Raw genomic sequence first — 144,179 nt, forward strand, 5'->3', positions numbered from 1 at the left:
TTGATATATTTAAAAGTTAAAAAAACAATGAAGTGAATAATCCCAGTATAAACGTGGTGATGCAACGGACTCCAAATTTGTTTCACGAGTAACTATTGAGAGATCTATGCTTCTGTTTACTTTTCTTTCAAGAAATTTGTGATGTTGATTAAGTTTTAATTAATTGACTATTAACCCTTACTTGATCTTATAGACTCGGGATCAAAACCCCATCTTCACCCTCATTCATATAAAAAAGATTACAAGGCTTAGACTAAATGAATGAACTTGGATTATACATTCCCAAACATGTGTGCAAATGTCTAGTTGTATGGATGGCTACTTGCAATGGCATGAGTTAGAAGACAAAACAAGTCTTACTCATAAAGTTGGAAGGAAAATATATTTTTTTTAATTTTTATTTTTAAAGAAAAAAACACATCAATAAGAAATGGATTTTGAGTTGGCATCCCAAAATTGAGTGCAATGTTCCCCTTTGTGTTGCTCCCATTCTGAGGACCTAGGAAGATGTAGGTTTTACTGTCTATGCTCCCAATACTAGTCACAATGGCTGGATCATCATGGGATCCAAGTTAAAATAATGTATTCTTAACACAAATGGATTTTAGGAGAATGCAATATTGAATTATGCCAAGGTTCATACAGTTTCATTCCCTTTAAATATTTACAATTAATTTGAATACTCATATCTCATCTTCCTTGAATATAATTCATAATGAGATTTGGGAATGTTCGATTAAGCACAATGACTCGTCTACCTTCCCTAAATATAATATTGCAACTACAACCATACATTCCTAAAGATAAACATATTATCTATCCTATTTGATGATCTATTTCGTACTACCTTTACTAACTCAAGAAAGGCACAGAGGACTTCTGAGAATGGATTTGTTGAAAACAATAAAAAAGGGAAGTCCATGTATATAGGCAAGAACAACTTCTTAACAATCATATTACTGTCATGTCAAGAGTGCATCACATAGCACATGTCATAGAAATCAAACCAACCTGGAAGTAGGCTTGACCTTTAATTTCCTCTTTGGTCACAAAAGCTGCCTAAAACAGTTGGAAGAGAAGTGGCCGAGTAAACAAGTAGTGGAATGTATTGCATTTCTTTACAGCAAACTACAAGCATCAACATTCTTGTGTATGTGAACACCTTTGTGAAGCTCACCTAGTAATTTGATCAAACACTTATTGGATATTTTACCAAACACCTTATATACCACATATTCCAAGACCTTATTTGATAATGACAATGAAGGATAACCCATCTAATTGTAGCAAATGCAAAGAAGATAAACAACTACACAAAGAAAGAGTAAGAATATAATACCCATAACACGAGATTTTACGTGGTTAACCCCAAAGACTACGTCCACTGAGGTATGAGCATTGGAGCTCGATTTCACTATGAAGAAAATGGGATAAATCGATCAGTTGCCACTACTATTTCAGAAATCAATTGGATTTGTTCCCTTCTCACAGAGCTTGGCGTCACTCTTCCTACACCGTCTGTTATCTATTGTGACAATGTTGGTGCCACCTATCTCTGTTTTAATCCAGTCTTTCATTCGCGCATGAAACATGTGGCAATTGACTGCAACTTTATTCGAGATCTAGTTCAATCAGGTGCTCTTCGTGTTACTCATGTTTCCTTAGCAGATCAACTTGCAGACGCTCTTACCAAACCACTTCCACGAAGTCGCTTTCAAGAATTAAGGGTCAAGATTGGTGTCTACTCCGGAGCTCCATCTTGAGGGGGCATATTAGATAATTAATTACAACAGATTTTCTTTAATTAGTTGTAATCCCCTAATTCTAGGATAGTTTCCTATTTTTGTGTTTTGGGTAACTCACGGCAATGCCCAACTTTTGTGTATATATATTCATTCTTAATCAAATGAAAAGCTAAGCCATGGTTTCTCAATATTCCTCATTCTATTTCAACATTATCCTCATTGGTTTTTTCAATAAAAATAAAATTATAATATATTAAAATAATATCCTTAATTTTGAAAAATGTCCCAACATGTACTACCAGTCTCTTTGAAAAGTCTTATAAAGGAAGTTACAAAATATTGAAGATTATCGATGAAGTGAGGAAATCTAGATGAAAAACTAACAGAGCGAACGACTTATGATCATTAACAAACATTCTTATTCAGAGTTGGAAAGATACTAGGAGAGGAGGAGATCTTACCATTACTGAAGATATAATTTACTATGAAAAATAGGTACAACAAGTAAAGAACCAACAATAGTGATAAAAAAAATCATAAATCAAAATAAGGAGAACACAAACTAAAATTCCATTAACTAAAACTAAAATTGTCCCTCATAGAAACCCTAAAATAATCAGAACATTTTTGTATCATATTTTGTTATTTTATACTTTTATTTATTTTTATTTTTATTTAAATTTCTAAAAAGAGGAAACATATACAACATATAAATGCAAGGTAAAATCACTTTATCCTACTCAATTCCTACAAGGCTTGGATATCTCCTACTACCACAGATGTATTCATCTTATTGTTATACATAAATAGCAAACACTTTACCATAGAGTAAGGTTGCATTGTTCTAAGGATCACTAGAAGAAAAAAATGGCTTCGGAGGAATTTTTAAGCTTTGCAAGTCCCCTTCCAGCATTCGGACCACCAATGTCATGGAGGGACGGTCAACCGGACTCCATTGAATGCACCATAGCGCTATAATTGCAAGCTTTTTCATGATCTCATCATCTCCTTCTATCTGAGTGAGTAATTCTAGATTTTTCCCTTGAATCAATTGCTCATATATCCATTCTGGAAAATAAATTTGCTGTGATTTTCAACTGTGATATCTAAATTCTTCCTTCCACCAACTATCTCCAACATCAACATTCCAAAGCTATAAACATCAGATTTGTAGGAGACCGTTCCAAAGTTCCTCGAGAAGAGCTCGGGTGCAATGTAACCAGTAGTTCCTCTAGCAGCTGTCATGGAGACAATGCTTTGGTCCTTGGAGCATAACTTAGCAAGCCCAAAATCAGAAATCCTTGGCTGGAAATTATGGTCTAGTAAAACATTGTGAGGCTTGATATCAAAATGGAGGATGCGTTGGTCACACCCTTGGTGCAAATATTCAATCCCACGAGCAATGCCAATCGCAATTTCTTGCATCTTCTCCCAAGTAAATGGTCTATGAATTGTGTTAGCTTCTTTTGCTAAAATGAATTTCTCTAGTGATCCATTAGGCATAAATTCATAGATGAGAGCGCATCTAGTTCTTTCTGAACAGAACCCAAGAAGGCGAACTACATTGACGTGATGAATCCTACCGATAGTTGCCACCTCGTTGACAAAATTTGCTCCATTTCCATTAGAAATCTCGAGCATCTTGATTGCCACTAGGAATCCAGTGTGAAGCTTTCCTTTGTATACACATCCAAAACCCCCTTGCCCCAATTTGTGTTTAAATTTGTTTGTCATCTTCTTAATATCTGAAAAAGTATATCTGGTCGGGTTGAAGGTCTTGTAGTTTGCTAGGAACCTTTCTACCATCAGCTCAGTTTTCTTTTGTTGTTCACTTTTCCGATACAAGTATAAAATAATAAGTAATATTGATAATAAAATGGTGGCGCCTCCCATGCTTGTGCCTATAAATACCCAAAAGAGGGAATTAACACCAATATAATAATTTGTATTACTTGAGAAAAAAAATTTAAATGAATTTGCAATAATTAAGGAGCTAACCTATGATCAATGGGTCGTGAGAATGAGAACCTTGAGGACCTGGAGAAAATAAAAATGAAAGAGTTGGTATAATTTATTCATGTTCAAGTAGGACGTGGGAACAACTCTACACACATCTAAGTGTCTATAATGTAATCTATAAATAGTGAATAACAGCATATATTTATGCATAAATAGTGAATATCTTAAACATAAATAAAAATAAAAATAAAAATTTATAATAATAATAATAATAAAAGTTATTTTTCCAAAATATTATTTCTAAAAGTTATGACTTTTGGTTAAAAGAAAGCTTGAACAAAAGGAATGGAAGGGATGAAGAAGAAAGATAATTATAGATGGGGAAGAAAGGGTTGTTCTGTGATCATCTTGCTCTGAAGCTACTCATAAGAAAAAACAAATTAGGAAAATGTTTGGTTGAATTTGTGGGAAAAAAAATTAAGAAGGGAAAAAAACTCAACTAAGTTACATTGAACTACATTTTACACATGCTACGCTTGTGCACCTTGGGTTCACAGTTCACTCAAAACCGTGGACTCTTGCAAATTTTAATTTTAAAGAATAAATTAATATTATATTTTATTAAATATCTCTCAATAATCAGTTTTTGTAAAGAAACTACAATTATTATTTTTAAGTCATTTTTGAACTTTGAATCAAAGCTTTGGCAAATCCTAAGCAAACCAATAATTTATAGTGTCAGGTCTTGTATAGTTGTATCCCCAATTTTATTTTTTTAATTTCCTTGTAAGCTCTCCGGCCCACTCCACCAGCACAATTCGATATGCGCTTCGCCACCTATATTTGTGCATAAATAGATTTTCACTATGGTCTAGATATGGTTAGAGTGCCTATAGGTATTGTATTTTCTTTCTCTAGATACTTAATTCATGACTGACTCTAAAGTCTAAAATCTATTTGACCAAAAGAGGCATTAAATAGTAAAATACTTTTGGTTGACCCAATCCCCTTCAACAAAACCATAGTCTATATTCATAAAAAATAATACATATTCCCATGAAAAGCATGGAAACACACTAAAAAAGCAATTATTTAAAAAATAATAATTTACTAATATATTTATCGAAAAATATTCTTTTTCATTCATCACAGATCTTTTGAATCGCATCACATTTAATTTTCATATAAATCCTATTTGAGTAATTGTATTTGTATCCTAACTCTTCTAATCCGATCATAATATGTCATATTTTGTTAATTTGTTAAAGATGGTGTTTATGAACATAGGGAGATGCTAATATCATCACATCCATTATTTTCTACTGGTACCACTTAAAAAACTTTTTTTTTTTTAATACAACAATGATAAGGTATCTATGATCATTGTTGCACAATGACATTTCTGAAATAAACGTTGCTTGGTGAAATAAACGGTTGAATAGAGGATATGCATTTTGTATCCTCAAGATATATCTTTTATCCCAATTTTCATGAGTCTATAGCCTTTACAAAGACTGCTTTTCATACGCAATTAACCAAGCTGAACCTTGGTAGGGGCTATCAGGTTGTAACTTCAGTGGGTTGGAGGTAAACCCAAGCTCAACCTTAGCTTGAGCTTTTGAAATTGGGTTTGATCACGGGTTATCTGTAAGTAGTTTTGGGCGGGTTGAATGAATTGGGTTAGTTGAATTAATTTAATTACATTTTGATCAACAAATAACCTTTATATCTTAAATGAGAAAGACCACATTAAAAACAAAACTAATAGATTATATATAAACACATATAGAAATTGACTCAAATAGAAAGAAAACTGAATATACATATATATATATATATATATAGGGAAATGTTCAGCACCCTAAGTTTTACCACACACTTTAACAAACGTTTTTTGTCTTACATGGGTTAGAAGTTTTGGAATGGGCTGATTTTTGATGAGGATGATCTCTATGATTAGAAGATCATCCTCCCCAAAAATCAGCCCATTCCGAAATGTTTAGCCCCATGTTTACAAGTTGAAAAATCGTGGACCGTCCATTTTTTGTAAATCATTTTTGATGGGGTTAGAAGTTTTGGAATGAGCTGATTTTTGGTGAGGATGATCTCCTCACCATAGAGATCATCATCACCAAAAATCAGCCCATTCTGAAACTTTTAACCCATATAGGACAAAACGCGTTTGTTAAAGTGTGTGGTAAAACTTAGGGTGCCGAACGGGACCCATATATATATATATATATATATATATATATATATATATATTTCCTTACTTACTACAAACATATGTAGAAAGAAATATTTTAAAAATAAATATTATTTTATATAAATTATTGATATATTAACATATAGCATTGGATTTAGGTTGAGTTTGGTTGTCCGAACCATCAACCTGAACTCAACAAGAAGTGAGATTGGTTTGAGAGATTTTAATTCAGACTCAACTCATCTTCTACATAACTTAATCCAAGATGGCCTATAAATTGGGATGAGTTCAGCCCAGCCTGTCCAAGTTTCAACCCTTGGGTCAATTGGAATGTATTTGGGTGATCTTAATTAATATACATTAAGTTGTTCTTAACAGGATGATCAGTGATCACTGTCAACAAAATCAGATGGCTCTAACATACCTAAATACGTGTCTATGTAAAAAAAAAAAAACAAAAAAAAAAAAAAGAAAAGAAAAAGGGAAATTTCTCTTAGACCAAAAGGCTCCAACTGTAAAGTATGGACCAATCAAGACCCAAATTTTGAAACGTTACCCTTTGAAGGAATTATCCCAATTTCCGTCATAATTAATAACACAAAATACACCAAATACCCTTATTATACCTAAATTATCAATTTATTTCCAAATATCTAGTAAATTACACAAGATACCCTTGAAACTGTTTTTATGTCTCCCTCCTTCCTCTACTATATTAATCTTGAAAAACACTTCCATTACTAACTTTGTAAGATTTGAAATCTTACCAAGGGTTGTTGAGCTCAAATGGATTGCCTCATTGGCAATCCAACATCACAAGCCTCTAGATTTCATGGAAAACTTTGATAAAAAAATTCAATAGGCAGAATATTTTTGGGCTTGATCCAAGGTTTTTGTAAATTAACAGATACCGAACACCCACCAAACTTCAAAATTTAAGATTAAAATTAAACCATGAAACATAATCTTTTTTAAGTATTTTTTTTTTCTTCAAATGTTTTTAGAATTTTGTCTTATATATCTGTAGACACCCCAATTTGCACGAACCCGTTAGGAAAGTCCAAATTTCCTCGAATTGATTTTGAGTTAGACTTAAACTTCTCAATGGACCCACATTGCCACTTGGCATCATATTCATGCATACATACATACTATTTGCATCTCATATCATGTCCATACCTTGTCCCTAATCCACTTTAAACCTATGTTCATCACCCATATTGTAAGCCCAAACCCAAGTTCATATTCCAAACCCAAGTCCATATCCAAATCCAACACCAAGTCCATATCCAAACCTAACACCAAGTCCCTCCTAAGCCCAAACCCAAGTCCATATCCTAACCCAAACCCAAGCCCAACACCAAGCCCATTCTAAGTCCATTCTCTCACCCCTTCACAAGATGACACATGTTGATACCTCATAAGCCTCCAACACCCAATGCATCATCTAATTGGAGAGTCAACCTTTCTTTTGTGAAAACTCAAGAATGCCCTTCTCAAAAAGTCTAGTCAAATCAAAAAGGTTATTTGATCTTTGGTAATAATCCACAAAAGTGACAGAACTTCCCATTATGCCCTCAAAAGGTGAGAATCTTCAAGTACATACATGGAGTTCTCCCATTGGTCCATTTCAAAATTATACTTTCACCATTGCTTTATTTGTTATTTACAAATGAACCAAGATCTACTTTTCACCTACCATTTCACCTTTACACATGTCATTCTCCCATTCATCCTCCCAAAAGTACTTTTGTTTTTCCATTGGTCCATTTCAAAAATATACTTCCACCATTGCTTTATTTGTTATTTACAAATGAACCAAGATCTACTTTTCACCTACCACTTCACATTTACACATGTCATTCTCCCATTCATCCTCCCAAAAGTACTTTTATTTTCCCATTGGTCCATTTCAAAACTACACTTCCACTCTTGCTTTATGAGTTATTTGCAAATAAACCAAGATCTACTTTTTACCTACCACTCCACCTTTACACATGTCACTCCCCCATTCACCCTCCCAAAAGTACTTTTGTTCTCTCACCTCTATTTACCAAAAAACCAAGGATCAAAGCATGCTTTTAGGATTTCTTCACAAATGTCATCTTTACCCTCATACAAATGGAAAATCCAAAAAGAAATAACCTAAATCTCATGTCCATGTTCTTTATTTTTAGGGTTGGACCACTTTATCCCCAAAAGTTCTTCAAAAACTCTATAAATACCCTCATTTCCTAAGAACAACTCATGCTCTCAAGCCCCCATCTCTCAACCTAAAACTCTACCCAATTCTCTACTCATCTCTCATCTCTCAACCTTCAACTCTCTCAACTCACCCTCAACTACATCCTTTAACTCTCAAGTTCACTTCTCAAGCTCAAGTTCATTCAAGACTTCCAAGGGGACAAGGTGGGATAGTAGTTATTTAGTTATTTTCTTTTATCTTGCATCTTCTTCTTCTATCCTTCTCCTTTTTTTATTTTTAGAAGCCTTTAGGATGTAATGGAGAACCCTCATTCATCCCGAGTAGATTGAACCTCAACCTTGGGCATGGAATGCTTGAGGCGGTTTGGTCGAAAGGATGGAGGTTGAAGCCCTTTTTTAACCCATTCTCATATCATGCATCATAATGTACACTATGCACACACATCACACATGTTGGCTATGATGAAGAAATGTGTAACTCTCTTGATGGGGTTAAAACACTAAGTTTCTAGCTAAACATGCATGCATTAAGGTTATAGATCTAAGAGAACTCCTTTCATGGAACTTCTCTAAAATTATAAACCCACATTTCAACTCATGCAAAAGTGTGTTGACTCCATAGAATGTCTTTTTCCATAAGATATCTCTTATGTCAACACCAACATCAAAACCTCTTCCAATGAGGTACATACACACTATATGCACCCACCCATTTCATGCATCTCATGCATTCTACTTGTTATTTTAATCCTTTTCAAAAATAGCTAAATCTAAAGGTAACCACCTTAGGTGGAGAGAATGGGGTGCTTAACACCTTCCCCATTTTCTAACCGAATCCCCTTACTTAGATCCTAGGTAGACCATACCTTTTCCATGATTGAGAGTCACTACAATGCCATAAAAAATGGTTTTCAAAAAATCGATTCGGGTGCCCATTCACACCCATTTACAAAAAAGAATGGTGGCGACTCCAAACAACGTAGCATTGAGGTTCAAAGGTGAACATTCTCATGTCTACAACTTGGCGACTCCACTGGGGATGTTGCGGGTTTAAACCATGACCATTTGGCTATTTTAAAAAAAAAAAAAAAAAAAAAAGAACAAATTTCAATATGTGTTTCTAACATTGTTGTTGTTTGTGTTTTGTTTGATATTTTGTCTTCTTATTCTTGGGGAATGGTTGTAATATGTTCTTTAATATCTTTTGGGTTGAATGCTTGTAAAAGGGGGTTGATACTTGTTTTTAAAATGCACTTGTGCACTTACGCTTGCATAGCCCATTACACAAACCTCCTCTACCTATAAAAGTTTAAACCCGGATGCTTAGTAGTTTCACGACTCGAGATCGCTTATTTCGGGTACGGGGACGAACACATCCAACCCAATCACCAACCTAAGACATGTGTACTTCGGTATGCATTGAGGTTTGAAGAATGGGTAACCGTGAAGCCACCTATAGCCGCATGCATTCAATACAATTAGAGGCTTAAGACACAATTTGGGAAAAATGAGTTATCAACCCTCTCATTATTGTAATTTTTCCAATCCAATGAGATGACTTTGTAGTTTTTTTTAGCCCACGAAGGCAAGTTGTATAGGTTTTTAGGCTTGTTTTTTTTTTTTTTATTTCTTTACATGTCCCCCTAGGTAAAGGGGGAAATCTTTGCTTAGGCTTTGCATCATAAAAAAAAAAAAATCGACGAAAATTAAGGTTCTGGTCCGTTTTTAAAGAGCGGACCAGTACCAAAGTACTTCGGTCCGTTCATTAAAAACGAACCCTAAAAAAAAAAAAAAATTTTTTTTTTCTGCTCATTTCGTCCGTGACATCAGTCTTGACAACTTTTCTCTTGGACTTTATTTTTATTTTGAGTTATAAGACTTGAAAATGATTAAATACATCGTTTTTATCGTCAAACTTAGGGCCTACTACTCGTAGTTTGTGTTTGATCCAAACGGAGCTCACCTACACTCTACCTATCGAAATTGATCTCGACCCAACATGACCCACTATCAACCTCACCCATGTCCATATTCAAATGGGTCCACAACCCATATTCACTCTCAAAATGGGTTCACGACCCATATTCGTGTCAAAATGGGTCCACGACCCATATCTATAGCCAAATGGGTCCACAACCCATATCCACTTTCAAATGAGTCCATGACTCATATCCACTTCTAAATGGATCCACGACTCATACCCACTTCCAAATGAGTCCCAACCCATACCCACTCTCAAAATGGGTTCACGACCCATATTCGTGTCCAAATGGGTCCACGACCCATATCCACTCTCAAATAGGTCCACGACCCATACCCACTTCCAAATAGGTCCACAACCCATATCCACTCTCAAAATGGGTTCACGACCCATATTCATGTCCAAATGGGTCCACAACCCATATCCACTTTCGAATGGGCCCATAAACCATATCCACTTTCAAATGGGTCTACGACCCATACCCATATCCTAATAGACCTACACCCCATATCCATTTCCAATTGGGTCCATGACCCATATCCATATCCTAACGGGTCCACGACCTATATCCACTTCCAATTAGGTCCACGACCCATACCCACTTTCAGGTGGGTTCACGACCTATATCCACTTCGAGTCGAATCCCCAACCTGTACCCTATCAATCTTTCAATCTCAACCATGACCATGAGCTATGATAAACCTCCGGCTCCGTGCTGATGAACCCTCAGCTCCGTGCTGACAAACCTTCGGCTCCGTGCTGATAAACCCTCAGCTCCGTGCTGACAAACCTTCGGCTCCGTGCTGATAAACCTCCGGCTCCGTGCTGACAAACCCTCAACTCCGTGCTGACAAACCCAGCTCCGTGCTGATAAACCTTCGGCTCCGTGCTGATGAACCTCCAGCTCCGTGCTGACAAACCTCCAGCCCTGTGCTGATGAACATTCGGTTACGTGCCGATAAACCTTCAGCTCCGTGCTGACAAACCTCCAGCCCTGTGTTGATGAACATTCGGTTTTGTGCCGATAAACCTCCAGCTCCGTGCTTGCAAATCTTCAGCTCCATGCTGACAAACCCCAGCTCCGTGCTGATCAATATCTGGCTCCGTGCCGACGAACCCCAGCTCCGTGCTGACAAAAAAAAAATAACCTCAACCAAATTCAAGATTTTCTTAATGCAACTTTACCAATTAATCCAATCTGACCTAATAAATCGTCATGCATCTTCATTGTGTAAATGATATATTAATGTCTAACCTCTTGTCCACAGGTGGCCAAACGACCTAGAAAGAAGTACTTACCACCTGACAATCCTCCATATTTTCTACGCTCACAACCAATTATGAGCACTTCAGAGCAACCTCAGCAGACAGTGACAGAAGTAATAACAGATCTCACTTCAAAGCTAGATATAGTGGTGAAGGCATTGGAAAAACATGATAAGATTCTAGATCTGCTAATGGCAAATCCAAGCATCATTCAAGCTGTACAACATCAGGCATCCAGCTCAAATCAGGCTATACCCGAACAACTGCAACAACAACCTCAGCAAGCACCGAATACCTTACCACCCACCGTCCCTACCAATCAAGGACCACCAATTCACACTCATTGTAATCCACCACGACATGAGGTCATTCAAGAGGAAGAATGTGAATTCAGGGCAGCTGAAGTAAGGAGTACCACAGAAGAGAAACTTGCCAACAAACTCGAGGCAGTCGAGGAGGAGATTAGAAAGATGAAAGGCAAGGACTCCGTAAGTGGAATGAGATTCAGAGACCTCTGCCTATACCCCAATGCACCACTACCACCAAAGTTCAAGTATCCTGATTTCGAGAAGTACAACGGCATCGGATGTCCTCTGTCACACTTGAAGCTTTATTGTGGATCCATGTGCCAATTTGGGGATGACGACAGGTTGTTGGTTCAACTCTTCCAAAGGAGTCTAACAGGGGCGGCTCTTTCATGGTTTTCGCAATTGGATCACTCTCGAATCAAGACCTGGCAGGATGTGGCTACAATTTTCTCAGAAGAGTACAAATTCAATACAGATATGGGATTAGACAGGAATGATATGGCAAAAATGACTCGAAAGCCGAAATAAAGTGTGAAAGAGTATGCGCAAAGGTGGCGGGAATCAGCTTCCAAAGTAAAACCACCTATGACTGAATAAGAGATGAATACTATATTCATTTCTACTCTGGGCCATTCATTCTATACGCATCTAGTGGGTCACACAACTGCAAGCTTCTCGTCATTGGTCCAAGTGGCGGATCGAGTAGAGGATGGTATCCGATCAGGTCTGATTTATGACTTGTCTAGTCTAGGGACACCAGCAGGGGGGTCTACTCAACGGAAACCGGTCGTCTTGAACAAGAAGAAAGAAGAAGCACAAGTTAACAATGTACAACATGTTCGACCTTTTTTCATCTCAAACCAGAGGCCGCCAATACCTCAGGTCCCTTTCAAGGTGAACCCACCTCAAGCTGCACCGGCTCCACCAGTATTTCAGTTTGGTCAAAATCCAGTATTTGGTTAGAACCCACAGTTCGCCCAGAATCATCAAACCGAGCAGCGTAGACCCAACAGAATCCCTCGAGTATTCACTCGTCTGCCTATGACTCTATCTGAACTACTCCCAGCGCTACTCAGAGGAGAATATCTCACTAAGAGGCAGCCAAACCCAGAGGCGGTAAAAGGACTAGGGTACAATCCCAATCAATTCTGCGAATTCCACATGGGTGCGCCAGGGCATGCCACTGACCAATGTTGGCAACTGAAGCACCAAGTTCAAAATCTGATCGATAGGAAAGCGATCATCCTAGATGGTCCGACAACCCAAGCACCTCAACAGAATATCAATCAGAACCCGTTACCAACACATAATGAGGGAGGCAATGGGCCGACAGTCAACGCCATAGAGAGGGATGAACTGAGTTTCAACCCTTCAGTTTTGATAGCACCTATTGGCTCTAAGGTTATAGTCAATTTGAGGAAAGAACCAACATCATCGAGCATCAATGCATTGCCACAAGATACAACCAACCAATCACCATCCCAACTTCCCGTCAGACTGGCAAATCTCTCCATTCATTCCAACTCCCAAACTTCAAATTCTTCACGACCACCTCTCATTATACCCTACACATCACCAGTTCCAAGCTCTACCGCTCGTCCACCTCTCATTATACCTTGCACCATACCAACGACAGGCCTTTCTTCCCGACCACCTCTTGTCATACCCTACGTTGCACCGACCCCTCAAACTTCAAGTTTTTCCTCCCGACCACCCCTCATCCTATCTTATACCAACCCACAAACCCCAAACACCACTACATCAACCGTCAAACCCAGTCCGCCACCTCTTATCCTCCATGTAAAGCCAGACCCTCAACCCATGACCATCATGTCTCCTAAATCCTTCTCATACCGCTCCAGTCAAACCGTCTCATGGAGTTATGAGACGTTGATCGTAACATCTGCAGGGATTGAGAAACCAAAAGAGGCCATGGTAACAGACATTGGTCATATTACCAGATCACGAAGATGCTACAAAGTACCAGAAAAAGAACAAAAAATGCAGAACGAGGAAGATGATAGAAGAAAAGAAAAAGGGAAAGGAAAGCTGGTAGAAGATGAACAAACACTTCAAGGGGAACCAGAGAAGAAGAAGAGCAGGGTAACTGACAAGGAAGCAACGGACCTCCTCAAGCTCATTCGAAAGAGTGAGTACAACATACTAGAGCAGTTGAACAAAATGCCAGCTCAAATCAGTATATTTGACCTACTTTTAAACTCAGAGCATCATCGGGAAGCACTACTTAAAGTCCTTAGTAATGCACATGTACCTAAGACCACCTCACCAGAAGAGTTGGAAAAGACAGTAGGTCAGATTATGGCCCCCAATCCGATCACCTTCACCGAGGATGAACTTATTAGCGGAGGATGTGGACACATTGAACCATTGCACATTATGGTGATGTGCAAAGGTATGATGGTAGCAAGGGTACTGATCGACAACGGTTCAGCTCTTAATGTCTGTCCTATACAAACTGTGCACAAGTTAAACGTGGATTTATCTTACCTCAGGCCAACTAGAAGGACCGTAAGGGCTTTTGACAGTAGGAAAACTGAGTCGTTAGGGGAACTAGATCTCCCAATCACTATTGGATCATGCACGTTTGAAGTGACATTCGAGATTCTGGACATACCCTCTGCATTCAATCTACTTCTAGGAAGACCCTGGATCCACACCGCAGGGGCAATCCCCTCTTCCTTGCACCAGCGAGTCAAATTCATCATGGGACAGAGGATGATATCGGTCCTCGCAGAAAATCTTATACCAGCCGATCGATCGCCGGATGTGCCTTATATTGATGTAGAGATGACCGGGGATAAACAGGGGTTTCACGCCTTTCAGTTTACATCTATCAATCACATCCAAAGGGGAAAAGAGAAGACAAGGGCAATGTGGTCAAAAGCAAACCTAATGGTCGGACGAGTGATGAAGAAGGCGAGATATTGTCCGAAACAAGGGTTAGGGCCTAAAGGAAAAGGCAGGGCCACTTTGATCAGCATACGAAAACACATTCCCTACTTTGGTATTGGCTTCAAGCCTACGAGGAAGGACATCTCTGATATGAAGGATAAGAAGAGGGAGCTTCGACTTGCACGAAGACAGAACTGAGAGCCTAATGTGTGGAACTTGGGCAAAGTACCACACATCAACATCAGCTTCCCACCATCCTTGAAGAAGTCAGATGACTCAGCAGAACTGCCACCGACAAACCACACAGGAGAACCAAGAGTTGTAAGTATCGAGCCTGTTCATTCGCAAGAAGACTCGTTCGTTGAGTCCCCACATTCCTTTATAGATGGCATGGACATCTTGTTTGGAGGGGATTCCGAATGGAGTCAAAAGGAGGAAGAAGGAGAGCCCCCCTAAGGTGGAAGTCGCAATGTGCGAAGAAGATAAATCACTGTCCCCCTTTCAAATCGATTGGGGATCCGTCATAATTCCATCCACCCTACAAATTCCTGCGCCCGGATTTGACGACAGTCACCCGGAAGTGATGGTTATATCTGAACCATCAAGGGAGTCACTCTCCCAACTTATCCGCCCTGCAGAAGAAGGGCAAGTTTTCAAGAATTGGGAGGAATACCCAATCACTTACGAGGCCGCCATGGGGTCCAGAATCCCTACGGCCTCCAAAAAAAACGTCATTAACAAAATCTCATCTGCCCGAGGACCATAATGAGCCCTCATCCTCGAGACAAGACTGTTTTGGGGGCTCACCTTCGTTACTAATGAATTTGCATGATTTTTCTTTATCTTGTATCAGAAATACAGGTAGTCCACAAAATCCACAAAAATCAAAAAGTTTTCAAAATCCAAAAAAATCAAAAAAAATTCAAAATTCAAAAAAATCAAAAACTCTTCAAAATTCAAAAAAATCAAATATTCTCAAAAATTCAAAAAAATCAGAAATCTTTAAAATACCCAAGGTTTTTAAAGAATTTCCTCAGTTGAATGAGCCTGGTGACAGAACAAAGTATGAAAGAGATGAATACGACTTTGACCTCGAGCTCGACTTTGATCTCATGGGGATTGAAGAAGAGTTAGAGGAAGAGGTTGAATATCCTCCAAAAGAAATCAAAGAACTCATAGAACGTCACGAGAAGGGTGTTCAGCCAAATATAGAGGATACAGACTCAGTGAACCTAGGTACTGAAGATGACCCACGGATCGTTAAAATCGGAATCCTATTAACGATTGAGCAGAAAGAGGAGATGACAAAGTTCTTGCAACAGTACCAAGATGTATTCGCATGGTCCTACCAAGACATGCCCGGGTTAGACACAGATTTAGTCGTTCACAAGTTACCTATCAAATCAGGAAGCAAGCCAGTCAAGCAGAAATTACGAAGGTTGAAACCAGAGTGGACACTAAAGGTCAAGGATGAAGTAATGAAGCAGTTCCAAGCAGGGTTTCTCGCAGTATCCACCTACCCTGAGTGGCTCGCTAATGTCGTCCCTGTACCGAAGAAAGATAGAAAGGTACGTATGTGCGTGGATTACCGAGATCTGAACAGAGCCAGTCCGAAAGATGACTTTCCATTGCCACACATCGACACCTTGGTCGATAACACAGCAGGGCACGGTATGTTCTCCTTCATGGACGGCTTCTCCGATTACAATCAGATAAAAATGGCGGAAGAAGATCAAGAGAAGACTGCGTTTATTACACCTTGGGGTATTTTCCATTATAAGGTTATGCCATTCGATCTCAAGAATGCTGGGGCAACTTATCAACGAGCCATGACGGCCTTATTTCATGACATGATCCACAAAGAGATAGAAGTATACGTGGACGACATGATAGCTAAATCCAATCTCGATGAGGATCATCTGGTAAACCTAAAGAAACTGTTTGACCGATTAAGGAAGTACATCTTAAGACTTAATCCGGCAAAATGTGTATTTGGGGCCACGTCTGGAAAGCTATTGGGGTTCATTGTCAGTAGAATAGGCATCGAAATCGATCCAGCTAAAACGAAGTACATCATAAATATGGAGCCTCCCAAATCAGAGAAGGAGATCAGGGGATTCCTAGGGAGAATTCAGTACATTAGTCGGTTCATCGCACAACTAACTCCGATATGTGAGCCAGTATTCAAACTACTGAAGAAGAATGAGCCGAAAGAATGGAATGAAGACTGTCAGGAAGCTTTCGACAAGATTAAGAGATATCTGCTTAATCCACCAGTTTTAGTTCCACCTACACCAGGTCGACCTCTACTGATGTATCTTTCCGTGCAAGAAAACTCCATGGGCTGTGTACTAGGACAACATGATGAAATAGGTCGAAAAGAGCGTGCCATCTATTACCTTAGCAAGAAGTTCACAAGTTACGAGACGAACTATTCAACCCTCGAAAAGACGTGTTGTGCTCTTGTCTGGGCATCACAACGACTACGCCACTACTTGCTTAGTTACTCGACTATGCTCATTGCTCGGATGGATCCTTTGAAGTACCTCTTCGAGAAGTCGGCGCTAACGGGACGCACCGCAAAATGGCAGCTACTATTATCTGAGTTCGACATCTCCTATGTCACTCAAAAGGCCATTAAAGGACAAGCTATTGCTGACCACTTAGCGGAACACCCTTTGCCCGACTATGAGCCATTAAAGACAAATTTTCCTGATGAAGCCATCTTATTCGCTGAAGCCGAGAGCGACGACGGAGAATCTACTTGGAAAATGTACTTCGATGGAGCAGTAAATCAAAAGGAAAACGGAATTGGGGCAGTCTTGGTTAAGCCAGACGGAACACATATCCCCATTGCAGTCAGATTAAGGTTTCAGTGTTTAAACAACGAAGCGGAGTACGAAGCATGCATTGTGGGGTTGAAAGCAGCGATCGACCTCAAAGTGGATGAATTAGACGTATTTGGAGACTCAAATCTGGTAATCTACCAGACAACGGGAGAATGGAAGACCCGAGAGCAGAGACTGGTTCCGTATCACGAATATCTCGAAGATCTAAGTTCAAACTTCACCCGAATCTCTTTTACTTACATGCCGAGGGCTAAGAATCAGTTTGCAGATGCATTGGCTACTCTAGCCTCAATGGTCAGCATCTCCGAAGACACCATAGTCGACCCTCTTGAGATTGGTATCCAAGATGAGCCAGCATATTGCTTGCCTGTGGAGATCGAGGAACCTGAAAAAAAACCATGGTATGCAGACATCAAGGCATTCTTAGAGGACCGGACTTTCCCACCCAATGCCACAACGACGGATCGAAAGACTATTCAGAGATTGGCAGGACAGTTCTTCTTGAGTAGCGGAGTCTTGTACAAAAAGTCGTATCACGAGGTCCTCCTCAAGTGTGTAACACAGACAGAAGCTCAACGCTTAATCGAGACCGTGCATGGAGGAGTCTGTGGACCTCACATGAATGGACATATGCTCGCAAAGAAGATTATGAGAATGGGTTACTACTGGATGACTATGGAGAGCGACGGATATCAACATGTTCAAAAATGTCACTTGTGTCAAATCTATGCCAACAAGATCAACGCACCACCTTCAGAATTGCACAATATGACTTCTCCCTGGCCCTTCTCACTCTGGGGCATGGATGTCATCGGACAGATCAATCCTCAAGCTTCCAATGGGCATCGCTTCATCTTAGTCGCCATAGACTACTTTACGAAATGGGTAGAAGCAGCATCTTACGCCAATGTCACGAGAAGCAATGTCTTGAAATTTGTGAAGAAAATCTTATGTCGGTACGGCCTCCCAAGCAGGATAGTAACCGATAACGCCAAAAATCTCCAGAACAAAGACATGTCTAAGATGTGCAAGGATTTTCAGATCACCCATCATAATTCTGTCATTTATAGACCAAAGATGAATGGAGCAGTTGAAGCCGCTAACAAAAACATCAAGAAGATCATCGAGAAAATGGCCGTTACTTATAAGGATTGGCATGAGATGTTACCATTCGCTCTACATGCTTATCGAACGTCAATCCGGACTTCGACTGGGGCAACGCCTTATTCACTGGTCTACGGAATGGAAGCAGTCTTGTCCGTTGATGTCGAGATTCCCTCCCTTCGGATATTAAATGAAGTAGAATTGGATGAAGCAGAATGGGTCCAAGCCCGATTCGATCAGTTGAACTTAATAGAGGAGAAACGACTTTCAGCAATCTGTCATGGGCAAACTTATCAATGGAGAATAGCACGAGCTTATAACAAGAAGGTTCGACCTAGAGAGTTCTCGCCAGGAGATCTTGTTTTAAAGAAGATTTTGCCAATACAAGAAGATGCGAGAGGAAAGTTCCGTCCGAATTATGATGGGCCATTCGTCGTCCAAAAAGTACTGTCCGGAGGGGCGCTAATCCTTACAGAGATGGATGGGGAAGTCTTTCCACAACCGATCAATGCTGATACCGTGAAAAAATATTACGCCTAAAGTCGTTCCTTGAAATGAAGAGAGGCCATCTTTCTACTACCTGAACAATTATCTACCCTTAGTTAACCCTCTTTGAGCCATCACATTAATTTCTTAACCTAGGACCGGGGCAAGTCACCACCACAAAAATAAAAAACAAAAAAAAAAAAATCGTCAAAAGTCAAAGCAAAAATACCAAAGTATACTCCTAGCCCGCATGAGGATAAACTGTGAACGGCTAAAAATACAAAAAAAATCAAAAAGTCAAAAACCTCGAATGTCTGATCTTAACCTCGACCCAAATCTCTTACCTAAACAAGTTCGTGTGACGATGGGAGGAGACATAGATCATATTTTCGAAACAAAAACAGACAAACCCCTTGTCCAATCTACCCATCAATAAATCCAGACTCAGCCTTTCTTACATCCTTTCACAACCCTAGCCTAAGCCTATTTTTCGTCCTATTTAAAGTCCTTTCAAATCAAGGAATGGCTCAAGGTAACTCGATCACGGTGGAAGCATGTCATGAAAAACATCGTCAGGGTATAATTGATTTTGCTACTTAAGTCAGATTTCAAGCTACCAAAGTCGTTGGAAGACCCGAGAGGGGAGACCAGATCGAATATTCAAAAAAAAAGAGTGACTCGAAGTGTAGAGTCATTAATCTCGAAGCTCAACTTGAGTCACCGTACCATGACAATCGTCGAAAGAACTCGAGAGGGGAGTCCAGATTTGTTACTCAAGAAAGAGCGCCACTAGAAGAGTAGAGTGTTCGATCTCGTAGCTCAACTTGAGTCACCAAGCCATGAGGGGCACAGAGAAATCAAGGAGGTATTCAAAGTGAAAACCTATAAAGTAAGCATAAACTGAAAGGGCATGGTGAAAACCCGTCAGGGCGCTATAAGTAAAAAAATCAGTCTATGGCAAGATCAAAACCACCGGCACGATGAAAATCCAAAAAGGGCGTCGATGCACAAAAATGTGAAAATCGGGTCTGGTGAAAACCGTAACTGGCGCCAGGGGCAAAAATGATATAAAAAAAAAAAAAAAAAAAAACTCCTGGCCCGCAAGAGTATAAACTGTGAACGGCAAAAATCTCAAAGTCCTCAATATTCCTACAGATGCAACTCAGATAACTCAGTCAAAATTTTCAATCTCGGGGATGACTCTAAAGAGGTTAAGGATTACCTGACACTTGTATCCTCGACATGTGGCAAAGGCACCATGATCGTTAACTTTCAGAGTTTTCAAATACAGTCTGTCACAGATTACTCGACAAAGGCAATCTTTTAAAACCTAAAACAAAACAAAAATGCATCATCAAAATTACTATTTTTGGGCCTATGACGAAGAATCTAGGACTTTTCTTAAAATCCAATGTTTTCAAAAGCAGTAGATATATCTGAGGCCACTATGTAAAAAACCTATTTCATTCATTTCAAATAGTACTACATCATTCTCATTAAAAGCAGGGTACAAGAAGGAATAGCGGGCAAAGAGCCACTCAAGCATTTCCCTGGAAAGTGTAGTAGGCATCAAGTCATCCTTAAGGCTTCGATCTGAGCAGCTTGGTCAACAATGATTCTCTCCATATCTGAGGCATGACAACATACCAAATACTCAAATATCATACCATCATGCAAGTCTCTCTCAAGGACGGTCACGCTACGCTAAGCTCTCTCAAGATGATCCTACAACTTCCATGAAGGAGAAACTAAGTTCGAAATTCAAAACCAACGACGAAAAAAAGGAAAAAATATCTCAAAATTGCATTGCATGGTTTAAAACGTCGATCATTTAAAAAAAAACATAAAAAATCAATCTAGATTTCAAACGAGCTCTGTGCCACGAAATTAAGGATTTCAAAAAGGCTAGCCCTGTCAGACCCCGTGCTTGGGTAGCCACATCTTACAAAAGTCTTCAATCCATCCAGCGTTTTTAATCATCATGCAATAAATTACTTCGGATTCGTGCAAATAAAGGGTTTAATTTATTCTTTGCAGTTCTTTGCAAGCAACTCCTACAAAGAGGGGCAGCTGTAGACACCCCAATTTACACGAACCCGTTAGGAAAGTCCAAATTTCCTCGAATTGATTTTGAGTTAGACTTAAACTTCTCAATGGACCCACATTGCCACTTGGCATCATATTCATGCATACATGCATACTATTTGCATCTCATATCATGCCCATACCTTGTCCCTAATCCACTTTAAACCTATGTTCATCACCCATATCCTAAGCCCAAACCCAAGTTCATATTCCAAACCTAAGTCCATATCCAAACCCAACACCAAGTCCATACCCAAACCTAACACCAAGTCCCTCCTAAGCCCAAACCCAAGTCCATATCCTAACCCAAACCCAAGCCCAACACCAAGCCCATTCTAAGTCCATTCTCTCACCCCTTCACAAGATGACACATGTTGATACCTCATAAGCCTCCAACACCCAATGCATCATCTAATTGGAGAGTCAACCTTTCTTTTGTGAAAACTCAAGAATGCCCTTCTCAAAAAGTCTAGTCAAATCAAAAAGGTTATTTGATCTTTGGTAATAATCCACAAAAGTGACAGAACTTCCCATTATGCCCTCAAAAGGTGAGAATCTTCAAGTACATACATGGAGTTCTCCCATTGGTCCATTTCAAAATTATACTTTCACCATTGCTTTATTTGTTATTTACAAATGAACCAAGATCTACTTTTCACCTACCATTTCACCTTTACACATGTCATTCTCCCATTCATCCTCCCAAAAGTACTTTTGTTTTTCCATTGGTCCATTTCAAAAATATACTTCCACCCTTGCTTTATTTGTTATTTACAAATGAACCAAGATCTACTTTTCACCTACCACTTCACATTTACACATGTCATTCTCCCATTCATCCTCCCAAAAGTACTTTTATTTTCCCATTGGTCCATTTCAAAACTACACTTCCACTCTTGCTTTATGAGTTATTTGCAAATAAACCAAGATCTACTTTTTACCTACCACTCCACCTTTACACATGTCACTCCCCCATTCACCCTCCCAAAAGTACTTTTATTCTCTCACTTCTATTTACCAAAAAATCAAGGATCAAAGCATGCTTTTAGGATTTCTTCACAAATGTCATCTTTACCCGCATACAAATGGAAAATCCAAAAAGAAATAACCTAAATCTCATGTCCATGTTCTTTATTTTTAGGGTTGGACCACTTTATCATCAAAAGTTCTTCAAAAACTCTATAAATACCCTCATTTCCTAAAAACAACTCATGCTCTCAAGCCCCCATCTCTCAACCTAAAACTCTACCCAATTCTCTACTCATCTCTCATCTCTCAACCTTCAACTCTCTCAACTCACCCTCAACTACATCCTTTAACTCTCAAGTTCACTTCTCAAGCTCAAGTTCATTCAAGACTTCCAAGGGGACAAGGTGGGATAGTAGTTATTTAGTTATTTTCTTTTATCTTGCATCTTCTTCTTCTATCCTTCTCCTTTTTTTATTTTTAGAAGCCTTTAGGATGTAATGGAGAACCCTCCTTCATCCCGAGTAGATTGAACCTCAACCTTGGGCATGGAATGCTTGAGGCGGTTTGGTCGAAAGGATGAAGGTTGAAGCCCTTTTTTTAACCCATTCTCATATCATGCATCATAATGTACACTATGCACACACATCACACATGTTGGCTATGATGAAGAAATGTGTAACTCTCTTGATGGGGTTAAAACACTAAGTTTCTAGCTAAACATGCATTAAGGTTATAGATCTAAGAGAACTCCTTTCATGGAACTTCTCTAAAATCATAAACCCACATTTCAACTCATGCAAAAGTGTGTTGACTCCATAGAATGTCTTTTTCCATAAGATATCTCTTATGTCAACACCAACATCAAAACCTCTTCCAATGAGGTACATACACACTATATGCACCCACCCACTTCATGCATCTAATGCATTCTACTTGTTATTTTAATCCTTTTAAAAAATGGCCAAATCTAAAGGTAACCACCTTAGGTGGAGAGAATGGGGTGCTTAACACCTTCCCCATTCTCTAACCGAATCCCCTTACTTAGATCCTAGGTAGACCATACCTTTTCCATGATTAAGAGTCACTACAATGCCATAAAAAATGATTTTCAAAAAATCGATTCGGGTGCCCATTCACACCCATTTACAAAAAAGAATGGTGGCGACTCCAAACAACGTAGCATTGAGGTTCAAAGGTGAACATTCTCATGTCTACAATATCCTTGTGGTATCGGATAATGTTTTTGGATTCCAAAAGGTGAGCTCTATACCCCTTAGTAAGACCAGTGCCAAACGGAATTTATGGATTTTGTTTATTATTTCATTGGAGAAGACATCTCTTGGTGCATTGAAGGTGCATTTAGGTTTTTAGGTTATTGAATAAAAATTAATAAATTTAGATCTATTAATTAAGAGAAGCAACATTTCCTAACTTAATAAATATTTAAGCCTTACTAAGGGTCGTTTTGCCCAAATGGATTACCACTGCAGTAATCCAATACCATAGCCCTCTAAGTTTCATCGAAAAACTCAGATCCAAAAATAAATTAAAAAAGAATTTTTTTGAACTTGATCCAAGGTTTTGAAAATAGACGGTTATCAAATTTCCACGTAACTCCCAAACTTAAAATTTATTTTTTTGAAGGATCTATTTTTCAAAGTTAATAGAATTTTATCCTCTGCACCCCTGAAGCATTAGATCTTGTTTTTGGATGTCATAAGTTGAGCCCAATGAACCCTTAGTGAGGGTGAAATCCATTCAAACTTAGTAAGGCTAGTTGGACTTATTAATTAATAAGGATATTTTGGATATTTTAGGTTAAAAGTTACGGCGGAAGGAAAAGACTGTCAAAGGTCAACGTTTCTTATGTAAAAGGTAAAAGATAAAAAATAAAAAATAAAAATAAAAATAAAAATAAAAATAAGTTTTGGAGGAATAACCTCAAGATTGACATTGATTCATACTTTACTGACGTAGATGTGCACACAAAACCAAATAGTAGATGCTTTTCACTCGATACTCGATGAAAAGCATTTATGGCTCGTTATACACCTCCATGTCAACAAAGTGTGAATGGTTTGGTGAAGGAATATCCTAGAGGGATTTTGTATCTCATTGTGTTTCATGCGTTTTCTCGAGATATGAGTGAAAATTATATGATTATGTTCGCACTAGTGTGAAACACATTGAAAAATGAAGTCTCCTTAATGAATGAGTTGTGCTAGAGTGACTTTAAAATTCACTTCGTTTCACACTTTGTTGATGTGAAGGTGGGGACACAACCATTGATGCTTTTCACTGGTAGGTCGATGAAAAGCATCTAGAGTTCCCTACACACATCCATCATTCCATCTCCGTCAGCAAAGCATGAAACGGAGTGAAAACTAAAGTCACTTCAGCATTTTGCAATGTGTCAAACCGAGTAGATCTAATAATAATAATAATAATAATAGAATAGAAGAAAATAAATGGGGATACTTACTAGGGACGACTATATGACGACAGATAGTTCCGTTCCTTGCTCTGTTTAATCCACAATGATTTCCCTTCTTTTCACTGATCCATTCCACCCAACCACGATCTCTCGTGTTTTGAGGAGCATCTCCATCAGATCATTTTCATACATATAATTGCCGTAAAACAATTCATTTCTCTCAATCCTAGCTGTTTTAATTATGGGGCAATTCCTAGGCAGGTCATATGGGTAGTAGTAGTAGGTCTTCGGAAAGACAAAAACTGGATTACCATCACTACTGAGGCAATCCAATCATTTCACCATGGTTTGTACTGACTGTCGTACTTTTAGGACAACTCATTATGATAAAATCAGACGCAGACTCGGTGAAATTGAAGACAGAACTTGACAAGTTGATGTTGAGAAGGCTTCCCAAAGGGCATGTATCATTTTTATCGATGATGGAGACGAAGTTATTAAGATAATCGATTTTACGGATATAGAAGTCATGACCCGAGAAAGGAAGGTGGAGGAGGGTCTCGTTACCTAAGCATGATAATTCAAATCCTTTAAGGCCACAAAACGATTGATGGGTATTATTGAGACGGAATGGAAATCTGATTTCAGGTCCTTCAGGGCTGCATCTTTTCGATGGGCAGTCTGTAAAGAAAGTTTCATTATCTTTATCTCCTGAAGTTTCAGGTGGGGGATACGATGAAGCTAAGATGTGGAGACAAGAAGAGGAGAGTAAAAGTAAGATGCTTAGATTTGGAGACATGAAGAGTGTCGGAAAGAGAACGAATATTAATCCTCCTCTGTGTGTATCCGTTTGTGAAAGAGAGATGGTTTCAAATAAAAATCATCAAGAATAATAAGAAAATGGAGTGAGAAATGAAGTCAAAGTCAATTACAGAAGAGTGGAAGCTAGATTTAAGTGACACAGGTGGAGTGATTTTTTATTTTTTATTTTCTCACATCCCAACAGCCGTTTGACATGTGGAGCAAATGAAATAAGCAATAGAGAGAGAGAGAGAGAGAGAGAGATTCTCTCCTGTCCATACTGAAAATAAGAAAATTTTACGAGACAATCTACTTGTGACATTCAAAAACATGATCCGATGCAATGGGTCGTAGAGGATATAATTATATAAATTAAAAAAAAAAAAATAGTTATTTTTTACTGTTGATTTTATTTTTTATTTTTTTTATTTTGTTTTTTTGTTTTTTTTTTTTTGTTTTGTTAATTTGGGTGTTTGGTAACCATTCATTTTTAACACCTTGGATCAAGTTCAAAAAATAAAAAATAAAAAAATTTAATTTTAAATATGAATATTTACAAGAAATCTAGAAGGTTTTATTGTTGGATTGTCAATGTGATAATCAATATGGGTCCAACGACCCTTTCTAAAATTTGAAATCTTAAAAATTAAAAAGACAATGACCCCAAAGATCTATTTTTGAAAATATATACCAAAAAATCCCTTATGAAAAAAATATGGACTCTTTAGTACTCATTTTATCAAATATTAGTCTAAAAAGGATTTTTGAAGCAAAAACATATGATTACCCTTTCAACAAATTTTGAGGTTTAAAGGGTCATCTCTTTCGTAACAATGAAAAAAAATGAAAATGAAAAAAAAAAATTCCTTATTTTCTTTTTTTAAAACTAGTGATTTTTAACTCACATAGATAATGATAATGATGATGGAGATGAGTATGATTATCATCATCATCAAACTAATTTGATCTATGTATATTAGATTTATTAAAAATAAAAATATATCATTAAAACATAATTTTAAAACTTGACTTGAATGTTTATCAAATTGATTCAACTAAAAACTTAGCAAGTCTACTTAAATGAGTCAAATAAACTTATATTAAATTTATAAATAGATTTTAGTAAATAAAAATATTTATTTTTTATTTTCACAAAAATATTAATAAAAAAATAAATTGGTCAATTTTTTTATTTGACTCAAATATATTTTTAGATTAAACCACTTTGTAATGTTGTTAAAAAGATATTTCAAGTATTTTTCTTTAAAAAATCTTCAAAAGATCCTAAATAGGCAAATATGTTATTAATTAGTGTTTAAATGGTCTGTATTCTTTTCTAGGGGACTAATCAGTACATATTCTCAATAAAGAGTCCCTCTCAGTGATTATCCCAAAATTAAATCTATGGGCAACGGAAGTACTGGCAAGAGGGAAATTTTCGCTCTATTGCTCATATCATTTGCGCCACATGAGCAAAAAAATCACTCATGTAAGTGCAACGTGTTATCTTTTAAGGATTTTATTAATGTGTACGTTAGGACGTTAGAGCATAATCCCAAAGTCGAAGAACAGGTTTAAAACTGCAAGGGAAAACTTCAGACCAAAAAAAGTAGAAAAGAGAAAAAAAAAAAAAAAAAAAAAGCAACGAAACAGAAGAGATAAAAAATTATGAATACTATATAAAATACTAAAAAATTATAATGCCAAAACAAAATTTACCCATTAACATATATTTTTATCAAAATAACACCCTATTAAAAATCAAAAATAAAAACATCAAAATATGATCATCAAATCTCAAATTCTTATACTTATGAATCACCAAATTTTATTATGTATAAAACCCCACATTAAAAAAAAGAAACAGTTTAGTTTTTTTTTTCTTTATGTTAAAAAAAACATGTTTAAAAGGTAAAAAACGTGACTTTTTGAAAAAATTGTAATTTTTTATTATTATTTTAATTGTCTGAGGTGCAAATACACCTGGGAAATTGGAATATGACGGTATTTTGGTATAGACAAAATTTTGTAGGTGCAATTTTGATACAAAATTCAATTTCCCAGGTGTATTTATGACTACTGTTGATAAATACCCATCTTTTAATTAGGAGATCAATATTGTATAAATATTTTTAAGAAACAATTACTGAAATAACTATATATTTTTCTTGAAATATTGACGCGACATTTTTTTTTTCACAAAATGAGGAATGCTAATCTCCAACACCTTATGAGGACTTAGCATCCTCTACTATATTTTGTTTCCAATAATACACCTACCCATTTGTCATTAAGTCCGACTAGCCTCACTAAGTTAGTAAGGATTTCACCTTTACTAGGGGGTCCAAGGGCTCATCTCGTGAAATTCAAAAATATGATTTGATGCTTTAGTTTTGTAGAGGACAAAATTCTACAAATTTTGAAAAAAAGAAATTGAAAAAAGTTATTTTCCACCTTTGAACTTTAATTTTAATACTGGAGTACGTGGAAGTTTAGTAGCCTTTCATTTTCAAAAGCTTGGATCAAACCTAAAGGAAATATATTTTTTATTTTTATTTATTTATTTTTTTTATCTAAGTTTTTCGACGAAATCTAAAGAATTGTGGTGTTGGATTGCTAATGTGATAAATCTATTTGAGCAAAACGACCATTAGTAAGGCTTAAAAACTCTTACTAAGTTAATAAGGAGAATGTTTCTTATTGTCTTTTAGTGGAAAGATAAGATTATGTTGGTCTTTAACATAAGATCGAGCAGCGAAAAACTGACTCGAAACCAATACAATTAGTTATTACATCATATCCTTATAAGAACTCCCATTGAGGCATCTTGAAAACTTGAAGCTTGCTTCCGAACAAAAATACATTAACATCATGAAGATATATGCGACAACTTCCTTGTGTGGCCTTTCTTAGTCCTTTCATGATAAGTCTTAGCTATATGGAATTCTATGAAACGTGTAGGGTCCTTTTCAGAAAGACATCTGTGGACCTCTGCCCACTAATTGTCACTTGTGACTTGGAAATTTCTCTCTTGCTTGCAACAAAGAAAAATGAGACATGGTGGACCTGTAGCAGATCAGGATCATTGAATGGAATACCAACCAGGTTACTGTGGTCTGGCATGACCATCTATATTATTTAGAGAGCTGCAATTGGCATCCTAATTTTTACCCATTACACCCCAATTAAAATATGAAGAAAATAATTGAATGATTTAGAATAAGTAAACGTTGGGGTCCACTAGAAAAGCCCTCGTATTTTTCTTTTGTTAGATTTATATTTTTTGGATTTAGGATTTTATATGATTCTAATCATAATTGTAAACAGCTATTGCAATTGTTTGAACAAGTGTTATAGTGTTTTGTAATGTTGGGATTATAATTTGAGCCAAACCTTTGTAATGTTTGAATGGTGTGCTTTAATCTTTAAGTGAGGTGTCATAAATAAATAATGGTGGGGTGTCATAAATAATTTAAGAAATTGGGATGTAATAAGTAAAAGTTTGGGTGTCAATAGAAGCTCTCATTATTTATTGTGGTGCTAAATTTTTCATATAGCATACCACCATCCATGGTCACCTCATCAAGATTTTTAACATCATCATCAGCAACTAGATTTAGTTCAGTTGGTGACTAGACAACCAACTCAGGCCAGGTTCTCATGGTCGTGCTTGTAGAGATTGTTTATGATTAGGCACTTGAAGACTTGAACCTAAGAGTAAGCTTGGAGTAACTCAAAACACACACACACATGCAGAATAACACAGGAGAGAAATAGTCATATAGAAAAGCCTGTAAGCAATTTCATTAATATGATGGTAACTCCCAAGGCAAAAAGTACAGAGCCTCAATACATGGTAAATTGTATGCTCGGGACATGTAATTGGCACAACCTGACGTGAACTCCCAATTTTTTTTTTTTTTTGTATGGGAACCAAACAAATTAGTTTCTTAATAAGGATTGTAATGTTACTCAAAAGAAATAATGTTGAAATTGAAAAATCTATTAACAATCAAATTGGATTTTCAATTTTGTTGGTTAAGTGGTTTCTTAATCTAGCTAGTGGAAAGATACCCTCCAAATTTCACTCCTATTTCTATGACAAGTGGAAATTAGAAGACCCAATATCTATATATAATGAACGTGGAGGCCATCCCCCCTATACACACGTTCCAAATTTTGTTGCTCCAATTGCTTACATTGTGTGCAGAATGCAAAGTATGTTAAAGTCATCACCGACCTACAATTATTGGATCGGTGGAATGGTTCCTAGATTAAATTAAATGGAGTTAGATTAAGATTCTATTTGTGTTAGATTATAATTGTTTTTAATTAAATCCAGTTAGATTATTTTAAGAATTCTAGTTGAAATAGGAGTTTAATTTATTTTCTATATAAAGACACCGATAGCCATGGTTTAGTATTTTATTATTCTCTCTCAACTTCTCTCCTTCATCTTCTAGGTGTGGTGTAGCATGTGACATGCTTCTCTTTCTTTTATGTACCCGCAATAATAAAAGCTCATGAAAATTTCAACTCCGCAACATAGAAATCTTAACAATTGGTGTCAAAGCGGGATGATTCATTGGGAGAAAGTTTTCAGCACGGCTACGCAATGAATTTGATTGAAGAAGATGACCGGTGACTCGGTTTTCTCATTTTCACGATAGCTTAACAACTTTAAATATGATTTATGGAAATCATGTATACAGTAGGAGGGGGTTGATTTTGAAAAGTAGGTAAAGGGTTAGTTTTGACATTAGGCGCGGTAGGAGCAGGTATGGTAATTTTCCCTTGTTCGATAAGGTCTTGGATAGCATGGCGGAGGGTAATGCACCTATCCAGAACATGGTCGGGCATTTAATGGAATTCACAGAATTGCCCATTATCCAAGTTTGGAGGGAGAGGGTTAGGCAACGGCTTGGGTTGTAACGGTGTCAACAGTCCCATTTTCATTAGTTTTTTGTAGGCTGTTTAAGGGACATCCCGAGATTGGAGAATTGTCTCCTAGGCTTGGCTTGTGAGGATTGAGTGGCTTGAGGAGCTAGGGCAAAAGAGGTGTGGGCCACTTGCAAGGAATTTGTACTGGGTTTGAAGTGTTTGGGTTTTGCCTCAGACGAGTTGCCAAAAAGTCCCGAAGAGTAGACATCCTCGACTTGGTTTCCGGCTTCAAGAAGAGATTGAAATGTAGGCAAGTATTAAGGCATCAAGTACTTGGCATAATTGGGAGTAAGATTCTTGAGGATGATCTTAACTTGCTCTTTTTCTTGAGGTCGGTCCCATAACTGAGTGGCTTTAGCTCTCCATCGAGCAATGAATTCTGTGAAGGTTTCCTCGGACTTCTGCTTAGTTGTTTCTAGATCTCTTTTTGTGAGTTCAATGTCCGTGTTAAAGGAGTATCGACCAATGAACTCTTTCATCAATTCATGCCATGTTCTTACTCGAGACGAGTCTAGTGACATTAACCAGCGTAAGGCAGGACCTGTAAGGGTTCTCTGAAAAAGTTGGGCCATCTGTTCTTCACTCAGACTCTGAGACTGCATGATGCCGACATATATTTTCAAGTGAGTCCTAGGGCATCCAGTCCCATCAAATTTATCTACATCTGGCATTGTGAACTTTTCTGGCAGACGGACTGTAGGAAATAATGTCATTGCCCCTAATCCAAGGGCGAGATCGTCAGGATCCTTGATATTCTTCAATGCAGTTTCTACCTGAGTTATTCGATGAGCTAATACAGGGTCAAAGGACACTTGATCATCTTCAAAATCTTCAACCAGATCAAACACGGTCTGAGATTCTACAACTTTATCATTTTTCTTTTCAGTCTTCAGGGCCTCAATTTGTGTCTGGACAGAAGTAATAATCTGCGCTTGAAAGGAGTCCAAAATCTGACGGAGTGTTGCTTCATCCATTGTACTTGTTTCTTCTTGTGGAGAGTGTTGACTACTTGGGCTTGACAAAGGTACTCTGGTGAGACGACTCTTTTCACGGACCCAAAGTGGCACGGTTGGTTTAGAACGCCGATGAGCAATTATTACCTAATTAGAAGTAAATCAGGATCAACTATTGACTCGGAAGGTTGGATTCTTAACGACATGATAAAAAGAAATTTGACATGATTTAGCCCAAGTCCGGTTGTAAACATTAAGTCCAAATGCATTATAAGTCTATAAAGACCACAAGGGTGAAAGAAGTTAATTACGGGTCTACCCCTGGTTGGGGTTGAACCTTGGGTCAGACTAATTAGTTTGACCTCCTGATTGCATCTTTTCGATATGAGCTAGGTTGAATCTTTGAACCTAAAAACCAATTGGTCTAACCGATTTGATGTTGTTCAGTTAGATCCATTTGTCAATTGGTCCAACTGGTTTAATTGGTTCAAATTGATTGGTGCATTTTACCAGTTGGGTCGGACCGATACTGCGGGTTTAATTTGAACGGTGTGGATCGGTCCGCCCACTTACCTTTTGGTTAGATTAAATGGAGCAACCCGAGAACACCCACGATAAGTTCGAGTCGTGGCCTACAGGGAAGGTTTCTAGACTCTAAGCTTACTACGTGCAATGCATTTTATCTGGCCACCCCTGCCCAAATACACCTATATACCTTTCGATACGTGGTGACTTGGTTTGATATACCGTATAGGTGATAATCTAAAACCTCAATTCACTTCTCTGAAGCCAAAAACAGCCAGTTTGATCTCCAGTTGAGAGGTGGCGCACAATGCTGAGCAAGGGCCCACTTAAATACCTCTCGTCTAGAATAGACGTAGTCTATCCCCCTCATACAGTAGGGTACAGCGGGACAAGATTTTGCTTAGGCACCGGTTTTGACCAAAAAGTGCAATTGATATACTTAGATTATCTTTTATACCTACGGGTACGAGTTAAGAGTTGTAGCTTTCATAAATGGTTTGGCATCCCACGAGGGGATCGACCACGTACTAGTACTACGTTGGCAATCGGGACATGTGACTGTGTGGCTTACAATAGGTCAAAGGCTCAGGTCGCTCCAGCCTGGGTGCATCAATATATCTCTCAAAATCACCTGATCAGACGGTATTAATGCCCCCAGTTTGATATACCTTAAGGTACGTGACTGGAGTTGTGGTTTTCATGAATGACGTCGCATCTCCGAAGAGACCGGGCCACGCACTAGTGCCACGTTGGCTAAATGGGACGTGTAAGTGAGTAAAGCAGTAAACGTGCATGTGGTGTGTGTAAAGCAGGGTGGGTGTGCCCGGGGCCTTTTTCAAACACATGGGCCCATGGGCCAGATTACGTCATCACATATGGATATCAAATGAATATTGATCAAGAAAATAATCCAAAACCCATCACATCGAAATTAAGATGAAATCAAACACATCACAAATATATCTGTCAAGATCATGGCAAATCAATTAATGAGCATGGCATATAATAATTGATCAAACAAACATTGCAATAGGCATAATTTTTATAATTTTTAAGGTCCAATCAATGATCACTTTCGGGTGATCCAAAATAAATCGAGATTCCAATAGATGTTACATTGATGATAGAATGACAATGGTTGAGATGAGCTCACTCTCAAGAACATTAATTGTGCCAACGTTAGATAAATTCGGATTTTCTGTGAATTAGGAAAATACAATCCGAACTTGCATCGATGATATCTAAGGCTCCCGATAACGAAATCGAGTGAACTCAGGTTCTAAATTAATCTACTCAATGAGATCTACATTTTATTAATAGATGCCTAGACTTAGTTCTCACTAGAATATTCTGTAAAAACGTTTTAACATTGCTGTCCCAACCTTCATTCAGAAATAATTCCAGATTTACAGATTGAACTTGCATCGATGATATCTAAGGCTTCCGATAACGAAATCGAGTGAACTCAGATTCTAAATTAATCTACTTGATGAGATCTACGTTTTATTAAGAGGTTCCCAGACTTAATTCTCACTATAATGTTTTTTAAAAATGTTTTAACATTACTGTCCCAACCTTCATCATTCCATCATTTTCATATGTCAATTTGAATCTTTCATTATTTAGGGGTCATCAAAAAGTGATCCTTAATTGAAAAAAAATGCAATACCAAAAATCATCTACAATCAAGTCATAAAAATAAATAAACAAAAAAAATAAATAAAATAAATCGAACTGAATAATAAAAAAAACTAGGTCATCTTGGCAATGCTCCCATACTTGGGGTTTTTCAAGTTTGATCCTCAATAGTCCCCAGTAGAGTCGCCACTGAAAGCGCCCTCGATCCGCGGGGTACGCGGATCCGCTTTTGACCCTTATGGTTTGGGAGTCGCCACCTAGTTATTATGGTCTAGGAACCAAACTGACTCTAAAATGGATAAAAAAACTAATCTACTACAGAAAATCTAAATTCGGCGATCATGCTACGGGATTGGAAGGTGTTAGGCACCAACCCCGCCCGGCCAATGCCGGTCTCTACTTATCCCAAGTAAGACTACATTGCTAATGACCAAAACCTAGATAAAAAAATAGAAAAATGTTAACTTCGATACGCAAAGGTTCTATTCCCTCAGATCTGGTGAAATTGCTCCTTGTACCGTACTCCTTGCTTTGTTTTGTCTCCGGATCTGATTTCTGATCTCCGAGGCAAGGTATCTCCTTCTTGGATCTGGATGCTTTGAATTTATTATAGATTTTTAGGGTGTTTTTGAAAGGTTTCTAGGTGTTTTTTAGGCTAAAATCGAAGTAGGGGTGTTAGGTAAGGAGTTGGGGCTCCAAAATTAGGGTTTTGGGGAGGTTGTGGAGGCTTCTTCACCTACTTTTTCTAGGATTTTTTCTTTGATACGAAAATAGGGTGTGGAGGCTCCTTTTTATAAAGTTTTTTAGAAGCATTAGGGTTTGATTAGGGTTTCTTTTAGAGTTTTAATTACTTATGAGATGTACTTAGTCTTTAGGGTTTTAATTTAGGGTTTTGACTTTAGCCTTATGAGATTGACTTGATTAGTTTAGATTCGGGTTTTGATTTAGGGTTTTGAATTTAGTCTTATGAGATTGACTTGATTAGTTTAGGTTAGGGTTTTGATTTAGGGTTTTGACTTTAGTCTTATGAGATTGACTTTAGTCTTTCTTAGTTGGCTTTTAATATCTTGACTTTAGTCTTACTTGATTGACTTTAATGTTTCACTTTACATTATTTAATGATTTGTTTATTAATTTCGAAATTTTTAATTATTAAAATTGTAAAATTACCGTTTTGCCCTCGTAGAGAATTTTTTACGTTTTAAGTCATTTATCAATGTTTCAGGATGTTTTGGAATTAATTTTTCGTAAAGAATTCAATGGGAATGTTGGGCTTTGTCATTTATGAAATTTTTTTTGTCAAATGGTCGTGAATTTTATGAGGGGTATTTTCGTAATTTTGTCAAATTTTGTGAAAATTGGCGAAGTGGTTTATTTGATTTCGATTTATTGTTTTATATGTTTTAAATGGGTTTTCTTAAGAGTAATGTAGGCTCTAGGGTTGTTTGATGTTAGGGGTATTTTGGTAATTTGATCATTTTTAGTGATTTTTATCATGAAGCTTCTTTTTGGTCTGCAAGATGATGATTTCTATGTTCCTAGGGTCGTATTTTCCTAGCGTAGCGTGGTTTCTAAGTTTTGTTAGTTCGAGATACCTCATCCGGATTTCTGAAACATATCTGGTAACAAAATAAAGCATTGGAATAAACATCCATCATTGGGAATCGTTGCGATCGGGTTGACGAGTTGATTAATCAGGCGAGTGCAAAAATGGGGTGTCTACAAAATCATTATGGGAAAGAAAAGTTCTTGCAACAACTTGAAAGCCTACAATATAGAAGAATCGACGTCTTTCAAAGCAGCACAAGGAGTCAAGGAGTGTAAAATCTCAATGGGCGAAGAGTTCATTGCCTTGATTAAGAATGAAACATGAGAACTGGTCCCACGTCCTCAAGTTGTAAAATTAGTTACATGTAAGTGGGTGTACAAAGTGAAGAGATTGTCAGATGAAGTAATAAATCATTACAATGTACATTTGGTGGCACGTGGATTTAGTCAATAATATGAAATTGACTTTGATGAAACATTTAGTCCAGTTGTGATTCCAAAGATCACTTTTGTATGTGTGTTGATTGCAATTGCATCAAGTAAATGGTGGAAGCTTTGGCAATTGGATGTTAAGAATGCATTCTTGCATGGAGAGATTGATAAAAAGTTATTTATGGAGCAGCCATGTGGATTTGAGGACCAACAGAAGTTGGACTATGTCTGTAAGTTGCGAAAAGCTCTTTATGGACTAAAACAAGCTCCATGAGCTTGGTATGACAGATTACATAATTTTTAGTTTTTAGTGGTTACGTAGTGGCACCAGTAGATTTGAATCTATTTGTCAAGCAAACAAAATGAGTTGATTACTATTGTGTTAATCTACGTGGATGATCTCATCATTACTGGAGGTGAGACGAAAGAAGTTACATTAATTCATGATAGTCTTTTAGTGAGGTTTGAGATGAAGGAGCTCAAACACTTCCTTGATTTATAAGTAGATCGATGTGATAATGAAATGTTCTTGTCCCAAAAGAAGTATTCTATAGATTTGCTAGGAAAATTTGGGATGGTGAACTACAAGTCAATCTCAATCCCAATAGAAATAAATGGCAAGTTAAGAAGTAACGTGGGAGAGCTATTGGAGGATAGAATCATGTATCGACAGTTAATCCAAAGATTAATCTACTTAACGCTGACACGATCAGATATTGCTTATGTAGTTGGAGTAGTAAGCAGATTCATGCAAAATCTGAGGAAGTCATAGTTGGAAGCAATTCGGTGCATCTTACTATATGTAAAAGGCACAGTTGATTTTGAGATTCTTTATGAAAATAGAGTCTCATGTGAAGTAGTTAAGTACTATGATGCAGATTAGAGGAGTGACTTATCAACACTCAAATCAACTACTGGATATATATTCAAATTGGGTTCAAGAACAATATCTTGGTTTAGTAAAAGACACCCAACAATGTCACTTTTGACGACTGAAATAGAATACAGAACAACAACTATGACATCACAAGAATGTGAATGGCTCATGTAATTGATGACAAACATCAAACAACAGAGTAACTATTCAGTTGGACTATACTGCGACAACGAGAGTACGATTTGATTGACAAAAAATCCAGTGTTGCACGCTCGTACTAAGCACATTGAAGTGCATTATCATTTCATCAGAGAGAAAGTACTGAAAGGTGATATTAGTCTTCTCCCAGTTAATATAAAATAATAGACGGCGAGCATTTTCACAAAGGGATTGTCTTTTTCGAAGTTCTCTAAATTTTGATGGTAGTATAGCATTATGAGTAAAGAGTCAACATTGAGGGAGAATGCTAAGGTCATCACCAGCCTACAACTATTGGATCGATGGAATGGTTCTTAGATTAAGTTAAATAGAGTTAGATTAGGATTCTATTTGTATTATATTAGGATTGTTTTTAATTTAATAGAGTTAGATTATTTTAAGAATTCTAGTTGAGTCAGAAATTTAATTTGTTTTCTATATAAAGACACCCATAGCCATGAGTTAGTGTGTGCTAAACTTTGCCTTAAAAAGAATAAAGTTTTATATTATTTTATTATTCTCTCTCAACTTATCTCATTTATCTTATACGTGTGGTTTAGCATGTGACGTGCTTCTCTTTGTTTTATATATCCGCAATAAGAAAGGATCAAGAAAATTTCAACTCCGCTATGAAGAAATCTTAACATAGTAGTGCACCACATCTCTGGTTATCTACTACTATCTAGCTAACAAGAAAGCTTACTAGAATCTTAACGTTGGAATCAAGGGCATTGAGGAATATTAATAGCTTTATATCTCAAATATCAATTTATAGGGTATTTAATTGAAATTCGTAGTTAGTTGTCCATATTTTATTTAATTGATCGATTAGGTGTTGTAAGCTCTAGATCCATGCTTATTGGGTTTTGAAACCCAACAATTGATATCAGAGCAAGGATTGAGTTCTTACATTTGATCGATTGAGAGATTTGAATGTTCAGTTTTGATATTCTTAATTAGAAAGTGAAAGATTTTGACGAAACCTTGGTTTTACCTATGATTTTGATTCCCAAATCTAACGTCTCATCGTCGACTGTCTATGTGTTCGTCGGATGGTTGAACGATGGCGATCCCACCATCGTCCTTCTCAATCACCAGCCTAAGGGTTGGCGCAACCAACCTCTAGCCTCATTAATGTTGTTGTGTTGTATATGTTCACTATTACGATTTTCAGAACCTAAAGAGAAATTCGTTGGGCACTAAACCCAATACAAATCATAAGAGGCCAGTCTGTTTTTTATTCAAGAATAGACTTGGTCATTAACCCAAGACGAGTCAAGGGGAAGATGCTAAGGACCTTGGTCAATATACCATGGCTAAAGCCCAACAAGTTTGTTGCATAGAATCTAAAACCAATCCATTCAACCTAATCGAACCTTGTCCGGACCCGACCCAAGATTTGATCCGTGAACACTGCATTTGACCTGGTTGGATCGAGTCTTGAACTGATAGGTTGACCCATTTGACTTTGGTCAAAATAAGTTGACTCATTGACTTGATCGATCCTTGAGTTGATTCTATGGGATTAATTGATTTTGTTTGAATATATTGGGGTATTTTTGTCATGCTTTGGTGAATCAACTTTTCTAGAATCCATTAATTCTTTTAAGGTTTGATTTGTAAAATGTTCCATGATCAATTTTCCCCAAAATCCATTGGTTTATGAACCATTTGGGCATGTTTCACCAGTTTAACCAACTTCATAAACTTACATTGTGGCCCTACTTGTATTTTGTAAAAATAATACTTTGTATTTAGGACCTTTTTGCATGCAGGCCTGCTTGTTTGTACCGCAAATGCAAAAGTTTGTATTTATTCAATTTTATGTAGTTTTGTAATTGTAATACTTGGTTGTGTCCAATGAAATTTTTTATGTTTGCTTGGTTACCCCCACAAATGAAAAAAAAAAAAAAATGCAAAGTTAAAAATTAAATAAATAGTTTTATTATGTATAAAGTCTCACATAAAAAAAAACCTTGTTTAAAGGTCAAAAACGTGACATTTTCAAAAAATTGCATTTTTCTATTGGTTCAATCATCTAAGGTATAAGACGCATTTTAAAAAAAAAAATGACATTTGTTGTTACTATGCAACAAACAAAAAACCTGGGAAATTGGAATCCGAGATAAAATTCAATTTCCCATGTGTATTTATGGCACACGTTGAAAAACTCATCTTTTAATTAGGATATCAATACTGTATAAATATTTTTAAGATAAAATTTCTCAAATAGTTATATACTTTTCTTGAAATACTGAAGCAACGTTTTTTTTTTTTTTTCGCAAAATGAGGTATGCTAATGTGCAACACCTTATGAGGACTTAGTATTCTCTATCCCATTTAGTTTTCAATGATACAACTACCCATTTGTCACTGAGTCCAACTAGCCTCACAAAGGTAGTAAGGATTTCACCCTTACTAAGGGCCCTTGGGCTCACCTTGTGAAATCCAAAAACATGATCTGATGCTCTAAGGTTGTAGAGGACAAAATTCTAAGAATTTTGGAAAAAAAAAAAAAATTTAGAAAAAGTTATTTTCCACCTTTGAACTTTAACTTTAATTATGGAGTTAGGTGGAAGTTCAATAGCCTTTCATTTTTAAAACCTTGGATGAAATCCAAAAGAAATAGGTTTATTTATTTATTTTATCTGAGTTTTTCAATGAAATCTAAAGGACTGAGGTGTTGGATTGCTAATGTGATAATTTATTTGAGCAAAACGACCATTAGTAAGACTTAAAATCTTTCTAATTTAGTAAAGAAAATGTTTCTCTTTATCTTTCAGTAGAAAGATAAGATTATGTTGGTCTTTTACATAAGAGTTGTTATAAACTAACTCAAAAAAAGTTACTTGCTTTACATAAGGAAAAAGATCTATAGCTCTATGCACATGCCATGTCAAGTGAGTGAAAAGCGAGTGGCTTCTTTTGAGTTAGGTTATCATTAGTTTTTATACATAATAAATTATTATCTTTTACAAAATTAAATGGTAATATTATTTTAAATTTTTTAAGTTAAATGTCTTGTTTGTAGTAATGCTAATAAATTTATAAATGCTAAGGGAATTTATTATGTAAACAAGCATTTACATTTATGGGAAATGTTCGGCACCCTATTATTTACCTTGGGCTTTGTCCTACGTGTTTTGTCATACATGGGTTAAAAGTATTGGAATGGGCTGATTTTTGGTGAGGATGATCTCTACGGTTAGAAGATCCTCCTCACTAAAAATCAGCCAATTCCGAAATTTCTAGCCCTATGTTTACAAGTTGAAAAATCGTGGACCGTCCATTTTTTGTAAATCATTTTTGATGGGATTAGAAGTTTTGGAATGGGCTAATTTTTTGTAAGGATGATCTCCTCACCATAGAGATCATCCTCACCAAAAATCAGCATATTCCAAAACTTCTAACCCATGTAGGATAAAACATGTAAGGCAAAGCGTAAGGTAAATAGTAGGATGCCGAAAGGGACCCTACATTTATTATGTAAAAAATCAATATACCTTTGCCTTTTCCACTAAAAGTTAAACAGGTAAAGATATTATTGAAAGACTAATGATAAATCGACGTGACAAAACATAAGTAGTTTGTATGTAGATGACATGGCAAGGGCACATAATCGATGATCTTTTTCCTTGTTTATCCCGAAGGAAAAGATATATATGATCTTGTGCCCTTGCCACGTTAGTCGCATATAGACCGTGTATGTTTTGCCGCATCAATTTATCATGGTTTTTATTGAAAAGTGAATGTGGTGCACAATGTTAACGTTTTCATGAGATCTTGGAAGTTAGCATTCTCCTTACAAAAATGGTCATATGTACCTGAAATGTAATTTCATGAAACTGAAAAAGTAATAATAGCAAATATAACCATGCCATATAATCAATATAAATAAAAAATCTAATAAATTTTTTTAGCTCATTTATGGTGAAAGTTTCTTCGAAACCAAGGATGTAAATAACACACATCAAAAGTTGTTGAGAATCATTATGGATGATCTTATCATTGATTACGTAAGATAGCTTGCTATCTTATCAAGGAGGGCCCCCTCAACCCCTTCAATTTAATAGTCTTTCATCTTTTAACCCCTTGACCCCAAACATGATGACTTTGTTGTAAGCATATGCAAACTCTAGTGTGTGTCTATAAATAGGAAAATGCTAAAGTAACATTAAAATTAACATCAATTCTCACATTATTGATATAGATGTATGTACAGAACCATAAATATTTTTCATCGAGATACGAATGAAAAGCTTTTATGGCTATGTGTGCACTTCCACATCAACAATGTGAGAACCGATGTCAATTTTAATGTTACTCTAGCACCACTCATATATATATATATGAGTCCTGTTCGACACCCTACGTTTTACCCCACATGTTTTGTCTGACATGGGTTATGGAATGGGATGATTTTTGATGAGGATGATCTTTATGGTGAGGAGATCGTCCTCATCAAAAATCAGCCCATTCCAAAGTTTCTAACCCCATCAAAAATGGTTTACAAAAAATGGACGGTCCACGATTTTTCAACTCGTAAACATGGGGCTAGAAATTTTGGAATTGGTTGATTTTAGGTGAGGAGGATCTTCTAACCGTAGAGATTATCCTCACCAAAAATCAGCCTATTCCAAAACTTCTAACCCATGTAGGACCAAACACATAAGAGTAAAGTGTAGGGTGCCGAACATTTCCCTACATATATATATATATAGGATAGCTTTATTACGACCCCTATTACGACTCACTTTGCGACTCACCGTTTGTCTTATATGGCAAAAATGTTTGGAATGGGCTGATTTTTTTGTGAGGATGATCTCTGTGATGAGGGGATTATCCTGGCAAAAAATCATCCCATTCCAAAACTTCTAACCCCATCAAAATTGATTTAAAAAAATTGGACGGTCTAAAATTTTTCAACTTGTAAACATGAGGCTAGAAGTTTCATAATGAGCTGATTTTTGGCAAGGATGATCTCCTCACCATAGAGATCATTCTCACAAAAAATCAACCCATTCCAAACATTTTTGCCCATATAAGACAAAACGGTGTGTCGCAATGTGAGTCGTAATAGGGGTCATACTTACAAAATCCAGCCAATTCTAAAATTTCTAACCCCAGTTTTTAAGTTGAAGAATCATCGACCGTTAGTTTATAAACCACCTTTGATGGGGTTTGACGTTTCGAGATGGGCAGATTTTTTTTTGTGAGAATGATTTTCTCACCATAGAGATCGCCGTCACATAAAATCAGCTCATTCAAAACTTTTAACCGATATAAGCCAAAATTTTGACTAGGAATTTGGCTGTTGAATCCAACCATGTTTATATATATAGGGTTAGGTTCAAGGGGCATATGAGAAAACATATGTAAAAACAATGTAACATTTATAAATTTTCAAAATATGGGTTAGAAATTTTGGATTGAGCTGATTTTTTGTGAGGATGATCTTTATAATGGGAAGATCATCCGGAAAAAAAATCAGTCCAATCTGAAACTTCTAACCCCATTAAAAGTGATTTATAATGCGTACCGTCGATTTTTTCCCAATTTTTGTCAATAATTTGTAAATCACTTTTGATGGATTTAAAAGTTTCTGATTGAGCTGATTTTTTGTGAGGATGATCTTCTCATCATACTGATCATCCTTACAAAAAATCAGTTCAATCCAAAACCTCTAACCCATATTTTGAAAAACTATTGTTTTTTCATTGTTTTAACGTGTGGCCCTTGAACCGCCCCCATATATATATATATATATATATATATATATATATATATATATATATATATATATATATGGGGTATGTGGGGGCAGTTCAAGGGCCACACGTAAAAACATATGAAAAAACAATGGTTTTTCAAAATATGGAGATTTTACATTGACCTGGTTTTTTTGTAAGGATGATCAGTATGATGAGAAGATCATCCTCACAAAAAATCAGCTCAATCAGAAACTTCTAAATCCATCAAAAGTGATTTACAAATTATTGACAAAAATTGAGAAAAAATCGACGGTCCGCATTCTAAATCACTTTTAATGGGGTTAGAAGTTTCAGATTGAACTGATTTTTTTTTTTTTTCAGATAATCTTCCCATCATAGAGATCATCTTCACAAAAAATCAGCTCAATCCAAAATTTCTAACCCATATTTTGAAAATTTATTAATGTTACATTGTTTTTACATATGTTTTCTCATATGTCTCTTGAACCTGACCATATATATATAAATATGTATGTATATATGTATGTACATATATACATATATATATGGGGCGGTTCAAGGGCCATATGAGAAAACATATGCAAAAACTTTTGTTTTTCAAAATAAGAGTTAGAGGTTTTGGATTGAGCTGATTTTTTGTAAGGATGGTCACTATGATGAAAAGATCATCCTCACAAAAAATCAGCTCAATCAGAAACTTCTAAATCCATCAAAAGTGATTTACAAATTAGTGATAAAAATTAGTAAAAAATCGACGGTCCACATTCTAAATCACTTTTAATGGGGTTAGAAGTTTCAGATTGGGCTGATTTTTTTTTTTTTTTTTGGATGATCTTCCCATCATAGAGATCATCCTCATAAAAAAATCAGCTCAATCCAAAATTTCTAACCTATTTTAAAATTTTTTGAAAAACGAAAGTTTTTACATATGTTTTCTCATATGGCCCTTGAACCTGACCCTATATATATATATTGACTAAAGAAAATCCCTAAGATGAATTAGAGAGAATCTCATATATAGGTTATCTCCCAAGAAACACTTAGTTTAATGTCTTCAATCAGACCTATTTGAATCAACACTCTAAAGACTCAAAACTTATAAACACTTGGGTTGCCTACCAATAAGTACTAAATTGTGTTTAGTGATCACTAATACATTTCAAAATGTATTATTCTTGATTTTATCAAAATGATCATGATAACTCGACCAAGAAATCCTTAGCTTGACTGGGAGTTTGGTTCAAAATTTCCCTCTATAAATTGAATAGTCGTCCGTCCATGTAAGAAAAAGTAGATCAACTGAGCCTCGTTCGATCCTATGGTGTAGGCATTTGACTGTGAAGTCATTAAATATTTCTCAAATTTGGAAAAATTCATCATCTACTGGCCTACTAAAATCGTAATTGGCATTCTTAGGTAGAATTTGGACATGAATTTCTTTTATAAACAGTCCCATATCGTGATTGAATTGGAGACTGAAGAATTTAGGTATGTTGTTGCATGATCTTATAGCGATAATGGGAATAGACAGAGTTTTACATTCTCTTCATCTAAATTTTGATTCCTAAATATTTGAAAGATAGTCAAATGTTTGTTGAGACGAGTAAATTATTGTTCACTCTCAAACCGTGAAATTTAGGTATATATTAAATATAAATATAAATTATTTATATATTTCAAACACTTAATGCATATCAGACTGAAAGATGATTGTTTCAAAACCAATACAATTCGTTTTCACATCAGATTCTTATAAGAGAACTCCCATTGAGGCATCTTGAAGACTTGAAGCTTGCATCCAAACAAAAACGCATTAACATTATAAAAATATATGCGACGACTTCCTTGTGTGGTCTTTCTTAGTCCTTACATGAGAAGTCCAAGTTATATGGAATTCTATGGAAGCGTGTAGGGTTCTTTTGAGAAAGACATCTGTGGTCCTCTGCCCACTAATTATCCCTTATGACTTTAAACCGTGTAGGGTTCTTGCTTGAATGGTTGAGAATAAGTAAACGATGGAGTGCAAATAAGGATCATTGAATTACAGATAAGGATCATTGAATGGTTGAGAATTTAGAGAGCTAGCTGTAATTGGCATCAATATGAAGAAAATAATTGAATGATTGAGAATAAGTAAACGATGGGGTGCCACTAGAAAAGCTCTCGTATTTTTCTTTTATTAGATTTATATTTTTTGGGCTTAGAATTTTATTAGCCTAATCATAATTGTAAATAACTACTGAAATTATTTCAACAAGTGTAATAATGTTGAGATTATAATTTGTGCTAAACTTTTGTAATATTTGAATCCTGTGTTTTAATCTTTAATTGGGGCGATAAATAATTTAAGAAATTGGGGTGTAGTAAGTAAAAGTTGGGGTGCCAATACCAGCTCTCATTATTTATCGTCACGTGATTGATGAAGGTTGGGGTCAGGCACCAGATCCACACCCCCCTTCATAAGTGTTTGCTAAGTCTTCTGTCTTTCCCCAAATGAAAATATAAAATCTTCATGCGAATCATACTGGGCTTTTTGTAGATCCATAATAATTCGAAAGCCCAACAACTTGGCCCATTAACAAGGACTCACAAAAAAATATATACAGGGACAGTTGGGAATTTTGTTCCTCAAAAAGGGATATTTTCTCAAGAAATCGTGAACTAATATGTTTTTTAATAGAAAAATAATAATAATAAAATTGTTGGTCCAAACAAATTTCTTAATAATGATTGTAGTGGTTCTTAAAAGGAAATAATGTTGAAATTGAAAAATCAATTAACAATCAAATTATTGGATTTCCAATTTCGAGACCCTAACATAGCATACCCATTGGGTTCTTGTGGCATAGAGAATTTAACAGATTTTCTCTCACATGCTCTGATTCTGTTCCTCAAAAATTAACCTCAATTATTAATCCAATTTTAAGCTTAACAAATAATTACAAAATCTTTAGGACTCTAAACTTGTTTCTTGTATCCTTAAAAAGAGAGCTGCTATTGACACCCAACTTTACTTATTACACCCCAATTAAAAATGAAAAAAGGTAAATGAATGAGAAAAAGTAAAAGTTGGAGTGCAAATATAAAAACTCTCTTCTAATTATTTTTTTAGACTTATACTGAAATTGTTTGAATGAATGCTATAATGTTTTGTAATGTTGAGATTATAATTTTAGCCAAAGCTTTGTAATGTTTTAAGAATGTGTTTTAATCTTAATTGGGGTGTATAAATAATTAAGAATTTGGGGTGTAATAAGCAAACGTTGTGTTTCTGTTTCTTCAAAAATAACCTCAATCATTAACACTAATTTAGAGCAATAAATTAGTTTACAAAATTTTTAGGACTCTAAACTCAACGTGTAAAATTAATTACTATTAAAAAAAATTAATATTAAAAAAATATTCATTTCTTGCATCTTAAAAAGGAGTACAAGTTCCAACGACTTCAATTAATTAATATTAAAATAAAAAAATTTCATTTATTGGTTCTTTGACCTTATTTTATATAAAAATTCTAATTATATTTATATAAATATATATGAAGAAATAATTGTAAAATGAGGTTAAAAACTCAAATTTTAAAAATAGCTCACTTGCTTAATCTCGACCACGAATTTTTTTAGTATTATTCTTTTTTTACAATTAATTGTTTATGTTTAGAGTCGTAAAGATTTTGTACTCTTATTTGTTACGCATAAATTATGATTAATGATTAAGGTTAGTTTTGGAAGAAGAAAATCACAGCGAGGAATCAAGGATATTGAGGAATATTATTTTGTCCATATTAATAGCTTTATATCTCAAATATGTATATATGTCCCTCCACATAGAGTGGTATATTTAATTTGAATTCGTAGTTAGTTGCCCATATTTTATTTAATTGATCGATTGGGTGTTGCAAACTCTAGATCCATGCTTATTGGGTTTTGAAACCCAACAATTGATATTCTCAATTAGAGAGTGAAAGATTTTGAAAAAACCTTCGTTTGATTTTGATGTCCAAATCAAATGTTGCATTGTCCTTCTCAATCGCCCACACTAATGTTGTTGGGCCTAAACCCAATCTAAGGGACAAGGGGTTGGCCTATTTTTTATTCAAGAGTAGCCCTGGTCATTAACCCAAGACGAGTCATGGGGAAGATGCTAAGGACCTTGGTCAATAGACCATGACTGAAGCCCAATAAGTTTGTTGCACAGGATCAAAACCCGATCCATTCTACCAAATCGAACCTAGTTAGGACCTGATGCAAGATTTGATCCATGAACACTCCATTTGACCTGTTTGGATCCAATCTTGACATGATATGTCGACCCAATTAGACTATGGTCAAACAAAGTCGACTCATTGACTTGATCGATCATTTAATTGATTGGGTGGGATTAATTGATTTTGTTTTGAATTGCATTTGGGTTATGTTTATCATGCTTTGGTGAATCAACTTTTCAAGAATCCCTTTTCTTTTAAGGTTTGTTTTGTAAAATGTTCCATAATCAATTTTTCCTAGAATCCATCTGTTTATGAATCATGTATGTTAGAGATCATTTCCATGCCTCATGTTAAATATTTGCTTAATTCATGCATTTTTGCAGATATTTATGTGTAGTTAAATGACCCAAATATTATATGATTTACTTGCAAGTATCCCGAAGGCAATATGGTGCAAATGAGGAGCAATTGTGCAAAATTGGGACTCCGCTACACTCAAGGCATAAGAAAGAGAAAATCACCAAAGTAAGGATAAAATAAAGCTCCACACCACCATGGCGTGACCAATATGGGTGGTGACGCGGGTAGGAGATCATGACTGGCCCTACGCCTGCTCCTGCTCCTACTTGTTGATGATGGAAATCGCTAATCTCACACATATACCAACCTTCGAATGTGCCAACTGGGCTATAAATAGACTCCTTAGGTTGTAGTTTTTGAAAACGCCACAATTGTAAATAGATTAGGCTAATTTAAGACTAATCTTCTTCCCCAATTCCCTATGATTTTCTACAATTTTGAGAAAGAGAGAGAGAGAGAGAGAGTGTGTGTGTGTGTGTGTGTACTTGAAGTTGCAATTAATGAAGAATTGTTTGCTATATGTATTTATTCTTCTTTCCTTCAATATCTTGCAATGAAAAGTGATTAGACCCCTCCATTGAAGAGGTTTGCAGACACCACGTTTTAGTCCGAATCATGCCCAAGAGATCAAAAAAACATTTGGAAGAAGGATTTGATACAAGAGAACAACCATAAAGATCCATGGGCTTTGTCAAAAAACCCGTATCCAACTCCTAAGTCCAATCTAGTCATAAACCCAATTTCAAACCTCTCTAAACTCATTCATATTCCTAATCCAAGCCCAAATCTAAATCTTCAACCCTCAAAAGCCTATGTGCATCAAGGTGGACACATGTCACCTCCATACTATGTGAAAATCCTAAATTTTAATCAAAAAATTTGTTGGGCTTAGCCTGACGAATTTGAAAATCTAAAATTTTACTGCCTTTCGACTACGTTTTTAGTCTCTTTCTTTATCTCTCTCTCTCGATCGACCTCTCTCTTTCTCTCTGTCTCGCTTGATCAACCTCTCCATCTCTCTTCGACCAACCTCACTCTCTCTCTCGATCAACCTCTCCATCTTTCTCTTTCTCACAATTTCTTTTTCAATCAACCCCTCTATCTTTTTCTTTGTCTCCCTCAATCGATTTTATATCCCCCTCTATCTGATCGATTGATCTCTCTCTCAATTTATTTTCCTCGATAGATCTCATTTCCTACTCTATTTGATCGATCGTTCTCAATCTAGATTTAATCCTCATTCTCTCTATCTCATATCTCATATCTCGAAGTGATCTCTCGATCTTGCTACTTGTCTATGATAGCTCGAAGTGATCTCTCATCTTTCGATCACATTGGTCACAAATGCACGGTCACCTGCTGCATCACCCCATGCAACAAGCCAGGAATCATTTCGACTTCGGCTAAGTAATCTTTTCTTTATATAGATTGTATTAGAGTGTTTTAATCGATATATTTAGATTTGGATTGACGATTTAGGTTTTATAGGCTGATCCATCATTTTTTTTCCTTTTTTCATTGCATTTTCATCTTGATCGATCGCTTTGGTTGATTCTGTGAGCTCCAAAATGAAATTTTATAAATATTGAGAATGTTGTAATAGAATTCGAGCATTGTATGCATACAGGCTTTGTTTTCATGGTATAATTCATGTTGTTGATCACAACATTTGAGATAAGATTTTGGTTTTTTAAGAATGTGACTTGGCAGGAGGTTATACTGATTTGGATCGGTTGATTCGGGTTAGAAATGGCCCGATTCTTTTATATCAATGTTTAACCTCAATGGCCCAATTTTTTATTTTTTAAAGATAAAGTGCTACCTTATTTTCTTGATTTTTAGCTACCTAAAATTTTTTTTGCTTATGATTAGAAATTTTGGAGTCTTTGGTCAGTCTGGTTTTTGTGTTATGACCCATCTAAGAAATGTCACACTGATCGAAAATGTTGTGGGGGTCAATTAGTTGATGGGCATTTGTATGTTATGGTTCTAAATGGACCCCATGAAATATGTCCATACTATATAAGTTAGCTTTATTTACATGCGTGTATGTCCCTATGTAATAAGGAGATTGCAATTTAATTAGGCCATATTCTTCTGATCTTCTTTCAATGCCTTTTGATTTGTTAGATCTCCTCAAATGGGACCCTTAGAGAATAATAATTGGTGGGTTGTTACCTTTGCATATAACTTTCGATTTGATTGATTGCTTGTATCAGTTTTGATTCACCTACTACTTACAAATGGAACTAATTACAAATTTCTTATTTTAGTCTATTGTAATTTGGATAGTGATGAGAAAACAAGTCTATCAACACCTTAGACTGTGAACAGATAAAAATTGGTAACCTTGTCTACATGTTCTGAGCAGAAGCTAAATGCAAAAAATTGTAATCCATGGTACGGTTTTGCCACATTGAAAGTGGTGTTCATCTCTCCACCTTGTAGTCATGTTGTGTTCATTGATACCCATTGAAGGTGGTAGATAGAAAAGAGTAATTGCTAATGGTGTTGTGATGGCATGGCACAATGCAAGCCTAATTTTGGTGTGTTAACAGGAAAAATTGCCTAACATAATGATGGTCTCAAGACCTCAGACCACCTAATGTGAATGCTAATCTAACAACCAGCTTCAATATTATTCACAATCCACATCAATGCTTAACTTGTTCAAGGCTATACTCCTCCACTTGTTTGATTGAAGAACCTTCATTGCTTCATTTCTGAATTTTGACACATGGACCCGACAAAAGTGAGCTTTTTTCTTTTTGAAAAGTCACAAAGAAGTTCTTTTACACTTTAGAAAATATTGAAACTTGCAACAATGGAAATAACCGAGAGTATTTAGATATGAAAAATGGGAAGCCTTTATAGACTTTAAAAATTTGTAAAACTTGTAAACTTCAAACCCAAAGTGAAGTCGTGCATCGAAATCCTAATACAAGTCAAATTTGGACTAATTTCATTTTTCTCATGGATATTGAATATTGATTGGGTTTTTCTAAATTGGTTCTCCATCTATTTCAAGGTTAGCGTTCTCATCTTTCAGAAGAAAAGAATTATGTGGAACATGCTTGGGTGGTTTGAAAGAAAGGAGAAGGCAGGTTGATGGAAAGGAGCTTGGTGTTATTGAAGTCATTATTTGCAATGTGTAAACTCTTTAAAGAGTTTAGGGCAACTTCGAGGATTTGTTGTTTGGTAGGATTCAAGGAGTAGGGGGAGTCTCAATAGCAAATTTGCTTTGCTTTAATGTTTATATATGTTTTTTAATTTTTCCTATTTTGTTCTTTTCTGGATGATCCACTTCACATCCACCACCAGTCTTTCTATTAATGAGACCTCTTTGCCTATCAAAAAAAATAAAAATAAACTAATGCTAAGCATTATAGGTGGGATTTTTTCTTTTATCTAAAATGAAGAATCCAACAACACACTATAAAAAAAAAAAAAAAAAAAAAAAAAAAAAAAAATAATAATAATTGCAAAAGAGGACCTAAACCGTTTTATTTAAAAATGGCACTAAACCGTTTTACTTTTTAAAATCGTTTTATTCATATTTTAAACGACCTAATCTCCGTCTCATTCTCTTTCTCTCTTTCTCTCTCTCTCTCTCGCAAAGCCGTTCTCTCTCTCTCTCGCAAAGCCGTTCTCTCTCGATCTATTCTCTCTTTCTTGTCGACTCTCTGTGTCTTCTCTATCTCCTTCTTGAGGTTCGATGCTGAGAAGCTATCCTGAATCCATATCGAAGAAAAAATATTGAAGAAATCCAACCAGTTTGAGAGGAACAACTGTTCCTTGAGATTCAACAGTTCTTTTCTACAACAACCCGAAAGATGATAATCTGAGAAAAACTTGAGCAGAGGGAATCTGATTTTCTGGCGTTGAATTTGTACATCTAAATATAGATTGGAATAGTTGGAGGTCTCTCTCTCTCTCTCTCTTTGTGTATCTGTTCTTGTATCACACACACACACACTCACTCTCTTTCCACAACTTCCCAGATCTTGGGTTCGCGCACACTCTTTCTCTCCACAGCTACCCAAATTTAGGGTTCGTAGAGAGCAGAAGTCGAAAATGGTGGATTGAATGACGATGGATTGATTCAATCAAAGAAACCCTAGTTTTCTTCTGCACTTGGCTTCTTCTTCAGTTTTTCTGCAAAGGTAAGATTTCCTTAACAAATCTCTCTTCAGATTCAACAAAAACCTTAAAAGAAAAAAAAATTCCAAATTTCAGTAATTTAACTTTCCAAAATCATCAATTTCAGTTTTTTTTCTTATAATTTGTTGTTATTGTTGTTGTTTCATCTTCATTAGATTACTAAATGAAGAAGGAATCTCACTTCTGAATTTCAAATCAAAACTCATCGACAACAATGAATTCTATTCCTCCATTCACTATGTCCAAATCAATGAATCTCACTTCCAAAGTCTATGGGTTTATTTGTTTCTTTTGTTGTCTTTGGTACAGAGTTTTCTACTCTCTTCATAAGATGTGCTAGGTTTCTTTTGATTCTTTTTTTTTTTTCTTCTAGTTTGGTTTGCTAAGATTTGTGGTTCTGCCCTACTATGTTCAATTAGATTGTTTAGTAGGAATCATATTGAAGTTTATTGGATTTCGGGTGGTTTTTTCTATTGATTTTATATTTTAGTGTTGTTCTCAAACTGGTTGAATTACTAAGTTGCATAGTTTTGAACTATACTGACTTTTATTTTAATTTTTCTTGTGGTTCTTTTGGTTAAGATGTTTGGTACTGCTCTAATTTAGCTGGAATATTGGGTTTTTGTGGTTCTTTTTATTGTTTTGGTTTGCTAAGATTTGGAATTCTGCTATAAGTTTTTTATTTTGTTTCAATTATTATGTTGTCTACCAATATGACTACTAAATACTTCTTTGCTCTCTGCACTTGTTCCATGTTAAAAATCACAGAATTTTAGTTTCATTTTAAAGAGTTCTATAGCTTGTTAGGGTGGATGGTTGACTGATCCTAACACACTGAGGTCTCCCGTGTGAGTTCGGGGAACCCGTTATGTTCTAGCTTCTTCGATACATCAGCAATCTTGATTGGTTGAGGATATGTATACTTAAATTATATGCCAAGGGACTGGTTTTAAGGATCAAAAGAAAATGTAAAGCAGGTTTTACGATCAAAAGCTAGGGAGAGCACATTCCCAAACATTACCTAAGTCATTGACGTGGTTGCGGCTATTGAGGTGTAGTAGGGTTAATGGTAAAATGAGGCATTCAAATTAATTTTTTCTTTTCTTTTTTGATTATCAATATCTTTACATGCATGGAAATTAACGCATTTGCTGATTTCAAATGACTGTATTTGGCTTTGGTCCTTGGAAGTTATAGTTTGTTTGGTGTTCTTTTATTGCCTTTGAACAGCTGATCTAATAATTTTATACTGTCAATGCCATATATCAAAGCACATTAGTCGACTGTTTTGAGAAGCAGTAATCACAGATTATGCTTCTTTACAGTACATATGGCTAGTTGTATACAAAGATCAATATGTTCTTGAATGGCAACCTTGGACGTGTACCTCGTGTATGGAAAAGGCATGTGAGAGCTTTTCAACCATCTTGTACTGATATGAGTATTGCTCTTCTATCTGATAGTTGTCCATTAAGTAGTAATCTGCACTTGAATTTTTTTTCAATATAAGCTTTTAAGTTTCATTTTTCTCTTAAGGAATTCCATAAGAGAGTGCTGTGAAAGTGCTTTTTCTGCCATTTTGCTGAGCCTCTACAAGACTGCATTGGTACCTGTTATATCAGTCACCCTATTCCATTTTGTTTTTAGAACATGTGACCCATTGATCTGATTAGTAAGTTGTTGAATTCTTTTGATTCTTAAATAATTTTTGTAATATTTAGTATTATGAAGATTAAAGTTATTGTTGGGTTTGTGAGGAGGATACAATCGCGGTGTGGGAGAAATAATATGATTGGTAAAGAGGTGAAAGAAGATCGGTTTTTGAAGCTAAAAAGGATGAAAGTGCCTGATTTTGTCAGTTGGGCGAGCACTGGGGACTCGTACGAATGTGAGAATTGGTGTTTAAAGAATTGTTATTGCACAGCTTATTTGTTTGATAATAATATTGGGTGTATGTGGTGGAGTGGAAAGTTAATTGACATAGCGACGTTCTCCAAGGATGGGGTGGATCTTTACATCCATTTAGCACATTCAGAACTCAGTAAGTTTTTTTTTCCCACTTTATAATGCCATATCTAGCCAATAATAGGCTTCGAATGTGACTCTATTTATTGCAACTAGCATTGCTATATCCGTAAGATACAATGGGACATCCAAGAAAGTGTAAAAATTTAGTTTGTATTGTAGTGTACACTTATTACCCAAATATTGGATCATGGGCAATATTTGGTATTTTGAGTTTTGGTTATGTTTGTCTTTGTAGAAATGTGACTCGTTTGGGGTTGCAGGATAATGAAATCGAATGGGGAAATTCGGGTGATTTGGTTCGGGAGGTCTGAGAGAGAGGTATAAGGAGAAATCCAGAGCCGCAATTTCTCTGTCACTTGTTTAGGTCTGGCAAACCATGTAAATTTTGTTATATTCTGTGTTGGTGTTCTTTTAAAAAAAAAATATCTTCATGGATTTATTTGGGGTTCCATGCTTACAGTTTCTGTTGAAGTTTGTTTTTGTTTTCGTTTGTTTCTCTTCAATTAGTATTGTTACATCTGGTTTTATTGCTCTGATCTGTAATCATTAGTGTTAGAATTGTCTTCCTCTGTAGTGAAGATCTGTTGATTAAGCTGACAATTTCATCTAATATAGTGGTCACAACTCATCTATACTGATTGATTTCTTAAAACTAGATCATGCAAAAAAGTCGTAACCATTGTACCCAGAGCTATCACATCTAAATTTAGTTTCCATTGGAATCAACCCCTTGATTGGTTCTACCTTCTATTTTTTATGCATTATGAATTTTGTTTTCTTTGCGGAACTCTTAAGGCTTACAAAAAGTTACGAAGACGATGAAAAATGGGTTTGGGAGGCACCTCTCAGTCAATGCGACATTTACAATATATATGAACCTTTTGGAACTTATAATGAGCTCAAATCACCAATTTGTAGGGAGGAGAATTGGATTGGTGGGTGTTTTAGAGTTCCAATGCAGTGTAAGAGAAGTAAACTTATATCAGATGAGATGAAAGTAGATGGCTTTCTCATGTTGAAAAGGGTAAAGTTGCAGGACATTTTATGGTCATTTGAGCGAAACCTAAGTTCATGTTCGGTTTTCAGTCAAGATGCTTGTTTGATTTATGTTGCCTTATTAATTATGAAACATAACTAATGTTCATCATGGGAATTATATCTAACGTAAATATCCATCCATTTAAATTTTGTCTAATCTAAACATTTTTTTTCTAATAATTATTTTTTGTATGCAGGAGAAAAGAATTTTAAGAGATTTATCGTTTTATTCGTTCTCATTGCTGGATCAATTATCTTGGGTGCTTTAGCCTGCATTTTTTGTTGGTTGAAAACGAAACAAAGAGGTAAGTTCCTATATATTCACTATTTTTTTTTACACCCATGTAGGTAATCTTCGTACATTTTATTTTTCAATTTGTCAAAATTTCAAAGCTAAATGTAAAATTGGAAAAAAGAAAAAGATGGAGTTTGTAGATATTATTAATTCAGGTAAAAATATAGGGAAGTGTAGAGATTCTCCACAAGCAAATTTTCTCGAAGATCATGCAAGGGGAAGAAAAAGCCTAGAACTACCATTATTTGACTTCAGGACCATCGCAGAGGCTACAAACAACTTCACAAATAAGCTTGGGGAAGAAGGAGGATTTGGTCCTGTTTATAAGGTAGATCTTTAATTTATTAAATGTGTGACATTGACCAATTTGAAAATGAACATATCCTTCCATGGATTTTGTTTTTTTAGGGTAAGCTACTTGATGGACCCGAAATAGCGGTTAAAAGACCATCGAGAAACTCTGGACAAGGCATAGAAGAGTTCAAGAATGAACTTAGGTTGATATCCAAACTCTAACACAGCAATCTTGTTAGGCTCATGAGTTTCTGCATTGTAGGGGAGGAGAAGATAATACTCTACGAGTAGATGGCTCATAAGAATCTTCATACCTTTCTCTTTGGTTAGTATACCCAACTACTCGTGTTTATTTGAAAGATTTTAAATTAAATATATACAAAATGCACCAAGAGTATATCACTAACATATTGATGTTACAGTCATATGTTAATGGTATATTTCACTAATTACCTGTATAGGGATTAGAAAGTTGAGGTCCTAACTTAAGCTTAGTGATAACATATCGTAATATGGTATGCACGTTAGATCCAACCAGACGAGTATTGCTAGATTGGAGTAAACACTTTAGCATTGTTGATGGTATTGCTTGGGGGCTTCTTTATCTTCATTGTGATTCTCGACTAAGAGTGATTCATCGAGATTTAAAAACCAGCAACATTCTTTTGGATGAGGATATGAACCCCAAAATTTCAGATTTCGGCATGGCAAGGATATTTGGTGGGAAGCAAACACTAGAAAAAACTAAAAAAGTTGTTGGAACATAGTAAGTATCACTTCATGAATTAACCTGTTTATTTGGTTATAGTCCTTATCATGCAATGTCTACAAACATGAATTCAAATCCATTATTCATGGGAGTCGTGTTCTCAAAAAAAAAAAAAAAAAAAACCACAATGTTAATTCTTTCTGTTATGTAATAAGTACTTAATGCCACTATTTTTCAAGAATTTTCCATGACAGACACGACATCGTAATCATGTCTCAAATACATGATATTCAGAAAAATCTCAATTTATTGAAATATTTTCTTGTTAGTGTAGCCCTGGTCAGTTACCCAAGACGAGTGAAGGGGAAGATGCTAAGCACCTTGGTCAATAGACCATGACTGAAGCCCAATAAGTTTGTTGCACATGATCAAAACCCGATCCATTCCACCAAATTGAACCTAGTTAGGACCTGATGCAAGATTTGATCCATGAACACTCCATCTGACCTGTTTGGATCCAATCTTGACATGATATGTTGACCCAATTTGACTATGGTCAAAAGAAGTTGACTCATTGACTTGATCGTTCCTTTAGTTGATTAGGTGGGTTTGATCCATGAACACTCCATCTGACCTGTTTGGATCCAATCTTGACATGATATGTTGACCCTATTTGACTATGGTCAAACGAAGTTGACTCATTGACTTGATCGTTCCTTCATTTGATTGGGTGGGATTAATTGATTTTGTTTTGAATTTCATTTGGGTTATATTTATCATGCTTTGGTGAATCAACTTTTCAAGAATCCCTTTTCTTTTAAGGTTCATTTTGTAAAATGTTCCATAATCAAATTTTTGTAGAATCCATCTGTTTATGAATCATTTATGTCAGAGATCATTTCCATGCCTCATGTTAAATATTTTCTTAATCCATGCATTTTTGCAGATATTTATGTGTAGTTAAATGATATTATATGATTTATCTTGCAAGTGTCCCGAAGGTATAGAGTGCTAATGAGGAGCAATTGTGCAAAATTGGGACTCTACTACACTCAAGGCATAAGAAGGAGAAAATCACCAAAGTAAGGATGAAATAAAGCTCCACACCACCATGGCGTGACCAATATGGGTGGTGACGCAGGTGAGAGATCTCGACTAACCCTACGCCTGCTCCTGCTCCTACTTGTTGATGATGGAAATCGCTAATCTCACACATATACCAACCTTCAAATGTGCCAATTGGGCTATAAATAGACTGCTTAGGCTGTAGTTTTTGAAAATGCCACAATTGTAAATAGATTAGGCTAATTTAAGACTAATCTTCTTTCCCAATTCCCTATGATTTTCTACAATTTTGAGAGAGAGAGAGAGAGTGTGTAATTGAAGTTGCAATTAATGAAGAATTGTTTACTATACGTATTTATTCTTCTTTCCTTCAATATCTTGCAATGAAAAGTGATTAGATCCCTCCATTAGAGAGGTTTGCAGACACCACGTTTTAGTCCGAATCATGTCTAAGAGATCAAGAAAACATGTGGAAGAAGGATTTGATACAAGGGAACAACCGCAAGATCCATGGGCCTTGTTAAAAAGCCTGTACCCAACTCTTAGACCCATTCTAGTCATAAACCCAATCTCAAACCTCTCTAAACTCATTCATATTCCTAACCCAAGCCCAAATCCAACTTTTCAACCCTCAAAAGCCCATGTGCACCAAGGTGGACACATGTCACCACCACACTACGTGAAAATCTTAAATTTTAATCAAAAAATTTGTTGGGCCTGGCCTGATAAATTTTAAAATCTAAAATTCTACGGTCTTTCGACCACATTTTCAGTCTCTTTCTCAATCTCATCTCTCTATCTCGATTGACCTCTCTGTTTCTATCTATCTCTCTCGATCGACGTCTCCATCTATCTCTCGACCAACCTCGCTCTTTCTCTCTCTCTCTCTCTCTCTCTCTCTCTTTCTCTCTTTCGATCGACCTCTCCATCTCTCTTTCGATCGACCCCTTTATCTTTTTCTTGATCTCTCTTGATCGATCTTATAGTCCCCTCTATCTGATCGATCGATCTCTCTCTTTCTCTCGATCTGTCTCCCTTGATAGATATCATTTCCCACTCTATTTGATCGATTGTTCTCAATCTAGATCTGATCCTCGTTCTCTCTACATCTCATCTCTCATTTCTCGAAGTGATTTATCGATCTCGCTACCTGTCTCTAATAGCTCGAAGTGATCTCTCATCTCTTGATCACATTGGTCACAAAGGGCACTGTTACCTATTGCATCACCTCATGCGATAATCCAAGAATCATTGCGACTTCGGGCTAAGTACTCTCTCTAATCCTTATTTTCTATACAAAGATTGTATTAGGATTTTTTATCCGATATATTTAGATTTGGATTGACGATTTAAGTTTGATAGGCTGATCCATCGTTTTTTTTTTTCCTTTCCTTTTTTTCATTGTATTTTCATCTTGACCGATTGCTTTGATTGATTCTGTGAGTTCCAAAATGCTGAGAATATTGTAGTAGAATTCAAGTATTGTATGCATACAGGCTCTGTTTTCATGGTATAATTCATGTTATTGATGACAATATTTAAGATAAGATTTTGGTTTTCTATAAATGGGACTTGATAGGTGCTTATACCGATTTGGATCGGTTGATTCGGGTTAGAAATGGCCAGATTCTTTTATATCAATGTTTAACCTCAATGGCCTGATTTTTTATTTTTTAAAGATAAAATGCTACCCTATTTTCTTGATTTTTAGCTGCCTAAACTTTTTTGCTTATGATTAGAAGCTTTGGAGTCTTTGGTCAGTTTGATTTTTGTGTTATGACCCATCTAAGAAATGTCACACTGATTGAAAATGTTGTGTGGGTCAATTAGTTGATGGCATTTGTATGTTATGGCTCTAAATGGTCCCCATGATATATGTCCATACTATATAAGTTAGCTTTATTTACGTGCGTGTATGTGCTTATGTAATAAGGATACTGCAATTTATAGCTATTATTTTGAGTGGCATATTACTCACATCATTTTCGTTAGGTGGCTTTATTCCATAGATGAAATTGCAATCATATATTTGAATAATCATTTTTGGTGGGATGCTGACTAGTTCCCCCACCTCAGTTTTTTTTTTTTTTTTTTTAAATTTAGCCATATTCTTCTGATATTCTTTCAATGCTTTTTGATTTGTTAGATCTCCTCAAATTGGACCCTTAGAGAATAATAATTGGTGGGTGTTACCTTTGCCTATAACTTTCGATTTGATTGATTGCTTGTATCACTTTTGATTCACCAGACCTTCTACTACCTACAAATGGAACTACTTACAAATTTCTATTTTAGTCTATTATAATTTGCATATCAACACCTTAGATTGTGAATAGATAAAAATTGGCAACCTTATCTACATGTTCTGAACAGAAGTTAAATGCAAAAAAATTGTAATCCATGGTACGGTTTTGCTACATTGAAAGCGTGTTCATCTCTCCACCTTGTAGTGATATTGTGTACATTGATACCCATTGAAGGTGTTAGATAGAAAACAATAATTGCTAATGGTGTTGTTATGGCATGGCACAATGCAAGGATAATTTTGGTGTGTGTTAACAGGAAAAATTGCCTAACAGAATGATGGTCTCAAGACCTCAGACCACCTAATGTGAATGCTAATCTAACAACCAGCTTCAATATTGTTCACGATCCACATCAATGTTTAACTTGTTCGAGGCTATACTCCTCCACTTGTTTGATTGAAGAACCTCCATTGCTTCATTTCTGAATTTTGACTCATGGACCTGACAAAAGCGAGCTTTTTTCTTTTTTCTTTTTAAAGTCACAAAGAAGTTCTTTTACACTTTAGAAAAGATTGAAACTTGCAACAATGGAAACAATCGAGAGTATTTAGATATGAAAAATGGGAAGCCCTTATAGACTTTAAAAATTTGTAAACTTGTAAACCATAAAACCCAAAGTGAAGTTGTGCGTCAATATCCTAATGCAAGTCAAATCTGAACTAATTTCATTTTTCTCATGGATGTTGAATATTGATAGCGTTTTTTCAGATTGGTTCTCCATCTATTTCAAGGTTAGCGTTCTCATCCTTTAGAAGAAGAGAATCATGTGGAGCATGCTTGAGCATATGCTTGGGTGGTTTGAAAGAAAGGAGTAGGTAGGTTGATGGAAAGGCGGTTGATGTTAATGAAGTCATTATGTATAATTTGTAAACACATTTATAGAGTTTAGGACTACTTCGAGGATTTCTTGTTTGGTAGGATTCAAGGAGTAGCGGGGAGTCTCAGTAGTAAATTGGTTTTGCTTTAATGTTTATGTTTTTTTTTTTTTTTTCTTCCTATTTTATTCCTTTTTGGATGATCCACTGTAAAAGAATAGAGACAAACAAATCGACAATGGAAGAAGGAAAAGTAAGAACACTTAGATTTATGTGAAAAATCTTTCGGAAAAATCACGGGCAGAGAGAAGAAAATGCACTATGTCAAAACTGAATAATACACGTACAGGGTTCGGCCGAACAAGATATACATAAAAAAGGGAAACCCTAAAACATAATAGGTCCATACCACGGGGGGTTCCGCCCCTGCACCCCCAACGGGCTCAGTGGTGGGCTACGAGATCAGGCCTATCAGCTCGATCCCTTCGCTACCATCACAGAGCCCCAAAAATTTTCCATTATTTTATTTCACCACAAAATGTCACACCGCGAACCTTTCGAACTTAGTCAATTAGAATTCGAGTCACACACTCAACAAATTCCACCTTGACACGAATTCTAATACAAAGAATGAGGACTAACTCCCAAAAACAACATAGCAAATTCTCCACCTCTTCCACAAAGCCCCTAAGGGCTAACTCAACAACAAACACCAACCAAGTTCAAGCAATGCTCAAACTTGGCTACAGGGAGAGACTTGGTCATCATATCAACAGGATTATCATGGGTGCTAATCTTGCTTACAACTATATCTCCATAAGCAACGATATCACGCACAAAATGAAATCGCACATCAATATGCTTTGTTCTCTCATGAAACATTTGATCTTTTGTGAGATGAATGGCACTTTGACTATCACAAAAGACTGTGGACATCTTCAAATCATCACTGAGTTCACTAAGTAAACCCTTCAACCAAATCGCTTCCTTGCAAGCTTCTGTAATTTCCATATACTCTGTCTCAGTAGTGGACAAAGCAATTGTAGGCTGAAGAGTGGCTTTCCAACTGATGGCACAACCACCAACAGTGAAAATATAAACTGTAAGAGATCTTCTTTTATCATGGTCTCCAGCATAATCAGAATCAACATATCCTAAAACTCCATCTCTAGTACTTCCAAAATGCAAACAAACATCAATAGAGCCACGCAAGTATCTCAAAATCAAATTGAGCTGCTTTCCAATGTTCCTTACCAGGATTTGCCATGTATCTACTGACTACACTGACTGCATATGATAAATCTAGGCGTGAACAAACCATAGCGTACATCAATGATCCCACTGCACTAGAATATGGAATATAATCAACATCTTCATCTGATTGTGGAGATAAAGAAGATGAAAGTCTGAAATGAGCTGCTAATGGAGTATTGATAGGTTTGGCATTTAACATATTGAATTTATTAAGAACTTTCTCAATGTACCCTTTCTGACTTAGATACAATTTACGTGCCTCTATATCTCTTAGAATCTCCATACCAAGTATCTTCTTCGCTGCTCCTAAATCTTTCATCTCAAACTCTTTGCAAAGTTGTACCTTGACCTTTCTTATCTCTTTTTTCTTCTTGGTTGCTATCAACATATCATCAATGTACAAGAGTAGATATACAAATGACCCATCTTCACCCTTCTTAAAGTAAACACAACTATCATAATTGCTTATTTTAAAATCATGTGTAATCATAAATGAGTCAAACCTCTTGTACCACTGTCTGGGTGATTGTTTCAGGCCATAAAGAGAATTTTTTAGCAAGCACACATATTCCTCTTTTCCTAAAACTGTAAAACCCTCTGGTTGCTGCATGTAAATGTCTTCTTCAAGATTTCCATGTTGAAAAGTAGCCTTTACATCCATCTGTTCAAGTTCAAAATCATGCAACGTCACAATACCAAGTAAAGCTCGAATTGAACTATGCTTAACAACTGGAGAAAATACATCAGTGAAATCAACACCTGGAATCTGGTTGTATCCTTTAGCAACTAGTCTTGCTTTATACGTGGGCTCTTCAACTCCTGGTGTCCTTTCTTTTCTTTTAAACACCCATTTGCAGTGAACAACCTTCTTACCCTTAGGTAAACGTACTAAATCCCATGTGTCAGTCTTTTGAAGTGATTCCATCTCCTCATGCATAGCTTTAATCCAATTGTCAGTCTTTACAACAATCTGCCTCTGAGTAGGTAGAAGGTTCTTCACTGGAATCAATACCTTCTGCCACGTTTAAAGCATAAGCTACTAAATCAGCCTAAGCATACTTTTGTGGAGGTTTAATGGCTCTTCTAGTTCTATCTTTTGTTATAGAATGCTGTGGAGGTGTTGGAACTGGTGGAGATGAATCATCACTCTCCAACTGTGAACTAGACTGAGATGTATTTTTTGATGTAGTTCCTGACTCAAACTGTAATTCCTCCTGCGTACTGGAACTCTGTTGCCTTTTATCACATAAATCTTTAGAAGATAAATCATTAAGCATAACAGTTTCATCAAAAACAACATCTTTGCTAACTATGACTTTACTAGTTTTTGGATACTAAAGCTTATAACCTTTAACACAATCTTTAAAACCAAGAAAGACACATTTCAGAGATCTAGGTTCCAGTTTTCCATTATTGACATGTGCATAGGCAGGACATCCAAAGATCTTTAAATCAGAGTAATTAACAGGAGTGCTAGACCATACCTCTTGTGGAGTCTTTTTGTCAATAGCAGTTGAAAGAGAGTGGTTAACAAGAAAATAAGCTGTAGAAGCAGCTTCAGCCCAAAAAGACTTTGGTAGATTAGCATTGGAGAGCATACATTGTACCTTCTCCATCAAAGTCCTATTCATTCACTTTACCACACCGTTTTGCTGCAGTGTACGAGGACTTGTAAGATGTCTCACAATACCTTCAGACTTGCATAGAGTATTAAACTCACCAGAACAAAACTCCAACCCATTATCAGTGCGAAGACGTTTCACTTGCTTCCCAGTCTGCTTCTCAATCATAGTCTTCCATTGCTTAAAAGTAGCCAGTGCTTCACTCTTCTGTTTCAGAAAGAACACCCTAACTTTTCTAGAGTAATCATCAATAATAGTCATCATATAATTCGCACCTCCTCTAGAAGGCACTGTAGATTGTCCCCAAAGATCAGAATGAACATAATCAAGTGTTCCCTTAGTGTTGTGAACACCTTTTGAGAATCTGACTCTCTTCTGCTTCCCAAAAACACAGTGCTCACAAAACTTTAAATGACTAATACCCTGACCATTTAGAAGTCCTTGTCTACTCAATTCTGCCATTCCAGTCTCACTCATATGCCCAAGGCGCATATGCCAAAGTCTAGTAACATCGTTATCTGACAAAGAAGTAGTAACAGCTGCATCACCTGTAACAGTAGAACCTTGTAACACATACAAATCAACTGTCTTTTTATGTCCTTTCATCACAACAAGGGCACCTTTGCTGACCTTCAGAATTCCACCTTCACTAGTGTACTTGTACCCCTTTGCATCAAGAGTATTCATAGAGATAAGATTTCTCTTTAGATCAGGAACGTGTCTCACATCACCAAGTGTTCTGACAACTCCATCAAACATCTTGATTCTGACTGATCCAATACCAGCAATCTTGCAAGATGAATTATTACCCATCAACACAGAACCTTTAGTCATTGTTTTATATGTTGAAAATAAATCCTTACTAGGACACATATGAAACGTGCAACCAGAATCAAGAATCCAGTCCTCGCTAGGATCTTTGTCAATAACAACGAATAATTCTCCATCACTATAGTTAGTTATCTTCTACAATACTGGCTTGGCAAGAATTTTCTGGTTGTTTCCACTTTTGAGTATCAGCTTTCTTGTTCTTATTCTGCAGCTTATAACATTCAGATTTGATATGCCATTTTTTCTTGCAATATCTGCAGGTTTTGTCTTTGTTACTAGATTTCGATCTCCCCCTTGAATCACTGCCAAAATTCCTCTCTTGCATTCTCGCACGAACAACAAGGCCCTTTGCCTGATCCTCAGAACCTTTTACAATTTGCTTCATCTTTTCTTTTGAAAATAAAGCTTCATAAACCTCATCCAGAGTAAGAGTATCACGACTATATAGAATTGTATCTCTAAAGGTAGCATATGAAAATGGTAGCGAACACAATAAAATCAACCCTAAATCTTCTTCATCGTATTTAACCTCCATAGACTCCAAATCAGATACAATCTCCTTAAACACTGTTAAATGATTTTCTAGGGACGTACCTTCTACCAAACGATGAGAATATAACCGCTGCTTTAGATGCAATTTGCTAGTCACAACAAGTGGAGTTTTATTAGGAAGAACGTTGTCCATTTCAAAATCAAGCTGTTCTACTGGAAGGTTTTTATTAAAGTAATTCCAGTGGATGATTTCGAAAGGACAAAAAGAGACATTTCATTTGCTTATGTATGCAAAGGAGACTTTGTCTCACTTATTATTTACTTGCAATTTTTTCCTAGGAGGTTTGGGTGACTTTCTCGTTTAAATTTTGAAGATCTCCTCCTTGTCAAGGCACCGTTTCTTATACCATTTATTGGTTTAGGACCCTTAATTCCTTGCAAGCTTGATTAAGTCCATGGATTTTGGTATAGAATATTTGGTTAGAAAGGAACTAGGAAATCTTCAATGGAAGGCTAACGAAGGTATCTAATGTGATCAGGGGCGAAGCCACATAAGGCCCTAGTGGGGGCCATAACCAGGGCAAAGCCACATAAGGCCCAATGGGGGCTATGGCCCCCACCAAAATTTTCTAAAAAAAACTTGAATATTTGACCTCTCATGTTTTGTAGGATATTAAGACTACTTGTTTTTTTTTATTATTATTTTTTTTTTATTTTTTTTTTTTTAAGTACATGAGCTGTGGTTTTATGGTTTTGAAGGCGATTCATTCCTATTGCAACTTAGGGTGTCTACGTGGCAACTTTTTATTCTTGAATAAATTCATCCACATGCCACATAAATCTGCTTTCTTAGGATCCCTATATGTTTTAAACTCCAACCAAAATGTGCCACCTATACATCTTATCACACTGTTTTGTTCCAAGGATAAGCTATTACCGCTACAAGCGGGATGTTCCTTGGGTGGGTGGGTCAGCTCAATTAATGAAGGGTACTTATGAGTTAACTAAGTGTTTGATCGATGGCGATTGAATCTAGGTCATTGAGGTTGTACTATCCACATGCTCCTGAGTTGGCTTAAGGAATGCGTTTTTTGGGTCCGTATGAGTGTTCTAGGAATGCCATTGATCGCTCTTGAGTGCATCTACTTGTTGATCCGTCATACTTCCGTTCATCCATCAATTTGCCTACAACAAAGGGCCTTCACGAAAGAGTGTCACCAAGTCTGCTTAGTAATATATTCTATCGATTAATCTTCTTATAAGGAAACACCCGAATCGAACATTCTATCCATCAAACGATTTAATTGTTTAATTAAGTTTTCAATACCTCCGTCTACTTCAGATTTGGGATAGCCCATATCAATGGTACTGGTATTCTACTTATGTAAAGTAAAGTTGTGCCTGAATGAACACAATGAGATGGGGCTTATCATCTTTCCAGACACACCATATGTTCAAATTGTGGAGAGTGTGGACTCGGTCCATTTTTCGAAGGTGTGGTATCCGAACCCGAGCAAGAGGGGATTGGATGTCGAAAAACCACTTGTAAAGCACATAATGCACTCCTCTTACACTTACACTGACAACATAGGGGTGGTAAGGGGGGAGGCATGATTTAAAAATCATTTTGGCTTTACCACCTGGATCATCCCTTTCTTTTTCATTTCCTTTCCTTTTAGTCTAGCTCTTGATCAAAACCAGCAATAACACAACTTTAGTTACAGCAACGGCTTTCGTGCGCAACACTCCTTCCATTGCTTGTTTCCTTCAGACCCTTTGTCAATTTCATTTATGCAGTTTACTGGGTTGCATTTAGCTCTTTACCTTCTCACGGGGGGATGGAAACAAGAGAGGTGAACTGGAGTGGAACAAGACCGAGAATTTGTGATCGATCCGAAGAACCACTACTAGGTATGATTCTGCTGCCATCGAAGCGATTATTGCACGTTCTGACTACTGTGAAAATGAGGATCACTTCGGAACTCTAGGAAAATGAGCATTTTAGGGTGGGATCTAAAAGCTCTCCAAAGTTAAGCGAAGCCTTTGGCCATGAGAGGAGAGGAGGCTGTGTGAAGTTTATCTTACTTTAGCAGCCATGTGAATTCAGTTTGTGGTAAGTGTAGGAGTTGGGTGAAGTGGTAACGAAGCTTAGGTAGTGATGCAAGTGCGCGATGAGCGTAGTAGCCCTTCAGGCATGCTCCTTTAGTGAGGGCTGGGATGGAATATCATATGTACTGTAGAATTAGATCTGAAGCTCTTTACTAGGATTGGAACAAGTGACCGCAAGCTCCTTTTAAGTGCTTGACATGCAGTTAGCTCAAAACATGTTCATCATGTGCTTGAGCGAAGCACACTTGTGTGAAGTAGCCTATCATCACTTTAGATAGGAGCAGAGTAGATGACTTACAATTGAAAGTCAGTTCTCTAGATCGATATATTGTACGATGTAGTTGCGATCTTGGTCTAGATCCTGTGATTCACAGTATTTGAGACCTAGCTATGTTCGATTTGTCACATGAACAGGAGCTCTCGCTTCTTCTCCCAACAAGAGTAGGCCATAACAATTAACAAGAACATGATGGAACTACACCTAGAAAATGAAATCAAGTATTCGACCCATTAAGCAATGGATGGAGCGTTGCGTGCAAAAGCCGTTTTCAAGCAACTCCAAGAGCGTGACTGATCTACAAGCACTGTTGCGCGATAGCGCTTTAGTTTTCTTGTTGGTACTACATTATAAAGGAGGCTTCAAAGCAGCCGCAGTGCGCCAAAATCGATATTTTAAATTTTTGTATAAAATATTGATTAGAGAGTCACTCTTGTTGCTAAATCGTATAGTAAGGATCCACTACCCAAAGTGCTCTATTGGGTCGATCATTGGTGGCTACTGAATTACACTTTTGCACAAGAAAGAATAAAAAAGAATATTGTGAAGATATATCATAAAGACAAGGAAATACAACCTTAAGTGCCTTACGTGGGTTAGTCTCTAGTGGATATGTCTGCTTTCTACCTTCATTTTATTCTTTTGGATGGCGGGTCGACTCAACTGGCAATTGAATCCCTTTCGCGTGACGCTCAATTGAATTGACTCGCTGACGTACTGAGATTGAATCGACTCGCGGACGCTACTCCTTCGGACCCGCCTCCCCTTAGTAACTATCGGCACTCAGTATTCACTCTTTCATCTTTCTTCTCCTGCTACTGGAACTGGCTTTTAGCACCTGTCTCTCCCGGACTACACTATAACTATCGGTTCAGTGGCGGGCCTGGCCGGCCCTACGAGGAAGTGTTGCCCATAAAAGTCAGCTTCAAGCCTCCGGCAACCGCCTATCCCAGTGGGAAATTCATTTGAACCAGCAGATCAACCAACTGGTTTTTCTACTTTCCTAAGAAGATTGAATCGAGGTCCAATGTCCAATATGGAAAGAACTTCCTCAGTATCAACAGTTTGGGGGGGGATTACACAACGTATAGAAGTAGTGTAAATTCAATTGTACTTTAAAGTAGGCTCGTAGATTAGGTAGGCCAGGGTTCAATCCATTCGTTCCTTGTTCCTTAGCTTCTTTCAGAATCTTTGGATCTTCTGTTTGGATTTGCTTGGCATGCTTGTCAAAGTACGAAACTAACTCTGATCCTTCATTCCCAGCAAGATACTACGACTTTGAAGCCATGCCAACTTCTTTCTCTCCTGAACTTCTTCGGTTTAGGGGCTTCCATTTTTTCTTCCTATGGTCGAGATCTATTAGAACCTCCAGCTTCGTTAAAGTAGTGGCTAGGACCTACAAAGGAAAGCTGTAACTACCATAATACTGGGTTTTTAACTGACACTGAATCTACAACTGCAGATTATGAAACTCGATCTATTGATTTCTTAATTACATCAACCCTCCTTCATCTACTTACTACTGAGCTTGCACTATTGAACCTTCGGTCAATTCAAATAGCTTTTCCTTTGTCTATTCTATCTCTTCTCTTTTTAGTCGATTTTTGACAAATCTTCCACTTGCTTTGTTCGCTCGACTTTCATTAAGCTTGAACGTTGAATCTATTCCTTGAGCGCCCTATCCGAGTCTTGTTTATCAAGTGCATTGCTTCTTCATTAATAAGTAGGGAATCCATTATGGTATGCGGCTGCAAAAGGCAGGAGTACTTAGAAATAGTTAGTAATTTTCTTGTATGTTTAAAAAAAGGTGGGTTAGTGGCTAGAAGCTCATGACTCTCCACTGAGTCAATGATTTCTTATGAAAAAACCCATAGCAAAAGACTAGATTGTCTGAATACACTTAGCAGAGAACCGAGGAATGAGAAATTCTACATTTTCATGATAAAGGAGTCAATGAAGTAGAAAACGGTGTCGGTTGAGTAGCTCGACTGAGCAGATCAAGGGACAAGCTACTACCGCTACATGGACAAGCTATTACTACTACATGCGGGACGTTCGTTGGTGGGGTCAGCTCAGTTAGTGAAGTACTTGAGTAGTGGTTTTACGCTTTTAAAGGTGATTCTTTCCTATTGCAACTTACGGTGTCTACATGACACCTTTTTATTCTTGAGTAAATTCATCCACGTGGAGTCAAACTAGCCTCACTAACCAAGCAAGATTTTAAATCTTACTAAGGATTTTTGGGCTCACGTGGATACTAGATTGGCATTCCAACATCACAATCTTCTAAACTCAGATTCAATGAATTTTTTTTTTGAGCTTGATCCAAGTTGTTGAAAATGGATGCTTATTGACTCCTCAAATTTAACGGTGAAAACTAACTTAATTTTTTTTGACTTTTTTTTCTAAGTTTTTAAAATTCCATCATCTACAACCGTACGACATCGGATCATGTTTTTGAATGTCACAAGTTGATGTGGAAACTTTTCTTGCTTACTTCAAAAAAATAATGATGTTTTGTTTTGTTTTTTTGTTTTTTTTGACTCGTTCAACATGGAATCATGATTTTAAAACTCATCCGAGATGTATTGCTCGAGTCTTCTCAGTATTACCCAACAACAAATGAATAAATGAACAAAGTATTAGGATTTGACAGCATCTCGCGAGATGAATGATATATATTGGATGAGATTTCAATAATCTCGTCCGAGATGATTGAGATCTCCTCTGTTTTCATCTCCAAACCCCATCATTTCACTCCCAAATCGTTTTTTTTTTCCTCTTCTCAACCAAGTGAACTATATAACAAAGGGATTTGTTAAAATACTTCATCTTCCTCCTCTAAATCAAGAAGAAATCCTAGAGGATTTGCTCCACCTTCCTTCAAAACAAGTAATCTTTCTTTTTCTGTCATCTATAGAAGTTCTTAGAGTCGTGTTGGAGTAACATTAAATTGACATTGGTTTACACATTGTTGACGTGGAGGTGAGCACAAAACCATAGGGTTGTGTTTAGAAATGGTGGTTGGTGGGAGTTGGAGTTAAAACTCCCACCTTAAAATTCTCATTGGTTTTTTGGTTCATTAATTCCATCTGAGTAGCAACTTACAACTCTTACCTACGTAGGCGGGATTTACAACTCCAAGCAAAAATCTTTAATCCCAAAAATCGAGTTGATTCACTTGAGTCATCTAGTATGTAAATCATTCAACTCACTTTACATTATTTATAATCTAGATTCTTTTTTAAATAATTATAATTTTTATAATAAAATAAGGTGATTATAATATGCATAAAATGGGTCTGATTTTATCTGAAATTCGATTGATCTGGATCCGAATTTAGTGAGTTTGGACCTTTTGGAGTAAATCCAAATAAAAATATGGGTTAGACATGGGTTGATGTCCCTTAATTCGTGTCGGACCCGGGTCAGATATGAATCCATCCCTATATCCAAATTATATATTTCTTTGAAAATTATTTTTTTTTACTTTTCAAAATATCTTTTATCTACCACTTTTATATAACATGAATTCTAAAAAAATGAATAAATTATAATAGTAAAATTGAATAATATGGCAAATAGAAAAAAATATAACAAAAAAAAAATGTTGAATAGTCCAACATTAATCGACCCGAATCAAGTAATTCGATCGAGCGGATCCGAATATGGATTTAGTGTAATCAATGTGGTTCCAATATAATTTTAGCTACTAAGATCCGAGTTGGATTAAGATCCGGATCCAAATAAAAAATTCAAATATGGATATACTCAAATCCAGCCCGTACCCAACCCATTTTAAGCCTTAGATTAGAAGATGTTTCATTACAAAATCATATTTATTAAGACAATAAATATTAAAATTATCAAAAATAATTATTTTATCAAAATATATAAAATCCAGCTGACTCGATCCAATTTTATTGGCGATGACAATATTTTTCAAGTAATAAAGGAGTTATATTGGATCTCAGTCAAATGCCAATAATTCATTGACTGAATTCCTACACAAAACTAAACAGTGGAGTTAGAATGAATGAACAACTTTAAGTCCAACCAACTCCCATTTCAATTCCAAATCCAACTAAGTACTGCTTCCAAGCACACTATAGATGATTTTTACTCGTATCTCGATGAAAAAAATCTATGGTTCTGGGCTCAATTACAAGTTATTAATGTGTGAATCGATGTCAATTTCAATGTCACTTCAGCATTTTCCAAGTTCTTATTTTAGAATTTTATCAGATTTTTTAGATGGTTTAAAACCATTGGCTCATTGCCGAATGAGACTATTCGAACGAGATGAGATGACTCGTCCAAGGCAACTAAGTATTTGGCATGGACGATGAGATGTGAAAAAAAGTTTTAAAACCATGTTGGAATTTTGTTTGTAAAAGAGGGTTAACAATCCGCAATGGAAACGTTTGAGGGACTTAAAAGTTCCAACAAAGATAAAATATTTTACTTGTAAGCTACTTTATTCAGCAATTTCCCAGGATAAAGTGAGGAAAAAGATGGGTTGGAAGTTTGCCTCTAGATGTTCTCCAAGTGAATCTCAAGAAGAATCAATAAATCAACGCTTCTTCAGATGTAGGTTTATGGATCGGTGGGTTTTCGATGCACAAGCTGGATTTGGGATATTGGAGCTTAATTTAGTTACCAAGATCAATTGGTGCAAAAAATTCAGAAACACAATTTTAAGTGTGATTCCTATATTGTTTGTTTAAGAGATTTGGTTAAATAAACTTCATCTCTAATTAAGGAGATCAAGGTTATTTTCTCTTTGGCTTGGATCCATATAGTTTGGTAGAAAAATAGTAACAAAACTTTGAGGTTGTGTCGAAGAGGTGATTTTCTCATTTCTTACGGTCAACAGTTGATTATAAGCTAAATACTAGAGTCATATTTTTATTGATAATGTTTAAATCTCATATTACATAACCTTTTACCTATTATAAGCTAGCAAAAATAATACTTACTTTTCTCCCTGAAATATCACTCTAATTCTATGGTGACCAATTCTGCCGAACTTGAATCCGTATGAGAGTCTCTCATGGATATTTGTCGTGGAGAACATAGGACAGGCTTGGGGGGCATTTGCAAATTATCAACATTTTCTTCTAACATCTCTATCACTTTGGTCATGGAAGGACGATCCACCGGCTTCATTTGAATGCACCATAGCCCAACAATGCATAGTTTTCTCGCAACTTTCAGCTCAATCTCTGTTGCATTCTCAATATCTAGCTCTTTACCTTGATCGAGTTGATCGTAAACCCATGACGGGAAGTAAATTTCACTCAAGTTATCCATTCGTACATCGACATTCTTTCTTCCTCCAGCCATTTCTAGCAACAACATACCAAAACTATAAACATCCGATTTATCTGACACAACCCCAAAGTTCCTTGATATCATTTCAGGAGCTATATACCCTATTGTCCCTCTTGTATTACTAACAGAAACAAAGTCGTATTCCTTAGGGTACAATTTGGAGAGCCCAAAATCAGAGACTTTTGGGGTGAAAGTGTGATCTAAGAGGATGTTATGAGGTTTGATGTCGAAATGTAGAATGCACATATCACATCCCCTGTGTATGTATTCAATCCCCTTTGCTATGCCCAAAGCAATGTCATGGAGTTTCTTCCAATTCAATAAGTGATGCCTTGCTTTCTTTGAGAAGATATATTTTTCAAGTGATCCATTAGGCATGTATTCATACACTAGAGCTCTCTTAGAACCTTCTGAACAAAATCCGATCAACTTTACCACGTTAACATGGTGAATCCTACCGATGGTGGCCACTTCATTAATAAAATCTTCTCCATTGCACTTGGAATTTCCCAACATCTTTATAGCCATCAAACAACCAGGGATTTGCCCTTTGTATACAGAACCAAAACCTCCTTGCCCAAGTTTTTCTCTAAAGTGGCTAGTCATTCCAATTATATCAGTGTAAGAGTACCGTTTGGGCACAAGAGTCTGATGATTGCAAAGAAACTTCTCTATGCTATCAAAAGTTTTACGGTTCTTTAGGAGGATGTAGATTACAAATGCTAATATGATCATTGTGAGGATGAATTTTTGTATGATCTTCAATCCTGCAGAGTGAGGAGAAAGTGGAAATGGTTTAGCCATAGATCAGTACTAATCAATACTTTCAATTTGTTAAGGTATTGAACTTGAGTTTGGAAATCATACTTATATAAGACATTCCAATCCACTCAGAAAACCACAATACTTCTGCGAAAAAAGAAAAAGAAAAAGAAAAAGAAAAAGAAAAAGAGAAGTAAATAAATAAATAACAACTCAAATAGATAGATAAAAAAAAGAAGCAAAAGGCAGGATCTTTTTAATCCAATGATGTCACAATGTGAATATATATAAGGAAATGAGTTATGGACAAAGTTTTATGTCACCCCAAGAATCATTCGATTTAGTTTTGTCATTTTTGTAACTGTGTTCGAGATCATAATTAGCTCATGCTCCTGATTAGCATCCAAAGATGGTTAGTGACATGGTAATTTTTTTTATGAACTTAGAGGATCAAATTAATATCATTTGATTAAGTTTTAAGGGTTGGAAAGTCATTCAAAATACAAAATTAAAATTGAAATGGAGCAAACTTCGATTGATCGACCTAATAACATTGATCGACCAAGTAAAGCCCGATATATTGAAACAATATACATATAGGTCATATTAATTCGTTCCATCTTTCAATTGTTCGCGTAAATCCATACTGAAAAGAAGGTGCTTAGAAATTTTAATACCACATGTATTTTAATTAATTGAGATCATACTCGACTGGAACAAAAAATACAAGAAGGGATCTGTGATGTAGCCCACGATTTGGACTACATGGAGGCGTCAACATGGATCAACAAATTGGACCAATTAGGTTTTATATCTTCCACATGAACTTGATTGATTTATCGAAGCAAATATAAATTGGATCCAAGTGGATCACTTCACCTTGAAGTAATCCAATTGGATCATAATTAGGCCCTATTTTCTAGGGACATTTGAAGCATAGAGAGCTAAGGGTTGCTTTGTTAGAATAAATCGTGTGGCCCATTGACCTCATGTTTGGTATTTTAATTGCACTAGGATTCTCTAATTGTAATAGATATCAATATTGAAAGGAATCCTAATATCATTGGAATTAGATAGCATTATTTTAAGATTAGTAGGAAACTTTGATGGATAAGAATCTTATTAAAAGAAGAACTCTAGACCCTCAACCTTCATCTATAAAAGAGGATTAACAACCCCATATTGGTAAGTGGTGGAAAATACACATAAGGTAGAGAGTGTTGAAACAGTGATATCTATCAATCACTAGAACCCTAGCCGTTCCATATAGAGAGAAGGGAGAAGGTGAGTCTAAAACGTAAGAGATTAATACGATTGAGATTTGAGCACTTCGACAAACACGTGGATTGCAAAAGCACACCGCCAACGATTATTGAATCAATATTTTATTATGACACAAAGTAATTAAGTACCCTAACTCAATTGAAATTTACATGAATAATATTCTTGAGATATGTGATAGATTTCGATCTTATTGGGAATCATAGTTTATGAAAGTTATGTTAAAGATTTGAATGTGTGAAATCTAACGTACTTAGATTTTGGTAACTCTCTTTTGAAGAAATCAATCATTTATCTAGTATTATTAAGTCTTATAATTTCCTAGGGTTTTAGTTTAAATTTTGCAACTACTTACCTTGGACTTTGGGAGAATTAATGGGAGCATTAATTCTCAATTTTCTCTATAAATAGAGGCCCTCATAGCTTCAATGGATCAGACCTGGATTTTACTGAATCTTGTTTAAGTTGTAGTGAGCATTTCTCCTCCTTGGAAGTCTAGGATCGTTCCTAGCAAAACCAACAAGGTAAGGTTGTTACCTTGATTATTTTTTATTTTAATTGACCTTTTGGACTGTTTTTGGGTGTGACGATTTGACCTTCAAGGGTGGAGAGCGCCATGGTATTTAATAAATTCTTTTTATGAAATTATTGAGACAGCCATACGCTACAACAGTTCTGAAAATAAATTTCTATGTGAAAGCTTTTTTGTGCATATTTTAATTAGAAAAAATAAATTATTTGAACATATTTTCAAAAGCTGAAGGGGATTGAATTGGTGGAATTACATATAATATGGAAGTTTTGTAATATGCTAAAATCAAGTGTGGAGCTAGGATTTTGCCCATGCGGGGGCAACTAAGAGTAGAAATTTTTTTGTGGGGATAACTTAGAGTGAAAAAAATATTTTGTGGGGGCAATTAACAATGCTGTGTTTGGATTGAGAAATGGAGAGAATAAAAGAGAAGAGAAGAGAGTCCATATAGGGATATCATTCAGCCAAAATGCTCAGTTGGGATTTTTGTCAAAAGAAGCTTGAAACTCTATAAGGATAGCATTCAGCCAGCTAAAGCTTGAAACTCTTGGGCGAAGTTGGCTTTTATTCAAGGGGATATTCCCAAAAAGGAAGACAAAAATTAAAAAAATCCCCAAAACCATCGGCTATTCAATTAATTCAAAAAAAAAAAAAAAAAAGGTAAATTAGCGTTTTCAAAATTAAAAAATTTGGTCAAAATGGTAAAAGATGTTCCTATTCTATAAAACAGTAAATACTTTTCCCATTTTAATTTCAGTACAACAGTTAATAAAAGTTCAGTTTAATAAAAAACGTGAATTTTTTCCCACTTTAACGAAAATGATTTAATTTATCCTTTTCTGAATTAAAATGAAGAATTTACTGGAATGGGAAGTATCCCATATTCAGCATACGAAATGGTACTTTAGCCATAAGACTATGAGTCATGCTGGAATGACATTGAAATTGACATCGTTTCACACACATTAGTGTGTACATATTCAAAGATGTTTTTCACTCGTATGTTGATGAAAAGCATCTATGGTTCTATACACATCCACGTAGGATTTAAAATGAGTCGGATTTTGTCCGAAATCCGAATCCAATTTTTAACAGATTTGATTTCTTTAAACATATCTGAATTAAAATATGGGTCGGATATGAGTTGATGTCTCTTGACTCGAGTTAGATACAAATCCATCTTTATATTTGTCTATATTCAAATGATATATTATTTTATATGTTGTATGTTATATTTTTATATTTTTTAGTCTATCATTCATCCGTTTAATAAATTATTTTATAATGATTTGAAATTATCCAACCTGACCGATTCAAATCAATTAATTCGGTCAGATCAGATCTGGATATAATTTAATGAAAGTAAAAAAAAAAAAAAATCGGATATGACTTGAATTTGTCGGATCTTGATCCGGATTAAAAATTCGAATATGGATATAGGTATACACATATCCGGTCCAAACCTGTCCCGTTTTAAGTCTTACATCCACGTCATCAATGCTTGAAACGATGTCAATCTCAATGTCACTTGAGCATTTTCCAAAAATTATTTCTTCACTATTATTAGCCATTAGGAATAAGAATTTGCTTTCCTTAAGGTTTGGGAACAAAGATTTGCTGTTTCGAATTTTATGTGATAAACTGATGTAGTACGGGCATGCCACCACGTGTATTGAAAAGCCGGGAATTTCTCTCCACTAACCAATTACTCTTGTTTTCTTAATACGTACCTTTGATTTATCAGCTTAGCACATAAAATTCAAAACAGCAAATCTCTGCCTTGGTTGGTATTTTCTATTGAATTAAGAAGCGAATACTACTTACTTGTACACCGATCGAATGGTTCTCCTCCAGGCATCGCAAATAGGGAGCAAAACTTCTCAGAAAGGTCCCAAGTTGGGAACGGCCTATTTTGGAACAAAGTTTGGAACCAAGTTTGGAACAAAGTTTGGAACCAAGTTGGGTCCCGAATTGGGTACGAAGGTTGGTACCAATGCATTTCGAACCCCTTCTGTAATAATGTCTGAATATCGGTGACTGAAGTATACAATAACTCCTCCAAGTGAACAGGAATGGCAGCCACAATGCTGCATGAAATTTGAAGATCTGTGATGTTGCGACCATAGAGAACATAGATATTGGATGTGGTCCCACTCAAGCAAGGAATGCGCCTAAAAGTGGTAGTAGTTTGGTTGATGGATTTGGAGCAATTCATGAACATAGCAACATCATCGTAATTGACAAGCTCATATGGAGAAGTGAAAGACCACTGAAAGATATCCAGAGATGGATATAGAAGACTGCAATTACCGCTTATCGAGTTCATATCAACCAAACGGATTGTCTGGTTTTCATATGAAATCCGTTTCACTTGATATTTCCATTGATTGATATACAAGATGGTATTGTTATTATTGTCGCAAGATAGCTCAAGCTGTGGATCACCACAGCTGGAGTGATCACCCTTTAAGCGAAATGGTTTTCTTATGTTACCGATTTCTCCACACGTAGAAGAACAATGCCTTCTTTTTGCTTCACCAACACAGAATAAAAGGAAGAATAGATGTAGTAGAACCACTGATGACATCTCTTCTTTTCTCATCTTAATTATCCTTCAATAAATCAAAACAAATGCTTCAAATTTCGTGCATTCTGGTTTTTATTTTGTTCTTCAATAAATAGAGTCTCTCTCTCTCTCTCCATCAAACAGACTCTTGAGATAATGGATACCATACGTTTTTTAGATGAAATAATTCAAGTAGCAATAATGCAAGACGACTGGACGACAACAAAGTCAAGTCAATTACCAAAGTCTTGCCGTCCCTCGTCCAACTTTATCAATTATTTTGAGGCTGTTTTAGATATACCCTCCACGTTTAGGACAATATTTAAGCTGCCCCTATATTATATTTATAATATGAATCCCTTAAACTCAGTCTTCTGTGATAGCTTAATTGAAATTGACCATAGTAACCTTATCTTCAATTTGTAGTTGAATTCCCTTAGTGCTTTTTTCCCTCACATCTCATGTTCAACTCCTTGATCCTTCATCTTCAAATCGCTCCATCTTCAACCTCCCAAAGGTTAATGTGAGGTTCAAAACTATGGATTAAAGATATCGTTCAATAGATTAAAAGAAATTTACTATAGAAGTTAAAGAGTTTAAAGATCGACGATTCATTTTGAGAGAAAAAATGAAGAATGTTTTAACTAGAGGTTAAATATTAGGACAATGATTGTGAATGATTCTTTATTGAGAATATGTACCAAATAGTCCCCTAGTAAAAATATGGACCAATTAAATCCCACCTAATAAAATATTAACTTACTATGGATCCTTTGAAGATTTTTTAAAGAAAAATATTTAAAATAACTTTTTTAACAACTTTACATAGTGGTTTGATTTAAATAAAAAACTTGATCAATTTATTTTCTTATTGATATTTCTATGAAAAATAAAAAATAATTTTTTTTATTTATTAAAAGACTATTCATCAATTCAATATAATTTTATTTGACTCATTTAAGTCGAGCTGCTAATTTTTTAGTTAAATCAATTTGATGAACATTCAAGTCAAGTTTTAAAATTATGTTTTAATTATTTAAAATTATTTATATATTTTAATAAATCTATTATACATAGATCAAATCATTTTGATGATAGATGATGATGATCATATTCATCTTCATCATCATCTATGCGAGTTAAAGATTAAAAGTTTTGGGAAGAGAAAACAAAGATATATATATATATATATATTATTTTATTTTTTCATTTATCTCTCTTTTTTCATTGTTCTATAAGATATGACCATGGTCAAGGGGCTTGTAATTAGTTTTAAAAAATAGGAGTATCCCAAATAAATTTTTTTATTTAAACTTAAACAATCATTAAAGGGTAATTATAGTATTTTTCACTTCAAAAATCCTTTTTAGATTAATATTTGATAAAAATAGGACTAAAGAGTCCATAATTTTTTGTAAGGGACTTTTTGGTACATATTTTCAAAAAGCAGGTCTTTGGAGTCATTGTCCCTTAAATATTAGGGTATTTAGGTCATATAGATTAAATTTATAGAGAAATTAAGATCGACATCAAGGATCATGTAATCAATTTGAAAACATAGGGATGTATCTCAACTATTCTCCAGAAAGTGGATAGGGTATGTCCAACTCTTTAATGTCCAAAAAAGTCTAAATTGTATCTCAAGAACTTAAAATACTTAGGACGAGACCCAAAGATTCTAAATGATAAACTTATTGAAGAAATAAACCTTATATTTGAATGCAGAATGCTAGAAAATCCTGGGATAACATGTAAGCATGTTGGAATCTGAATCGGGGGGGGGGGGGTAGGAATTAAAAAATTGATTTTCACACTAAGTGTACGTGGGCTTAGTAGGGGTATTTTTGAAAAGTTGAAAACTTAAAAGTTCGAGCACATCGCTAGACTCACAACAAAAAATTATTAACCGTGGACTACAAGTTTGTGTAAAACATTTCAAAAATGTTAGAAACCAAAATAATTGAATCTTCTAACCATTATACCCTTAAGTGGGGTAAATGCCACAATTAACAAAGAATTTACAAAATGTCTGCTTTACTCTTTGCAAAAGCCTAATAGAGAAACATAACCCTAACAAAAATCTACAATTTTGGGAGCGAATTCTAAGGTTGAAAAGCGAGAACTAGGAGATTTCATAGAAAATTAAAACAATCATGGCGAAAAGATCTACAATCATAATCAAATGAAATAGCGACCAACACAAATTTCGTCAATCACAACGAGAACATAGAATCTTTTGTCGTTTTAGCAACGCAGGATTTAAGGTGGGAGATTTTAAGACCTTTTTGGCAAACTAGTTTTTCGTAGAGTTTTTTCCCAATCCAAAAAATCCTAATTTTCGAAAAAACTAGGGCACCATTATACGAATTTTAAAACACATTCCATTGTTAGAGGATTTCAATACTTTTAAGTTACAAACCAATTTCACGATAATCCGATAACAATACGCTAAGGGAAACCTAAATTGGAAAACCAAAAGTTAGTTTTGTAGATAGGTTGTATAAAGCTAGGTTACCCAATTCGCTAGTTAAGTGCCAAACCGCGAATTGATTCAAATTGAACCAGTTCACAGTACGGTTCACTCTACATTTGTGAAAAGTAATGAATTAATGAACTTCATTTTACTTTGCATTTTTACATTTCCCCCCCACATTTTGATAATATTTGAGATATCCCTCAAAATTTTAAATTGATGATATTTAATCATAGATTAATGCACAATGACCAAAAACCATCATCTTAAATATATAAATAAATAAATATTTGATTTTTTTCTTTTCAAAATCTTATCCTACTCATCATTTCAACCTTCAAATGCCCTCATCTCCGTTTACCCCTAAAAAGAATTAGGTTCATTGTCGAGTGACGAACCATGAACTTGAATTTGAACTAAGCGACCCACAAACCAAGTAACATGGGTATGAAGCATGGGCAGCACCTAAAAATTACTCCACCACCGGTGGTGGTGTCACGTCCCAAATTTTGATAGCAAATATCAAAGTTTTGATCAATTTTTTTTTTTCATGGAGTCTCATGTTTAATTGAAGTATTAAACAGTAAAGGTTAACGCTTAATTAAAAAAGGATCAAGGGTTCACATGATTTGCCATTGTTGCTAAAAAAAAAAAATTAAAGTAATGAATAAAATAACAACAATATTTATTATACAATAAATTAAACTTATTTTAAATATTTATTAAATGTAAATTATTCAATTACATGCATCAAATAAATTTAAGAACATCAAATAACCTATCAATTTTTTTCAATAGTCCCATAAACTCATTTTTAATTATTCAATTATTATGGCCGTATTCATATCATTTCAAGTCTCCATTCCGATCCATCAATCACTTGTATCATTAGTTTAATAACAAAGGGATATCTTTAATATTGATCAAAACTTAGGATTTATAAAATAAGGATTTATTTTTAATACTAACCAAATCATACATGATTAGTCCAAGTTATATGGAATTCGGTGGAACCGTGTGGGGATGGGGACCTTTTGAAGATGACATCTGTGGTCAACACTTGGAAATTTCCGTTTTGCTTACTAGAAGGTTCCTAATTTGACCTGAAGCCGATAGATTAAAGACAGCCTTATATTTCACCTACCTTCAAAGAGAGAAAAATGAGACATGGCGGGCCATACAGCAAATAAAGATTATTGAATTGGAATTACCAACCAGGTTACTATGGTCTAGCATGATCATGTATAGTATATATATTGTGATGGTAAATTTCATGTAGTACATCACTGTCCATTATCACCTCATCACCATCACATTGGCTACTAGAATCTCTTTTCATCAAGTTGGGAGCACCCTGTTGTGTATGAGATGTCTTATATTCAATTGGCGCACAATTGCAAGGTGTGAAGGGGGTGCGCTCGGCCCAAATGTTTTAGGGTTACGGAAAGTGCAATCATATAATATTTTCTTAAATATTTTCTAATTTTGAAGGTTTCTTAGTTGGGGAGATTTACATGTTTCATTGACTCCTGATTTCAGAAGAGATTTCTAGGACTGTAAAACTTGAGAGAAAATAGTGATTATTAATGTTCTGATCTATGGACGTAGGCACATCACCAAACCACGTAAATCCTTATGTGCGATTTTTTTCTCTTTACTATTTCATTTTTTTAATCACCGACCTTGAATTAAGAGGAAATTAAGAAATCTTATCGGGGAAGATTCATCTTATTGCAAGTTGAGGTATCATTCATAAAGGCCAAATTAATAACTTGATCAGATAGACATTCTAGGCCAATAGAAAGAAAATGGATGAATGACTACCAATCCAATTAGTTCATCTTTGTTGCACTAGTTGGGGGATTATATGTCAGACTAGCTTTTTAGGAGGCAAATGATTGGTATGACTACAAGAAAGGAAAAAAAAATGAAGAAGATTTGTATGACTAATAGAAATTTGATTGCCTTCAACAAGTTTTCAGATCATACATCAATTGATTGGTAAGAAATTCGATTGCCTCCTACCAAAAAAAAAAAAAAAAAGAAGAAGAGGCACAATATATGAAAATCAACATTTCGAAAGAAATATGAAAAGTTTCTATTTCACAACATATAAATCGAATTTTCAGAGTTTCTTCTCTTTATTTGTTCATTGAAGCCAAATAATGAAATCCCCTAACCCCAAAATTATACATTTTTTTACCCCTCAATCCAATAATTTCTTCTTGGCTAAAAGTCATCCCACCATGAACCTTGATTCCTGTAAAATACCGAATTTCTGATTTGTATCTCGAGAAAAAATAAATAGTGAAATTTTGAGAATATCTTAAAAGTGGGACTTAGGGTAAAACTTTAGGATTTTGTTCTGATCATTTTTAATGAAATCTGACCTCATCATTGGATTTAAAATGATCAAAAAATAATTTTATCCTAAAAGCACGCCCAAATGTGAGTCTGAATAGAAAAGTTGCAAAATCCTTAATTACCGAGTCAGACTAGGCTAAATAATGATTTTTTACTAGAGTAAGAATTTTTAAAATTCGATCATACCATTTGATATGTAACAAAAAATTATAGAAATGAGACTATTTATTTATCATTTTTGAAGCATAGAAAGTCAAATTATTGTCAAAAATGAAAACGACGTAAAGTATAGGGTATATCAGGTCGAAAAAGTAAATTTTTTCTAGAGATATAATTTATAAAATTTGAAAATACCATTATATCCAGAATGAAAAATTAAACAAAATAGAGTATTCATTCGTCACTTTTGGAGTCCGGACGGTCAAGTTATCATCGAACGAAACAATAGGAAAAATATCGATTTCATCCTGCATTTATATAAATAATTTTTTTTTGGTAAAAATACTATTCATCTTCCAAAGTCGTACAGAAAACCAGTCAACGAGTTTTTTTTTTAAAATTGGTTTTCTTCCCAATTTTCAAACTTCGATTCGCCACAAACGATCTTTCTTATATCGTCGACATAGAAGGGAGAAACGTCCGCAGCCTCGTTCTCTACAAAACTCACCTAAGTTCCTTTCGTTTTCTCATTTTTTCTTTCTGTATCGTCAAAAATCAGTTGTATATATATAAGAGTTTCGTAACTTCGACCTCGAATTTTTTCTATTTGGGGTCAAACCGTCATCCTTCGCAGAATGGAGAAAGGACGACGGCGTCTAGATCTTTGAAACTATCGGGTCAAATTAAAAAATCAACCACCTCAAAGTTTGGTTAATCTCGATTTTCACGCCAATCGTCTCGATTTTTGTGCACGCACTTCGATCATCTCCCACAGAGATTGTAAAGGACTCTCAATATCTATCGGTAACTGTAGATTTATGAAAATTGCATTTAGGATTTTATTAAAAATTTGTGATGTGTTTATAAAAATATAGAATTCAATTGGTTATTTTAAATTCACATCAGAACTTACATATTTGATATATTTTATAATAAATTATACGTGGGTAGAATATTTCATTGGGTTATTTCTGTTAGTTGGGTCTTATGCGCTGCTCGGACCCTATTTTGATCTAAGTTTTGTATTTTTTTCAATGTTATTGAAAAAATAAATTTTATAGTTGGAAAATGATTTAATATTCAGTGAACTTATATTGAGTTGATGAATTTCAGAAAATGGATATTTTTTTTTTCAAAAAATTGAGAATTATGAAAATTAAAAAAATGGAAAAAGTGGATGAAATGGTAAAATATCAAAATCACACCCGAGGTGTGATGCCTGTATTTTACATTCGAAAAGATGGGATGTCATATCTCGTGCACGTGCCAAACTGGGCCCGTGATCAGTTAGGATAGCGGTGTGTTAGCAGTGCTACACATGACAGGCTCCATGAGTTGACACGTGGCTTCGGGGTAGGAAATAAGGCGAATGAGTGATGTCTGCATTTTATATTGTGTGTTGTGTGTAGGTTGGTGAACGGATATCCAAGAATAATGATTGGTTGCATGTTTATTTACTTTTGGTTAGTGCCAGGCGCTGTTTACTTTTCTGTTTTATTATTTATTTTAGGCCAGGTGATCACATTTGCAGGGTAGGAAACTAGATATCCATTCTCAACCTTGTATTGTTAATTTCTTTTTTACTTTCAAGTGAAAATATATATATATATATATATATATATATATGTAGTTAGTTATTTTGTAAGTTGTTAAAGAGTTTGTGAATGCTTGAAGAGATAGTGCGTCATATCATCCGGAGTGGTGTACTATTCTGGGATGTACAGTAAGGACAACCAACCTCATACGTGGTATGGGACGCGTATGAGAGTGGAGTTACAACTGAAATCCGAGTTTATTCCTCTCTATCTTTACTAATAAATTTGTATTGTAAATGTGACCGTATACGAATGGATTGTATATTTGGGAATCATATGCACGTCTAATAGGTATAGACGAAGATGATTAATCAGTGATCACTAACAATATATAGTAGTCGAACGTTCTGACACATCGGAAAGAGACCCATTGCTTACGATTACGTCAAACGGTTAGCCTGAGCCGGATAAATGATCAACCAAGTGTGGAAAGTGTAGCAATCGGCTACAAAATTAGGAACTAAAAACGAGTAAAGAATATGAAATATCATGTCCCAACTGGGAGCGATCTAGTCGTGAATCCCAACTTTCTAATTCCACTACTCCACCATTATGTATTATGTATCTGTTGTCTTATTTTGATATATAAAATGAAAATACATGTTTAATGTTTCTATTTTGTTAATTAGATTTGTATAAAAAGAAAATGTTATAGTGGGCACTATTGATTGATGTAAGAGTTTTAAAATGTTTAGTTACCCATACCTGACTCTATGTACTAGTTAATCATAATTTTTTCTGTAAAACTTTGCATATATTAAAATGATTTAGTATATTTATTCGTTCATGTTAGGAGAGGTTATTGAAAGAAATTATTTGCTTCCCTACTAGGTAACCATTGTTACTCACCATTTTCTTTTTACTTTTTTTAGCTTCAGAGCTTGTAGTTGGCGAAATGGGCGTAGAACCAGTAAATGAGGATCATCTGGTGGGTCAAATAGACAATTAAAGTCTGTTACCTAGTGAGTATTGTGACTATACCCCCCTAGTGGTGTCAATTCGTCCAGATAGTCTTATGGGTCTTATATTGAGTGTTAGGACTTTTATTAGAATAAGAATTTTGTATAATCTTGTATTTTGTTTGCTTTTCTACACTTTGATCTATCGTACGTTATTAGATGTATATAGGCTTTCGTTAGTTATTATATTTTGTATGTATATGTAGGATATCGTGTATGATGTTTATCAGGTGCAGGTTGAACGCCTTTGAATACTAACATAAACAGAGGAGACCATGCCGAAATTTCGAGGCGCCACCTACTACCTTGAGATCTTATATGGGACTTTGTGTTAGTGTTTGGCGGGGCGCCACAATTCTAAATCCATATTTTTCAGAAACGAGATCAAATAGAATGAGTAAACGAGCAATGGATGAGAACATTATTGGTGGATTCATCACATATTTACATGGTTAGTAACAATCTTATGTGGTTTGAAAAATCAAAGATAAAAGGGTTGAGCAAGATGGAAAAAAATGTATGACTTTTTGTTATCATTTCGAAGAAACATCAATCTTAAGGTTATATTGGCTGCTTAAGAAACATCAATATAAAAAAAAAATTAACTGATAGTGCCCCTTTTGGGAATACCTAGAACTGTAACTTGGATATATAGCTCTAAACCAATGAATATATACTTAAGCAAATATACACGACAATCTATTTATGAAAGAAACAACAAATCAATAATTACTCACAATTTTTTAAATTTTCCCTCCATCATGAGTTTGATATATTTAAAAGTTAAAAAAACGATGAAGTGAATAATCCCAATATAAGCGTGGTGATGCAACGGACTCCAAATTTGTTTCACGAGTAACTATTGAGAGATCTGTGCTTTTGTTTACTTTTCTTTCAAGAAATTTGTGATGTTGATTAAGTGTTAATTAATTGACTATTAACCCTTACTTGATCTTGTAGACTCGGGATCAAAACCCCATCTTCACCCTCATTCATATAAAAAAAGATTACAAGGCCTAGACTAAATGAATGAACTTGGATTATACATTCCCAAACATGTGTGCAAATGTCTAGTTGTATGGATGGCTACTAGCAATGGCATGAGTTAGAAGACAAAACAAGTCTAATTCATAAAGTTGAAAGGAAAAAATATATATTTTTTTAATTTTTATTTTTAAAGAAAAAAACGTATCAATAAGAAATGGATTTTGAGTTGGCATCCCAAAATTGAGTGCAATGTTCCCCTTTGTGTTGCTCCCATTCTGAGGACCTAGGAACATGTAGGTTTTACTGTCTATGCTCCCAGTACCAGTCACAATGGCTGGATCATCATGGGATCCAAGTTAAAATAATGTATTCTTAACACAAATGGATCTTAGGAGAATGAAATATTGAATTATGCCAAGGTTCATACAGTTTCATCCCCTTTAAATATTTACAATTAATTTGAATACTCATATCTCATCTTCCTTAAATATAATTCATAATGAGATTTGTGAATGTTTGATTAAGCACAATGACTCATCTAACTTCCCTAGTTATAATATTGCAACTACAACCATACATTCCTAAAGATAAACATATTATCCATCCTATTTGATGATCTATTTCGTACTACCTTTACTAACTCAAGAAAGGCACAGAGGACTTCTGAGAATGGATTTGTTGAAAACAATAAAAAAGGGAAGTCCATGTATATAGGCAAGAACAACTTCTCAGCAATCATATTACTATCATGTCAAAAGTGCATCACATATCACATGTCACAAAAATCAAACCAACTAGGAAGTAGGGTTGACCTTTAATTTCCTCTTTGGTCACAAAAGTCGCCTAAAACAGTTGGAAGAGAAGTGGCCAAGTAAACAAGTAGTGGAATGTATTGCATTTCTTTGCAGCAAACTACAAGCATCAACATTCTTGTGTATGTGAACACCTTTGTGAAGCTCACTTAGTAATTTGATCAAACACTTATTGGGTATTTTACCAAACACCTTGTATGTCACACCTTCTAAGACCTTATTTGATAATGGCAATGAAGGATAACCCATCTAATTGTAGCAAATGCAAAGAAGATAAACAACTACACAAAGAAAGAGTAAAAATATAATACCCACAACACGAGATTTTACGTGGTTAACCCAAAGGCGACGTCCACTGAAGTATGAGCGTTGGAACTCGATTTCACTATGAAGAAAATGGGATAAATCGATCAGTTGTCGTTACTATTTCAAAAATCAATCGGATTTGTTCCCTTCTCATAGAGCCTGGCGTTACTCTTCCTACAGCGTCTGTTATCTATTGTGACAATGTTGGTGCCACCTATCTCTATTGTAATCCAGTCTTTCATTCGCGCATGAAACATGTGGCAATTGACTATCACTTTATTCGAGATCAAGTTCAATCAGGTGCTCTTCGTGTTACTCATGTTTCCTCAGCAGATCAACTTGCAGACGCTCTTACCAAACCACTTCCACGAAGTCCCTTTCAAGAATTAAGGGTCAAGATTGGCATCTATTCCGGAGCTCCATCTTGAGGGGGCATATTAGAGAATTAATTACAACAAATTTTCTTTATATCTTAAATCCTTGTAATTAGTTGTAATCCCCTAATTCTAGGATAGTTTCCTATTTTGTGTTTTGGGTAACTCACGGCAATGCCCAACTTTTGTGTATATATATTCATTCTCAATCAAATGGAAAAGCTAAGCCATTGTTTCTCAATATTCCTCATTCTATTTCAACATTATCCTCATTGGTTTTTTCAATAAAACTAAAAGTATAATATATTAAAATAATATCCTTAATTTTGAAAAATGTCCTTACATGTACTACCAGTCTCTTTGAAAAGTCTTATAAAGGAAGTTACAAAATATTGAAGATTATCTATGAAGTGAGGACATCTTGATGAAAAACTAATAGAGTGAACGACTTAAGATCATTAACAAACATTCTTATTCAGAGTTGGAAAGATACTAGGAGAGGAGGAGATCTTACCATTATTGAAGATATAATTTACTATGAAAAATGGGTACAACAAGTAAAGAACCAACAATAGTGATAAAAAAAATCATAAATCAAAATAAGGAGAGCACAAACTAAAATTCCATTAACTAAAACTAAAATTCTCCCTCATAGAAACCTAAAATAATCATAACATTTTTGTATCATATTTTGTTATTTTATACTTTTATTTATTTTTATTTTTATTTAAATTTCTAAAAAGAGGAAACATATACAACATATAAATGCAAGGTAAAATCACTTTATCCTACTCAATTCCTACAAGGCTTGGATATCTCCTACTACCACAGATGTATTCATCTTATTGTTATACATAAATAGCAAACACTTTACCATAGAGTAAGGTTGCATTGTTCTAAGGATCACTAGAAGAAAAAAATGGCTTCGGAGGAATTTTTAAGCTTTGCAAGTCCCCTTCCAGCATTCGGACCACCAATGTCATGGAGGGACGGTCAACTGGACTCCATTGAATGCACCATAGTGCTATAATTGCAAGCTTTTTCATGATCTCATCATCTCCTTCTATCTGAGTGAGTAATTCTAGATTTTTCCCTTGAATCAATTGCTCATATATCCATTCTGGAAAATAAATTTGGCTGTGATTTTCAACTGTGATATCTAAATTCTTCCTTCCACCAACTATCTCCAACATCAACATTCCAAAGCTATAAACATCAGATTTGTAGGAGACCGTTCCAAAGTTCCTCGAGAAGAGCTCAGGTGCAATGTAACCAGTAGTTCCCCTAGCAGCTGTCATGGAGACAATGCTTTGGTCCTTGGAGCATAACTTAGCAAGCCCAAAATCAGAAATCCTTGGCTGGAAATTATGGTCTAGTAAAACATTGTGAGGCTTGATATCAAAATGGAGGATGCGTTGGTCACACCCTTGGTGCAAATATTCAATCCCACGAGCAATTCCAATCGCAATTTCTTGCATCTTCTCCCAAGTAAATGGTCTATGAATTGTGTTAGCTTCTTTCGCTAAAATGAATTTCTCTAGTGATCCATTAGGCATAAATTCATAGATGAGAGCACATCTAGTTCTTTCTGAACAGAACCCAAGAAGGCGAACTACATTGACGTGATGAATCCTACCGATAGTTGCCACTTCGTTGACAAAATTTGCTCCATTTCCATTAGAAATCTCGAGCATCTTGACTGCCACTAGGAATCCATTGTGAAGCTTTCCTTTGTATACACATCCAAAACCCCCTTGCCCTAATTTGTGTTTAAATTTGTTGGTCATCTTCTTAATATCTGCAAAAGTATATCTGGTCGGGTTGAAGGTCTTGTAGTTTGCTAGGAACCTTTCTACCATCAGCTCAGTTTTCTTTTGTTGTTCACTTTTCCGATACAAGCATAAAATAATAAGTAATATTGATAAATACCCAAAAGAGGGAATTAACACCAATATAATAATTTGTATTACTTGAGAAACAAAATTTAAATGAATTTGCAATAATTAAGGAGCTAACCTATGATCAATGGGTCGTGAGAATGAGAACCTTGAGGACCTGGAGAAAATAAAAATGAAGAGTTGGTATAATTTATTCATGTTCAAGTAGGACGTGGGAACAACTCTACACACATCTAAGTGTCTATAATGTAATCTATAAATAGTGAATAACAGCATATATTTATGCATAAATAGTGAATATCTTAAACATAAATAAAAATAAAAATAAAAATAAAAATTTATAATAATAATGATAATAAAAGTTATTTTTCCAAAATATTATTTCTAAAAGTTATGACTTTTGGTTAAAAGAAAGCTTGAACAAAAGGAATGGAAGGGACGAAGAAGAAAGATAATTATAGATGGGGAAGGAAGGGTTGTTCTGTGATCATCTTGCTCTGAAGCTACTCATAAGAAAAAACAAATTAGGAAAATGTTTGGTTGAATTTGTGGGAAAAAAAATTAAGAAGGGAAAAAAACTCAACTAAGTTATATTGAACTACATTTTACACGTGCTACGCTTGTGCACCTTGGGTTCACAGTTCACTCAAAACCGTGGACTCTTGCAAATTTTAATTTTAAAGAATAAATTAATATTATATTTTATTAAATATCTCTCAATAATCAGTTTTTGTAAAGAAAATACAATTATTATTTTTAAGTCATCTTTGAACTTTGAATCAAAGCTTTGGCAAATCCTAAGCAAACCAATAATTTATAGTGTCAGGTCTTGTATATTTGTATCCCCAATTTTGTTTTTTTTAATTTCCTTGTAAATACTTTGCCCCCCTATATTTGTGCATAAATAGATTTTCTCTATGGTCTAGATATGGTTAGAGTGCCTATAGGTATTGTATTTTCTTTCTCTAGATACTTAATTTATGACTAACTCTAAAGTCTAAAATCTATTTGACCAAAAGAGGCATAAAATAGTAAAATACTTTTGGTTGACCCAATCCCCTTCAACAAAACCATAGTCTATATTCATAAAAAATAATACATATTCCCATGAAAAGCATGGAAACACACTACAAAAGCAATTATTTAAAAAATAATAATTTACTAATATATTTATCGAAAAATATTCTTTTTCATTCATCACAGATCTTTTGAATCGGCCTCACATTTAATTTTCATATAAATCCTATTTGAGTTATTGTATTTGTATCCTAACTCTTCTAATCCGATCATAATATGTCATATTTTGTTAATTTGTTAAAGATGGTGTTTATGAACATAGGGAGATGCTAATATCATCACATCCATTATTTTCTACTGGTACCACTTAAAAAACTTTTTTTTTTAATACAACAATGATAAGGTATCTATGATCCCAATTTTCATGAGTCTATAGCCTTTACAAAAGTAGTGCACAATTACCATCGAACCCCTTAGCTTAACTCCACACGACTACTGGGTTTGATCACGGGTTATCTGTAGGTAGTTTTGGGCGGGTTGAATGAATTGGGTTAGTTGAATTAATTTAATTACATTTTGATCAACAAATAAACTTTGTCTTAAATGAGAAAGATCACATTAAAAACAAAACTAATAGATTATATATAAACACATATAGAAATTGACTCAAATAGAAAGAAAACTGAATATATATATATATTTCCTTACTTACTACAAATATATGTAGAAAGAAATATTTTAAAAATAAATATTATTTTATATACAATATTGATATATTAACATATAACATCGGGTTTAGGTTGAGTTTGGTTGTCCGAACTATCAACCTGAACTCCTGAACTCAACAAGAAGTGAGATTGGTTTGAGATATTCTAATTCAGACTCAATTCATCTTCTACATAACTTAATCCAAGATTGCCTATAAATTTAGTTGAGTTCGCACAGTCCGTCCAAGTTTCAACCCTAGGGTCAATTGGAATGTATTAGGATGATCAGTGATCACTATCAACAAAATCAGTTGTCTCTAACTTACCTAAATACGTGTCTATGTATAAAAAAAAGAAAAAAAAGAAAAGAAAAAGGGAAATTTCTCTTAGATCAAAAGGCTCCAACTGTAAAGTATGGACCAATCAAGACCCAAAATTTGAAACGTTACCCTTTGAAGGAATTTTCCCAATTTCCGTCATAATTAATAACACAAAATACACCAAATACCCTTATTATACCTAAATTATCAATTTATTTCAAAATATCTAGTAAATTACACAAGATGCCCTTGAAACTGTTTTTTTTGTCTCCCTCTTCCTCTACTATATTAATCTTGAAAAACACTTCCATTACTACCTTTGTAAGATTTGAAATCTTACCAAGGGTCGTTGAGCTCAAATGGATTGCCTCATTGGCAATCCAACATCACAAGCCTCTAGATTTCATGGAAAAACTTTGATAAAAAAATTCAATAGGCAAAATATTTTTGGGCTTGATCCAAGGTTTTTGTAAATTAACAGATACCGAACACCCACCAAACTTCAAAATTTAAGATTAAAATTAAACCATGAAACATAATCTTTTTTAAGTATGTTTTTTTTCTTCAAATGTTTTTAGAATTTTGTCTTGTATATCCTTGTGGTATCGGATAATGTTTTTGGATTCCAAAAGGTGAGCTCTATACCCCTTAGTAAGATCAGTGCTGAACGGAATTTATGGATTTTGTCTATTATTTCATTGGAGAAGACATCTCTTGGTGCATTGAAGGTGCATTTAGGTTTTTAGGTTATTGAATAAAAATTAATAAATTTAGATCTATTAATTAAGAGAAGCAGCATTTCCTAATTTAATAAATATTTAAGCCTTACTAAGGGTCGTTTTGCCCAAATGGATTACCACTGCAGTAATCCAACACCAGAGTCCTCTAAGTTTCATAGAAAAACTCAGATCCAAAAATAAATTAAAAACAAAATTGAAAAAGAATTTTTTTGAACTTGATCCAAGGTTTTGAAAATAGACGGTTATCAAATTTCCACATAACTCCCAAATTTAAAATTTATTTTTTTTAGGAATCTATTTTTCAAAGTTAATAGAATTTTATCCTGTACACCCGTGAAGCATTGGATCATGTTTTTGGATGTCATAAGTTGAGCCCAATGAACCCTTAGTGAGGGTGAAATCCATTCAACCTTAGTAAGGCTAGTTGGACTTATTAATTAATAAGGATATTTTAGGTTAAAAGTTATGGCAGAAGGAAAAGGCTGTCAAAGGTCAACGTTTCCTACGTAAAAGTTGAAAGATAAAAAATAAAAATAAAAAGGTAAAAGATAAAAAATAAAAAATAAAAATAAAAATAAAAAAGAGTTTTGGTGGAATAACCTCAAGATTGACATTGATTCATACTTTACTGATGTAGATGTGCACACAAAACCAAATCATAGATGCTTTTCACTCGATACTCGATGAAAAGCATTTATGGCTCCTTATACACCTCCATATCAACAAAGTGTGAATGGTTTAGTGAAGGAATATCCTAGAGGGATTTTGTATCTCATTGTGTTTCATGCGTTTTCTGGAGATATGAGTGAAAATTATATGATTATGTTCGCACTGTTGTGTGAAACACATTGAAAAATGAAGTCTCCTTAATGAATGAGTTGTGCTAGAGTGACTTTAAAATTCACTTCGTTTCACACTTTGTTGATGTGAAGGTGGACAGAACCATTGATGCTTTTCATCGGTAGGTCGATGAAAAGCATCTAGGGTTCCCTACACACATCCATCATTCCATCTACGTCAACAAAGCATGAAACGGAGTGAATACTAAAGTCACTTCAGCATTTTGCAATGTGTCAAACCGAGTAGATCTAATAATAGAATAGAAGAAAATAAATGGGGATACTTACTAGGGACGACCATATGACGACAGAAAGTTCCGTTCCTTGCTCTGTTTAATCCACAATGATTTCCCTTCTTTTCACAGATAGTGCAGCTCTCTGATCCATTCCACCCAACCACGATCCCTCGTGTTTTGAGGAGCATGTCCATCAGATTATATGTATACATATAATTGCCGTCAAACGATTCATTTCCCCCAATCCTAGCTGTTTTAATTATGGGGCAATTCAGAGGCAAGGCATATGGGTAGTAGTAGTAGTAGTGGCTCTTCGGAAAGACAAAAACTAGATTACCATCGCTACTGAGGCAATCGATTGGGTTAAATGGTCCAAAATATTCTATACTGGGTATCACACTTTGAGGACAATTCATTATGAAAAAATCAGACGCAGACTCGGTGAAATTGAAGACAGAACTTGAGAAGTTGATGTTGAGAAGGCTTCGCAAAGGGCATGTATCATTTTTATCGATGATGGAGACGAAGTTATTAAGATAATCGATTTTACGGATATAGAAGTCATGACCCGAGAAAGGAAGGTGGAGGAGGGTCTCGTTACCTAAGCATGATAATTCAAATCCTTTAAGGCCACAAAACGATTGATGGGTATTATTGAGTCGGAATGGAAATCTGATTTCAGGTCCTTCAGGGCTGCATCTTTTCGATGGGCAGTCTGTAAAGAAAGTTTCATTATCTTTATCTCCTGAAGTTTCAGGTGGGGGATACGATGAAGCTAAGATGTGGAGACAAGAAGAGGAGAGTAAAAGTAAGATGCTTAGATTTGGAGACATGAAGAGAGTCGGAAAGAGAACGAATATTAATCCTCCTCTGTGTGTATCCGTTTGTGAAAGAGAGATGGTTTCAAATAAAAATCATCAAGAATAATAAGAAAATAGAGTGAGAAACGAAGTCAAAGTCAATTAAAGAAGAGTGGAAGATAGATTTAAGTGATACAGGTGGAGTGATTTTTTTTTTTTTTTTTTTTCTCACATTCCAACCGCCGTTTGACATGTGGAGCAAATGAAATTAGCAATAGAGAGAGGGATTCTCTCCTTTCCATAGTGAAAATAAGAAAATTTTATGAGACATTCAAAAACATGATCGAATGCAATGGGTCGCACAAGACATAATTATATGAATTTTAAAAAAAAAAATAGCTATTTTTCACTATTGATTTTTCTTTTTTTCTTTTTTTTTGTTGTTAATTTGGGTATTTGGTAGCCATTCATTTTTAACACCTAGAATCAAGCTCAAAAAATAAAAAATAAAAAATAAAAAATAATTTTAAATATGAATATTTACAAGAAATCTAGAAGGATTTGTTGTTGGATTGTCAATGTGATAATCAATGTGGGTCTAACAACCCTTTCTAAGATTTGAAATCTTAAAAATTAAAAGGATAATGACCCCAAAGATCTATTTTTGAAAATATATACCAAAAAATCTCTTATGAAAATGGACTCTTTAGTACTCATTTTATCAAATATTTGTCTAAAAAAGATTTTTGAAACAAAAACATATGATTACCCTTTCAACAAATTTTGAGGTTTAAAGGGTCATCTCTTACACTACAATGAAAAAAATGAAAATGAAAAAAAAAAAAAAAACATATTCCTTGTTTTCTTTTTTCAAAACTAGTGATTTTTAACTCACATAGATAATGATGATGATGATGGAGATGAGTATGATTATCATCATCATCAAACTAATTTGATCTATGTATATTAGATTTATTAAAAATAAAAATATATCATTAAAACATAATTTTAAAATTCGACTTGAATGTTCATCAAATTGATTCAACTAAAAAGTTAGCAAGTCTCTACTTAAATGAGTCAAATAAACTTATATTAAATTTATAAATAGATTTTAATAAATAAAAATATTTATTTTTTATTTTCACAAAAATATTAATAAAAAAATAAATTGGTCAATTTTTTTATTTGACTCAGGTATATTTTTAGATTAAACCACTTTGTAAAGTTGTTAAAAAGATATTTCAAGTATTTTTCTTTAAAAAATCTTCTAAAGATCCTTAATAGGCAAATATGTTATTAATTAGTGTTTAAATGGTCCGTATTCTTTTCTAGGGGACTAATCAGTACATATTCTCAATAAAGAGTCCCTCTCAGTCATTATCCCAAAATTAAATCTATGGGCAACAAAAGTATTGACAAGAGGAAAATTTTCGCTATATTGCTCATGTCATTTGCGCCGCATGAGCAAAAAAATACTCATACAGGTACAAGGTGTTATCTTTTAAGGATTTTATTAATGTGTACGTTAGGACGTTAGAGCATAATCCCAAAGTCGAAGAATGGGTTTAAAATTGCAAGGGAAAACTTCAAAAAAAATATATATATATAGAAAAGAGAAAAAAAAAAACAACGAAACAGAAGAGATATAAAATATATAAAAAATTATGAATACTATATAAAATACTAAAAAATTATAATGCCAAAACAAAATTTACCCATTAACATATATTTTAATCAAAATAACACCCTATTAAAAATCAAAAAATCAAAACATCAAAATACGATCATCAAATCTCAAATTCTTATACTTATGAATCACCAAATTTTATTATGTATAATACCCTGCATTAAAAAAAAGAAACAGTTTAGTTTAGTTTTTTTTTTTTTTTTTTTTGTCTTAAAAAAAAAAAAAACTTGTTTAAAAGGTAAAAAACGTGACTTTTTGAAAAAATCATACTTTTTATTATTATTTTAATTGTCAGAGGTACAAATACACCTGGGAAATTGGAATATGACGGTATTTTGGTATAGACAAAATTTTTTAGGGGCAATTTTGATATAAAATTCAATTTCTCAGGTGTATTTATGACTACCGTTGATAAAAACCCATCTTTTAATTACGAGATCAATACTGTATAAATATTTTTAAGAAACAATTACTGAAATAAGTATATATTTTTCTTGAAATATTGACGTAGCATTTTTTTTTCACAAAATGAGGAATGCTAATCTCCAACACCTTATGAGAACTTAACATTCTCTACCATATTTAGTTTCCAATAATACACCTACCCATTTGTCATTGAGTCCGACTAGCCTCACTAAATTAGTAAGGATTTCACCTTTACTAGGAGTCCATTGGCTCATCTCAAGAAATCCAAAAATATGATCCGATGCTTTAGGATTGTAGAGGATAAAACTCTACGAATTTTGAAAAAAAGAAATTGAAAAAAGTTATTTTCCACCTTTGAACTTTAATTTTAATTCTGGAGTAGGTGGAAGTTTAGTGGCCTTTCATTTTCAAAAGCTTGGATCAAACCTAAAGGAAATATCTATATATATATATATATATATATATATATATATATATATATTTTTTTTTTTTTTTTATCTGAGTTTTTTGACGAAATCTAAAGGATTGTGGTGTTGGATTGGTAATGTGATAAATCTATTTAAGCAAAACGACCATTAATAAGGCTTAAAAATCTTACTAAGTTAGAAAGGAGAATGTTTCTCATTGTCTTTTAGTGGGAAGATAAGATTATGTTGGTCTTTAACATAAGAGCTACGAAAAACTGACTCGAAACCAATACAATTAGTTATTACATCATATCCTTATAAGAACTCCCATTGAGGCATCTTGAAGACTTGAAGTTTGCTTCTGAACAAAAATACATTAATATCATGAAGATATATGCGACGACTTCCTTGTGTGGCCTTTCTTAGTCCTTTCATGATAAGTTTTAGTTATATGGAATTCTATGAAACGTGTAGGGTCCCTTTCAGAAAGACATCTGTGGACCTCTGCCTACTAATTGTCACTTGTGACTTGGAAATTTCTCTCTTGCTTGCAACAAAGAAAAATGAGACATGGTGGACCTGTAGCAGATCAGGATCATTGAATGGAATACCAACCAGGTTACTGTGGTCTAGCATGACTATCTATACTATTTAGAGAGCTGCAATTGGCATCCTAACTTTTACCTATCACACTCCAATTAAAATATGAAGAAAATAATTGAATGATTTAGAATAAGTAAACATTGGGGTCCACTAGAGAAGCCCTCCTATTTTTCTTTTGTTAGATTTAGATTTTTTGGGTTTAGGATTTTATATGAGTCTAATCATAATTGTAAACAACTACTGTAATTGTTTGAACAAGTGTTATAGTGTTTTGTAACGTTGAAATTATGATTTGAGCCAAACCTTTGTAATGTTTGAATGGTGTGATTTAATCTTTAAGTGGGGTGTTATAAATAATTTAAGAAATTGGGGTGTAATAAGTAAAAGTTTGGGTGTCAATAGTAGCTCTCATTATTTATTGTGGTGGTAAATTTGTCATATAGCATACCACCATCCATGGTCACCTCATCAAGATTTTTAACATCATCATCGGCAACTAGATTTAGTTCATTTGGCGACTAGACAACCAACTCAAGCCAGGTTCTCATGGTCGTGCTCGTAGAGATTGTTTATGATTAGGCACTTGAAGACTTGAACGTAAGAGTAAGCTTGGAGTAACTCAAAACACGCACGCATGCAGAATAACACAAGAGGGCAATAGTGATATAGAAAAGCCTGTAGGTGATTTCATTAATATGATGGCAACTCCCAAGGCAAAAAGTACAGAGCCTCAATACATGGCAAACTGTATGTTCGGGACATGTAATTGGCACAACCTGACGTGAACTCCCAATTTTTTTTTTTTGTATGGGAACCAAACAAATTAGTTTCTTAATAAGGATTGTAATGTTACTTAAAAGAAATAATGTTGAAATTGAAAAATCGATTAACAATCAAATTGGATTTTCAATTTTGTTGGTTAAGTGGTTTCTTAATCTAGCCAGTGGAGAGATACCCTCCAAATTTCACTCTTATTTCTATGACGAGTGGAAATTAGAAGACCCAATATCTATATATAATGAACGTGGAGGCCATCCCCCCTATACACACGTTCCAAATTTTGTTGCTCCAATTGCTTACATTGTGTGCAGAATGCAGAGTACGTTAGAGTCATCACCGACCTACAATTATTAGATCAGTGGAAAGGTTCCTAGATTAAATTAAATAGAGTTAGATTAAGATTCTATTTGTGTTAGATTATGACTGTTTTTAATTAAATCGAGTTAGATTATTTTAAGAATTCTAGTTGAATTAGGAGTTTAATTTATTTTCTATATAAAGACACCGATAGCCATGATTTAGTATGTGCTAAATTTTGCCTTTAAAAAAAAAAAAAATTTACATTATTTTATTATTCTCTCTCAACTTATCTCCTTCATCTTCTAGGTGTGGTGTAGCATGTGACATGCTTCTCTTTCTTTTATGTACCCGCAATAATAAAAGCTCATGAAAATTTCAACTCCGTTATATAGAAATCTTAACAATTGGTGTCAAAGTAGGATGATTCATTGGGAGAAAGTTGTCGGCACGGCTACGCAATGAATTTGATTGAAGAAGATGACCGGTGACTCGATTTTCTCATCTTCACGAAAGTTTAACAATTTTAATTATGATTTATGGAAATCATGTATAGAGTTGTACATGATGGGTCACAAGCTCTAGGACGTGACGTGTGGAGACAACACGGTACCACTAAAAGACCCTACATCGGAGACAAAGTGGAATGTCAAGGTTGGTAGAGTTCTTTATGCACTCAAGCAATCCGTAGATGATGACATGCTAATTCGTATTTCGGATACAAAGACACCAAAAGAGGCATGGGATATTTTTGCAGGTCCATTCTCAAAGAGAAACATGCATTGCCTTCAACTCTTAAAAAATGAGATTGGAAGTCTAGAACAAGGAAAACTCTTGGTGGTAGAGTATTTTCTTCGTAGGAAGAGTGCGTGTAAGGAGTTGTCTATATTGGATCTGGAGAATAAAATCTCAGATTCCAAGATGAGGAGACTCTCTATCAGTGGTTTACGACGAGAGTACACGTCATGCGTGACAACTATTACCCGGTGGGCAACACAGCTTTCCGTTGATGAGTTGGAAAATCTGCCCATTAGTCACGAGATGGTGCTCGTTAAAAACAATATCTTGAAGACTGAAGATAAGGAAGAAGCCATATTTTCTAAAGACTCCAAAAGAAAGTAGCAAGGCAAATTCAAATCGAGTCGCAACAAAGGTGGATCAAAGGATAAAGGAGATACCAAGGTCAATGAAAAGAACGACAAAAAGGCATAGGATAAGTAGACAAAAAAGTCATGTTATTGCTATGGAAAACATAACACTTTGCATGTGATTCCAGAATGAAGTTGATTCATGCAGAAGTTAATGCAATCACTGAAGATTCCTGACATGCAAATGCTAGTAAGCGAGTGGGAACCAGTGGTGAGGAAAACTGGGATCCATAAGCAAACTATGCATCAACTACTGTAATGCAAGGTTTATTTGTAACAACCACCACTACGATAATCGAAGAGCACACATTCATAGTTGTGGTGGAAGATCAACATGATGAAGCTAATCTAGCCTCGGTAAATTGCACATCTAAGTAGAATGTAATAATTGCACATCTAAAGATTGGATCGTGATCTCAGGTCGGTCAAACTACATCACGGGTGATGAGAAGATGCTTAGAACCATGCATCCATATGATGGAAATTGAGTGGTTGTAACAACTGACAACTCACAGTATCCGGTAAAGCATGTGGGTTATGCGGAAACCGTGTCGAGATTTGGCGAGGACCGATTATTATGAGAAATCTACCATGTTCTTAGCATAGTAAAAACTCTATTATCTGTTCCATAGATAATTAGGACGAGACGGTATGTTTTATTCAGACCCCAAGATGTGAAGATCTTTGAGAATGTTAAAATAGATGACATACTTATGATGAAAGAAATGCGAGTGAAGTCTATATACATAATATTGGCAAAAGATGTGTACATAGAATAATTAGAAAGAGCAAGACACCAGACCTTTGGCATGCATGGTTAGGGCATGCAGGATATAAAAAACTATATGAGATGACAAAATTTGAACTTATCAAAAGACTTCCAAAGTTTGATTTTCATTCAGACGCACTATATGCAAGATGTTAGTTTGGCGAAGTGCATCGACTACTTTTTGAAGAATCAAAGTTTCAGTTGAAAGAACCGTTGGAACTAGTGCACACTGATGTGTTTGGCAAGGTGAAATACTTGTCAATATGTAGTAAGCGCTACATGATCACTATCATCGATGACTTCTCAAGGTATGTTTGGATGTACTTCTTGAAAGAAAAATCTGAAGCATTCGAGAATTTCAAAGGATTTCATGCATAGGTAGAGACATTGGTCGAGCATAACATCCGTTGTATACGGTCCGACAATGGTAGAGAATATACCTCAGATGAGTTCAACGAGTATTTGAAATAATACAAAATTATAAGGCAACTCACTTAAGCAGATACGTTACAACAGAATGGAGTAGCTAAATAGAAGAATCAACATTTAGGTAACACGTGTCAATGCATGTTGCATTCTAAAAGTGTGCGACCACAATTTTGGGCTGAGTTAATGGCCACAATAGTATATGTGATCAACCGACTGCCTCAACCTCGACTTGGGTTTGTTTTTCTTCGTATAAGAAACTACTTAGAAGAAGCCAACAGTAAAACATCTCCATGTTTTCGGGGGTGTTTATTATATTTTTCTCACTGAAAATCTACAAACAAAACTTGATAAAAAGGCAGCATCTTTGTGGGTTACGATTCTAAGCGAAAAGTTTGAAGGTATTGTGATCAGTCAACAAGGAAGGTTTATGTCTCACAGGATGTAATCCTCAATGAAGCATCATCATGGTGGTCGAACAACAATGTTTTGTTATCAGATTCATTAGAGTTTGAAGATAAACTTCAAATTTATCTCAATAAGATGAATTAAAGTAGGGGGAGGTTGATCAGTCCAGATCTGGATTAGACACTCAAATGACCAATGTTGGTAATGCTATTGAGCCTGAAAGTTCTCCAAGAAATCGTAATAACCCTTGAAAAACTAGATTTAGTTCACCAAAGAATATGCCATCAGAAGAAAAACGTCATTCACAGCTTGAGACCATGGAGGAAGGTGCAGAACTGAAGCCTTGGAGATTTTCACGTATAAGAAGACTTAATCTCAAATATGCAGATAGTGCTTTGCAGAAATCATTATGGGAAAGAAAAGTTATTGCAACAACTTGGAAGCCTACAACATAGAAGAATCGACGTCTTTCAAAGCAGCACAAGGAGTTAAGGAGTGTAAAATCTCAATGGGCGAAGAGTTTATTGCCTTAATTAAGAATGAAACATGAGAACTGGTCTCACGTTCTCAAGTTGTAAAATCAGTTACATGTAAGTGGATGTACAAAGTGAAGAGACTGTCAGATGAAATAATAAATCATTACAATGTACATTTGGTGGCACATGGATTTAGTCAATAATATGGAATTGACTTTGATGAAACATTTAGTCCAGTTGCAATTGCAAAGATCACTTATGTACGTGTGTTGATTGCAATTGCATCAAGTAAATGGTGGAAGCTTTGGCAATTGGATGTTAAAAATGCATTATTGCATGGAGAGATTGATAAAAAGTTATTTATGGAGCAGCCATGTGGATTTGAGGACTAACAGAAGTTGGACTATGTCTGTAAGTTGTGAAAAGCTCTTTTTGGACTGAAACAAACGCCTCGAGCTTGGTACAACAGATTACAGAATTTTTAGTTTTTAGTGGTTACATAGTGGCACCAGTAGATTTGAATCTATTTGTCAAGCAACAAAATGAATTGATTACTATTGTGTTAATCTACGTGGATGATCTCATCATTACTGGAGATGAAACAAAAAAAGTTACATTAATTCATGATAGTCTTTCAGTGAGGTTTGAAAGGAAGGAGCTAAAACACTTCCTTGATTTACAAGTAGATTGATGTGATAATGAAATGTTCTTGTGCTAAAAGAAGTATTCTATAGATTTGCTAGGAAATTTTGGGATGGTGCACTACAAGTCAATCTCAACCCCAATAGAAATAAATGGCAAGTTGAGAAGTGATGTGGGAGAGCTATTGGAGGATAGAACCATATATCGACAGTTAATCAAAAGATTAATTTACTTAATGCTGACACGACCAGATATTGCTTATGTAGTTGGAGTAGTAAGCAGATTCATGCAAAATCCGAAGAAGTCATAGTTGGAAGCAATTCGACGCATCTTACTATATGTAAAACTCACAATTGATTTTGAGGTTCTTTATGAAAAGAGAGTCTCATGTGAAGTAATTGAGTACTATGATGTAGATTACAAGAGTGACTTATCAACAGTCAAACCAACTACTGGAGATATATATTCAACTTGGGTTCAAGAATAGTATCTTGGTGTAGTAAGAGACACCCAACAATGTCACTTTTGACGACTGAAATAGAATACAGAATAATAACTATGACATCACAAGAATGTGAATGGCTCATGTAATTGATGTCAGACATCAAACAATAGAGTAACTATTCAATTGAATTATACTGCGACAACGAGAGAGCAATTTGATTGACGAAAAATCCAGTGTTTCACGCTCGTACTAAGCACATTGAAGTGCATTATCATTTCATTAGAAAGAAGGTACTAAAAGGTGATATTAGTCTTCTCTCAGTTAATATAAAATAATAGACGGCAGAAATTTTCACAAAGGGATTGTCTTTTCCGAAGTTCTCTAAATTTTGATGGTAGTATAGCGTTTGAGTAAAGAGTCAGCATTTGGGAGAATGCTAAGGTCATTACCGACCTACAACTATTGGATTGGTGGAATGGTTCCAAGATTAAGTTAAATAGAGTTAGATTAGGATTCTATTTGTGTTATATTAGGATTGTTTTTAATTAAATAGAGTTCGATTATTTTAAGAATTCTACTTGAGTCAGAAATTTAATTTGTTTTCTATATAAAGACACCCATAGCCATGAGATAGTGTGTGCTGAATTTCGCCTTAAAGAAAATAAAGTTTTATACTATTTTATTATTCTCTCTCAACTTATCTCATTTATCTTATACGTGTGGTGTAACATGTGACATGCTTCTCTTTGTTCTATGTGTGGACACGGGATTTTCGATGTTTTGAGACATCCCTCCACTTTGGGGTGTTTTGGAGTCGCCACCATTCATTTTTCGGAAATGGGTGTGAATGGTCACCCGAAGTCGTATCTTTTAAAAAAACATGTCACTTTATACATATGATGACTCTCGTTAGATAATGCACGTGGTCCAACCTCGATTCAAGGTAAGGGGGTCCATTTATGGAGTAGGGAAGGTGTTAGGCACCCTACTCCATCCATCATAGGTGGTAACCTCGGATTCGGTTTTTTTGGAATAAAGAAAATAAAAGTAAAAATAAAAACATTTGATGTGTGCCCTCAAGTGTGAGGGGCTTTCGATATAGGTTCAAATCATAGAGGGCACCCTTATGAAGAATGGGCCCTTGGGTGATTTAGACCATAATGGTGTGTGCAAAGGTGTAGAGAAAGGGAGAGTAGAAGAGGGGAGTTGAGGGGGGTGTTCCTTTTGTCAACCCACCTTGACCCTTCCTTGACTTCCTTTGACTTTCCTTGACTTCTTTTCCTTGCTTGATTTGTTTTAGAGAAGTTGGAGAGTTGAGAGTTATGAGATGTAAGGTGAGTTGAGAGTAGAGGTAGTAAAATTGGTTAAGAGAGAAAGGTTGAGAGAGTGGTTTCTTTTTTATCTTTTGGAGGGTTGGAGGTAGGATTTTTCATTAGGGATTGAGAGTTGAGAGTGATGGGGTTTTTATAGAGGTTGTGAGGTTATTTTAAGGGTATAATGGGGTTAAGTGAAGAAAAGAGATAGAATGGTTATGAGTTTGAGAGAGAAGTGGGTGTAATTTAGAGGAGATTGGAGGGTATTTAGGGAAGGGGGGTTAAATGGGTGAGTTTTGACCCAAATGGTTTGGATCCAACCCAACCCATTTGGGTTGAGTGTTTGGTGAGGTGAGTTTAAGATGGTGGTTGTAATTAAATGATGTTTGATTTGAGAGAATGGGTGATTTAATGAGATGGTTGATGATATTTTGGGAGGGTGAGGGAGATGATGACATGTGTCAAAGTGGGTGGAAATGAAGGGTTGAGATGAGTTGATATGAAAGGATGAGTGTTTGATTTGAGATGATAGGTGTAGGTGTAGATTGTAGAGATGGGTTTTGTAGGAAATGATGGGGGTAGATTAGAGGAGGGTGATAGGTTATAAGTGTTTGATTTGAGAGAATGGATAGGATAGGTTAGGGTAGGGTTATGGGTTGAATTAATTTTTGGAATGAAGTAATGGAGTTGGTTGGTTGATTGAGGGAGGTGGAAGGGGGTAATGACATGTGTCATATTGGGTGATTGGTTGTAATATTGGGCTTGGGTAGAGAGTTGGGCTTGGGTAATGTGTTGGGTTGAATAGGAATGGATTTGGGTTTGTATTGAATGGGCTTGGGTAGTGAGTGGTATAAGAGTGGGTTTGGGAATTGAGTTGAGTAGGCTTGGGTTTGGTTAGAATAAAAATGGGTTTGGGGGTTGAGTTGAGTGGGCTAGTTTTCGGTCTGTGGGCCACGTGCGAAGCCTTGGGCCGTTTATTGAAATTAATATGACAAAAGTTATTGGATTTTTGTAGGTTTGGGTTTCGGAGTCTATTCCAATTTTTGCTATTTTTGGGGCACTTTACGTTGAGGGCCCGGTCAAATTTGGGTGTCTACAGCTGCCCCTCTTTGCAGGATTTGCGTGCAAAGAACTGCAAAGAATAGACGAAACCCTGATTTGTGCGGGCCCGAGAATTTTGCTCAGACAAGTTTGAAAACACTGATTTGATTTGACAAATTTGATGGTAAGAAGTGGCTACCCAAGCACGGGGTCTGACAGGGTGAGCCTTTTGATTTCCTCGACCTCGTGGCGCGGAGCTCGTGTGAGGTCTCGGATTTGTGGTAGTTTGGAGAAAAACTTTGAGACAGGAGTTTTCTAACAAGTCTTGGACAAATGAGTTGAGCTTTCGCAAAAGTGTTGTTGTTTCGATTTTTTTTTTTTTTTTTTATTCTTTGATTTTTTTTTTTTGATTTTTTTTTTTTGAGATTTTCCTTTATATTTTTTTTTGTTTTTAACTCTTTGATTTTTTTGATTTTTTGATTTTTTTTTATGGTGCACTTGATTCTCAACGGTGCAAGCAATATGGTTGTTGACAGTTGCCACAGATCCAAGAGAGAGTTTTGCTGTTGATGAACAAGCAATATGATTGTTAACAGCTGTCACTGATCCAAGAGAGAGTTTTGCTGTTGATGCACAAGCAATATGATTGTTAACAGCTGTCACTGATCCAAGAGAGAGTTTTGCTGTTGATGCACAAGCAATATGATTGTTAACAGCTGTCATTGATCCAAGAGAGAGTTTTGCTGTTGATGCACAAGCAACATAATTGTTAACAGCTGTCACTGATCCAAGAGAGAGTTTTACTGTTGATACACAAGCAATATGATTGTTAACAGCTGTCACTGATCCAAGATAGAGTTTTGCTGTTGTTGGACCACAAGCTGATCCCCTCGGCATGTTGTTTACAATACCTTACAAAGAAACTTTCTCAAGTCGAAACCAAAGGTGAAGGGACTTGAAATTCTGCTGTCATTACTTGAAGGATTCCATTATAGTTTTCTGCTAGCCTGTTGGTACGACCTCAAGAGTCATTGCTCTTGAAACAGTGCTAGAAAACACGGTGGGCCACTGATTCACGTCTATAAGGATCTCAACAAGGTTAATGTGATTCATGATAACAACGGTAGTTTCTCGAAAAGCTTCTGACTTCAATCCAAATGGTTTTGGCTCAATTCCCCTCAGGAATGTTTGAATGTACTCATTTCATGATTAAGGTTATGTACCCACAATGGTTCCCCTCAGTAGGCCTGGAGAGTGATCTCAGGGGGAGGATTGCTCATGGTCCCTGTTCTGATGCCTTCACGTCTTCCCTGGTGAGTCATGATGTTTCGGATACTGAGGTGGCAGTGATGAGGCAAACTACTCCAATTCATGCCTTGGAAGATACATTTGAAATTTTTTTTTTCTTTCTTAGAAAATAGGTTTTTTACTTACTTGGCCTCAGGTGTATCTATTGCTTTGAAAACATGAAGTTTGAGTAAGTCCTAGATTTTTCATCACTGGCCAAAATAGTAGTTTTGAAAGTATTTGAATTTTTGGTGATTTGTCTTTGTCGAATTGATATTGTAGATCCAAAATATGAAGACTATTGGAAAACCTTTGTTATCTTTATGATAGTTGTGTTTTTGCCAACTACTGAGGACATAGATGTCAGAAGTTCTCCGGCTCTTTTTAGAGTCATCCCCAGTGCCCCAGTATTGGGTGAATATCGATTGAGCATGGGACTTAGGATTTTGGGAAATTTTCGCCGTTCACAGTTTATACTCATGCGGGCCAGGAGTTCTTTTTTTTTTGTTTTTTTGTTTTATTTTTTTTTGTTTTTTTTGTTTTTTTTTTTGTTTTTGTATTTTTTTTTGTTTGTCCCTTATTGCCCCTGGTGCCAGTTACGGTTTTCACCAGACCCGATTTCCACATTTTTGCGCATCGATGCCTTTTTGGGCTTTCATCGTGCCGGTGGCTTTGATCTTGCCATAGTCTAATTTTTTTACTCATAGTGCCCTTTCGGGTTTTCATTATGCCCTTTCAGACTATGCTTGTATTTTTTTGGATTTTTACATTACAAATCTTGTTTGGAGCCTCTGTGTCTTTGTGGCTTGGTGATTCAAGTTGAGCTGCGAGATCGGCGACTCTACTCTTGTAGTGGCACTCTTTCTTGAGTAACAGATCTAGATTCCCCTCTCGAGTTTGCTGACGACGATTCGTAGTTCGGCAACTCAAGTTGAGCCGCAAGATCGGCTACTCTACACTTCGAGTACTCTTTTTTTTCGAATATCCGATCTGGATTCCCCTCTCGCGTCTTCCAACGACTAATAAGACTTGAGGTCCGGATCAAGCTGCCAGATCATTGGTGCTGCCACCGTCATTATGATGCCTTAAAACATCCCCTGATCCGAAAGGACTTTTAATGGGACGAAGTGTTGGCTAAGGCTGAGTGTAGTGGAAAGGTACAAAAAGGTTACGGTAGGTTCGTCTAGAGTGGGTTAGACTTGGTGTTCGTCTATTTTTGTTTCGAAAAGGTGATCTATGTCTCCTCCCAACGTCTCTCGAACTTGTTTAGGCTGGAGATTTGGGTTGAGCTCAGATCAAGTGTCCGAGTTTTTGAATTTTTTTGATTTTTTTGTATTTTTAGCCGTTCACAGTTTATCCTCATGCGGGCCAGGAGCACACTCTTTTTCTTTGGCTTTTTGGATTTTCTTTTCTTTTGTCTTTTTTCCTTCTTTTTTTTCTTTTGTAACGTTGACTTGCCCCAGTCTTGGGTTAAGAAATGAATGTGATGGCCAAAAGGGGTTGACTAGGGTTAGATAGTTTGTTTGGGATAGCAAAGATGGCCTTTCGTCATTTTAGGGTCAGATCTCAAGCGTAGTACTTCTTAACGGTGTCAGCATTGATCGGCTGAGGGAAGACTTTTCCGTCCATTTCTGTAAGGATCAAAGCTCCTCCCGTCATCACCTTCTGCACAATGAATGGTCCCTCATAGTTTGGTCTGAACTTTCCTCTGGCGTCTTCTTGAATTGGCAGAATCTTCTTTAAGACCTGGTCTCCTGGCGAGAAATCCCTAGGCTTAACTTTCTTGTTATAGGCACGAGCTATTCGTCGTTGATAGATCTGTCAATGGCAAATGGCTGCAAGGCGTTTCTCTTCAATCAGATTCAGCTGATCAAATCGGGCTTGAATCCATTCAGTCTCATCTAACTCTGCTTCTTTTAAGATTCGGAGGGAAGGAATCTCAACCTCTACGGGCAAAACTGCTTCCATTCCGTAGACCAATGAATACGGCGTTGCCCCAGTCGAAGTTCTGAACGAGGTTCGGTAGGCGTGTAGCGCAAATGGCAACATGTCGTGCCAATCTTTGTATGTAACTGCCATCTTCTCGATTATTTTCTTGATGTTCTTGTTGGCTGCCTCGACTGCTCCATTCATCTTAGGTCTGTAGGGTACAGAGTTGTGATGAGTGATCTGGAAGTCTTCGCACATTTTGATTATATCTTTGTTCTTGAAGTTCTTGGCATTGTCAGTTACCAATCCGCTTGGAAGTCCATACCGGCAAATGATGTTGTTCTTGACAAACTTCATGACGTTGCTCTTAGTAACATTGGCGTATGATGCAGCTTCTACCCATTTTGTGAAGTAATCGATAGCAACAAGGATGAAACGATGCCCATTTGTAGCTTTTGGTGAGATCTGCCCAATGACGTCCATGCCCCAGAGTGAGAAGGGCCAAGGAGTAGTCATATTATGTAGTTCTGAAGGTGGGGCATTGATCTTGTTGGCATATATTTGGCATAGATGGCATTTGCGAACATGCTGATAGCAATCACTTTCCATTGTTGTCCAGTAATATCCCATTCTCATGATCTTTTTAGCAAGCATGTGACCATTCATGTGGGGTCCGTAGACTCCACCATGCACGGTTTCGATCAGTCGTTTTGCTTCAATTTCTGCCACGCATCGGAGTAATACTTCATGATGTGATTTCTTGTACAGAATGCCATTGCTCATGAAGAATTGGCCTGCTAGCTTCTGGATAGTCCTTCGATCATTTGACGTTGCGTCTGATGGGAGAGTTCGATCTTCGAGGTAGGCTTTGATGTCGGAATACCAAGGCTTTTCTTCGGATTCTTCAACTTCGACGGGTAGGCAGTAAGCTGACTCGTCTTGAAGTCCAATCTCAATAGGGTCAATGACTAAGTCCTCTGAGATACTGATCATAGAAGCGAGCGTTGCTAGTGCATCAGCAAATTGATTCTTGACTCTCGGCATATAAGTGAATGAGATTCTATCGAAGCGTGAGCTTAGTTCCTCTAGATACTCATGGTAAGGGATCAATCTTTGCTCTCGAGTCTTCCATTCTCCAATCGTCTGATAGACTACTAGGCTTGAATCTCCGAAAACATCGATCTCATCTACCTCGAGATCCAGTGCTGCCTTTAACCCTGCTATGCACGCTTCATATTCAGCCTCGTTGTTAGAACATTGGAACTTTAGTCTGATTGCAATTGGCACGTGGGACCCATCTGGTTTGATCAAGACTGCCCCTATTCCGTTCCCTTTTTGATTTGCTGCTCCGTCAAAGTACATTTTCCAGCCTGGTTCTTCATCATCGTCCTCAATCTCAGCGAGCAATATGGCTTCGTCAGGAAAGTTCGTCTTTAACGGTTCGTAATCAGGCAATGGATGCTCAGCTAGATGGTCGGCAATGGCCTACCCCTTGATGGCCTTTTGAGTGACATAGGTGATGTCGAACTCAGATAATAGTAATTGCCATTTTGCAGTACGACTTGTTAGTGCTGGTTTCTCGAAGAGATACTTGAGCGGATCCATTCGAGCAATGAGCATGGTCGAGTAACTGAGGAGGTAATGGCGTAGTCGTTGAGATGCCCAGACCAATGCGCAGCAAGTCTTCTCGAGTGCCGAATACTTTGCCTCATAATCAGTGAACTTTTTGCTGAGATAGTAAATGGCTTGCTCTTTTCTTCCTGAATCATCGTGTTGCCCCAATACACAGCCCATAGACGTTTCTTGCACCGAGATGTACATCAGTAGAGGTCGTCCTAGCGTAGGAGGAACCAAGACTGGTGGATTGAGCAAATATTTCTTTATCTTGTCGAAGGCTTCTTGACAGTCTTCGTTCCATGCTTTCGGCATATCTTTTCTGAGTAGCTTAAATATTGGTTCGTAAATTGGCGTGAGTTGCGCGATGAATCTGCTGATATATTGTATTCTACCCAGAAATGCTCGGACGTCCTTTTCTGATGCCGGTGCTTTCATTTCGAGGATGTACTTGGTCTTTGCTGGATCTATCTCGATGCCTCTTCTACTGACGATGAAGCCTAACAGTTTGCCTGAGGTTGCCCCGAATACACACTTTGCTGGGTTGAGCCTTAAGCTGTATTTCCTTAGCCTGTCGAACAGCTTTTTCAGATTTACAAGATGGTCTTCTTTTATGTCCGATTTAGCGATCATATCATCTACGTAGACTTCCATTTCTTTATGGATCATGTCGTGGAATAAAGCCGTCATTGCGCGTTGATAGGTTGCCCCTGCATTTTTAAGCCCAAACGGCATGACTTTGTAATGAAAAGTACCCCAGGGTGTAATGAATGCCGTCTTCTCTTGGTCTTCTTCTGCCATTTTTATCTGATTGTATCCAGAGAAACCATCCATGAATGAGAACATACCATGCCCCGCTGTGCTATCGACTAGAGTGTCGATGTGTGGTAATGGAAAATCATCCTTAGGACTGGCTCTGTTCAAATCCCGATAGTCGACACACATTCTTACTTTCCCATCCTTCTTTGGTACCGGAACGACATTGGCTAGCCATTCGGGGTACGTGGAGACGGCGAGAAATCCTGCCCATTTTGGCTTGAGTCTTCTCAACTTTTGTTTGATCGGCTTGCTCCCAGGAGCGGTCGGCAGTTTGTGAACAACGAGATCTGTGTCTAAGCCAGGCATATCTTTGTAGGACCAGGCGAAGATGTCTTGATAGTTACGCAATAGTTCAATCATTTCTTCTTTCTGTTGAGGGGTTAACAAGGCTCCGATTTTTACAACACGTGGGTCATCTTCAGTGCCAAGATTAACTGAGTCTGTATCCTCAATGTTTGGCTGAACACCCCTTTCATGGCGTTCTAAAAGGTCCTTGATTTCCTTAGGGGGTATTCCACTTCGTCCTCAGACTCTTCTTCAATTCCCATGAGATCGAAGTCGAGTTCAAGATCGAAGTCATACTCGTCCTTTTCATATTCTGTTCTGTCCAAAGGTCCATTCGATTGAGACAAATCCCTTAAATTCTGAGAAAACTCTTTTTTTGGTTTTTGAAATATATCTATTTTTTTGATATTTTGAAAGCTTTTTGTTTTTTTTGTTTTTTGTAGACTTTTTGATTTTTTTGGTTTTTGAAGACTTTTTGATTTTTTTGATTTTTGAATGCTATTTTCCGGACATCTGAAATAAAAAGAGCAGTCATGCATTAGTAAAGATAGGGAGCCCTCAAAACCGTCTTTACCCGAGGACGAGGGCTCGTTATGATCCTCGGGCAAACTGATGTTGCTTAACGGTATTTTTTTTGAGGCCTCGACAGCCTCAAGGGTCAGAGGGAATTCTTCCCAATTGTGCAGTGTCTCCCCTTCTCTGAGGGGGCGGATGAGATGTGAAAGTGATGTGTTGGGTGATTTGGTTGATGGTTTAGAGATAACCATGATCTCCGATTGATTGTTGTTGTTGTCAGGTTGGGGCACAGTCCCTCCCAAACTCGGTGGGATGACGACTGATGCCTAGTCAATACCCTTTGGAAATGGTGATTTGTTCCCATGGTCCGTAGTGATTTCCATTTTGATGGATTTTGGAGCGGTCTCCGATGGACTTTCCTCGGAGTCCCCATTGAACAAAACGTCAATGCCTTCTACGAAGGATGGTTGGGACTCGACGATTGGGTCTTTATGCAGTGGTGCGATATTTACCTTTTTTGGCCTTTTTGCCAATGGTGGTTCTGATAAGCCTTCAGGTCTGATATGGGATTTCGGGAAGCTTACACTGATGTGAGGGACTTGTCCTAGGTTCCAGATGTTCGGCTCACGATTTTGTTTTCTTGCTAGTCGAAGCTCTTTCTTCTTATCATTCATTTCTGCAATATCCTTTTTCGTAGGTCTAAAGCCTAAACCAAAATAAGGAGTATGCTTCACTACTTCGACCGATGTAGTTCTTCCTCTTCCTCCTAATCCCAACCCTCGCTTGGGTCGGTATCCTCCCCCTTTCATAACCCGGCCAATCATAAGGTTTGCTCCCGATAGCTTTGCCTTTACCTTCTCCTTCCCTTTCTCAATGTGGTTAACAGTCGCGAATTGGTACGAATGGTAGAGTGCCTTGTATCAATGAATGGCACGTCTGGGGCTCTCCCAGCTGGAATAAGGTTCTCTGCCAATACTGATACCATCCTTTGTCCCATGATAAATTTGACTCTTTGGTGCAACGAGGAAGGCACAGCCCCGGCAGTATGGATCCAAGGCCTACCCAGTAACAAGTTGAAGGTCGTTGGTATTTCCATGACTTCAAATGTCACTTCAAAGGTGCAAGGTCCTATTGTGATTGGTAGGTTCACCTCGCCCAACGAGTCCCTTTTCGAACTATCGAACCCTCGAACAACCTTATTGTTGGGTTTCACATACGACCAATCGGCGTTCAACTTTCGGAAGGTCTCAAGTGGACAAACATTAAGCGCTGAGCCATTGTCAATCAGCACCCTGGCAACCATCATGCCCTTGCATATGACCATAATGTTTAGTGGCTCGACATGCCCCGTCCCTTCAGGTGTAAACTCACTTTCAGTGAAAATAATAGGATTAGGGGCCATGATTTGGCCAACTGTTTGCTCTAACTGCGTTGGTGTCGTGGTCGAAGGTACATGTGATCCTCTTAGGACTTTTAACAATGCATTTTGGTGTTCTTTCGATTTTTGTATTAGTCTTAGGATGCTGACTTGGTCTGGCTGCTTGTTCAACCTGTCTATTATGTTATGCTCTCTCTTGAGGATGAGCTTAATAAAGTCTGTGGCCTCTTTGTCTGTCACTTTAACCTCAGCTTCTTTATCTGCCGCTTTCACCTCCTCTTTCTTCTGGTCATTCTCGTCCATCTTGCCCTTTCCCTTTTCCTTTCTCTTTTCCTCATCGGTTATCCCTTGCGTCGTTTCTTCAGTCTTTTCCTTGATGCTTATCCCCTTCGTCGGTATCTTTTTGCATCTCCCTGCCTTTGTCATATTACCGATATCGGCCACCAATGCCTTCTTCATTGTTTCAACCCCGACGGTTGTGGTGATGGTAGTCTCATAACTCCAGGGAACTGCCTGGATAGAGCTATAGGGGAATGGCTTGGGTGAATGTATGGTCATGGGGGCTGGATCGGGTTTCATATTGAGAATGAAAGGAGGTGGTGCTGATTTGGATGTAGTGGTAGCATGAGGGGTTGATGAAGTGTATGGGATGATGAGTGGTGGACGTAAAGATGCAGTGTATGGTATGTGAAGAGGAGGTCGGATTGATCCTTGAGAAGTTGACGGTATGTACGGTATGACAAGAGGGGGTCGGGTTGAACCTTGATGATGGGGTGATCCGTAAGGTATGACCAAAGGTGGTCGAGTGGTAGTATCTTGATGAGGGGGATGGATGGTGAGGTCGGCTAATCTGAGTGGTAGTGAATTTTGGGGTGAGTTGGTTGTGTAATGGTTGACTGTGCTGACTGTTGGTGCTTCTGATCCCTGAGTTAGATGGACCCTGATTTTGGACCCGATAGGTGCTATCAGATCCGAAGGATTAAAGTAGAGTTCTCCACATATGACATTTACCTTGTGCCCACTCCCCTCTCCATTGTGGGTGGGTAGGGGGTTTTGGTTGATATTCTGTTGTTGGGGTGGGTTGGGAGGCCCATCCAGGATAAGAGCCTTCTTGTCAATCAAGTTCTATACCTGATGTTTGAGCTGCCAGCATTGGTCTGTCGAGTGCCCCGGTGCACCCATATGAAATTCACAAATCAAATTGGGGTTGTACCCTGGCCCTTTGGCAGCTTCTGGATTTGGTGGACGTTTGACAAGATACTCACCCTTGAGCAAGATTGGCAGTAACTCAGATAATGTCATGGGTAGCCTGGTAAACACTCTATTAACCCTGTTCGGTCTCGCTTGTTGATTCTGCCCATATAGGGGTGCCTGCTGGTTCTGTCCATATTGTGGTGCCTGCTGCGTTTGTGGAGGAACTGTCCGGAAGGGATTCTACGGCGCTGGAGCCCAGGCAGCTCGAGGTACTGGCGCCCAATGTGCCTGGGGTGCCTGTGGCCGCTGAGCTGGTGCTTGAATGATGAGAGGTTGGCTGGGTTGTACATTATTGACTTGGGTATCCTCTTTCTTCTTGACAAAAGGCACTGATTTCTTTTGTGCCGAGGTCCCCGCTGCTGCACTCAAGGCTGTAAAGTCAAATATTAGACCGGTTCGGATCCCGTCCTCGACCCGGTCTGCCACTTGAACTAAATTCGAGAATGTGCCGGTAGTGTGTCCAATCAAATGAGTGTAAAAGGCATGCCCCAGTGTCGAGATAAACGTAGTGTTCATCTCCTGTTCAGTCATCGCAGGCCGCACTTGTGAGGCGGACTTTCGCCATCTCTGGGCATACTCTTTCATTGTTTCCTTGTGTTTCCTCGTCATCTTAGCCATATCATTGCGATCCAGACCCACATCTGTATTGAACCGGTAATTGTGCCAGAACATTTCAGCCAAGTCCTGCCAACTTTTGATGAGTGTATGGTCCAATCCTGAGAACCACTTGAGAGCCGGTCCTGTTAAGCTTCTTTGAAAAAGTTGCACCAGCAGTCTGTCATCCTCGCCATATTGGCACATTGACCCACAATACAATTTGAGGTGTGACAGAGGACACCCGACACCATTATATTTCTCAAATTCCGGGCATTTAAACTTATCCGGCAGCTGTGCGTTGGGATAGAAGCATAGGTCCCTGAATCTTGTTCCTCCCAGAGTATTTGTGCCTTTCATCCGCCGCATTTCCTCCTGGAGAGATTCAATCTGTCGGGCCATTTTGTCGTCGGTAGCACTCTTAGCTTCAGGAGCCTTAAAGTCACACTCGTCATCTGGGATCATCACCGGAGGTGGTTGGTTCTGTGGTATATAGAGCGGAGGACCCTGATATATTGGCACAGTAGGGGGTGGGGTGGTTTGTTGTTCTGGTTGTATTTGCTCAGGGGGTTCGGGGTTTGACCCGGATGCTTGATGCTGAGTTGCCTGTGCTTGCAGAAAATTGGTGCTACTCAAGATAGCCGCCAAGATTTGTTCCTGCCTTTTCGTTGTTTCTAATAGCTTTGCTATCATTGCATTAGCTTCAGCCAGTTCATTCGTAATGGGCTGTGGGTCATCTGAGTTACTCATTGTTGATGAAGATGATTGAAGAAAGTATGGAGGCTTCTCGAGATGTTTGTACTTTTTTCGTTTGGCCACCTGTGGATACAGAAGACCAAGTGTTACTATCTTACTTACAAAAAGAAAAATGCGTGATGTTTTATTAGGTCCGGTAATTATTATGGGATGGTACTCAAAAAGGAAAATTTAGCTAGGTGAGCTTGAAAACATAGTTCGTCAGCACGGAGCTGGATTGTTTTTGAGAGAAAAGAATTACATCAGCACAAAGCTGGCATCGACACGGGGTCGGTAAAATAGTTTGAAAAGAAATTACATCAGCACGGAGCTGGCATCGATACGGAGTCGGAAGAACATTTGAAAAGAAATTACATCAGCACGGAGCTAGCATTGACACGGAGTCGGAAAACATTTTGAAAAGAAATTACATCAGCACGGAGCTGGCATCGACACGGAGTCAGAAGAACATTTGAAAAGAAATTACATCAGCACGGAGCTGGCATCGACACGGAGTCGGAAAAGCATTTTGAAAAGAAATTACATCAGCACGGAGCTGGCATCGACACGGAGTCGGAAAAGCATTTTGAAAAGAAATTACATCAGCACGGAGCTGGCATCGACACGGAGTCGGTAAAACAGTTTGAAAAGAAATTACATCAGCACGGAGCTGGCATCGACACGGAGTCGGGAAAGCATTTTGAAAAGAAATTACATCAGCACGGAGCTGGCATCGACACGGAGTCGGTAAAACAGTTTGAAAAGAAATTACATCAGCACGGAGCTGGCATCGACACGGAGTCGGTAAGACATTTTGAAAAGAAATTACATCAGCACGGAGCTGGGATCGACACGGAGTTGGAAGAGTATTTGAAAAGAAATTACATCAGCACGGAACTGGCATCGACACGGAGTCGGTAAAATAGTTTGAAAATAAATTACATCAGCACGGAGCTGGCATCAACACGGAGTCGGAAGAACAGTTTGAAAAGAAATTACATCAGCACGGAGCTGGCATCGACACGGAGTCGGTAAAACAGTTTGAAAATAAATTACATCAGCACGGAGCTGGCATCGACACGGAGTCGGGAAAACATTTTGAAAAAGTAGTTTATGCGATAAATCGAGTTGGAATAACCCCTATTTTTTTGGTAGCCTCCAATTCAGTTCTCTGAAATCATCGTCGGCCAGGCGAATCTCCAAGGAAGAGGCGGCGCATAATAGCACTCTTAAATCACCTTGTTCCCTGAATAGACGTAGTCTATCCCCCTCGTATCAACAGGGTAAGATCTTTCTAGGCACCGACTTTGATCAAGGACTGTAATCGGTGCTTTTTTGAAAATTTTAGTTTATTTTATTTTATTTTTTTTATTTTTTTGTTTTTGTTGAAAAAGTTGAATGCATTGGAGTTGATTGATCAGTTGTTATCTTTGTTACATCATAGATGGATCATGAACTTGATTCGCTATGGGTCGCGGACTTGATTTGTTGTGGATCTGGGTTGTGGACCCAGTTGAAGTGGATCTGGGTCGTAGACCCAGTTGATTGGATCTGGGTCGTGGACCCAGTTCGATGTGGATCTGGGTCGTGGACCCAGTTTGGTTAGACCTGGGTCGTGGACCCAGTTGAAGTGGATCTGGGTCGTAGACTCAATTTGATTGGATTTGGGTCGTGGACCAGGTTGACATGGATCTGGGTCGTGGACCCAGTTGATTGGATCTGGGTCGTGGACCCAGTTGACATGGATCTGGGTCGTGGGCCCAATTTGGTTAGATCTGGGTTGTGGACCCAGTTGAAGTGGATCTGGGTCGTAGACCCAATTGGACATGGATCTGGGTCATGCCCAGTTGACATGGATCTGGGCCGTAGACCTAGTTGGAAATGGATCTGGGTCGTGGACCCAGTTGCACATGGATCTGGGTCGTGGACCCAGTTTGGTTGGATCTGGGTCATGGGCCCAGTTTGCCATGGATCTGGGTCGTAAACCCAGTTGAAATGGATATGGGCCGGACCCAATTGAAATGGACCTGGGTTGGAGACCCAGTTTAAAATGGGTCTGGATCTGGGTCGTGGACCCAAATTGAATGGATCTGGGTCGTGGACCCAAATTGAAGTGAATACTTGATGAAGGACAAGTTTGATTATGACCGAAATTGATAGTGAGCCGCGTTGGACAAAATTCGTTTGGAGCGAGATCGATTACAAGTGGTAGGCCCTGAGTTTTCTAGTAAAGTGAATCATTTGATCATTTTCAAGCTTTAAAACTCAAAATAAAAAAAACTTCGAGAAGAAAAGTTGTCAAGACTGACATAAGGAACAAAATGAAAAAAATTTTGTTTTTTTGTTTTTTTGTTTTTTTGTTTTTTTTTTTAGGGTCCGTTTTTCAAGTACGGACTTAGCATTTTTTGGCTGGTCCGTGCTTCAAGTACGGACTAGAACATCAACATTTTTTTTTTTTTTTTGGTCCGTTTTTCATGCACGGACCTAACACTTTTTGGCTGGTCCGTGCTTCAAGTACGAACCAGAACATCAAAATATTTTTTTTTTTTTTTTTTTACATTGGTCCGTGCTTCATGCACGGACCTAAGAAAATTTGCCCAGTTCGTTGTATGAGCACGGACTTAACAATATTTCTTGAGTCCGTGCTTCAAGCACGGACCAGAACCTTTTCTGGCCTTCCAACCTTGCTCTATTTTTTATCCTCCTCCCATTTTGGCCCAAAATTCCTGGGTTTTGAGGCACATAGCCTCTGTTTTTTGGCTTTGGCCACGAAAATGCCACTTTTTTTTTTTGATGATGCAAACATAAATGAAAATGACTTTCCCCTTTACCTAGGAGGACATAAGACAACACGTAAAACGTGAAACTTCCTAATATCTATACAACTTGTCATCGTGGGCTACAAGAAAAGAAATAAAATTACAACACATACACGTGGATGGATACAAAATTAAATTTTGGAAACCTTAGTGTCCTTTGTCTATTATTTGCGCTTTGATGCATGCGGCTTGTAGGTAATTTTTCGGCTACCCATTCTTCAAACCTTGATGGACACCGAAGTGCACACATCTTAGGTTGGTGAATGGGGTGGATGTTCTCCTCCCAGCCACCCAAAATAGCGATTTCGGGGGCTTGAGAGTACCGGCATCCGGGGTTAGAAATTTAAAGAGGAGGGGGGTGGCTTATGCATAGGGGTGTGAATCGCATGTGCATGTGCGTGCATTTTTTTTTTAAATGTATCCATCCTTACATCCCTTATCCAAAAATAAAAATAAAGCAAAATGTATGTAGATACCCGAATTTGAGCGGGCCCTCGACGTAAGATGCTCCCAAAAATCAAAAATTAGAATGGGCCCTGAAGCCCAAGCCTACACAAAACCCAATGCATTAATAAATGTTCGAGGCCATTTACGTGGCCCATGGACCCGCACCCCTCACCATTCTTAAAATCAACCCCACATTATTCTACCTAAACCCATCTTTATTTTATCCAAACCCAAACCACCTTATAAACCCAATCCATCATTCAACCTAAACCCAATACTATTCTACCTAAACCCAATCCATCCCAAAACCCAATTCAATCTAAACCCAATCCATCTTAAACCCAATCCAACATAAGCCCAACTCATAACCTAAGCCCAATCCACTATCCAAATCCAATCCAATCCATCATCATCACATCAAACCAATCACCAAGAGATGACACATGTCATCATCTCCTTCCACCTCCCTCATCTAATCAACTCAACCCATAACCCTACCCTAACCTAACCTATTCCCCATCCTCTCATCATCAACAACCCACAACTCAACCCATAACCCTACCCTAACCTAACCTATTCCCCATCCTCTCATCATCAACAACCCACAACTCAACCCATACCCTATACACCATAACCTATCCCTCATTCTTTAACCACCCACATCACAACCCATATCTATCCATCACTTTCCCTTAAAACACTCCCATAAAATCACCTCAACCCATACCTCAACCCATACCTCCCATACTCTTCTCTCTAATCATCTAACCACCATCACCAATCAACCAATCTCTTCATCTCTCCATTTGCCACATGTCATCATCCCTTCAATCCTCTCAAAATCAAACCAATCACCACTCATCTCTCCAAATCAAACACCATACCTCTTCAACCATCTCAACACTCCTTCTCCAAACAACTCCCTTACACCACCACTCCTCCCATCAACCATCACTCATCTCACCCCACCAAACACTCTACCCAAATGGATTTGGGTAAGATCCAAACCATTTGGGTTAAAACATAACCCATTTCCCTCATTACAAAAATACCCTCATTTTCACCTCAAATTTCATACCCCTCTTCTTTCAAATCCATGCCATTATCCTTTATTCTACTCCCTCACCCCATTATACCCCTAAAATACCTCACAACTTCTATAAAAACCCCTCCATTCTCCTCCTACACTAACTAATGAAATTTTGATAAAAAATCCTCCAAAATCAAAACTCTCTACTCTACTCTCAACACCTCACTCTCAACTCAACTCACTCTCCTACAATTTCAAGCAAGTCCAAGCCAACTCAAAGGAAGGTCAAAGGAAGTCAAGGAAGGGTCAAGGTGGGTTCAACAAAAGGAACACCCCCTCTACATCCCCTCTTCTACCTTCCCTGTTCCCACACTTTGCACACACACCACAATGATTTGAGTCCTTCAAGGGCCCCTTTTTCAATAAGGGTGCCCTCAATGGACTAAATCTATATCAAAGCCCCTCACACTTGAGGGCACACCTCAAACCATTTTCTATTTTATTTTCTTTATTTTAAAAATGACCGGATCCGAGGTTACCACCTATGGTGGGTGGAGTAGGGTGCCTAACACCTTCCCTACTCCATAAATGGACCCCCTTACCTTGAATCGAGGTTGGACCAAACGTGCATTATCCAACGAGAGTCAACCAAAATGGCAAAATGACATGATTTTTCAAAAATACAAATTCGGGTGACCATTCACACCCCTTTACCAATTTGAATGGTGGCGACTCCAAAACACCCCAAAGTGGAGGGATGTTTCAAAAAATATCGAAAATCCCGTGTCCACAGCTTGGCGACTCCACTGGGGAGTCCGTACTAGTGGGTCCGACCCTCTTCCTTGATTCGGTCATTATTTCTATAAAAAAAAAAAAAAAAAAATGTGTTTTCATTACCATATTTGTGTTTACCTTCTAACATTTTTCATGTCTCTTTTTCTATTTTTATTTTCATTGGAGAATGCTTGTAATATTTATTTATTTCGCATTTTGTATATGTGTTGGACAAAGGATGTAAGGATGGATACAATTCAAAGAACGCACGCACATGCACATGCGATTCACACCCCTATTGCATAAGCCACCCCCCCTCCTCTTTAAATTTCTAACCCCGGATGCCGGTACTCTCAAGCCCCCGAGATCGCTATTTTGGGTGGCTGGGAGGAGAACATCCACCCCATTCACCAACCTAAGATGTGTGCACTTCGGTGTCCATCAAGGTTTGAAGAATGGGTAGCCGGAAAACTACCTACAAACCGCATGCATCAAAGCGTAACTAATAGACAAAGGACACTAAGATTTTCAAATTTTAATTCCGTATCCATCCCACGTGTGTGTGTTGTAATTTTCATCGCTTTTCTTATAGCCCACGATGGCAAGTTGTATAGATATTATGAAGTTTCACGCTTTACGTGTTGTCTTATGTCCCCCGAGGTAAAGGGGAAAGTGGTTTCCATTTATGTTTGCATCACCAAAAAAAAAAAAAAAAAAAAAAAAAAAAGTGACATTTTTTGTGGCCCAAGCCAAAAAACAGAGGCTATGTGCCTCAAAACCCAGAAATTTTGGGCCAAAATGGGATGAGGATCAAAAACAGAGTACGGTTGGAAGGCCAGAAAAGGTTCTGGTCCGTGCTTGAAGCACGGACTCAAGAAAAATTGTTAAGTCCGTGCTTAGAAAACGGACTGGGCAAATTTTCTTAGGTCCGTGCATGAAGCACGGACCCGCAAAAAAAAAAAAAAAAAAAATTTTAATGTTCTGGTCCGTACTTGAAGCACGGACCAGCAAAAAAGTCTTAAGTCCGTACTTGAAAAACGGACCAAAAAAAAAAAAAAATTTCTTTTTTGCTCATTTTGTTCCTTACGTCAGTCTTGACAACTTTTCTTCTTGAAATTTTTTTAGTTTTGAGTTTTAAAGCTCGAAAATGATCAAATGATGCACTTTATTAGAAAACTCAGGGCCTACCACTTGTAATCGATCTCGCTCCAAACGAATTTTGCCTCACGCGGCTTGCTATCAATCTCGGTCATAATCAAACTTATCCTTCATCGAGTGTTCACTTCAAACTGGGTCCACGACCCAGATCCATTTCAAACTGGGTCCCCGACCCAGATCCATTCCAATTGGGTCCACGACCCAGATCCAACCAAACTGGGTCCACGACCCAGATCCACTTCAACTGGGTCCACGACCCAGATCCATATCAACTGGGTCTACGACCCAAATTCAATTAAACTGGGTCCACGACCCAGATCCATTCAATTTGGGTCCCCGACCCAAATCCAATTAAACTGGGTCCACGACCCAGATCCAACTAAACTGGGTCCACGACCCCAGATCCATTTCCAACTGGGTCCACGACCCAGATTCAACCAAACTGGGTCCACGACCCAGACCCATATCAAACTGGGTCCACGACCCAGATCCAACTAAACTGGGTCCACGACCCAGATCCATCTTCAACTGGGTCCACAACCCAGATCCACAACAAATCAAGTCCACGACCCATAGCGAATCATGTTCATGATCCATCTATGATCTAATAAAGATAACAACTGATCAATCAACCCCAATGCATTCAACTTTTTCAAAAAAAAAAAAAAAACAAAAAACAAACAAGCACTAATTGCAGTTCTTGATCAAAGTCGGTGCCTAGAAAGATCTTACCCTGTTGATACGAGGGGGATAGACTACGTCTATTCAGGGAACAAGGTGATTTAAGAGTGCCATTGTGCGCCGCCTCTTCCTTGGAGATCTGCCTGGCCGACGATGATTTCAGAGAACTGAATTGGGGGCTGCCAAAAAAACGTGAGTTTCTCTAACTCGATTTATCTCAGAAATCACATTATTTCAAAATACTTTCCCGACTCCGTGTCGATGCCAGCTCCGTGCTGATGTAATTTATTTTCTAACCATTTTACCGACTCCGTGTCGATGCCAGCTCCGTGCTGATGTAATTTCTTTTCAAATCGTTTTACCGACTCCGTGTCGATGCCAGCTCCGTGCTGATGTAATTTCTTTTCAAACCATTTTACCGACTCCGTGTCGATGCCAGCTCCGTGCTGATGTAATTTCTTTTCAAACTGTTTTACCGACTCCGTGTCGATGCCAGCGCCGTGCTGATGTAATTTATTCTCAAACCATTTTACCGACTCCGTGTCGATGCCAGCTCCGTGCTGATGTAATTTCTTTTCAAATCGTTTTACCGACTCCGTGTCGATGCCAGCTCCGTGCTGATGTAATTTATTTTTAAACCGCTTTACCGACTCCGTGTCGATGCCAGCTCCATGCTGATGTAATTTCTTTTCAAACGGTTTTACCGACTCCGTGTCGATGCCAGCTCCGTGCTGATGTAATTTATTTTCAAACCGCTTTACCGACTCCGTGTCGATGCCAGCTCCGTGCTGATGTAATTTCTTTTCAAAATGTTTTACCGACTCCGTGTCGATGCCAGCTCCGTGCTGATGTAATTCCTTCTCAAACATTTTTACCAACTCCGTGTCGATGCCAGCTCCGTGCTGATGTAAGTTATTTTCTCCCAAAAACAATCCAGCTCCGTGCTGGCGAACCGTGTTTCAAGCTCACCTAACTAAATTTCCCTGTTTGAGTACCATCCCATAATAATTACCGGACCTAATAAAACATCATGCATTTTTCTTTTTGAAAGTAAGATAGTAACACTTGGTCTTCTGTACCCCCAGGTGGCCAAACGAAAAAAGTACAAACTTCCCGAGAAGCCTCCATACTTTCTCCGATCATCTTCATCAACTATGAGTAACTCAGATGAACCACAACCTGCTACAAATGATCTGGCCGAGGCTAATGCTATGATAGCAAAGCTGTTGGAAACAACGAAAAGGCAAGAACAAATCTTGGCAGCTGTCTTGAGTAATACTAATTTTCTGCAAGCACAGGCAACTCAGCATCAAGCATCCGGGTCGAACCCCGAGCTACCCGAGCAACCTCGACCAGATCAACAAACCACCCCACCTCCTACTGTGCCGATATATCAGGGTCCTCCGCTCTATATACCACAGAACCAACCACCTCCGGTGATGATCCCAGATGACGAGTGTGACTTTAGAGCTCCTGAAGCTAAGAGTGCTACCGATGACAAAATGGCTCGACAGATTGAATCTCTCCAGGAAGAAATGCGACGGATGAAAGGCACAAACGCTTTGGGAGGAACCAGATTCAGGGATCTATGCTTCTATCCCAATGCACAGCTGCCAGCTAAGTTTAAATGCCCGGAATTCGAGAAATATAATGGTGTTGGGTGCCCCCTTTCACACCTAAAATTGTATTGCGGATCAATGTGCCAATACGGCGAGGATGACAGATTGCTGGTACAACTTTTCCAAAGAAGCTTAACAGGACCGGCTCTCAAGTGGTTATCAGGATTGGACCATACACTCATCAAAAGTTGGCAGGACTTGGCTGAAATGTTCTGGCACAATTACCGGTTCAACACAGATGTGGGTCTGGATCGAAACGATATGGCTAAGATGACGAGGAAACACAAGGAAACAGTGAAAGAATATGCCCAGAGATGGCGGGAGTCCGCTTCACAAGTACGACCTGCAATGACTGAACAGGAGATGAATACTACGTTTATCTCAACACTGGGGCATGCCTTTTACACTCATTTGGTTGGACACACTACAGGCACATTCTTGAATTTAGTTCAAGTGGCAGACCGGGTCGAGGACGGGATCCGAACCGGTCTAATATTTGACTTTACAGCCTTGAGTGCAGCAGCGGGGACCTCGGCACAAAAGAAACCAGTGCCTTTTGTCAAGAAGAAAGAGGATACCCAAGTCAATAATGTACAACCCAGCCAACCTCTCATCATTCAAGCACCAGCTCAAAGGCCACAGGCGCCCCAGGCACCTTGGGCGCCAGTACCTCGAGCTGCTTGGGCTCCAGCGCCACAGAATCCCTTCCGGACAGTTCCTCCACAAATGCAGCAGGCACCACTGTATGGACAGAACCAACAGGCACCACTATATGGGCAGAATCAACAAGCAAGACCAAACAGGGTTAATAGAGTGTTTACCAGGCTACCCATGACATTATCGGAGTTACTGCCAACCTTGCTCAAGGGTGAGTATCTTGTCAAACGTCCACCAAATCCCGAAGCTGCCAAAGGGCCAGGGTACAACTCCAATTTGTTTTTCGAATTTCATATGGGTGCACCTGGACATTCCACAGACCAATGCTGGCAGCTAAAACATCAGGTGCAGAATCTAATTGATAAAAGGGCTCTTATCCTGGATGGACCTCCCAACCCACCCCAACAACAGAACATCAATCAAAACCCCCTCCCTACCCACAATGGAGAGGGGAGTGGGCACAGGGTAAATGTCATTCATGGAGAACTCGACTTCAATCCCTCAGATCTGATAGCACCCATCGGGGCAAAAATTAGGGTACACTTCACAAACGAAGCAAGGACGTCAACGGTTAACACAGTCAACCACTATGCAGATTCATCACAGAACTCACAGCTACATCTCAGAATGGCCGACCTCACCATCCATCCCACTCATCAAAATATTACCACCCGACCACCTTTAGTCATACCTTACGGATTACCCCATCATCAAAATTCAACCCGGTCTCCTCTTGTCATACCATACACACCGCCAACTTTTCAAGGATCAACTCGACCCCCCCTCCATATACCATACACCTCATCTTCACGTCCACCACTCATCATTCCATACACTTCATCAACCCCTCCTGCTACTACTACATCCAAATCACCACCACCTCCTCTCATTCTCAATATGAAACCCGATCCACCCCCCATGACCATACATTCACCCAAACCATTCCCCTATAGCTCTATCCAGGCGGTTCCCTGGAGTTATGAGACTACCATCACCACAACCGCCGGAGTCGAAACAATGAAGAAAGCGTTGGTGGCCGATATCGGTAATATGACGAAGGCAGGAAAATGCAAAAAAATAGCAGCAAAGGGGGTAAGCATCAAGGAAAAGACTGAAGAAACGATGCAAGGGATAACCGATGAGGAAAAGATAAAGGAAAAAGGAAAGGGCAAGATGGATGAGAATGACCAGAAGAAGGAGGAGGTGAAAGCAGCAGATAAAGAAGCTGAAGCAAAAGTGACAGACAAAGAAGCCACTGACTTTATTAAGCTCATCCTCAAAAGAGAGCATAACATAATAGACAGATTGAACAAGCAGCCAGATCAAGTCAGCATCCTAGGACTGATGCAAAAATCGGAAGAGCACCAAAAGGCATTGATAAAAGTCCTAGGCAGATCACATGTACCTTCGACCACGACACCAGCACAGTTAGAGCTAACAGTTGGCCAAATCATGGCCCCCAATCCTATCATTTTCACTGAAAGCGAGTTTACACCTGAAGGGACGGGGCATGTCGAGCCACTAAACATTATGGTCATGTGCAAGGGTATGATGGTTGCCAGGGTGCTGATTGACAACGGCTCAGCACTTAATGTCTGTCCGCTTGAGACCTTCCGAAAGCTGAACGCCGATTGGTCGTATGTGAAACCTAACAATAAGGTTGTTCGAGGGTTCGATAGTTCGAAAAGGGACTCGTTGGGCGAGGTAAACCTACCAATCACAATAGGACCTTGCACCTTTGAAGTGACGTTCGAAGTCATGGAAATACCAACGACCTTCAACTTGTTACTGGGCAGACCTTGGATCCATACTGCAGGGGCTGTGCCTTCCTCGTTGCACCAAAGAGTCAAATTTATCATGGGACAAAGGATGGTATCAGTGTTGGCAGAGAACCTTATTCCAGCTGGGAGAGCCCCAGACGTGCCATTCATTGACATAGAGATGACGAAAGATAAGGCACTCTACCATTCATACCAATTCGCGGCTGTCAACCACATCGAGAAGGGCAGGGAGAAAGTAAAGGCAAAGCTATCGAGGGCAAACCTTATGATTGGCCGGGTTATGAAAAGGGGAGGTTACCGACCCAAGCGAGGGTTGGGGCCAGGAGGAAGAGGAAGAACTACACCGGTCGAAGCAGTGAAGCATATTCCTTATTTTGGTCTAGGCTTTAGACCTACGAAAAGGGATATTGCAGAAATGAACGAAAAGAAAAAAGAGCTTCGACTAGCGAGAAGGCAAAACCGTGAGCCAAATGTTTGGAATTTGGGCAAGGTTCCTCATATCAGCATTAGCTTCCCGAAATCCCATATCAGACCAGAGGGCTTATCGGAACCACCAACGGCTAAAAGGTCAAAAACGGTAAATCTCAAGCCCGTGCACATTCGTGAAGACCCAATCGTCGAGTCCCAATCATCCTTCGTAGAAGGCATTGACATTTTGTTCAATGGGGATTCCGAGGAAAGTCCATTAGAGACCGTACCAACATCCATCAAAGTCAAAATCACTACTGACCATGGGAACAAATCACCCTTTCCAAAGGGTATTGACTGGGCATCAGTCGTCATCCCACCAAGTTTGGGAGGGACTGTGCCCCAACATGACAACAACAACAATCAAACGGAGATCATGGTTATCTCCGAACCACCAACCAAATCACCCAACACATCACTTTCACATCTCATCCGCCCCCTCAGAGAAGGGGAGACACTGCACAACTGGGAAGAATTCCCATTGACCTTTGAGGCTGTCGAGGCCTAAAAAAAAAAACGCCGTTAGGCAACATCAGTTTGCCCGAGGATCATAACGAGCCCTCGTCCTCGGGTAAAGACTGTTTTGAGGGCTCCCCATCTTTACTAATGCATGACTGCTCATTTTATTTCAGATGTCCGGAAAATAGCACTCAAAAACCAAAAAAATCAAAAATTCTTCAAAAATCAAAAAAATCAAAAAGTTTGCAAAAACCAAAAAAATCAAAAAGTTTTCAAAATCTCAAAAAAATAGATATATTTCAAAAACCAAAAAAAGAGTTTTCTCAGAATTTAAGGGATTTGTCTCAATCGAATGGACCTTTGGACATAACAGAATATGAAAAGGACGAGTATGACTTCGATCTTGAACTCGACTTCGATCTCATGGGAATTGAAGAAGAGTCTGAGGACGAAGTGGAATACCCTCCTAAAGAAATCAAGGACCTGTTAGAACGACATGAAAGGGGTGCTCAGCCAAACATTGAGGATACAGACTCAGTTAATCTTGGCACTGAAGATGACCCACGTGTTGTAAAAATCGGAGCCTTATTAACCCCTCAGCAGAAAGAAGAAATGATTGAACTATTGCGTAACTATCAAGACATCTTCGCCTGGTCCTACAAAGATATGCCCGGTTTGGACACGGATCTTGTTGTTCACAAATTGCCGATCGCTCCTGGGAGTAAACCGATCAAACAAAAGTTGAGAAGACTTAAGCCAGAATGGACACTCAAAGTCAAAGACGAAGTGATGAAACAGTTTCAAGCAGGATTTCTCGCCGTCTCCACGTACCCCGAATGGCTAGCCAATGTTGTTCCGGTACCAAAGAAGGATGGGAAAGTAAGAATGTGTGTCGACTATCGGGATCTGAACAGAGCCAGTCCTAAGGATGATTTTCCACTACCTCACATCGACACGCTGGTCGATAGTACAGCAGGGCATGGCATGTTCTCATTCATGGACGGCTTCTCCGGGTACAATCAGATAAAAATGGTAGAAGAAGACCAAGAGAAGACAGCATTCATTACACCCTGGGGTACTTTTCATTACAAAGTCATGCCGTTTGGGCTTAAAAACGCAGGGGCAACTTATCAACGTGCAATGACAGCTTTATTCCACGACATGATCCATAAAGAAATGGAAGTCTACGTAGATGATATGATCGCTAAATCGGGCATAAAAGAAGACCATCTGGTAAATCTCAAGAAACTATTCGACAGGCTAAGGAAATACAGCTTAAGGCTCAATCCAGCAAAATGTGTATTCGGGGCAACATCAGGCAAACTGCTAGGCTTCATCGTCAGTAGAAGAGGCATCGAGATAGACCCAGCAAAGACCAAGTACATCCTCGAAATGAAAGCACCGGTATCAGAAAAGGACGTCCGAGCATTTCTGGGTAGAATACAGTATATCAGCAGATTCATCGCGCAACTCACGCCTATTTGCGAACCAGTATTTAAGCTACTCAGAAAAGATATGCCGAAAGCATGGAACGAAGACTGTCAAGAAGCCTTCGACAAGATAAAGAAATATTTGCTCAATCCACCAGTCTTGGTTCCTCCTACGCCAGGACGACCCTTACTGATGTACATCTCGGTGCAAGAAACGTCTATGGGCTGTGTACTGGGTCAACACGATGAGTCAGGTAGAAAAGAGCAAGCCATTTACTATCTCAGCAAGAAATTTACTGATTACGAAGCAAAGTATTCGGCACTCGAAAAAACTTGCTGCGCACTGGTATGGGCATCTCAACGACTGCGTCACTACCTCCTCAGCTACTCGACTATGCTTATCGCTCGAATGGACCCGCTCAAGTATCTCTTTGAAAAACCAGCACTAACAGGTCGTACTGCAAAGTGGCAATTACTATTATCTGAGTTTGACATCACCTATGTCACTCAAAAGGCCATCAAGGGGCAAGCCATTGCCGACCATTTAGCTGAGCATCCATTGCCTGATTATGAGCCATTGAAGACAAACTTTCCCGACGAAGCCATATTGCTCACTGAGATTGAAGACGATGACGAAGAACCAGGCTGGAAGATGTACTTCGACGGAGCAGCAAATCAGAAGGGGAACGGAATAGGGGCAGTCTTGATCAAACCAGATGGGTCCCACGTGCCAATTGCAATCAGACTGAAGTTCCAATGTTCTAACAACGAGGCTGAATATGAAGCATGCATAGTAGGATTAAAGGCAGCACTGGATCTCGAAGTAGATGAGATCGACGTTTTCGGAGATTCAAGCTTAGTAGTCTATCAGACCACTGGAGAATGGAAGACTCGAGAACAAAGATTGATCCCTTACCATGAGTATCTAGAGGAACTAAGCTCACACTTCGATAGAATCTCATTCACTTATATGCCGAGAGCCAAGAATCAATTTGCTGATGCACTAGCAACGCTCGCTTCCATGATCAGTATCTCGGAGGACTTAGTCATTGATCCTATTGAGATCGGACTTCAAGACGAGCCAGCTTACTGCCTACCCGTCGAAGTCGAAGAATCTGAAGAAAAGCCATGGTACTCAGACATCAAAGCCTACCTCGAAGATCGAACTCTCCCATCAGACGCAACGTCAAATGATCGAAGGACTATTCAGAAGTTGGCAGGCCAATTCTTCCTGAGTAATGGCATTCTATACAAGAAATCACATCATGAAGTTCTACTCCGATGTGTGGCAGAAATAAAAGCAAAACGACTTATCGAAACCGTACATGGTGGAGTCTGCGGACCCCACATGAATGGTCACATGCTTGCTAAAAAGATCATGAGAATGGGATATTACTGGACAACAATGGAGAGTGATTGCTATCAACACGTCCGCAAATGCCATCTCTGTCAGATCTATGCCAATAAAATCAACGCGCCACCATCAGAATTGCACAACATGACTACTCCCTGGCCCTTCTCACTCTGGGGCATGGACGTTATTGGACAGATTTCGCCAAAAGCTTCAAATGGGCACCGCTTCATCCTAGTCGCTATCGATTACTTTACAAAATGGGTAGAAGCAGCTTCTTATGCCAATGTCACAAAGAGCAGTGTTCTGAAGTTTGTCAAGAACAATATCATCTGCAGATATGGGCTTCCCAGCGGATTAGTGACAGACAACGCCAAGAACTTCAAAAACAAGGATATGATCAAGATGTGCGAGGACTTTCAAATCACTCATCACAACTCTGTATCGTATAGACCCAAAATGAACGGAGCAGTTGAGGCTGCCAACAAAAACATCAAAAGAATCATCGAGAAAATGGCAGTAACTTACAACGATTGGCACGACATGTTGCCTTTCGCCCTTCACGCTTATCGGACTTCATTTCGAACTTCAACTGGGGCAACTCCGTACTCATTGGTGTATGGAATGGAAGCAGTCTTACCCGTCGAGGTTGAGATTCCCTCCCTCCGAATCTTAAAAGAAGCAGAGTTGGATGAAACAGAGTGGGTTCAAACCCGATTTGATCAACTAAATCTGATTGAAGAAAAGCGCCTTGCAGCCATTTGCCACGGACAGATCTATCAACGGCGAATCGCACGAGCCTACAACAAGAAAGTCAAACCTCGGAATTTCTCACCAGGAGACTTTGTCTTGAAAAAGATTCTACCGATACAAGAAGATGCTAGGGGAAAATTCAGACCAAACTACGAGGGACCATTCAATGTGCAGAAGGTAATGACGGGAGGAGCTTTGATCCTTACAGAGATGGACGGACAAGTCTTCCCTCAGCCGATCAATGCTGACACCGTTAAGAAGTACTACGCTTGAGATCCGACCCTGAAATGACGAAAGGCCATCTTTGCTATCCCAAACAAACTATCTAACCCTAGTCAACCCCTTTGAGCCATCACATTCATTTCTTAACCCAAGACTGGGGCAAGTCAACGTTACAAAAAAAACAAAAAAAAAAAACAAAAGAAAAGAAAATCCAACAAGTCAAAGCATCAAATACTCCTGGCCCGCATGAGTATAAACTGTGAACGGCTAAAATACCAAAAAAATTCAAAAATTCAAAAAAAAAAAAACTCGGACACTTGATCTGAGCTCGACCCAAATCTCCAGCCTAAACAAGTTCGAGAGACGCTGGGAGGAGACACAGATCACCTTTTCGAAACAAAAATAGACGAACCCCAAGTCTAACCCACTCTAGACAAACCTACCTTAACCTTTTTGTACCTTTCCACTACACTCAGCCTTAGCCAACACTTCGTCCCATTAAAAGTCCTTTCGGATCAGGGAATGTTCTAAGGCATCATAATGACGGTGGCAGCACCAATGATCTGGCAGCTTGATTCGGACCTCAAGTCTTATTAGTCGTTGGAAGACGCGAGAGGGGAGTCCAGGTCGGAAATTCGAAAAAAAAGAGTACTCGAAGTGTAGAGTAGCCGATCTCGCGGCTCAACTTGAGTTGCCGAGCCACGAATAGTCGTCAGCAAACTCGAGAGGAGAATCTAGATCTGTTACTCAAGAAAGAGTGCCACTACAAGAGTAGAGTCGCCGATCTCGCAGCTCAACTTGAGTCACCAAGCCACAAAGACACAGAGGCTCCAAACAAGATCTGTAATGTAAAAATCCAAAAAATACAAGCATAGTCTGAAAGGGCATAGTGAAAACCTGAAAAGGCGCTATGAGTAAAAGAATCAGATTATGGCAAGATCAAAGCCACCGGCACGATGAAAACCCAAAAAGGCATCGATGTGCAAAAATGTGGAAACCGGGTCTGGTGAAAACCGTAACTGGCACCAGGGGCAATAAGGGGACAAAACAAAAAAACAAAAAAACAAAAAAAAAAAAAGAACTCCTGGCCCGCATGAGTATAAACTGTGAACGGCGAAAATTTCCCAAAATCCCAAGTCCCATGCTCAATAGATATTCACCCAGTACTGGGGCACTGGGGATGACTCTAAAAAGAGCCTGAGAACTGCTGACATCTATATCCTCAGTAGTTGGCAAAAACACAAAAATCATCGAGATAACAAAGGTTTTTCGAAAAGTCTTCATATTTTGAATCTACAATATCAATTCGACAAAGACAAATCACCGAAAATTCAAATGTTTTCAAAACTACTATTTTGGGCCGATGATGAAAAATCTAGGACTTCTCCAAACATCATGTTTTCAAAGCAATAGATACACCTGAGGCCAAGTAAGTAAAAAACCTATTTTCCTTTCATTTCAAAAAGTTTTACATTACGTCTTGTAAAGAAAAAGAAAATACAAAAAAAAAAAATGTGCCAATCACACATCACGATGAGAAATGAAGAAGGAATCAAGTCTCTCTTCCAAGGCACGAATGCGGGCAGCTTGCCCCATCATTACCACCTCAGCGCCCGAAGCATCACGACTCACCAGGTAGGATGCAAAGGCATCAAAACAGGGACCCTGGGCAAGCCTCTCCCGGAGATCATCAATTTCTGCCCTCAGAATAGAAGACTCTTCATTCTTCAAAGTCTCGAGTCGAGCTATCTGGTTCTTCAGATTATTCTCAGAACGTAGCCAAATCTTCTCAATCCGCTTATGAGACATCTTCATCTCCGCCAGTCGATCACGATGGTCAAACGAACGAGAACCAGAAGACGTCCCTTGAACCGAAGGCGTGGCACAAGTTCTCTCAGCGATCTGTTGTTGCATCCAAAGCTGATAGTCCAGGAAAGAATAACCGGGGAACACAGGGTGGTCGAGAGTCACCACATTCTTCCAAGCTTTCTCTAACCGATTACGCAATTGCCATGAAGGGGGAGAAGGAGAAAAAGACCCGACCAATTCTCCAAAATCTCCATGAGTCACTATACCCTGTTCCTCGCCGAATTGCCGCAACACGCAAAGAGGGATGTAGTGAGTGGCCCCAGTCAATCCAATCAATACGGCAAAACAACTTTTTGAAAATGAGAGAACCGGTGAAGCCGAAGGTTGGAAGGTGCCTAACCAACGTATCTCTTCATCTGGCATGCCTTGCAAGCCCTCAAACCAACCCAACTTGCCACCAGAATGGACAGGGAGTTTCCTCTTGTTCATCAAAGCCACTAAATCAGCATGGACGTTGAAAGGACGACTAATGGGTGTAGTCAAAGTCAAATGATCGAAGAACCAAAGCTGCACAAAAAGGGAAGTCAACTCTAATCACAATGCCTCAAAATCTAAAAGCTTCAATTCTAGTCATGATGTTTCCAAATTTGGGACACTACCTGCAACAATGGAGCGCACCCATGATATACTCGCTCTCTCCCGCTCGAACAAGCCGTAAGAGACAAATAGGTTTCTCCTAGAAGCATAGGAGCCAACCTAAAACCTTGTCGAACTTGGTCAAGGACGCTTATCAAAGCTAGATCCACATACTCATCGTTCCGAGGAAACAAGAGTTGGTTCATTACCACCAAGGTCAAAACATCAAATCGAGATGGGGAATTCATGTCCCCAAGTCATCGAAGCAAAAATTCTTTAGAAACCTTGAGGAGATTCGGGTTTCCATCCACCCGTCCTAATTGTTACTTGGTGACCCCAAAGAATCCCGATGCTTCTTTTCTATAACTTTCACGCAAGGGTGGTACGACCACCCGAGGCGATTGGCAAAGGCCAAGTATGCGTTCAAACTCTTCAATCGTAGGAGTCATCTCTTTGTCTCCAAAACGAAACAAATTGAGCTCCGGGACCCAAAATCCCATAAGAGCCTCTATCAAGTCCCACATGATAGTGACCTTTGACAAAGAGAGAGTGAACCCAAGCTTGTTGGAATCCCACCTAACTCTCTCTTCATGGGTCATAGAGCTAAGCCATTGATGTAAAAAGGGGTCTACAACGGCGTACCTTTTGAGATTTGGAAGGTTGAAGTTACCTTCTAGAGCGGGAGATGAGCTCCCAACCGCAAGATCGAAGTTGGGGGGACCCTCCAAAGCATGAGTGGGCTCCATTGATGCCCTAGTGGGTGTGAAATTCCTAAAAATCGTGAAAAAGAATGACCAAATGAGGGGCTGTGAGTCGAAAGGCAAAATAAAAGGTTCTGGTTCGCACATGGAATACGGACTGAATAAATCCGCTTAAGTCCGTGCTTTAAGCACGGACCATTCAAAATTCAAACAGTCCGTGCTTCAAGCACGGACCATTCAAAATTCAAACAGTCCGTACATGAAGCACGGGCCGTTCAAAATTAAAACAGTCCGTACATGAAGCACGGACCGTTCAAAACTGGCACAGTCCGTGCTTCATGCACGGACCAGAACATTCTCGATGTTGAATTGATGCATGAATTGGTACGTAAAGGAGGTCCATAAACCTTAGTTATTCAATGTTACTATTTCCCAGCCCCAATTGCTCAAAGACGTTCCTAATCACCATTTTACAAAAGGATCCAAAATGAAATAAACAATGTCATATATATATAATCAAAATGAGTTATACAATGTGCACAAAATACAAAAAGATATATATACATGTGTTTCAAATGTTCATAAGCATATCCTAAGATCTATCGTCATCTGATCCAGGAGCGTCACGAGCAGCAGAGTCAACGCCAGATAGATCTACGTCCCTCAGACCGGAGAAGACAGAGCCGGTACCCGAAGAGGCAGGCAGATCGTGCATCCCTAAGCCCATATCAGAAGAATCTACAGTAAAAGCCGGGGGTCGGGTAGAAGGACCAGCGCCCTCCGAAGCCTGAAAAGATAAACAGATGCACTCAAATGACAGGCAAATATGCAAGCAGGCTAATGAAAGAAAATAATCAAACTTAAATGTACCTGAGTAGGAGGAGGTGGATGAGCAGATGTGCTGGCCCCATCATGGCGTCGATGATAGTCCTGAAACATCACATGAAAACAAAGCAATCAGCCTACAGTGGTAGAAATATTGAATTGAAAGAAGGGAAAAGAAGAACGTACCATCTCAGCCTGTGCACGAGACTCCCTCATGGCCAGCCTCATCTCTAGCTCATGGATACGCTCGGCCTGAGCTGCCACCTCTGCCTGAGCTGCTCTCCACCGAGCCTCCATCTCAGCACAACGGGCCGCCTGGGCCTCGATCACACTGTACCCCTCCCGGAGGCGACGCAGATCATCAATCTGAGAAAAAAGTAACAAATTAGACTTGAACAGACATGGAGAATCAAAAGATAAGGAAAAGAGAAAAGTCAAGACTCACGGTATCATCATGCTCCTGGATGAAGACTCCACCAATCTCAGTAATCCCAGCACGCATGGGCATAGCAGGCATCAGGCAACCAATGGAGGCGGTCCGGAACCAACTGATATAATCACCCTCCACCAGAAGCCCTCGCGCTGGTACCCCACCGACCTGGGCCAAATACTCCTCAGCCGACAGATCCATAGAAGAAGGCGGAGCTGCAGGGATACTGAGAGATCGATCATGCTGAAAAAATAGCCGCTCTCCAAAGTAGTACACATAGAAGAGACGACCGATGAAACAAGGATAGAGCTCTCGTCGCATGTCTCGATCGAAGGCTGCCCACACCTCTCGGCGCTCCTGGACCGACTGAGGAAGGTCCGGAAAGGTAACTGAAAATATCTGCACAACAAAGAGAAGGGAAACAATGAGATTCTAACATATTGGAAAGAAGCTCTAGTGCTACAAACCAAAAGAAGTTACTCACCTCATGAAGCCTACACCTGTCAAAGTGGGCCCGAGCGCTACGGGCATTACTCTTGATAACGCGCCCGTCTCGAGTCGCCCAAAAAGCACCGAGGGGGTAGCCCTCATCCGGATGGCGCATCTCGGGAAGATAATACGGGAAGTGAACATGTACAAAAAGCTGGAAGAAAAGGAAACAACGAGATCAGACCAATCATCGAAAGAGAAAAAATGTTAAAAATTCAAGAGTTGAGAAGGAAAGTACCTCGATGAAGGGCCAGAAGAACCTGGCAGAGATACCGCCACCTCGTGGGGAAGTGATGCCCTCCACGATGCGATCTAGGCCACCAAGGATGGTGCCATAAATCAGACTCCCCCAGTCATAGGTAGCTACTCGGCGGATGTCTCGAAGAAAGGGGAGAAACCAAGTCATCACGGTAGAGTCGTCCTCCAAGAAGAAGCAACTCCCCAACAAAAGCAGAAAACTGAGGCGGAAGACGGCAGCAAAATCGGCATCTCCTCGCCTCACGGTCCGGCCCCGCTGACCTAGGGTCGACCACAAAAACCGCATACCCAACCTATGCAGTTTGCCGACCTCGCCAGCCGGAATATAGGGAGCCCCAATCAACTCGGCAACCTCGTCTAACGGTAGCATATGGGGAAAAATGGCCTCTCCCTCCATAGAGATCCCAGTGATAGTGACAAAATCGGACGGCCGAATGCCAACCTCAGTCTCTGGCATATGGAATGTATGCGTGGCTGGGAACCACCTCTCCATCATCGCAACAAAAATAGGTCGGTCTGACCTAAAATATGGAATCCTCAAGAAAGCTCCAAAGCCGGCCCGAGTAAACTGGCCCCTCAGGTCCTCAGTAAACTGGGAGAACTCTAGCATAAAAGTCCTCCAACTACCCCTGTAGCTGCTGGATGGGTAAGGAGTCGGCACGTCCATCCGCACGTACATCGAGACGTGCCTACTCAATCCAGTGAGAAGAGGAGTATCCGCTACACCCTCCCTGGCCTCCGCGGGAATCGAAGCGCGAGCTCCCTCTACCCCTCGACCTCGACCACCACTACCACCCTCACTACTACCATCACCGCGACCACCACTGCTACTACCACCATCACCTCGGCCACCACCGCCTCTGCCTGCCGCCTCTGCAGTCCTACTCCTCCCGGGCACTCGTCGGACAGCAGACCGACGTCTAGAGACGCCGACCTCTGCCTCGCTCTCTGAAGAAGAACTGCTAGATGAAGACTGTGTCGCCTCCTCCACAGGTGGTACCCTCGCTTGCTCCTGCTCATATCGAGTCCTCGTAGCTGGCCGATCTCCGGACTCACCAATCAAAGCTGCCCTACTCCCACGAGTACGCGCCATCTACATGAAAAATCCACTACCCAATAAAATGCCCACTCAAACCAAAAATCCTAATGGCAATCGAACCCATTGACCTAAGCCAAAACCAAAGCTACGACTCTATTCGAACCTACAAAACCAACCTAAACCGAACCAACCCTATGATCCAAAACTTGAACCCTCGCGAGGCACCCTCACTGATCGAAGCTACCCCATAATTACCACGAGTGCCCCCCACGAATCAAGGTTTCAACCATCTTTAACCATGCCTCACCAACCTGAATCTCGAAAACCAACCATAATCTATGCCTAACCTCTCCTAACAACACTCAAATCACTCCATCCGGTTGCTTAACCATTGTCCCAATCATTCTCCAAAATCCACCACCCATAAATCTCACCTACATCTAAGGAACCTACTCCAAAGTCCAATGCAAATCCAACAGGTTCTAAAGGAGCAAAAACATGCAAAGCAAAATGATAAATTGCAATAATCATGCCTTGAACATTTCACAAGCAATGAAGACATTAAAAAGAGCATGAAAAATGAAACAAAATCACAAGGCATACATAACATAATTTCATGATCACATGTGAACAAACAAGGTGAAAGAAATATCGAAAATGAGCATATAACCAGGTTTTCATGCTATAAAAATTTCGAAGAAGACAAACATGGCGAAGGCATAAACAAGAATCCTAGTCTAACAAGCATGCATGCAACGAGGTTTGTGTGTTCGTCATGGATTGTTCGAAGCAAGTGGTCATGCGATAGAGGTTTGCAAAGTAAAAATCTAAAAGGAGAAGATGAACTAACCTCTATCGAAGGAGTAATCCAAAGAAGTACCAAAAGCGCTCCAAATCCGAATATCCACGCGCCCGACATGTCTTTCCAATCACCCAAGCACGCAAGCGAGAAATGAGAGGGGAGAAGACGAAGAATCAGAGGAGAAGACGAAGAACCAGAGGAGAAAACGGAGAAAAATGGCCAAGTGAAACGTCTAGGCGTGACGTTCAGTTTTTAAAAATGTTCTGGTCCGTGCATGAAGCACGGACTGAATTAATTTTGCGCAGTCCGTGCTTCATGCACGGACCGAAAATATTAAAAATAGAGTCCGTGCTTGAAGCACGGACCGAATGAGATTTAAACAGTCCGTGCTTGAAGCACGGACCGAATGAGATTTAAACAGTCCGTGCTTCAAGAACGGACCACCAAAAAAAAAAAAAAAAAATCAATCAATCAAAAAAGAAAAAAAATATATAAAAAAATAATAATAATAATAATAAAAAATAAAAATAAAAATAAAAATAAAAATAAAAATCAAAAAACAAAAAAATCAAAAAAATCAAAATGGTATTCTTGCAAAAACCAAAATCAACTGCTTAAAGACTCGTTTGAAAATACCTAAGTCAAAGTTTTTCTCAAATCATCACAAATCCAAGACCTCACACGAGCTCCGCGCCACGAGGTCGAGGAAATCAACCGGCACCCTGTCAGACCCCGTGCTTGGGTAGCCATCTCTTAACCATCAAATCAAATCGGTGTTTCAAAAACTTGTCTGAGCAAAATCCTCGGACCCGCGCAAATCAGGGTTTTGTCTATTCTTTGCAGTTCTTTGCACGCAACTCCTGCAAAGAGGGGCAGCTGTAGACACCCGAATTTGAGCGGGCCCTCGACGTAAGATGCTCCCAAAAATCAAAAATTAGAATGGGCCCTGAAGCCCAAGCCTACACAAAACCCAATGCATTAATAAATGTTCGAGGCCATTTACGTGGCCCATGGACCCGCACCCCTCACCATTCTTAAAATCAACCCCACATTATTCTACCTAAACCCATCTTTATTTTATCCAAACCCAAACCACCTTATAAACCCAATCCATCATTCAACCTAAACCCAATACTATTCTACCTAAACCCAATCCATCCCAAAACCCAATTCAATCTAAACCCAATCCATCTTAAACCCAATCCAACATAAGCCCAACTCATAACCTAAGCCCAATCCACTATCCAAATCCAATCCAATCCATCATCATCACATCAAACCAATCACCAAGAGATGACACATGTCATCATCTCCTTCCACCTCCCTCATCTAATCAACTCAACCCATAACCCTACCCTAACCTAACCTATTCCCCATCCTCTCATCATCAACAACCCACAACTCAACCCATAACCCTACCATAACCTAACCTATTCCCCATCCTCTCATCATCAACAACCCACAACTCAACCCATACCCTATACACCCTAACCTATCCCTCATTCTTTAACCACCCACATCACAACCCATATCTATCCATCACTTTCCCTTAAAACACTCCCATAAAATCACCTCAACCCATACCTCAACCCATACCTCCCATACTCTTCTCTCTAATCATCTAACCACCATCACCAATCAACCAATCTCTCCATCTCTCCATTTGTCACATGTCATCATCCCTTCAATCCTCTCAAAATCAAACCAATCACCACTCATCTCTCCAAATCAAACACCATACCTCTTCAACCATCTCAACACTCCTTCTCCAAACAACTCCCTTACACCACCACTCCTCCCATCAACCATCACTCATCTCACCCCACCAAACACTCTACCCAAATGGATTTGGGTAAGATCCAAACCATTTGGGTTAAAACATAACCCATTTCCCTCATTACAAAAATACCCTCATTTTCACCTCAAATTTCATACCCCTCTTCTTTCAAATCCATGCCATTATCCTTTATTCTACTCCCTCACCCCATTATACCCCTAAAATACCTCACAACTTCTATAAAAACCCCTCCATTCTCCTCCTACACTAACTAATGAAATTTTGATAAAAAATCCTCCAAAATCAAAACTCTCTACTCTACTCTCAACACCTCACTCTCAACTCAACTCACTCTCCTACAATTTCAAGCAAGTCCAAGCCAACTCAAAGGAAGGTCAAAGGAAGTCAAGGAAGGGTCAAGGTGGGTTCAACAAAAGGAACACCCCCTCTACATCCCCTCTTCTACCTTCCCTTTTCCCACACTTTGCACACACACCACAATGATTTGAGTCCTTCAAGGGCCCCTTTTTCAATAAGGGTGCCCTCAATGGACTAAATCTATATCAAAGCCCCTCACACTTGAGGGCACACCTCAAACCATTTTCTATTTTATTTTCTTTATTTTAAAAATGATCGGATCCGAGGTTACCACCTATGGTGGGTGGAGTAGGGTGCCTAACACCTTCCCTACTCCATAAATGGACCCCCTTACCTTGAATCGAGGTTGGACCAAACGTGCATTATCCAACGAGAGTCAACCAAAATGGCAAAATGACATGATTTTTCAAAAATACAAATTCGGGTGACCATTCACACCCCTTTACCAATTTGAATGGTGGCGACTCAAAAACACCCCAAAGTGGAGGGATGTTTCAAAAAATATCGAAAATCCCGTGTCCACAATGTACATGTAGATAAATATTACAACCATTCCCATATGAAACTTGTAAAATAAAAAGGAAAGAAAGAAACAAGGCAAACGTTAGTAGATAAACCAAAAGAAAACGAACAAAAGAACAAACATTTTTTTGTTTTTTTTTGAAATAACCGAATCAAAAGAGGGTCGGACCCACTAGTCTTGCTTCCCCAGCGGAGTCGCTAAGCTGTGGACACGGGATTTTCGATGTTTTGAGACATCCCTCCACTTTGGGGTGTTTTGGAGTCGCCACCATTCATTTTTCGGAAATGGGTGTGAATGGTCACCCGAAGTCGTATCTTTTAAAAAAACATGTCACTATAGACATATGATGACTCTTGTTGGATAATGCACGTGGTCCAACCTCGATTCAAGGTAAGGGGGTCCATTTATAGAGTAGGGAAGGTGTTAGGCACCCTACTCCATCCACCATAGGTGGTAACCTCGGATTCGGTTTTTTTGGAATAAAGAAAATAAAAGTAAAAATAAAAACATTTGATGTGTGCCCTCAAGTGTGAGGGGCTTTCGATATAGGTCCAAATCATAGTGGGCACCCTTATGAAGAATGGGCCCTTGGGTGATTTAGACCATAATGGTGTGTGCAAAGGTGTAGAGAAAGGGAGAGTAGAAGAGGGGAGTTGAGGGGGGTGTTCCTTTTGTCAACCCACCTTGACCCTTCATTGACTTCCTTTGACCTTCCTTGACTTCTTTTCCTTGCTTGATTTGTTTTAGAGAAGTTGGAGAGTTGAGAGTTATGAGATGTAAGGTGAGTTGAGAGTAGAGGTAGTAGAATTGGTTAAGAGAGAAAGGTTGAGAGAGTGATTTCTTTTTTATCTTTTGGAGGGTTGGAGGTAGGATTTTTCATTAGGGATTGAGAATTGAGAGTGATGGGATTTTTATAGAGGTTGTGGGGTTATTTTAAGGGTATAATGGGGTTAAGTGAAGAAAAGAGATAGAATGGTTATGAGTTTGAGAGAGAAGTGGGTGTAATTTAGAGGAGATTGGAGGGTATTTAGGAAAGGAGGGTTAAATGGGTGAGTTTTGACCCAAATGATTTGGATCCAACCCAACCTATTTGGGTTGAGTGTTTGGTGAGGTGAGTTTAAGATGGTGGTTGTAATTAAATGATGTTTGATTTGAGAGAATGGGTGATTTAATGAGGTGGTCGATGATATTTTGGGAGGGTGAGGGAGATGATGACATGTGTCAAAGTGGGTGGAAATGAAGGGTTGAGATGAGTTGATATGAAAGGATGAGTGTTTGATTTGAGATGATAGGTGTAGGTGTAGATTGTAGAGATGGGTTTTGTAGGAAATGATGGGGGTAGATTAGAGGAGGGTGATAGGTTATAAGTGTTTGATTTGAGAGAATGGATAGGATATGTTAGGGTAGGGTTATGGGTTGAATTAATTTTTGGAATGAAGTAATGGAGTTGGTTGGTTGATTGAGGGAGGTGGAAGGGGGTAATGACATGTGTCATATTGGGTGATTGGTTGTAATATTGGGCTTGGGTAGAGAGTTGGGCTTGGGTAATGTGTTGGGTTGAATAGGAATGGATTTGGGTTTGTATTGAATGGGCTTGGGTAGTGAGTGGTATAAGAGTGGGTTTGGGAATTGAGTTGAGTAGGCTTGGGTTTGGTTAGAATAAAAATGGGTTTGGGGGTTGAGTTGAGTGGGCTAGTTTTCGGTCCGTGGGCCACGTGAGAAGCCTTGGGCCGTTTATTGAAATTAATATGACAAAAGTTATTGGATTTTTGTAGGTTTGGGTTTCGGAGTCTATTCCGATTTTTGCTATTTTTGGGGCACTTTACGTTGAGGGCCCGGTCAAATTTGGGTGTCTACACTATGTATCCGCAATAATAAAAGATCAAGAAAATTTCAACTCTGCTACGGAGAAATCTTAACATAGTAGTGCACTACATCTCTTTGGTTATCTACTACTATCTAGCTAATAAGAAAGCTTACTAGAATCTTAACGTTGGAATCAAGGGCATTGAGGAATTATTTTGTTTATATTAATAGCTTTATATCTCAAATGTCAATTTATAGGGTATTTAATTGAAATTCGTAGTTGGTTGTCCATATTTTATTTAATTGATCGATTGGGTGTTGCAAGCTATAGATCCATGCTTATTGGGATTTTGAAACCCAACAATTGATATCAGAGCAAGGATCGAGTTCTCACATTTGATCGATTGAGAGATTTGAATGTTCAGTTTTGATATTCTTAATTAGAAAGTGAAAGATTTTGACGAAACCTTGGTTTTACCCATGATTTTGATGTCCAAATCTAACGTCTGATCGTCGATCGTCTATGTGTTCATCGGATGCTTGAACAACGGCGATCCCACCATCGTCCTTCTCAATCACCAGCCTAAGGGTTGGCACTAAACCCAATCCAAATCATAAGGGGCCAGTCTGTTTTTTATTCAAGAACAGACTTGGTCATTAACCCAAGACGAATCAAGGGGAAGATGCTAAGGACCTTGGTCAATATACCATGACTAAAGCCCAACAAGTTTGTTGCATAGAATCTAAAACCAATCCATTCTACCTAATCGAACCTTGTCAGGACCCAACCCAAAATTTGATCCGTGAACACTGCATTTGACCTGGTCGGATCGAGTCTTGAACTGATAGGTTGACCCATTTGACTTTGGTCAAAATAAGTTGACTCATTGACTTGATCGATCCTTGAGTTGATTCGATGGGATTAATTGATTTTGTTTGAATATCATTTGGGGTATGTTTGTCAGGCTTTGGTGAATCAACTTTTCTAGAATCCATTAATTCTTTTAAGGTTCGATTTGTAAAATGTTCCATAATCAATTTTTCCCAGAATCCATTGGTTTATGAACCATTTATGTTAATGCTTGTTTGCCTATATGCATAATTAATTACTTTAAATTCTATTTGTGGGCATGTTTCACCAGATTAACCAACTTCATAAACTTACATTGTGGCCCTACTTGTATTTTGTGAAAATAATACTTTGTATTCAGGACCTTTTTGCATGCAGGCCTGCTTGTTTGTACCGCAAATGCAAAAGTTTGTATTTATTCAATGTTATGTTGTTTTTGCATGCAAGCCTGCTTGTTTGTACCGCAAATGCAAAAGTTTGTATTTATTCAATGTTATGTTGTTTTGCAATTGTACTACTTAGTTGTATCCAATGAAATTTTTTATGTTTGCTTGGTTACCCCTACAAATGCAAAATAAATAAATAAATAAATAAAATGCAAAATTAAAAATTAAATAAATATTTTTATTATGTATAAAGTCCCACATAAAAAAAAAAAATAAAAATAAAAATAAACTTGTTTAAAGGTCAAAAACTTGACATTTTCAAAAAATTGCATTTTTCTATTGGTTTAATCATCTGAGGTATAAGACGCGTTTTAGAAAAAAATGACATTTGTTGTTACTATGTAGCTATAAAAAAACCTGGGAAATTGGACTCTAAGATTTCGTATAAACAAATTTTTTAGGGGAATTTTCTGTACAAAATTCAATTTCCCATGTGTATTTATGGCACACGTTGAAAAACTCATCTTTTAATTAGGATATCAATACTGTATAAATATTTTTAAGATAAAATTACTCAAATAGCTATCTGCTTTTCTTGAAATACTAAAGCAACGTTTTTTTATTTTTTCACAAAAGGATGGTGATGTTGGATTGCTAATGTGATAATCGATTTGAGCAAAACAGCCATTAGTAAGACTTAAAATTTTACTAATTTAGTAAAGAAAATGTTTCTTTTTTATCTTTTAGTGGAAAGATAAGATTATGTTGGTACATAAGAGTTATTATAAACTGACTCGAAAAAAAGTTACTTGCTTTTCACTCACTTAACAGGGCATGTGACAAAAACAAGGATCTTTTTCTTCGTGATACACAAGGAAAAAGATCTATAGTTCTATGCAAATGCCATGTCAAGTAAGTGAAAAGTGAGTGTTTCTTTCAAGTTAGGTTATTATTAGTCTTTATACATAATAAATGATTATCTTTTACAAAATTAAATGGTAATATTATTTTAAAATTTTTAAGTTAAATGTCTTGTTTGTAGTAATGCTAATAAATTTATGAATGTTAAGGGAAATTATTATGTAAACAAGCATTTACATTTATGGAAAGTGTTCGGCACCCTATTATTTACCCTACGCTTTGTCCTATGTGTTTTGTCATACATGGGTTAGAAGTATTGGACGGGCTGATTTTTGGTGAGGATGATCTCTACGGTTAGAAGATCCTCCTCATCAAAAATCAGCCCATTCCGAAATTTCTAGACCTATGTTTACAAGTTGAAAAATCGTGGATCGTCCATTTTTTATAAATCATTTTTTATGGGGTTAGAAGTTTTGAAATTGGCTGATTTTTGGTGAGGATGATCTCCTCACTATAGAGATCATCCTCACCAAAAATTAACCTATTTCAAAACTTCTAACCCATGTAGGATAAAACACGTAGAGCAAAGCATAAGGTAAATA

General features: G+C 37.6%; 2 protein-coding genes and 2 pseudogenes across 24 annotated transcripts; 1 reads left to right on the forward strand and 3 right to left on the reverse strand.

Annotated features, from left to right (window-relative positions):
• Nucleotides 1–2,455: 2,455 nt before the first annotated feature.
• On the reverse strand, nucleotides 2,456–93,288 carry LOC147394510 (rust resistance kinase Lr10-like; annotated as a pseudogene). The gene is made up of 3 exons (XR_015181376.1): nucleotides 92,329–93,288; nucleotides 88,539–88,577; nucleotides 2,456–3,646 (listed from the first exon to the last, which is right to left on the reverse strand). The product of XR_015181376.1 is annotated as a rust resistance kinase Lr10-like (transcript).
• On the forward strand, nucleotides 50,307–59,587 carry LOC147394511 (G-type lectin S-receptor-like serine/threonine-protein kinase At1g11300). 21 transcript variants are annotated; one of them, XR_015181535.1, is made up of 9 exons: nucleotides 50,310–50,643; nucleotides 50,724–52,771; nucleotides 52,855–52,924; nucleotides 53,172–53,275; nucleotides 54,147–54,254; nucleotides 54,412–54,572; nucleotides 54,653–54,863; nucleotides 56,239–58,494; nucleotides 59,327–59,341. XR_015181535.1 is itself a non-coding variant. In XM_086454235.1 (7 exons), the coding sequence occupies exons 2-5, from the start codon at nucleotides 52,609–52,611 to the stop codon at nucleotides 54,813–54,815; spliced, it is 612 nt and encodes a 203-aa protein (XP_086310361.1). In that variant the 5' UTR covers nucleotides 50,314–50,643; nucleotides 50,724–52,608; the 3' UTR covers nucleotides 54,816–54,863; nucleotides 55,235–55,304; nucleotides 56,239–56,662. The 21 variants fall into 21 exon arrangements, 13 of the variants coding, with proteins under 13 accessions (XP_086310361.1, XP_086310362.1, XP_086310363.1 ...); XR_015181536.1 differs by having other exon boundaries at nucleotides 50,309–50,643; nucleotides 50,724–52,924; nucleotides 53,172–53,229; nucleotides 54,400–54,572; XR_015181538.1 differs by lacking the exon at nucleotides 53,172–53,275 and having other exon boundaries at nucleotides 50,309–50,643.
• On the reverse strand, nucleotides 70,899–76,641 carry LOC147394512 (rust resistance kinase Lr10-like). 2 transcript variants are annotated; one of them, XM_086453946.1, is made up of 3 exons: nucleotides 75,752–76,641; nucleotides 72,220–72,261; nucleotides 70,899–72,119 (listed from the first exon to the last, which is right to left on the reverse strand). In XM_086453946.1, exons 1-3 carry the CDS (start codon nucleotides 76,527–76,529, stop codon nucleotides 71,014–71,016), a joined length of 1,926 nt encoding a protein of 641 aa, XP_086310072.1. In that variant the 5' UTR covers nucleotides 76,530–76,641; the 3' UTR covers nucleotides 70,899–71,013. The 2 variants fall into 2 exon arrangements, with proteins under 2 accessions (XP_086310072.1, XP_086310073.1); XM_086453947.1 differs by lacking the exon at nucleotides 72,220–72,261 and having other exon boundaries at nucleotides 75,752–76,640.
• Nucleotides 87,285–88,513, reverse strand: LOC147394513 (rust resistance kinase Lr10 pseudogene; annotated as a pseudogene).
• Nucleotides 93,289–144,179: the final 50,891 nt, after the last annotated feature.

The sequence above is a fragment of the Akebia trifoliata genome, chromosome 9 (assembly GCF_017979445.1).
Source record: "Akebia trifoliata isolate Shusen 1 chromosome 9, ASM1797944v1, whole genome shotgun sequence".
Taxonomy (NCBI): domain Eukaryota; kingdom Viridiplantae; phylum Streptophyta; class Magnoliopsida; order Ranunculales; family Lardizabalaceae; genus Akebia; species Akebia trifoliata.

Coding starts and splice junctions, on each gene's coding strand:
- LOC147394511 (XM_086454228.1), top strand. CDS start 52,609: ATGAAGATTAAAGTTATTGTTGGGTTTGTGAGGAGGATACAATCGCGG. Junction 54,255..54,399: donor GTTGAAAACGAAACAAAGAG/GTAAGTTCCTAT, acceptor TTATTAATTCAG/GTAAAAATATAGGGAAGTGT. Junction 54,573..54,652: donor GATTTGGTCCTGTTTATAAG/GTAGATCTTTAA, acceptor TTGTTTTTTTAG/GGTAAGCTACTTGATGGACC.
- LOC147394512 (XM_086453946.1), bottom strand. CDS start 76,529: ATGAGAAAAGAAGAGATGTCATCAGTGGTTCTACTACATCTATTCTTC. Junction 72,262..75,751: donor ACCATTCGATCGGTGTACAA/GTAAGTAGTATT, acceptor CTTTTTTCGCAG/AAGTATTGTGGTTTTCTGAG. Junction 72,120..72,219: donor GATTGGAATGTCTTATATAA/GTATGATTTCCA, acceptor CTCACTCTGCAG/GATTGAAGATCATACAAAAA.